The 119,538-nt window shown below is 44.0% G+C and overlaps 2 protein-coding genes across 4 annotated transcripts; one reads left to right on the forward strand and one right to left on the reverse strand.

Annotated features, from left to right (window-relative positions):
• The first annotated feature begins 3,977 nt into the window (after positions 1-3,977).
• Positions 3,978-49,389, forward strand: tm9sf4 (transmembrane 9 superfamily protein member 4). 2 transcript variants are annotated; one of them, XM_078419150.1, is made up of 18 exons: positions 3,978-4,014; positions 19,419-19,532; positions 21,093-21,192; positions 21,944-22,112; positions 22,840-22,969; positions 23,184-23,307; positions 26,263-26,381; positions 27,519-27,630; positions 34,208-34,278; positions 35,769-35,901; positions 36,701-36,782; positions 37,984-38,059; positions 39,611-39,694; positions 40,828-41,003; positions 43,442-43,505; positions 45,553-45,672; positions 46,657-46,746; positions 47,409-49,389. In XM_078419150.1, exons 1-18 carry the CDS (start codon positions 4,000-4,002, stop codon positions 47,556-47,558), a joined length of 1,929 nt encoding a protein of 642 aa, XP_078275276.1. In that variant the 5' UTR covers positions 3,978-3,999; the 3' UTR covers positions 47,559-49,389. The 2 variants fall into 2 exon arrangements, with proteins under 2 accessions (XP_078275276.1, XP_078275277.1); XM_078419151.1 differs by lacking the exon at positions 3,978-4,014 and adding an exon at positions 4,224-4,246.
• Positions 49,390-56,619: 7,230 nt separating this feature from the next.
• Positions 56,620-71,549, reverse strand: plagl2 (pleiomorphic adenoma gene-like 2). Of its 2 annotated transcripts, XM_078419370.1 has the most exons (3): positions 71,453-71,549; positions 67,503-67,623; positions 56,620-58,308 (listed from the first exon to the last, which is right to left on the reverse strand). In XM_078419370.1, the coding sequence occupies exon 3, from the start codon at positions 58,302-58,304 to the stop codon at positions 57,060-57,062; it is 1,245 nt and encodes a 414-aa protein (XP_078275496.1). In that variant the 5' UTR covers positions 58,305-58,308; positions 67,503-67,623; positions 71,453-71,549; the 3' UTR covers positions 56,620-57,059. The 2 variants fall into 2 exon arrangements, with proteins under 2 accessions (XP_078275496.1, XP_078275495.1); XM_078419369.1 differs by lacking the exon at positions 71,453-71,549 and having other exon boundaries at positions 67,197-67,511.
• Positions 71,550-119,538: the final 47,989 nt, after the last annotated feature.

Here is a 119,538-nt window from a genome sequence, read left to right on the forward strand (position 1 = left end):
ACTGTTCCAACCAGTTTCAAGCACGCGGTGGTCCAGCCCCTACTGGAGGAGCCAGCGCTGCCGTCGCAGCTGCGGCTTGCCTGCAGTCCGTCTGTCTTTTGTGTTTTTTGTTGTTTTTGTCTGAATTGTAGTTTAATATGATGTAGTGTTTGTATGTTATGTTTTGGGGGGGGGGGGGGGGGTGGGAGGGAACGGGAACTGTAACATTCTCTCTCCAGAACGGAGACGTGACCTTTGTTCTGTGTCGTGTCTCCGTTCCCGCAGCGGCCTACCACCGGCCATTCACCTGGGAACACCTGGGTCTCTGGTTCGCAGAGCCCGCGGCGCGGACTCACCACCTGCGGCGCTGGCTGCCTGCGGATGCTGCGGGAGCGGCTGCGACTCGTCTCCGGAGGCTCCGGCGCGGGCCGCGTGGACGTCGGAAGCCCGCAGACCCCTGGATGGGGGCCGACATCGGGAGCTCCGGCAGCGGCAGAGGCAGCGTGTTCGCCCGCCCCGAATCGCGGGGCTTGGGTCGGCCCGCCACGGACCTTTCACCATCCGGCGCGGCCTGAAATAGGCCGTTGACCTTTCACCGCCCAGCGGCGGCTTCAATATCGGGAGCCCCGACCGCCCCGACGTAGCAAATCCAACAGCCTGACCGCGGGACAAGACGGCAGGGAAGAGAAAAAGACATTTTGGCCTTCCATCACAGTGAGGAGGGACTGGAGGAGACTCACTGTGATGGATGTTTCTTTTTGTTTGGTGTTAGTTGTGATTGTATGTGTTATTGCATTTTTATTGATTAATCTTATTGGTCTTATTGTTCAACTGCGGGTAATGTTTCATTTTACTACACATTTATGTGTTTGTAACAAATAAACGACTATTGACTATTGACTATTGACTACTGAAAAAACCTAACCTAGACCCCACCTTGCCTAGCAACTACAGACCCATTTCCAAACTGCCATTCCTGTCAAAAGTCCTTGAAAAGGCAATTCTAAACCAATTAGTGCCCTACCTGCACCAATACACCATCCTGGAAAGTTTCCAGTCAGGTTTCAGAGCCCACCACAGCACAGAGTCTGCATTGTTGAAGGTACACAACGACCTGCTTCTCGCCATCGACACCGGCGACTGTGCAATCCTGCTCCTTCTCGACCTCAGCGCAGCGTTCGATACAGTGGACCACACCATCCTTATTGACCGTCTCCGGTACGCGGTTGGCATTGATGGCACTGCCCTGAGCTGGTTCGCTTCGTACCTCAAAGATAGGAGTTTCGCCATCAACATAGGCAGTTATTCCTCTGCACCAGCTAGCCTCTCCTGCGGAGTTCCACAAGGCTCCATCCTAGGCCCCATTCTCTTCTCTCTATACATGCTCCCCCTTGGCCAAATCATTCAAAGGCACGGCATTTCTTTCCACTGCTATGCCGATGACACTTAGCTTTACCTCCCCCTGAAACCCAACAACCAGTCAAATTTAAACAGCCTCTTACACTGCCTTGAGGACATAAAATGTTGGATGGCACAGAACTTCATCCAATTAAATGAGAGCAAGTCTGAGGTCATCCTATTCGCCCCCCCCCCCCCCCCGACTCCATCAAATTGATAACAGGCAGTCTTGGAAGTCTATCCTGCCTAGTCAAACCGCATATCAAAAACCTCGGCATGATATTTGACTCTGCATTAAAATTTGATAAGCAAGTCAACGCTGTGGTAAAAGCCAGCTTCTTCCAACTTCGAACCATAGCTAAAATCAAACCTTTCCTCCAATTCGACGACACAGAAAAAATCATTCACGCTTTCATTTCCTCCCGCCTAGACTACTGCAACTCCCTATACACTGGGATCAGCCAATCTTCCCTGTCCCGCCTGCAACTGGTCCAAAATGCCGCAGCGAGACTCCTGACGGGTACCTGTAAAAGGGACCACATCACCCCGATTCTGGCCTCTCTCCACTGGCTCCCTGTACGGTACAGAATCAACTTCAAGCTCCTCCTATTCACCTATAAAGCCCTAAATGGACACTCCCCCCCCCTACATCAAAAATCTTCTAACCCCCCTCTCTAACTCCAGGTCCCTCAGGTTGGCCGACTTGGGGCTACTCACTATCCCGCGGTCTAGGCTTAAGCTCAGGGGTGACCGCGCTTTTGCGGTTGCAGCTCCTAGACTGTGGAACAGCATCCCTCTCCCCATCAGAACTGCCCCCTCCATCGACTCCTTTAAGTCCAGGCTCAAAACCTATTTCTACTCCCTAGCGTTTGAGGCTCATTGAGGAGGCGCTGTGAACTGTTTGCGTGCTACTGTATGTTTCTTTTTTTTTTTTTCCATTGGAACCTAATCAGACGTACAGCACTTTGGTCAACGTGGGTTGTTTTTAAATGTGCTATACAAATAAAATTGACTTGACTTGACTTGACTAGGCAAGAGCTCTAATGCGGAAAAATCACAATTTTTTAAATAGGGGTTTTCAAAGCAAATGCTGATAATTATTTTAAAAGTCTGAAGCAGGGTCACGACCTGAAACATCACCTATCCATTCTTGAGTTACTCCAGGACATTGTGTTTTGTTCAAGAGTCCAGCATCTGCAGTCTTTTTAGTCCCAATGCCAGGATATGAAGTCGTAGGAGAGCGTTACAAATTGAATACCTTCCCATGGGGTGAATGGCCGTCTTCTGTATGATTAGAGTCATAGGGTGATACAGTATGGAAACAGGCCCTTCGGCCCAACTTGCCCACACCGGCCAACATTAGTATTAAATATGCCCTTTGACCCAACTTGCCCTAAGGGCCTGTTTCCACACTGTATCATTCTATGACCCTAATCATACAGAAGATTAGAGTCATAGAGTGATACAACTTGTGTTACAGAGTGATACAGAATTGTGTTTGCAATCATAACAACAGTGTTGTTGCAAATGCAACCTAAATTTGGGCGGGGAATCAATAACCTAAATTAATGCACATTTATTTCCGTATCACAAAATGCTGGAGTAACTCAGCAGGTCAGGCAGCATCTAGGAGAGAGGGAATGGGTGACGTTTAAGGGTCGAGATCGTTCTCAGCATTTGTGTGTGATACCTTCGATTTGTACCAGCATCTGCAGTTATTTTCCTACACATTTTTTTTCCGTGTAGTTTTGAAGTGCAAAAATGCTTAATTAGAGAGGAAAAGGAAAATGAGATGAGGAAAAACCTGTTCACCCAGAGAGTTGTGTATCTGTGGAATTCTCTGCCACAGAAGAAGGCAGTTGAGGTCGATTCACTGGATGTTTTCAAGAGAGCGAGTTAGATTTAGCTCTTCAGGCTAATAGAATCAAGGGATATGGGGAGAAAGCAGGAACGGGGTACTGATTCTGGATGATCAGCCGTGATCATGTTGAATGTTGGTGCTGGCTCGAAGGGCCGAATGGCCTCCTCCTGCACCGATTGTCTATGTATCTATGTATCAAAATGAATGCACATTTTTGCTCCATGGTGTTTTGAAGCGCAAATGCTTAATTAGAGAGGAAAAGGGAGACACAAAATGCTGGAGTAACTCAGCGGGTCAGGCAGCATCTCTGGAGGGAAGGAATGGGTGACTTTTCGGGTCGAGACCCTTCTTCAGACTGAAGTCAGGGGAGGGGGAGAGTTTGCAGCAGAATGTCAATCATCTGGAGTGGGGGCGGGGTTTAAGGGAGGGGGCGGGGTCTGGGGTGGGGGCAGGGTTCAGGAGAGGGGCGGGGTCTATAGAGGGGCGGGTCTGTAGCGGGGCCGGGTTTAGGGGAGGGGCGGGGTCTAAGGAGGGGCGGGGTTTAGGGGAGGGGCGAGGTCTGTGGTGGGAGCGGGGTCTAGGCTGGGGGGGGGCTTAGGGGAGGGGCGGGGTTTAAGGGAGGAGCGGGGTCTGTAGCGGGGGCGGGGTTTGGGGGAGGGGCGGTGTCTGGGGTGGGCGTGGTTTATGGGAGGGACGTGATCTGTAGCGGGGGCGGGGCCTGTGTGACGTCATGACGCCACGCGTGACACGTGGACGGCAAGATGGCGGCGAGGAGGGTGAGAGTGAAGGGGTGTCCCGTCCGCCTCCCGCCGCGGGGGGACGGCAGCGCCGGGGGCTGGGCCGGGCTGGGGCGGGAGCCGGGGGGCCGGGGGACCGGGCGGCCATCGGGCGGCGGCGGCGGCGGCCCCTCACCGGGCGTTAAAGGCGCCGCTCGGTCCCGGGGCCGCGGGCCTTGCCCTTTAACTGTCTGTCAGCTTCCTGAATAAGCTGCATGCGTGTAATAAAAATGTGTGTATGCTTGTAAACACATACATTTTTAATACACTAATTATGTGTGTGTATATATATATGCTCTATACAGAAAAATATAAATAAATATGTTTGCATGTGTCTATATGTGTGTGTATATATGTGTATGTACATGTGTTGTATATATATGTGTGTATGTGCATGTGTTGTGTATATATATATGTGTATGTACATGTGTGTATATATATGTGTATACGTGTGTATATATGTGTATGTACATGTGTGTGTATATATGTTTATGTACATGTGTGTGTATATATATGTGTATGTATGTTCATGTGTGTATATGTGTATACATGTGTGGATGTATATATTTGTATGTACATGTGTGTGTATATATATATGTAGGTACAGGAAATAACTGTAGATGCGGGTTTAAATCGAAGATAAACACAAAATACTGGAGTAGCTCAGCGGAACAGGCAGCATCTCTGGTGAGAAGGAATGGTGACGTTTGGGCCAAGACTCTTCTTCTGACTGAACACATGTACATGTGTGTGTACATGTGTATGTGTACAATTTCATATATATGTATGAACATGCATGCACACATGTGTATCATGTACATGTGTATGTATGTATTATTTACATTTGTGTATACATGTATGCACATGTGTATCAGTGTATATGTGTGTATCAATGTATGTATGTGTAGGTGTGTATGTATTTGCATATATATTTATGTATATATATGTGTGTATTTATATGTGTGTAAATGCGCATGAACAGGCTTCAGATATAGGGAGTGGAAGGGACTGAACAAGGTAATAGGGGTGGGGAGGGGGACAAAATAGAACCGAGGCAAGGAAACAAGGCATTTGCTCCAGTTCTCTTTCCCCCCTCTCTCTTACAATGAATAGATGTCACCTGTCCGTTTTCTCCAGATATGCTACCTGACCCGCTGAGTTACTCCACCACTTTGTGTCTATCTAAAGAACTGCAGATGCTGGTTTACAAAAAAAATTCAGTGTGCTGGAGTTAAGTCAGTGAGTCAGGCTGGATCTCTGGAGAACATGGTCAGGATCCTACTTCAGACTAAGGTATTTGGAGATGGAGCTGCCAGGACAGTTCTGTTTATGTATTTTGGAAAGGTGACATGAATGGGCAGTGTGAGGATGATGAACGATAAGGGTACGGTAGGGCAGGAGATGGCAGAAACAATGGGGCAGCCAAGACAGTCCTACTTGTGGATTTTGGGTAAGTGAAAATCAATGGGCATTGCGAAGCGAGCAAACGATCTGTTTGGAGTTTGGAGGGGTGATGGTCAGAGGTGATGAAATCGGTAACTGTCGGGGAGATGGTGGCCTGGTGTTTGTCCATGGGGTCATGGTCAAGGGTTAGGTATGCAGACGTGTCTGAGAAAACTCTTCATACATTGAACTCTGGGTGGCACGGTAGTGCAGCAATAGAGTTGCTGCCTTACAGTGCCAAAGACCTAGGTTCAAGGTCTTGAACCCTTGAGACCTTACAGAGTTTGTACCTTCTCCCCGTGACCTATATGGGTTTTCTCCGAAGTCTTCGGTTTCCTCGCACACTCCAAAGACGTACAGGTTTGTAAGTTAATTGGCTTTGTCTATATGTAAATTGTCCCTCGTGTGTGTAGATTTGGCATGGATTTGGTGGGCCCAAGGGTCGGTTTCCGTGCTGTGTCTCTAAACTAAACTAAACAAAGCATTCTTATGTTGCCTGGATTGGAGGGTATTAGCTATGAGATGTTGGGCAAAAGTGGATTGTTTTCTCTGGAGGCTGAGAGGAGGCTGATAGAATAGAAGTATATAAAATTGAAAAGCATAAGTAAGGTAGATAGAACCTTTTCCCCCCAAAAGTGGGAATGTCATAGCCTAGAGAGCATATCTATGATCTTACACCTGTACATTTAATTGTGTCATACGCATTAGTGTTTGCATCTGTCTTTACACAAAACACCCTTTCCACGCATGTGGTCCCTGGGGTGATATCTCTTCCCTAGTCTGTGAGATGTCCCCACCAGGCCCAAGGTTCAAGGTTTCAAGGCCAATTTATTGTCACATGTACGAGTTAAGGTAAAGTGAAATTTGAGTTGCCATACTAAAAGCAACAAGACACACAACCACATATCAGTTAACATTAACATCCACCACAGTGGTTTCCACATTCCTCACTGTGATGGAAGGCAGTAAAGTTCAGTCAACTTTTTCTTTGTTCTCCCGCGTTTGGGGCAGTCGAACCATCCGCAGTCGGGGCAATCAGTGCAAATATCTGAAATACCTTTCAGGGGTTTAAACCAGGGTTTAACAAAAGTCTTGATATTACACAACAAGATTGCTATTTTTAAATAGTTCTAAGTAACGAGTTGATGCAAGTTTGTATAAAAAATGGTGGGGTTGAGCTGCAAATGATATAGTTTTCTATTATAAGGAAAACACAAAGTGCTGGAGGAACTCAGCTGGTAAGGCAGTGTCTGGGGAGGGGATGAACAAATAACTTATCAGGTTGGGACCCTTCTTCAGACAGCCTGACCCGCTGAGTTCCTCTAGCACTTTGTGTTTTGCGCATGATTCTAGCAACTGCAGTCTCTTATATCTACAGTTCTCTATTTCATGGATTGCTGCCTTCAAGGTTATTTATGTGTGGGCTTTCTTTAGTTGTTTTAATCCCATTGGAGACACTTTGATTGTGTGGAGTTATTTGCAAGTGGTGTTTCTGAGGTGTGATAAATTTATTTCCCAACAGGATTTGGTGTTTCTGGGAATTTGTCAGAATTTACTCAGGTTGGAATGTTTAACATTTGGAGAAGCAATTTGTGAAATAATTGTGTTTTCCTGAAGGGAGTTCTCATGATTACCCAAACATTAGATTAAAAGTTATGGCTGTAATGTAAAGAGATAAGTAGTTTCAACTGTCAATGTACAGTCTGTATTCAAAGGCTGATTAATGTAATCAAAAGGATGCTGGTTGATACCAAAGATGGACACAAAATGCTGGCGTAATTCTGCAGGTTGGGCAGCTTTTTCTGTATCAGATTACACACTTCCTGTTCTTGAAAATACTTCACTTAAGAGTTTGGATCTGGTGTTGAAAAATAATGCTAAAGTTGCTAGATTATATATGAAATTATTTTCTAGATGCTTTATTAACTGAATGACACACGTGTGTGGTAATTGCCTGTCTCGTATTCACACGGTCATCATCAGTGAGCCGAATTAGCAAATCTGTGTAAAAGCAATTCTGGATATATAGTTGTGTGAAGTATCTAGGTACAATTGTTGGTGTGTTGTCAAGCATTATTGCCAGTGATTATCGTTTTTTTCCATGTGTCAAAGTTATAGAAGGTGTTCTGTCCGTATTTGAAAATGGATTCTTATTTTGAGATCTGTGCACATCGAATGCAGGAGCTACATACCAAGTGGTATTGTGTGATAAGGAGTGTTCAAGTGAAATCATCTTATTATCTAATTGATCTGTGCATTTTTGACTTGGAATATATATTTAAAATATCTAATATACATCATGATTCCTGAACTATTTTCATTCATTCGTCTTGTGTAAATGCTTAACCATCATTTATTTCCTGATGGTCAGATTTAACGTGGAAGGCCATTATCTTCCATCCAAAAAACTATTTGGCATTCAGAGCTTCCTTGAACGATTGCAAGACATTTCCATCCATTAGCAGTCTATTCTATCTAAAAGTCCTTGATTTTAACCTTAAATTACAGGAGTGTCTTTTATTATTTTTACATATGCTCTTAGAAATAATTGCTTAGGATCTGTCCTGATTTTTATTTCTCTTCTGAATCACTTTAAAGTCAAGGCTTGATAACACTTGAACCAATGTAATAAATCTGCTGAATCCAGAAATGTGACAGCAAGTAATGCCAATTGTTTTTTCATTATTTGGCTACGTATATATTTGGCTTAATTTTTAATTCATTTTTCAGAACTTTGGCTCTTTTTCAATCTAGCTATTTGATACCTTGACCCATTTACCTGTGTTTAGCCCATATCCTCTAAATCGTTCCTATCCATGTACCTGTCTAAATAGCTATTAAATGTTGTTATAGTATCTGCCTCAACTACCTCTTCTGGCAGCTCATTCCATATACCCACCCTCAAAAAGTTGCCCCTCAGTTTCCTATTGAATCTTTTCCCACTCACCTTTAAAATCTTTCTGCTCTCAATTATTTGTTGTTATGAAATAATTATATAATTGAGAATTCCATGGCGATATATCAAAATTCAATTGGCTGTATCTAATATGAATTGCAAATGCAGTAAATAAGATACAGGAAGTGTTAGGTAGGGTGAAGAAGGAACTAGTAGCTTTGGGACATCCTGCATTGCAGAGTTAAAGTTGTCATAATGAAGGGAAATGTATGTTCAGGTCAATCTCATCATAAGATATTTATATATAATTGGATATTGTACACTGTCATGAATTAATACTTTTAAAAACATGCACAATATGCAACAGCACTAAAGCTCGGAGAAATTATGGAAACTATCTTTTACTGAATTTCTCTGTCCATTTATTAAAAACAGAATGCCACCCAGCATGTCTGGCATCAATTGTGGAGTCTGATGAAGGCCCTTTGACCTGAAACGTTAATTGTTTCTCCTTCCACAGTTATTGTCCGACCTGCTCAGTGTTTCTAGCATATGATGTTTTATTTCAGATCTCCAACATTTGCATTCTGTTTTATTTTTAGGCTACACCTCTTTATCCATTTCCACATGAAAGCAAGACTCATCCAATTCAGTCTTGGTCAAGTCTACTATTTTATTGACCAATGCAAAATTATTATGAGGTACAACAAGAATCTTGCTTGCAGCAGCATCGTGGGCAGATAGACTCGGACAACAGACAAAAACATAAGTTATATGTATTGTCCAAGGCAGCAAAAAGAAAAAGACGTGTAAAAATGCAATTAGAAAACTGGTAGTTCAAAGGCTGGTGTGTAGTGTTCCGTGGCTGAAGTAGGATTAAGGTTACATAGAAACATAGAAAATAGGTGCAGGAGGAGGCCATTAGCCCTTCGAGCCAGTACTGCCATTCATTGTGATCATGGCTGATCATCCACAATCAGTAACTTGTGCCTGCCTTCTCCCCATATCCCTTGATTCCGCTAGCCCCTAGAGCTCTATCTAACTCAGATTGTGTGGGTACGATAAAGAACCCGATGGTTGTATGAAAGCAGCTGTTCCTGGACCTGGTGGTGTGGGACTTCAATTTCTGTACCTCCTGCTCATTGATAGCAGCAAGAACAGGGCATGATGGTGAGAATCCTTTTTGATAGATGACGCTTCTTAGCAAAATAGGTGCAGGAGTGGGCCATTCGGCCCTTTTTTTGTCAGCACCGCCATTCAATGTGATCATGACTGATCATCTAAATCAGTATCCCATTCTTGCTTTTTGACCATATCCCTTGATTCCTGTAGCACTAAGAGCTAAATCTAACTCCCTCTTGAAAACGTCCAGTGAGTTGGTCTCTACTGCCTTCTGTGGCAGAGAATTCCACAGATTCACAACTCTCTGGGTGAAAACGTTTTCCCCCATCTCCGTATCATGGCTGATCACTCTCAATCAGTACCCCGTTCCTGCCTTCTCCCCAAACCCCCTCACTCCGCTATCCTTAAGAGCTCTATCCAGCTCTCTCTTGAAAGCATCCAACGAACTGGCCTCCACTGCCTTCTGAGGCAGAGAATTCCACACCTTCACCACTCTCTGACTGAAAAAGTTCTTCCTCATCTCCGTTCTAAATGGCCTACCCCTTATTCTTAAACTGTGGCCCCTTGTTCTGGACTCCCCCAACATTGGGAACATGTTTCCTGCCTCTAATGTGTCCAATCCCCTAATTATCTTATACGTTTCAATAAGATCACCCCTCATCCTTCTAAATTCCAGTGTATACAAGCCTAATTGCTCCAGCCTTTCAACATACGACAGTCCCGCCATTCCGGGAATCAACCTAGTGAACCTACGCTGCACACCCTCAATAGCAAGAATATCCTTCCTCAAATTTGGAGACCAAAACTGCACACAGTACTCCAGGTGCGGTCTCACCGGGGCCCGGTACAACTGTAGAAGGACCTCTTTGCTCCTATACTCAACTCCTCTTGTTACGAAGGCCAACATTCCATTGGCTTTCTTCACTGCCTGCTGTACCTGCATGCTTCCTTTCAGTGACTGATGCACTAGGACACCCAGATCTCGTTGAACATCCCCTCTTCCTAACTTGACACCATTCAGATAATAATCTGCCTTTCTATTCTTACTTCCAAAGTGAATAACCTCACACTTATCTACATTAAACTGCATCTGCCATGTATCCGCCCACTCACACAACCTGTCCAAGTCACCCTGCAGCCTTATTGCATCTTTCTCACAATTCACACTACCCCCCAGCTTAGTATCATCTGCAAATTTGCTAATGGTACTTTTAATCCCTTCATCTAAGTCATTAATGTATATCGTAAATAGCTGGGGTCCCAGCACTGAACCTTGCGGTACCCCACTGGTCACTGCCTGCCATTCCGAAAGGGACCCATTTATCCCCACTCTTTGCTTTCTGTCTGTCAACCAATTTTCTATCCATGTCAGTACCCTACCCCCAATACCATGTGCTATAATTTTGCCCACTAATCTCCTATGTGGGACCTTGTCGAAGGCTTTCTGAAAGTCGAGGTACACCACATCCACTGACTCTCCCCTGTCAATTTTCCTAGTTACATCCTCAAAAAATTCCAGTAGATTTGTCAAGCATGATTTCCCCTTCGTAAATCCATGCTGACTCGGAATGATCCTGTTACTGCTATCCAAATGCTCAGCAATTTCGTCTTTTATAATTGACTCCAGCATCTTCCCCACCACTGATGTCAGACTAACTGGTCTATAATTACCCGTTTTCTCTCTCCCTCCTTTCTTAAAAAGTGGGATAACATTTGCTATCCTCCAATCCACAGGAACTGATCCTGAATCTATAGAACATTGAAAAATGATCTCCAATGCTTCCACTATTTCTAGAGCCACCTCCTTAAGTACCCTGGGATGCAGACCATCAGGCCCTGGCGATTTATCAGCCTTCAGTCCCATCAGTCTACCCAAAACCATTTCCTGCCTAATGTGGATTTCCTCCATCACCCTAGGTTCTCCGGCCCCTAGAACATTTGGGAGATTGTGTGTATCCTCCTCAGTAAACACAGATCCAAAGTAACGGTTTAACTCGTCTGCCATTTCTTTGTTCACCATAATAAATTCCCCTGCTTCTGTCTTCAAGGGACCCACATTTGCCTTGACTATTTTTTTCCTCTTCACGTACCTAAAAAAACTTTTGCTATCCTCCTTTATATTATTGGCTAGTTTACCCTCGTACCACATCTTTTCTCCCCATATAACCATATAACAACTACAGCATGGAAACAGGCCTGTCCGGCCCTACCAGTCCACGCCGACCATTCTCCCTGACCTAGTCTCATCTACCTGCACTCAGACCATAACCCTCTAATCCCCTCCTATCCATATACCTATCCAATTTACTCTTAAATAATAAAATCGAGCCAGCCTCCACCACTTCCACCGGAAGCCCATTCCATACAGCCACCACCCTCTGAGTAAAGAAGTTCCCCCTCATGTTACCCCTAAACCTTTGTCTCTCAATTCTGAAGCTATGTCCCCTTGTTGGAATCTTCCCCACTCTCAAAGGGAAAAGCCTACCCACGTCAACTCTGTCCGTCCCTCTCAAAATTTAAAAAACCTCTATCAAGTCCCCCCTCAACCTTCTACGCTCCAAAGAATAAAGACCCGTACTGCCTTTTTAGTTAACTTTTGTTGCTCTTTAAGGTGATCGGGGGAATGTTTTACACAGTGGGTGGAGGTGCCAGGAATGCAGGATTAGTGGTTGAGGCAGATATGATGCTGGTATTTAAGGGACTTTTCACTGGGCACATGGATATGCAGGAAATGGAGGGATATGAATTTTGTGCAAGTAGACAAGAGATGGTCTTTGCATCATGTTTGGCACTGACATTGGGACTAAAGGGCCTGTTTTTGTGCTGTACTGGTCTATGTTCTATGATCAGGATATCTTTTAATTAGTGCCATACCTGTCCTCTTGAAGCACTTCATTGCGGACACATTTTTCCGCAGTAAATTAACGCAGGAATTGTCACCGCTTGCGATAGCCCTCAGGTGCTCACACCTGACATTTTGTATGATGCTGTTGTCAGTCCTAAACTTCTGTAAGGCTTTGATCTGGATGTGGAGCTCCCAGTTCAGCTGGATCTTCTGGTTGGGAAAGACTTGGTTTATTTTTAGGTACACAATCATCCACACGTTTATTACGAAGTTGGAATTCATTCAGGTCACAAATCCTTGAACATGATTCATTCCACTGATTTGAAGCAGTCCTCTAAGCGCTCCACTGCCTCTCCAGGCTAACGCCTCTCAGTCCTCTTTAATGGTGGCTCCCTTTTCAAACTCTGTCTATGTGGCAGGAGGTCGGATGTTCTGAAGTTGGGGGCAAGGATAGGAGTGGTAGGCATTCCCGATGGAGCATTCCTGCATGCGGCCTGCAAAAATGTCCCTTCCAGTGCTGTCTTGGCACTCATTTTAATCCTGCGAACACTTCATCTGTAGATATACAAATTGCTGGAGGAACTCAACTGGTCAAACAGCACCTTGGAAGGATATGTCGGGACCCTTGTTTTTTGCTCAAGGTGCCAGCATCTACAATCTCCAGTGTCAACATTTCTTCTGTAGGAAGAAACTGCAGATGCTGGTTTAAACCCAAGATAGACACAAAAAGCTGGAGTAATTCAGCGGGTCAGACAGCATCTCTGGAGAAAAGGAATAAGTGACGTTTCAGGTCTAGACCCTTCATCTGTTTCATCCATTGTTTCAATATCCATTTTACAGTGTATGGAACTCTATAGCACAGGAACATACCCTTATCGAACAGCCGCTTGTCTTTTTCTCTTTTTTCTCACTTTTAATTTAATTTTAATTTCAAGTTTTCGTGTACCTTGTGTGTTGTGACTGTTGGCAGACCAATTTCCCTCTGAGGGTGAATAAAGTTTTATCGTATCGTTAAGCCCACAATATCAATGCCGAATACAATATCACGATAAACTCATCTCATCTGCCTGCACATGATCCGTATTCTCCATTCCCTGCAAAACCATTTGAGTTCTTGCCTAATTCTTAATTAGTTTAAGATTTTAGCATTGTTGAATTTTAATTGCTGATTATTTACCTTTTAACACAAATCTGCCTAGTAGTTTGTGCCCACAAAAAACAGTCATTGTAGTTACCAACAATACTCGTTATGGGCATGTCAGGTTGCCTTCTTTGGAAGAAAAGCCGAATGGGTGCCTTCAGTACAGCATGCCTGTGCTAACTCTGTATCACCTACCAGCCCTTTCTCTGCATTCTTGTAACATTTCCTGCTCTGTGTATTTATTCAACATTCGTTTGAAGGCCACAGTGGAACCAGTCTCATGTGAGTGGTGCATTCCAAATTCCAACCACATAAATCTTTCTTTAAAAAAAAAGTTTTTCCTCATGTCACCGTATATGGTACCTGTGATGCCTAGTCTTTGATCTTTCCACTAACAAGAAAAATCTCCCAGTATCCACTCCATCCAAATACACCATTGTACATGCATCCCATTTGTACATATCTACCAAGTCTACTGTGAAGTCGATAATAGCAGCCCCTCTAATCTAACTAGCTGTGGTCATTCCAGGAACCATTTCTGCCTTTTTCTTTGACCTTCTCTATTGTCATTGCATCCTTCCGATAGTCACCAGACCAGTTCTTTGTAATTTTTATATTCTATGTCTCTATTGATTGGCCATTTGTATTATTCATATTGCAAGGAATTCAATAATCTGATCTGATGACATATTTTGCAGTCAAACCAGATAATTTACATTTTTCACTTAACTTAATTCTTTGTTATGTCCTCAAGACTAATCAGAATGGAACATTTTTGGATTTTTGTAGACAAACTTGAAATGCTTCCTTTTCAATACTATACCTAACTACTATTCAGTTTTGTTTTGTTTTAGGGTTTGTATTGTTGAGAGGGGAATAAAATGGGTTTAATGGAAAATGCTGTTTGATTCTGAAACACACTCATTCTTTTGGAGAGTTACCAGATTTTGTGCTGATCTGAGAGCAGAGCATGATTTTTTTGTTGCAAAGGGTAACTTTGACTGCGCAAAATGAGAAGCAACTATATTTCTGTACTTCATTTCTTGATTTAAGTGCATTTGAAATATGACCAATTATTAGTGCCATTTTGTTTCAGACGGACAGGGAATTAAAGGAAACAATATTTGGGAACTTTATTGGCTATATGAAATGACACTCATGGGGTGATAGTGTAAATGGATAAAGTGATTTGTAAACTGTAGTGAATTATTTAAACAATTTTGTATGACATGAATAATAGTTTCAGTTTATTATCACCAAACATGTTTTACTTGGAATTGGTTTGAGTTGCAAAAAGTTGTAATCATATCTCAGTGGAGAGAATATTTTACTCAAATTGCATTGTGTAGCTTTGAATAGAGAGGAGCATATTGTAAGTAGCTTTGAATAGAGAGGAACATATTGTAAGTAGCTTTCAATTTAATCTGTTTACATCTGTGTTTGTGTCTTTGGTGCCTTCCAGTGAATCAACATTATCCCACTGTTGTATAGACCATGTATAGACCATGTTATTTCAATCTGTCGTCCTGAAATGCTTCAGGCTTGAAAGATAATGACATTATGTCCAAAGCAGATCTGTAATTTAATGCAAAGACTTTGTGTTAACAAAACAACACAACCTTTCTTTGCTTAAGATAGAAATGTGTACGTAATGTGTATGTAATGTGTACGTAATGTGTATGTAATGTGATAGCTTTGTGTATGAAATTCAGCTCTAGCTTTTATCCTGTGTTCTTGAGCATCCCATTTCATTTTTTTGTAGGACATTTGTCACATTATTAATATTTTCAGCTTATATGAAGTCAGGCAGTAAAATCTGCTTCGTTTTGTACCAGTTATGTCTCTGATTCAATCTTAGAGCCCCCCTGCTGTTTTTACTTTCCTATACGGGTTAATGTAGTGTTCATTGTAGAATGGACTGTTTCTCAGTGGAAGGAGCCTGGTTTGCATTCGATCCTACGTACAGTGTTGAAATGTTCAGTGTTTTCCTGAATGTTGTTACTCCATCTTCAGGGACCATGAGCCAGGGATTCCCATCAATTGAAATGTAACTTTATATTCAAAGGTGGATTAACATTCCTCGACTGTCTCCTTGTCCTCCTGAAAATCTCTTCCCAGAACGGAACCTGTTCTTCTGTTTGGAGGTCCCTGCGCAGTGGTGTTCTGCAGGGGTTAGTGCTGGGACCTCTGTTGTCTGTGACTATGTATAAATGTAGTTGGGCAGATTAGAAAGTTAGGAAGACAACACAAAAATTGGCAAAGTTGTAGATAATGAGTAAGATACAAGAAACTTTAGATACTGGAAACTAATGCAAAACACAAAGCGCTCGGGGAACTCCGCGGGTCAAGCAGGATCTATGGAGGGAATGTGCAGACAATGTTTTGGATTGGGACCCCTTCCCGATATATGTAAGGGGTTTCATTTGGGAAGTCATATCTAAGAGAAAAGTACACAGTAAATGGCAGGACCCATAGCATTAACGTATAGAGGAGTCTGGGGTGTAGGTCGATAGTTCCCCGAAAGTGGCAACACAAGTGGATAGGATAATATAAAAGGGTTGTGGCACACTTGCCTTCATTGATCGGGGCATTGTGCGAAAAAGTTGGCGGAATGTTGCAGCTGCATAAAATATTGGATAGGCCATATTTAGAGTATTGTGCACAGTCTGGTTGTCACATCTCATGAAGCTTTGGTGAAGGTGCAGCACAGGTTCACCAGGATGTGGCCTGGATTGGAGAGTATTAGCTGCAAGGAGAGATTGGACAGATTATTACTGCTGGAGTAAAGGAGGCTGAGGGCAGGTGGCCTGGTAGAAATGTATAAAATGATAAGAATCATGGATAGTATTAATCTAATGTATTTTTCAGGGTGTAACTGCCATATACTGGAGGGAATAGGTTTAAAGTGAGAGGGGAAGGGTTTAAAGGCGATGCACGAGGCAGGTATTTTACATGGGGAATGGTAGGGGCCTGGAACGCCTTGCGGTCAGTGTTGGTGGAAGTAGATATGATAGCAATGTTTAAGAAGCATTCAGACAGGCACACAACAAGAATTAAGTGTTTTATTGTCATACGTAGCAAAGCGGAACAATGAAATTCTTTTTGCAGCAGCATAACGGCCTCTAAACACCATACTCAATAAAACAAACAAAAAAAAGTACAAAAAATAAAATAAAACTATTGCAAAATAAAACAAAAGCCAGAAGTCCCTGGTGCAACCATGGCGGTTTGTACTTCGAAGTTTAGTTGGTGTTTGTAGTATTCAGTAGCCCGATGGTTGTTGGAAAGAAGCTACTACTGAACCTGGAGGTCACGGTTTTCACACTCCTATCTATACCTTCTTCCTGATGGCAAGAGTGAACTGAGAGTGGGGTCAGAGTAGTGAGGGCTCTTTGATGATATTGGCTGCCTTTTTAAGGCAACACCTCCTACAGATCCCTTTGACGGTGGAGTGGTCAGTGCCTGAGATGGACCGACCGGGCAGTGTCCACCACTGTTTGTGATCTCCATTGTTCCTGGGCGTTCATTTGCCAAACCGGATGGTGATGCAACCTGTCAATATGCTCTCTACTGTACACCTGTAGAGGTTCAAGAGAGTACTCGTCACCATACCGAATCTCCTCAATCTTCTAAGATAATAGAGGAATCGATGAGCTCATTACCTCATCATTTTGAGAGGGCTTGTATACAAAAACAGGGATGTAATGCTGAGTAATTACTGAGTAATATTGTGAGTAATTTTGGGCATCACATCTGAGGAAGGATGTGCTGGCTCTGGAGAGGGTCCAGAGGAGGTTTACAAGAATGATCCCAGGAATGAGTAGGTTAACATATGATGAGTGTGTGATGGCACTGGGCCTGTACTCGCTGGAGTTTGGAAGAATGAGGGGGGGGGACCTCATTGAAACATACAGAATAGTGAAAGGCCTGGATAGAGTGGATGTGGAGAGGATGTTTCCACTAGTGGACTAGAGGTCATAGCCTCAGAAATAGAGGATGTCCTTTTAGGAAGAAGATGAGGAGGAATTTCTTTAGTCAGAGGGTGGTGAATCTGTGCAATTATTTTCCACAGAAGGCTGTGGAGGCCAAGTCAGTGGATATTTTTAAGGCAGAGATAGGTAGATTCTTGATTAGTACAGATGTCAGAGGTTATGGGAAGAAGGCAGGAGAATGGGGTTAGAAGGGAGAGATAGATCAGCCATGATTGAATGGCGGAGTAGACTTAATGGGCTGAATGGCTTAATTCTGTTCCTATCACATGATCTTATGATTATGATTTGCATCAATGTGCTGGGTTCAGGACAGATCTTCAGAGATATGCACGTTCAGTAACTTCAATTTGTTGACTGTCAAAGAAGACAGGTTTGTGGGTCTTCTAAAGTCATTAATCAGCTCCTTGGTCTCACTGACGTTGAGGGCAAGGTTATTATTCTGGCACCATTCTGTCAGCGATATCCCTCCTATACTCTGGCTCATCGTTAGCTGTAATTCGTCCAATGACAATGGCACTGTCAGTGAATTTAAAGATGGAGTTGGAACTGTGTCCGACTACAGTCATGCGTATTGAGTGAGTAGAGCAGGGAACAGAGCACACAGCTGTGAGTTGCTCCTGTGCTGATGGTTCTCCAGGAGGAAGTGTTGTTGCCAATTCGTACTGGTTGTTGTCTGTTGATGAGGAAGTTGAGGATCCAGTTACAAAAAGGCTGCACAAAGACCCAGTTCCCTGAGGTTTGTAAAGCGTTTGGAGGGAATGATGCCAAGCTGTAGTCGATGAACAACAGCCTGACGTATGTGTTTATATTGACAGGGAATGGAGGTGTATAGATCATGTGCAGTTTAAATTGGCACTGACGTCATGGGCCTGTTCCTGTGCTGTACTGTTGTACGTAATTGTGAAATGTTTAGGAGAATTTTGGGAACGATCATGTTCAATATTGCACTACTAGATTTATGCCACTAGAGTTCATCAGTGAGCTTTGAGAATAGATCTCTTTTGCCTGTCATTTCTAATTGGTCCCACAGTGTTGCATTCGCAAATCTTGTATCGGGTGCGTTGAAGTTTTTTATTTTGTATTCTTTAAGTATTTATTATTGCTGCAATAAGGAAATAGAATGTACTCCTTATTTCTTGCTGGACTAACTGCAGATCAATTGTTGATGTATTTCAAGCGTGCCATACAAACGTTTTATTGGCAGTTCCAGTGTTTTAAGGGTGAAAGTTATACAGTACTTCGGCTCGACTCTTCCATGCAACCAAGGTGCCTATCCAAGCTCGTCCCATTTGGCCCATATCTCTCTAAGCCATTCCTATCCATATTACCTGTCCGAGTGTCTTTCTGCATTTCCACCTGCAAGCTCAACTGGAAATGGGGCGGAATATGTATCGTGGTACTTAAGTGAGAGAATGTTTGTGTTGGGGAGACTGAAGGAAACGAGAGTGGAAGTCTTGCAGCGCTGAAACGGATACCTTTCTGCACACAGCGTTGCATAAATTAAACTAAATTAAAACTAACCTAAACCACGTATGTGCTGACCATCAAGCACATTCATTCATCTTGCATCCCCATCCACCAACCCATGCTTCCACATCCCAATTTCCATGACGCCCAGTCCAGAGGCAATTTACAATTTTTTTTAAAAGCCTAGCAGCTAGCACATCTTTTGGCAAGTGGAGGAAAACTGTAGCAGGGAGAACATGCAAACTCCATAGGGAGGACGGCTCGTTCAGGAACGAGCCTGGGTCTCTAGCTGTGAAGCCACAGTGCGAACCACTGTGCCACTCTGTATTTGATTACTAACCAATGCAGCACTTGTTCTTACATTATCAAATGTTTATCAAAATATTGATTTATACTGGCAAACATGTTTAAATAATTTTATTAAATTGTCTGGTAATGTTAACCTTTGAGTTTTGTAGAGTAGATAGATATTAATCCAGCTTTCATCCTTTTTTTTAGGCAATGTCAATCTGGCCATTGATGCTTCTCTTCGAACTGCACACTTCATCTGCGTTTTATGTACCGGGTGTAGCACCAATTGACTTTCATCACAATCATCCTGTGGAAATTAAGGTAAATATCTGTTATATCATTGGGTATTGTTCACTCTTCAAGATGTGGCTATCGCTGTTCGATGTTTGTGGTCCGTGTGAAGAGCTCAGTACAAGTGTATATGATTATTTGATTTTCTTCTCAACATCTTTCTGCTTTGAATTTGGGCTAGTTAGGTAGAATGTTTGTTGATGTTTAAATTATTAAGAACTTCATCTCTGGGGTGTGCAACACATTGTCTTCATCCACGTGGCTCTTACTGGGCGACCTTGAAGTTTACATAGACGGGAACGCCTGCAGAAAATGTCATTCAGCGCACACGTACCTTGGCCTCCTGTGGTTGAGATGCAATCTTCAACAATTTTTTAGGTGTTTGAAGAACCTTTAGAATTTTTTAGCTGTTTGAAGAACTTCAATCGTGGCTTTGTGAAATAAATAAATGGAATTGTAGAGTATTTGTGAATATTGGAATTCTAGATAACAAATGGTTTTGAAACAGTTGGGATCTAGTGCTGGAAGTTTTCCTTTGTACCTAGTTGCTGCAAAATGTGTTCTTACAGAGAGCAGGAACATGTAGTCTGGATTGGTTTTGGAGTCAAGAAGTTATTTGTCTCACTAATTATCCGTATAAAATTACATATAATCCCCATCCCTCTTTCTGATGCCAGTGATTCAGAATCTTTAACGAGGTTTTACTTTTGATGTACTTGCACAGAGAGATGGAGATAGATGTCCACTTTACAGTGTTGCAGGGTGGCACAGTGGGGCAGCGGTAGAGCTGCTGCTTGTAACGCCAGAGACACGGTTTCTATCCCATTTTCTCCAAGATCTTCGGTTTCCTCCCACACTCCAAGGATGTACAGGTTTGTAGGTTAATTGGCTTGGTATAATTGTAAATTGTCCCTAGTGCGTGTAGGGTAGTGTTAATATACGGGGGTCGCGGGGCGGTGCGGATTCGGTGGGCCGAAGGGCCTGTTTCCGCGCTGTATCTGTAAAAAAATTTAGGTTGCCTTGTTCTCAGGGATAGACAAGAAATAGAACCCATAAAGTAAGCTGCTACCTCAACAGAATATCACAGAGAGGGAGAGAGAGAACTATTTAAGTCAGTACCCCATATCATCTTAATGGCCGTTAATACATTTTTAACGGTCTGTGCATAGTTTTTCAAAATTTGTGTGCACGTGAAAATCAGTAACTGAGCCACTGATTGCACATCAGTGAAGAACAAAATGTGTGGAAATATACAGAACTAAGAAAAATAAAGGGCCCCAGAAAAAAAATAGCAGAGGTGGCAAGAAAATGGATAAAGGGTTAAATGATCTTTAATCAAGAAGTGTGAATGGAGATTGATTCCACAAGCTGCTGAGACATTGAGATCGAGGATCAGATCACCCACCGCTTGCTGTTATCTGGATCAAAAGTCTGTACGTAATTTTTCTTCAACTAATATATATGTTCTGCACTGTCGTACTAATCATTGACCCTAGTGGGTGGGATTGGTTTCACCAGAATAAGTAATCTTGTATAATGATGGGAGTTGTTTAAAATGTAAATCTTGAACCTTTCCTGTGTAAATCTCAGGCTGTGAAGTTGACGAGCTCCCGGACGCAGCTCCCATATGAATATTATTCCCTTCCATTCTGTCGGCCGGAACAAATTGAATACAAAGCAGAAAATCTTGGTGAGTTTATTATCTATTAATTTCATTATTACATTAATTGACCTGCCATTCTTTCCATCAGTGGTTAAAGAAGGGGCCAATGTGTTAAATGCAGCACCATCAAGCAAAATGATTTGCGAAAATTACATTTGTTGCCTCATCCTATTATGTATTTAATGCATTTCATAATTTCAGTTGGAAAAAAAAGTGCTCATGAAATTGTACCATCATCATGAATAAATGCTTGCAGTATTTTTTGTAATAATACTATTAATCCATGGAAGTTATTAATTTAGTAGCTTGATCTCCTCCAAAGTGGTTTTTGTTCTGGCATTGTAGTTAGTTATCTGGCCAAGCTGACAACATTTCTCAGTTCTGTCAGTGCTAGTTTTCCTGGGAAAAAGTGTTTTTATGATTTTAGTAAAATGTAGTAAAGATAATGCCCGCTATTTATTGTTTAAATAGCGCTCAGAAAAAAATTGCCTTATTCATGATTGGAATCATCAGCGAAATATTCATTCACTAAATCAATAAAAAAGTGTTTTTGATTTTAATTCTGATAGGTTTTGGCTATTAATTACTGTGGTGAAAGGTATAGCATTTAAGTACCACTTAATGTTATAAACATGAATAGTGGTATGCTACCATAGCAACAATGAAATAATTGTTTTACTGGTTTATTCGCTTCCACTGTCATCAGCAATGTTAAATATTTAAAAACATAACATGGAATCTCAAAGAAGTAATTGTTCTTGCATTTCTTACTGAACAGGTGAGGTGTTGAGGGGTGATCGGATTGTGAACACGCCCTATGACATGCACATGAACATTGAAAAGAAATGTGAAGTGCTCTGTGGCAAGCCAAACAAACCTGTCAAGTTTAAAATAGCTGACAGTAAACTGGTCGTAGAAAGGATTCGGGAAGAATATTATATTCACTTGTACGTGAAACTGTTTTTATTCTTACTGTATAGTTATCCTGTGCAATCTACATATTGATAGCTTCTTTAAAACGATTTACGTTAATGCTGTAGTTTCATGAATGAACCTTGACGTGTGTATTAGAATCTGTGTTGGTATGTGTTGTTCTACTGTGCAGCGTCTGAACTGGGACTCTTCCTTTAGGCCTGTGCGTATATGTTCGTGTACATGTTTATATAGTTGGAGAGGATGCAGGTGCTGAATCTATTGATGCCTGCATTCCTTCCTCAGTTAAGATTACATTAAGATTTCGGCACAATCCGAAATCAAACTTGAAATCTTCAGGCCTGTACTATTGCCATATGAGAAGATTTATTACCTATTAAGATTTTTTTCAATTTAACTGTTATCTATCCACGAGCTGACATAACAATTGTGGTAAAAATCACAATTGGATGTCTTCAACAGCAAGAGGCCCTTCTTATTCCAATTCATAAATTATACTTTTTCTCTATAATCTCCAAAATTATCTGCGTTACTTAAACTAGGAGATATTTTGAAAACACAGATTATTATTAATGTGAACTGGAGGCACAGGTTAACGGTTAGGGGAATGAGGGGCAAAGTTAGACTTTTCTGCTGCTTTATCACATCTGACAAATTAAGACTCTACTTTGTATGATCTTTTGAACTAATGCTCGATGCATTCCCTGTCCCAATGCATGAATTATACTTGCCTGCTTACAGGATTGCAGATAACTTGCCTGTTGCAACGCGATTAGAATTTTACCCAAATTCTGAAGACAATGACAAAAAGAAAGAAAAGGAAGTGCAGTTTGAACATGGTTACAGACTGGGATTCATTGACAACAACAAGGTAAAATTAACATCTCAATTGATGGGCAACTGGGAGGAGACTAAACGGCAAACCTCAGTGAACCAATTTAGTTGCTTTGCCCTGGATGAAGAAAACAAAAAAAGCTCTAAAATAACTTGTAATTGTTTTTTCAGGTGAATGCAGTGAGTAGTGGACGTGTTTGTTTTACATCAAGCACATAACTTGTTTGCTTAAATGCTGATTTATTTTTCAGTTCTACCTCCACAACCATCTCTCTTTCATTGTTTATTATCACAAAGAAGAAATAGTAAAAGACCAGGAACCAACCTATAGAGTTGTGCGCTTTGAGGTCGTACCGCAAAGTGTTAAATATGAAGGTAATAAAATATCTTTTGAATGTAATTTGGCATGTAGTAGTGGCAAAATTCATAGACAGACAGCGACAAAAAAACAGCTGAAATTTGCATTGTTAATGATTTGTAGCTATTAAACACCAGTAAAACTGCTTAAAGAAGGGTCTTGACCCAAAAAGTCACCTATTCCTTTTCTGCAGAGATGCTGTTTGACCCACTGAGTTACTCCAGCTTTTTGTGTCTATCTTCAGAAAAAATCTTGTTGGATGTTTTTTTTAGGTTTTAGAGATACAGCGCGGAAACAGGCCCTTTCGGCCCACCAAGTCCGCGCCGCCCAGTGATCCCCGCACATTAACACTATCCTACACACACTAGGGACAATTTTTACATTTACCCAGTCAATTAACCTGTACGTCTTTGGAGATGTTGTTTTACAATTAGCCAAATTGGCAGTTTCTGTTGCTTGGTTAGCTGCATCCTATTTTCAATATACTGTCGGGTGACAAACAATATTATCAAACTTTAAATCCATTGTTATGTGGATTTGCTCTTGTTGATAATTCTTTATTGCGAATGTAAATGTTGCTGGACTTCTGATGAGGTTGGGTCCTCTAACTGTTCCTATGTGTATTGGTAACTAGGTATTTAAAAAGTGGTTTGCATGGAACCAGATATTGATAATGTGGGAATAATCAGTAATGTGTCCTGAAAATGTGCATCAGGTCAGGCAGCATCCATGGTTAGAGGAACAGGGTTCTGCTTTAGGTTTAGAATTTAGTTTAGAGATACAGCGTGGAAACAGTCCCTTCGGCCCACCGAGTCCGAACTGACCAACCGAGTCCGAACTGACTAACGATTCACATATATTAACACTATCCTACACTAGGGACAATTTACATTTATACCAAGCCAATTAACCTACAAACCTGTACGTATTTGGAGTGATTGAGGAAACTGAAGATCTCGGAGAAAACCCACGCAGGTCACGGGAAGAACGTACAACTTCCATAGTCAGGATCGAACCCAGGTCTCTGGCGCTGTAAGGCAGCAGTTATACCTCTGCGCCACCGTGCTGCCCCAGGTCATTGCCGTTTTCTTTGGAAATAATGCCTGGGTATGTGTCTGTCTCTGATTTACAGTTTCTTATTTCAAAAATAAAGTATCATTTCTTTCAGTTGACGCTGAAAATAATGAAATACTCTGAAGGTGAGGCCGCATTTGGCAGAGAGAGAGAAACAGATTTAAAGGGTTGGATTTGTGACCTTGCAGCAGAATAGGAAAAACTTGGAAATTAGTTTTAACTTCTAGAGAAAATGATCAGAGCTGATTCGAACAAAAGGGAAGGTCTGTAATTGGAAGAAAACCCAAAGGCTGATTTAAACAAGTGGTGCGTTAGCTGAAGGAAGATGTTCAAGGCTCGTGTCCTTTATGATAAATTGCTGATTCGTGTGATTTTCTGGAAGAGAGAGAGAGAGAAAGTAGATTATCTTGCAATTTACAGTAGCCACCAACTAACCCACCAATTTGCACATTTTTGGGATGTGGGTGGAACCACAAACACCCAGAGGAAGCAGGGAGAACATGCAAATGCCAGGCAGACAGTATTCAAGATCAGGATTGAACCCAGGCCCCTGGTGCGACTCTGTGGCAGCGGCTCTACTAGCTGCGACACTGTGGCAGCGGCTCTACTAGCTGCGACTCTGTGGCAGCGGCTCTACTAGCTGCGACACTGTGGCAGCGGCTCTACTAGCTGCGACACTGTGGCAGCGGCTCTACTAGCTGCGACTCTGTGGCAGCGGCTCTACTAGCTGCGACTCTGTGGCAGATTGTGCCATTGTGGCCACCCTATAAAATGGGAGTTTGTAATTCATTATTGCAGAGGGGGGGGAAGTGAATTAAAGACTATATTGGCAAATGATCTTAGTAACTCCTTCATCTGACATTGACTGCAGGGGCAATCTCAATTCTGTGCTGTCCTGCAGATATGATTGCAAATGCTGTTGGCTAGTTCAAGTGAGATTAAAGATGAATTGCTTTTTGAAGTTTTCAATTTTCTGTTCTGTTAATGCTCTGTTCTTTCCTAGCTCCTGTATCCCCCACATTTGAGTTAACAAAATAGATAATTGGTGTTGAGTCTTGTTTTGGACCATAATGATGTTGCTTCTTGGCAATGGATGGTATCTGAAATGGTTGAGGTTTGTTGAAAAAGTATAGAGGACTAAACATAGGGCAGATTCATTCTATTCCTGCATTCTTTTACTGTCAGATTGTATCGTTAAGATGCTCAGTTTTACTAAATGCTGCCTTCCCCACCTCTAATGAATGTTTAGATTTAAGTCTTTTTAATACTGTTAGAAAGATGAACTCCTTAAGATCTAAAAAGATTTCAAGAGAGAGTTAGATTTAGCTCTTGGGGCTAAAGGAATCAAGGGATACGGGGAAAAAGCAGGAACGGAGTACTGATTTTAGATGATCAGCCATGATCATATCGAATGGCGGTGCTGTCTCGAAGGGCCGAATGGCCTACTCCTGCACCTATGTTTCTAAGATTTGCAAATCTTTCAAATATCCAGCTATCCTGGAGAAGAAAGCTAATCTACAAGCAGGCATGATATTAAGTTATGTTCGTTCTGAGCATTTAGTTGCATTGTAACTAGCTTGCATGCAGGTTTATAGGTTAATTGGCTTCTGCAAATTGCCCCTCGTGTGTAGAGAGTGGATGGGAAAGCAGGATAACTAGTGTGAATCGGTGATCGATGGTCGATGTGGATTCGGTGGGCTGAAGGACCTGTTTCCATTCTGTATCTCTTTTAAGAAAAACTTCCAAAAAAATGAAGCATTTTCTTCATATTATAACAAATTCAGTCTCCACGGTTAATGTTTTATGTGTGAAATATTCGTCTCATTACTTATTTTGATTTGGAGTATTATGTCATTGATACTGAATTGTGAAATTGAACTGAATTGTCATATTTTTAGATCTAAAAACCGATGAAAAGGGAAATTGTATCCTGCCTGAGGCAGCAGGATCACTTCCCCAAGAAATTGATCCCAACAAAGAAAATGTTCTGCTCTTTACTTACTCTGTCCGCTGGGAGGTACGTATGTTGCTAGTGATCAATGATCCTAATGGAACCCTACTTGCAGTAGGACTTGTATCGTGATTACTGATTCAGTAAGAATGTTCAAGTGACATGGGCTGTGAACTCATGCATTCAAGAGAGAGCTAGATAGAGCTCTTAAGGATAGCGGAGTCAGGGGGTATGGGGAGAAGGCAGGAACGGGGTACTGATTGAGAATGATCAGCCATGATCACATTGAATGGCGGTGCTGGCTCGAAGGGCCAGATTCCTGCATCTATTGTCATCACAAATGCAGGGAAATACAACTTAAATTAAATACTATTGTGGAGAGGTGTAAAGCTAATGGTGGCATTGTTGTGAAAATGCATTTGGTGCATTCATGTCATTTGTGAAATGAAATCCGTTATCTTCATCCCTTCTGACCCACTGGCATGTTCATTGACTCTTAGCTGCTCTTTGAGATTTGTTGGCAAGCCACTCGGATGTATTCAAAGCAATTAGGATTAGGCAATGCAGTGAGGATCTAAATTATTTTTAGAAGAAAATATTTCTGCAGGAATTTCTTTAGGCAGAGGGTGGTGAATCTGTAGAATTATTTGCCACTGATGGCTATGGAAGCCAAGTCATCGGGTATTTTTAAAGCAGAGATAACAGGTTCTTGATTAGTAAGGGTGTCAAAGGTTACGAGGAGAAGGCAGGAGAATGAGGTTGAGAAGGAAAAATAGATCGCCCAGGATCGAATGGCATAGAAAACTTGATGGGCCGAATAGCCTAATTCTGCTCCTATTTCTTGTGGTCTTCTGCTGCATTAAAATGAGTCATTTGCGTTAAATAGGCTGATTCCAAACTTGGAGTGCTTGGGAGATTTCGTAGGGTTAAAGTTTGTCTTTAAAATCCAAGAAATATGAACGGCGAAACTGTGCAGTAATGATCTTTTATTTCTTTTCTGGTACACTAGAAAACATCTGCTTTTATTTGTATGTATGAACATATGTCAACATAACCTGCAAGTTGTCTTACGATGGACTTCTGTATCACTAGTCTGGCCTCGGGTCATGGCAAGAAGTTTCTTCAGACTATGCGATTGAACTTTTGCAAATTAAAATTGCTTAATAGCAAGTTAACATCCAAATCATGAACTTGTATTTTCAGGGTAGTCCTATTAAATGGGCATCTCGCTGGGACACCTACTTAACCATGAGTGATGTGCAGATACACTGGTTCTCCATTGTCAACTCCGTTGTTGTTGTTTTCTTTCTCTCTGGTGAGTTGATGATTGCTACATTTTTCATTTTGTGGAAAAGGAGTCGTCGCATCTAGATTATTAAACACTAACCTTGCAGGATGTTTCTAAAGGCAGCCAGAACTCAGTTATAAATGTAAGGTAATAACTAATAATATTAATGGTATTCAAGGGGAAAATAGTTTTTTTTATCAAAGGAATGGGTAAAATGTAGAACTAGCACAAGACATTTGAAGCAAAAGATGTGATTATGTATAATGGGATCTTAAATAAAAATAAACAACTTTTGAGTTGATTAGATGAAGAAGGGTTTAAAGGGGTTTATGTGCTACGTCGGTCAGTTGAGATGGGTAACTTGTTTCCATGTTCAGAAGACACCATCTCTACATGACAATTAAAATGCTGCCTTTAACATTCGGAAAAGCAGCGTATTGGTTTTGTGGATGTTTTATGACTACTGCATGCAAATATCTTGTGTAGAAAGGAACTGCAGATGCAGCTTTACACTGAAGATGGACACAAATAAAATTTAAAAAGATTACGATCTGGTGCTCATCAGTGGGGTCATGGTCCAAGGATAAGTAGGAGGAGGTGTCCGAGAGTTGGCGCCTGGCCTCACTCAGCGTGGTGGAGGTCAGATCGCCAGACTACCACGGCACCTCCCTTGTCAGCGGGTTTGATGATAATGTTTGTGTTGCTGCAGTATGAATATTTTAGTGTGTCAGTTGACTGTACCACAAGTGTCTTCTGCTGAATTGTCCGCGGGGGGGGCATGGGGGAAGAGAGAGGAAGTTTTTTTGCCTTCCATCACAGTGAGGGGGTGTTTGGAGTCACTGTGATGGATGTTTGTGTTGGGGTTGTGTGTCTTGTGTTCTTTTCTTTTGCTCTGTGACTGCTGGCAAATGAATTTTGTTCGGTATCGAATGACAATAAAGGTATTCTGTATTCTGTAATTAAATAAAATGCACAGCTTGCTATGGTGAAAATACAATTTTTTAAGCTGGAAAAGTTGCAGCTAGGTATTACATCTCTTACCGAAATGCAGTAAGACTCTGATAATCCACGATCAGTCATTTGGAAATCCGAATGGTTGATCGTCTGGTTCACCGAGTGATGTTTGCCGCTCTCCGTTCCCACTCACCAGGGGCCCCAAGGTCCTACGCTCTTTTTAACTTTATTAGATTCACTGGAAGATTTATCGTTCTATTGCGTAACCTCTGAAATTGAATTAAAAGGGTATTGGAGGATCAGGATGAATAATATCCAGTAGACCAGAGAACCTGCTAGTCAGGCACTACCAAAGTTCCCCGCATGCAGGGTTATCTGGGTTTTACTGTACTGAGACTACACTCAGACTCTCTCTCTTCTGGAATATTTCAGATTAACCCGTCCGTGTAATTTTAAAAGTGTGTTCTGTCCCGGCTAACCCGTCTGTTCTTCAAGGCTTTTCCGAGGAAAATTCTGGTGCCAAGACTGGCCGTCTGCCATGATGAATTTCAATTAACACAATGTCGTCTGTCAAAAAGCTCCAGCACCAACCGTGCTCGGGTCAGTTCAGGTCAGATGGCAGCAAATGTAACCGGCCACATACTCCCACAGCAGCCATTTCAAAGGCAGCACCAAGCAGTACACTGTATGCCTCCCCATTTAGCTCCAGTGGATGTAGTATAACTATCTACCATCCCCACGACTTTACTAAGATCAGTGTTAGCACCTCTTGAAAGTGGTTTCAAATACAGTCCAAAACGCAGCAGCCTGTTTGCACAGGAAATGTTGGTCTGTGAAATAAATGCTGCTGTTTACTAATATGTTTGCAGTTGACTCTAAATGCTGGAAGAAAAAATAGCAAAAACCGAGCTGGAGATAATGGGCCAAACACAGGCGGGTGGGACTAGTGTAGATGGGGCATGTTGGTCAGCATGGGTTTGTTGGGCCGAAGGGCCCGTTTCCACACGCTGTGACTCTATAAGCATTTTCTAACATTATTTTTTAAACGATCATTACCAAGGATATTTACATCACAGAAGGAAGTCTTAGAATGTAGAGATATGGATCATGTGCAGGCAGAGGTGATTAGTTTGACCTAACGTCATATTTAGCACTGATATTGTGGACCGAAGGGCCTGTGCTTCCACGGTACTAAATCCTCCACTAATCTTTCTTTGAGAATATAATCTTTTGAACTCTCTAATACTTCTGCAATTTAACTGATGCCAATGTCCCATAGATATTGAACTCTCCATCAAGGAATATAAGAAAATAACTGCAGATGCTGGTACAAATCGATTTATTCACAAAATGCTGGAGTAACTCAGCAGGTCAGGCAGCATCTCGGGAGAGAAGGAATGGGTGACGTTTCGGGTCGAGACCCTTCTTCAGACTGATGTCAGGGGGGCGGGACAAAGGAAGGATATAGGTGGAGACAGGAAGATAGAGGGAGATCTGGGAAGGAGGAGGGGAAGGGAGGGACAGAGGAGCTATCTGAAGTTGGAGAAGTCGATGTTCATACCACCGGGCTGCAAACTGCCCAGGCGAAATATGAGGTGCTGCTCCTCCAATTTCCGGCGGGCCTCACTATGGCACTGGAGGAGGCCCTTGACAGAAAGGTCAGACTGGGAATGGGAGGGGGAGTTAAAGTGCTCGGCCACCGGGAGATCAGTTTTGTTAATGCGGACCGAGCGCAGGTGTTCAGCGAAGCGATCGCCGAGCCTGCGCTTGGTTTCGCCGATGTAGATAAGTTGACATGTAGAGCAGCGGATGCAATAGATGAGGTTGGAGGAGGTACAGGTGAACCTTTGTCTCACCTGGAAAGACTGTTTGGGTCCTTGGATGGAGTTGAGGGGGGAGGTAAAGGGACAGGTGTTGCATCTTGTGCGGTTGCAGGGGAAAGTGCCCGGGGTTGGGGTGGTTTGGGTAGGAAGGGACGAGTGGACCAGGGAGTTACGGAGGGAACGGTCTCTGCGGAACGCAGAGAGGGGAGAGGATGGGAAGATATGGCCAGTGGTGGGGTCCCGTTGTAGGTGAGGACGAGGGGGATTCTGTCCTTGTTGCGAGTGGGGGGAGGGGGAGCAAGAGCGGAGTTGCGGGATGTAGAAGAGACCCTAGTGAGAGCCTCATCTATAATGGAGGAGGGGAAGCCCCGTTTTCTGAAGAACAAGGACATCTCGGAAGCCCTAGTGTGAAACACCTCATCCCGGGCGCAGATGCGGCGTAGACAGAGGAATTGGGAGTAGGGGATAGACTTTTTGCAGGGGACCGGGTGGGAAGAAGTGTAGTCCAGATAGCTGTGCGAGTCGGTGGGTTTGTAGTAAATGTCCGTCACTAGTCTGTCTCCTGTGATGGAGATGGTGAGGTCCAGAAACGGGAGGGATATGTCAGAGATAGTCCAGGTATATTTAAGGGCAGGATGGAAATTGGAGGTGAAGTGTATGAAGTCAGTGAGTTCTGCATGGGTGCAACAGGTAGCACCAATGCAGTCGTCAATGTAGCGGAGGTAGAGTTCGGGGATGGGGCCAGTGTACGTCTGGAACAGGGATTGTTCGACGTACCCGACAAAGACGCAGGCGTAGCTAGGGCACATGCGAGTGCCCATAGCTACGCCTCTGGTTTGGAGGAAGTGGGAGGAGTCAAATGAGAAGTTGTTGAGGGTAAGAACCAGCTCTGCTAGGCGGAGGAGAGTGTTGGTCGATGGGGATTGGCTGGTTCTGCGGTCGAGGAAGAAACGGAGGGCTTCGAGACCATCCTTGTGGGGGATGGAAGTGTAGAGTGACTGGACATCCATGGTGAAGATGAGGGGGTGGGGGCCTGGGAACCGGAAGTTATCCAGGAGATGGAGAGCGTGTGAGGTGTCTTGGACGTAGGTGGGGAGGGATTTAACCAGAGGGGATAGGATGGAGTCGAGGTAGGTAGAGATAAGTTCGGTGGGGCATGAGCAGGCAGAGACAATGGGTCTGCCGGGACAGTTGTGTTTGGATTTTGGGTAGGAGGTAGAATCGGGCCGTGCGGGGCTGGGGAACTATGAGATTGGAGGCACTGGGGGGTAAATCGCCGGAGATGATGAGGTCAGTGATGGTGCTGCTGATAAAGGTCTGGTGTTTATCGGTGGGGTCATGGTCCAGGGATAGGTAGGAAGAGGTGTCTGATAGTTGTCGTCTGGCCTCGATCCGGTAGAGGTCAGCACGCCAGACTACCACAGCCCCTCCCTTGTCAGCGGGTTTAATGATTAAGTCCGGGTTGTTGCGGAGTGAGTGGAGGGCTGCACGTTCAGGAGGGGAGAGGTTGGAATTAGTCAGGGGAGTGGAGAATTTGAGGCGGCTGATGTCACGCCGGCAGTTTGAGATAAAAAGTTCTAGTGAGTGTAGTTGGCCACACGGGGGGGTCCAAGAGGAGGGGGTCCATTGGAGACGGGAGAAGGGGTCATCAGTGGGGTCATCCCCCTCGTCCTCACCTTCCACCCCACCAGCCAGCGGATCCAACATATCATCCACCAACATTTCCATCATCCACCAACATTTCCGTCACCTACAACGGGACCCCACCACTGGCCATATCTTCCCATCCCCTCCCCTCTCTGCGTTCCGCAGAGACCGTTCCCTCCGTAACTCCCTGGTCCACTCGTCCCTTCCTACCCAAATCACCCCAACCCCGGGCACTTTCCCCTGCAACCGCACAAGATGCAACACCTGTCCCTTTACCTCCCCCCTCAACTCCATCCAAGGACCCAAACAGTCTTTCCAGGTGAGACAAAGGTTCACCTGTACCTCCTCCAACCTCATCTATTGCATCCGCTGCTCTAGATGTCAACTTATCTACATCGGCGAAACCAAGCGCAGGCTCGGCGATCGCTTCGCTGAACACCTGCGCTCGGTCCGCATTAACGCAACTGATCTCCCGGTGGCCGAGCACTTTAACTCCCCCTCCCATTCCCAGTCTGACCTTTCTGTCATGGGCCTCCTCCAGTGCCATAGTGAGGCCCGCCAGAAATTGGAGGAGCAGCACCTCATATTTCGCCTGGGCAGTTTGCAGCCCGGTGGTATGAACGTCGACTTCTCCAACTTTAGATAGCTCCTCTGTCCCTCCCTTCCCCTCCTCCTTCCCAGATCTCTCTCCATCAAGGACAACTGGTCCTGCCTGTTCACCCTCTCTAAGCCCTCTCTATACCCTCTCAGGTATGTAGGTTAATTGGCTGGGTAAATGTAAAAAATTGTCCCTAGTGGGTGTAGGATAGTGTTAATGTACGGGGATCGCTGGGCGGCACGGACTTGGAGGGCCGAAAAGGCCTGTTTCCGGCTGTATATATATGATATGATATGATAAGCTCCGTAGTTGTTTACATTTCGATATCCCTTCAGTCACCTTTGTAGCGAGCCAGTGAACACCAATCTAATCGGTCTCCCCTCGTAATTATAGTCCTTTTGTTCTGGCAACATTATTCATAAATTAGCTTTGCATTCGGTCTTGTGTAATCATTTCCTTCTATCTTGTACAATGACTAGAATTCCTTGCCGTTTTCTGGCAATGGACAATGGTTGTTTGGTATTGGTGTTGCATGATTAGTTCTGATTATACTCTGTCTTTAGCAGGCCATCTCTCTATCTTGCTGCCTTCAGGAAATCCTGGACACACATGCAAGATATCTTGGCTCCTCTGCACTTAGTATCCTACCATTTATCTTGTATTCTTTTGCCTTGCACTACCTCATACCGATATGGATTGAATTCTGGTTGCACTTCCCTGACCTCCCAGGTTCAAGCTCAGCTTCTTTTCTGCAACCATCAGGCTCATGAAGCACTCTGCACCACATGGATCACAGCCCTACCTCAGCAACAATCTCTGGGGACTTGGCTTTGGCTGTACTGTGTCAGTTTAGTGCACTAGTGTCATCTGATTACCTCATATTATGGATGGTTAATTTATTAGATTATTGTACACTTGTTTGTTTCATTATTACGTTAATGGTCCTGTAATAGCTGCAGCAAGTAACAATTTCATTGTACTATTCCAGGTTTGTATGACAATTAAACACACTTGGCTCTTGACAGTTGACTTGTGGAACATACCTAACCCATTGTGGAACATACCCAACCCATTGCTATCTCCCTGCACCCCTGGATTTACATTCTTACTCTCAAACGTGCTAATGTTGGTGTTATTGGCCATGCTGCACATAGGCCTCTGGACATTTAACCTTTGCTTGCTCCCACTGAGCCACTTTTAATCCAATTTTTCCTTGAATGCCAAAGGTCTCTTCTTTCTCAAACAATCCGCTACATTGAGCCCCTTACTTAAGTCCACATAGACCATATTAAACATGGTAACCTTCACCACCTACCCTCAAATCCTCAAAATTCTAGGACATTTTTCAGACATGACAATCTGTCCCTTAACAAACCTCAACACTGGCCTGTAGTCACGGTCTACATATTCCTCCTGTAACTGTACCACAACTCCAGCAAATTGTCTATCTCCAAAGAGAGTTATAAAATAATTGTTAGAGCCTGCGCTGATTCCTTTATTTTTGGAGCCTGGTATATTTGCTTTTTAAAGATGCATTATACTTCCATAAAGCCTGTGTTATAACTTTTTCTTCTTTCCTCAGGAATTCTTAGCATGATCATCATTCGAACCCTCAGGAAGGACATAGCGAACTATAACAGAGAAGATGACATTGTATGTATTTTGTCCAGTGACGTTAAGTAGAATATGATGGGAATAGGAATTTCATTTTAAGTAAATTCTTGTCTTGCCTTGATATTGGTTTAAACTTTCAGGTTGCTCATTGCATTCTTGATAAAGTGTTTTTGCATTCAAAAGATTTTCATATGGTACACTGCATTTTTGAAGCAGAAATTCTTCTAGTTTGCTTACCATTTTTAACAACCAACTTAGACCAATAGCTTGCTGCCACTAACTTAAATATTACAAGCCAATTCACCACCCATGTTCTTTTAAAACCTTTACCTTTCACCTACAAAGATCCACAACAAAATACAAGCACATGATAATATTAAAAGTTCCGAAAGCTAAAAAGAGCAAAACAAGTAGTTAGACACAAAATGCTGGAGTATCTCAGCAGGACAGGCAGCATCTCTGGAGGGAAGGAATGGGTGACGTTTCGGGTCGAGACCCTTCTTCAGGGTCGACCCGAAAAGTCATCCATTCCTTCTCTCCAGAGATGCTGCCTGACCCGCTGAGTTACTCCAGCATTTTGTGTCTATCTTCGATTTAAACCTGCATCTGCAGTTCTTTCCTCCACAGCACAAGCAGTAAATTCATCAGCCCATTTTCTATTCAAGCATATGCCTCGCAGTTTGCCTTTTCCTTGGATAATTTTCCTGGACCTCAGTTCTGATACTGTTGGGATTGTTAGACTAAACCTCTTTGGGTCAGTGAAAAGTCACCCAACTGAGATGCTATTTCATTTCCTTTCAACAGACACTGTTTGATTCATTGAGGATTTCTACCAATATTTCGTTTTTATTTTAGATTTTGGTTATCTGCACGATTTAACTTTTTTTAATTAAGTCACCACGCTGGGTATATATTTTTGTTGACATGAGTTATTTTCTATTTCTGTCCACTAATTTGAGGTTCTTTCATGTGCCTAGTTTAGTTTATTATAGCTTATTAATGGCACGTGTACCGAGGTTTGCATGCTATCCAGTCAAGCAAAAGTTTGTACATGAATAGAATCAAGCAGTCCGCAATGCTGAACCGGTTACTTTTTATTTAGGAGAAGGCATACCAGGGACCAACTTGATTTCATGCTATATTTAGGATGGTACAGTAGTGTATCAGCAATAGCAGTTGCCTCGGTGTCAGAGATCCGAGTTCAATCCTGACATCAGTTGCCGTGTGAATGGAGTTTGTACGTTCTCCCTGTGACCACATGGGTTTTCTTCGGGTGCTCCAGTTTCTTCCCATATCCCAAAGACGTACGGGTTTGAAGGTTAATTGGCCGCTGTAGAAGTGCCCCTGATGTGCTGGGAGCGGATGTAAAAGTAGGATAGCATCGAGCGAGTGTGTACAGGTGATTGATGGTCATCGTGGACCAAAGGGCCTGATTCCACGCTGTGTCTTTCAATTCAAATGATGTTTTGGGTTATGTGAATGTGCAGAGTGCCATTATTAATAAGAGACTTTAAATGTCATGTTCTCAGGAAGACACAATGGAGGAATCTGGTTGGAAGCTGGTCCATGGAGATGTCTTCAGGCCACCACGCTACCCCATGATTCTCAGCTCTCTCCTTGGCTCCGGCATCCAGTTGTTCTGCATGATACTAATCGTAATCAGTGAGTATTTCAAATCACTACTTTTTCGAGGTGTAAGCACCTGTGATTTTTTTTTAAAAGACACAAGATGTTGGAGTAACTCAGGGGACAGGCAGCATCTCTAAAGAACATGGATAGCTGACATCTTCGGACACTTCTGCACTTAATAACTGAGTTCCTAGGCCCCCATTGCCTCATCTCTATAATGGATATCCCGTCTCTTTACACCTTCATTCCCCACCAGGAAGGTCTCAGGGCCCTCCGAGTTCTTCCTTTTATCGGAGATCCAATCAGTTCTTACCCTCTCCTCTGCCTGGCGGAACTTGTCCACACCTTCATAGTGGATGTGGGGAGGATGTTTCCAGTAGTGGGAAGATTTAGGACCCGAGGGCACAGCCTCAGATTAAAAGGACGTACTTTAGAATGGAGATGAGGAGGAATCTCATTAGCCAGAGGGTGGTGAATCTGTGGGATTCATTGCCATAGATGGCGGTGGAGTCAAAGTCATGGCATATTTTTAAAGCAGAAATTGATGGGTTCTTGATTAGTAAGGGGACAAAGATTACAGGGAGACGGCAGGAGAATGGGGTTGAGAGGGGAAAATAGATCATCCGTGATCAAATGGTGGAGCAGACTTGATGGGCCAAATGGCATCATTCTGTTCCTATGTCTTGTGAACTTCTCCTTTGACTCCTCACTTTAAACTGCTGAGTTACTCCAGCACAGTGTGTCTTTTGTTTTTGTAACCCAGCATCTGGGGTTCCTTGTTTCTGGGATTTGTGAAGCTTTTGTGAAATACATCCCATGTGTTTATTTTCAGTTGTTGCCATGCTGGGAATGCTGTCTCCATCCAGCAGAGGGGCACTAATGACCACTGCTTGCTTTCTCTTCATGTTCATGGGGTATGTTAACTGGAAATACTTTTTTTTTCATTCATTTGTCCTATTGAACATGAAGCATTTGTTGACACAAGAGATTGCCAATGCTGGGATCTTGCGCAAACCAAAACGATGTGCTGGAGGAACTCAGTGGGTCAGGCAGCATCTGTGAAGGGGATGGACAGACAACCATTTCAAGATGGGACCCTTCTTAAGAGATGTCAGTCAGAAGAAGTGTCCCACCTGAAACGTCACCTGTCCATTTCCCTCCACAGAGGCTGCCTGACCCGCTGAGATCCTCCAGCAGTGTTTTCCCCCTTTGTTGTTTTTGTACAACAGCAGATTATCATGCAGACGTGTTCACTCAGCTCCCTCCTCTTTGTCGCAGCTGCACTGGACAAAGGTTTTTCACTTTCAGTTGCCGTATGTGAAGCTGGCTTTAAAACGTCTATTCCTGAAGCCTGTCGGCGATGTTTGAGCTTCATGTATTTCATCCATTGGATTGTCTGGCCTGTGCTCAACACAGCAGAGAGTGGGCATGAAAAAATGCATTAATCATGATTCAGGAAGACAGTTCCGAGGTATCTGTTTGGAACGTCCCATCGTTGGAGCAGTTAGGACGGGGTGGAGGAGTTGATAAAATGGAAATGGAATGGCAGATAGTGGTGGTGCAGACAGATACGACAGTAGCATTTATGAGGCTTCTGGACAGGCACATGGATAAGCAGAGAATGGAGCACATGCAGGCAGAGGAGATAAGACCCGGTATGATGTTGGGCATGGACATTGTGAGCCGATGGGCCTGTCCCTGTGCTGCACTGCACTGCACTATGTTCTCATGCAATGCTAGCAGCACGGGTGGAATTGTGAGGTTGTTGTGAGGCATGTTTGCTGTCCAGTGGGATGCAGCAGGTTCTTATAGAGTCATAGAGCATGGAAACATGCCCTTCGACCCAACTTGCCCACTCTGACCAACGCGGCCCATAACCCTCGAAACCTATCCTACCCATTCATCTGTCCACGTCTTTGAAATGTTATGTTTGTACCTGCCTCAACGACCTCCTCGTTCCAGCCCGTTCCATTACCCCACCACCGTTTGTAAAAAAATGATGTTACCCCTCAGGTTCCTATTAAATCTTTTCCCCCCCTCAGCTTAAATCTCTTTGAGGAGATTGTATTCACGGTTATTAAGTTGAACAATAAATCTGTCTTCCTTTCCCCTCAGGTTATTTGGTGGTTATTTTGCAGGCCGTTTATATCGTACTCTGAAAGGCCATCGGTGGAGGAAAGGTGCTTTTTGCGTACGTACATTTGTACAGTTTTATGTGAACCAAATGCTGCAAACATTTCAGTTCGTTTTCGGCACACTTTAGCCCGTGTACATTTCCAATGAAAAGGATATTTTTTAACATTGTCTAATTTTAATTTAAAGATAGATCGAACATCAGGAGTAGATATTGCAGGGTTTAGCTTTCACTGTTGAAACTTGCGGATAATGCTCCGCAGTAGAAACTAGGCTCCAGGCAACTAGTTTGCAGTAAAGTGTGATGTGAGGAGAAAATTATCACCATGATAATCAAATGGCAAGTGTTAACTTGCCAGAATTGTTTAATAAAAAATAATTGTTTTGGGAGAAGTGTCGTTAATTGAACACTAATGGCTAATGTATGAATGAATAGTGGCTGTAAAATGCTTTAAAGTATTTCGCAAGTGATTCTACATTTTTTGTTACTCTCCAAAAATCCCAGTAAATTATTCATTATAATTTGATTTTAAAGTTACAGTCAATGCATTTTTTTTAAAGTATTGGAGATATAGGGGCATTTTCTTTTTCTTAGCAGGCACCAGGACTGGAGTGCATTGTACAAAAATAGAGTAATCTAACTGCAGAATTAGTTTAGGTTATTGTCACAGTGAAAAGCTTTTGTGCATGCTAACCAGTCAGCGAAAAGACAATACATGATTACAATTGAACCGTCCACAGCGTAGAGATACATGATAAAGGGGATAACGATGAGTGCAAGATAAAGCCAGTAAAATCCGATCAAAGAGTCCGAGGGTCTCCTGTAAGGTAGATACTGGTTCAGGACTGCTCTCTAGGTGTTGGTATGATGGTTCATTTGCTTGATAACAGCTGAGAAAAAATTTGTCCCTGAATATGAAAGTGTGCTTTTCACACTTCTGTACTTTTGGCCCGATGGGAGAGAGGAGAACTTCAATGAAACGTGTTGCGTAAGAACTTGGTCAGAAGCTTTACTGGAAAGCGACTCTTGTCAGTGAAGCAGCAAAATGAAAATTGTCCAATTTGTCCTCTTTGTTCTACAACAAAATGTTAAGTATTTTCTATTCGGTTTGATTTCTTGGCTAGGAATGGTGCTTAAGGAATGGATTTCAAATGACCCTAGTACTTTGTGTAGTATTACTGCTTCTGGGAAGAGTAACTGCAGCACCAACCTTTGGGGGGGGGTATGTCAATGAACTCAAAGGATTAATCTCAGCTGAGTGAAGCAGCAAGTGAGTGTAACAAATGTGGCAGTATTGTTTGTAGGAAAGAACTGCAGATGCTGGTTTAAATTGAAGGTAGACACAAAAAGCTGGAGGAACAACAGGTCAGGCAGCATCTCTGGAGAGGAGGAATAGGGTGACATTTTGTGTGTGAAGAAGGATCTCGACCCGAAACGTCACCCATTCCTTCTCTCCAGAGATGCTGCCTGACCCGCTGAGTTACTCCAGCTTTTTGTGTCTACCTGGCAGTATTGTTTGCCACACTGCACCAAAGCAATGCTGAGCATTGTTAAGCTGAAGGTTTTCCTGCCTACCCATAGCTTACGCATGTGTTTTCCTCTCTGCAGACTGCTACTCTGTATCCCGGCATCGTGTTTGGACTTTGTTTTGTCCTCAATTGTTTTATTTGGGGAAAACATTCATCGGGAGCTGTAAGTATTGATATGGTTTGATCGTCATATGATCTATTTTTGCTATTTTGTGCCACTGCTGTACTCCAGGATTGTCTTTGAGAGGTTTATGGCCAGCTGTTTAATTGTGAAAAGTCCACAAGCCTAAAAACAGTATACAGGTGCTCCTCAACTTACGATGGATGGGGTCACGTTCCGATAAACCCGTCGTAAATCCAAAATATCGCAAGTTGAAAATGCATTTAATACACCTAACCTACCGAACATCAGGGCTGTGGCAGCTCCCAACTGTGGCTGTGGCTCGCTGCCCTTGTCCAGCATCACCAGAGAGTATCGTACCGCGTGAGACACTGCCAGTCCGAGCAGCGGACAGGTCTGCCAGCCCGGGAAAAGATCAGAATTCAAAGTACGGTTTCTAATGAACGTGTATCGCTTTTGCACCATCATAAAGTCGAAATATCGTAAGTCGAAGCATCGTAAGTTGAGGAGCATCTGTACATCCTTGTATCTCTATACATTCTCGCAGGTTTGCCCGTTGACCCTGGCTTCTCCCCCCCCCCCCTCCCCTCCCCTCATGACACTATGACTATAAATGTTACTGTCCAAACAAAATGTTGATCTCTAGACTACTTGTACAATATGGATATGATAATATTTGAATAGCAGAATAATGATGTGGATTGAGATACACTGGATGAGGATCATCCTATGTTCTCACTTATGGCTTTGTTTTGCTTGATGATCATTTGTGTGTGTTTCTGATCTACCTACAATAAAATTGCTTCAGTGTCTTCCAGTTGGATGTTGTAAACTCTAATTGTTGAATTACAGTAAGAAGGTCATAGCATGGCTTCATAAGGTTCAATGTGTAGGAACAAAACTGCAGATGCTGGTGTAAATCGAAGGTAGAACAAAATGCTGGAGTAACTCAGCGAGCAGGTCAGACAGCATCTCGGGAGAGAAGGAATGGGTGACGTTTTGGGTCAAGACCCTTCTTCAGACTGATGTCAGTGGAGGGGGCGGGACCCGCTGAGCTACTCCAGCATTTAGTTCAACCTTCATAAGGTTCCAGTTTGTAATATGATCTGTTTTGATTCACTTGAGGTTTGGCAAAACCTTTGGTAACAATGCAGTTTGGTATTTTTGTTTGGCAGGTTCCCTTCCCGACAATGTTGGCTCTACTCTGTATGTGGTTTGGCATCTCCCTCCCCCTCGTCTACCTCGGCTATTACTTTGGTTTTCGAAAGCAGCCTTATGACAACCCTGTGCGCACCAATCAAATACCACGGCAAGTCCCCGAGCAGAGATGGTACATGAACAAATTTGTTGGGTAAGTTGTGGTTTGGGACCACATTTGAGACGTGATTAAACTCTGTAATGATGACCGTTTTCAACCTTTGTCGATTTTGTGCCACCTGCATTTTGGTGAAATTTTAATTTGACTGTGCCTGGATTATTTCCTTGCATCAAGCATGTAAATGTAATGAGACAGTGTTTGCGATGGGCAGTGCTCCCAGTACAACCTGACAATTCCTGGCACAAATGTCCTCTTTTCTAATTGGTGTCTGGCCTTGATTTGATGCCGCCCGGCCTCTAGTCACTGGCATCATCAATCTGGCAAAGTAACTCATCCGATTCAACAAATCAGGACGTTTATAGCAATACACTTTCCAAATATGATTGCAGAACACTAATTAAAGATTGGGACATTTGCACATAAAGAAAGGCTGAAATACAATGATTTTTTTTTACATTTCAAGCTAATTATTTTAAAACAAAAAGTGATGGAATTGCAGTAAATTAGTAGTTTTGAGGACCAGATATTTGCTAGAGTCATGTTGTAGGCAGTATCGCCTCCCGGTGTTATTTCTACATGACCCCAGCTTCATCTTTAAGGTGTGCCCTTGCCCTGCATTATGGATCTGACAATGTTTTTTTGTCTACTCAATTATCATGACTCAAAGTTCTAAACTCAAAGGAGTACAAATCAGCATTGTGCAACCTCCCCTTGCATCTTCTCCCTGTAGTCGCTATCAACATTGTGATGAATTTACACTGTACCATCTTCCGAGGTCAATGGATTGGAAAACTGAACAAGAACTGTTTGCACCTGCCCAATTTTGGAAGATTATTTTTGGGAAGATTCATTTTGCCAACTCGTTTTCACACCTTAACCTTCCATATCTCTGTGCCCCCCTCTCCCCTGACTCAGCCTGAAGAAGAGTCTTGACCCGAAACGTCGCCCATTCCTTCTATCCAGAGATGCTGCTTGTCCCGCTGAGCATTTTACTCCCGCATTTTGTGTCTATCATCCGTGTAAACCAGCATCTGCAGTTCCTTCCGAAGGTGGACACAAAATGCTGGAGTAACTCGGCGGGACAGGCAGCATCTCTGCAGAGAAGGAATGGGTGACGTTTCGGATTGAGACCCTTCTTCAGACAGTTCCTTCCTACACATGAACTTCCCCTACATTAGAAATGGCTGCTTGCAAAGAGAGCTGTAGTTGGTATTTCAAATGTAGAGTCATCGAGTGATACAGTGTGGAAACAGGCCCTTCGGCACAACTTGCCCACACTGGCCAACATGTCCCAGCTACACTTGTCCCACCTGCCTGCGTTTGGCCCATATCCCTCCAAACGTGTCCTATCCATGTACCTATCTAACTGTTTCTTAAAGGTAGGGATAGTCCCAGCCTCAACTACCTCCTCTGATAGCTTGTTCAGTACCAGCCTGAGATTATTATGCCACAGGAACTGAAATGTGGAGGATTGGAGTTCAATGCCAGATAAAGATTTTGGGATTTTTTTTTAAACTTGTTTTTCCAAAAAGTTTGTGTTCAGATGCAGGCTGCATGTTACAATCCTTGTGGAATTTACTTCGTGTTTTCTCTGGATTTAGGCTTCAATGGCAAGATTGGCATTTATGTCCGTGTTAAATGCCGTGTGAAGGTAGTTGTGGCCTTTCTAACAGTTTAATAAGCAAGCTGGAAATGCTCAGCAGTTAATGTGTTTGCTTCGTAAATGCTGACTTACCTGTTTTAATACTTCTAACATGTTCACATTTTATTGCAGATTTCAGTTTTTGTTTCAGATTTTTAGATGATTTTATAAATTTATTTCTTGATCTGTCTATTTGAACGTTATACAAACTCGAGTCACCCAAACATCATTGTCATCTGTTTTTCTCCACATTGGCTAACTAATTCAAGCTCCCTCTTTTGTTTTTCCACACTCTTTGCGCAACTATCTAATTATTATTTTTTAATCTTTGTAAACTCTGCTTCAACAATGGTTGATGGCAGACTTCAAGCAGCCATTGCATGCAAAGGATATGCAACAAAATACTAAACATGACTACGTTCATTTTCTTGACCTTGCTGTGTCCCAAATATTATGGTGCCCTGAAATGGGGGGACTATGTGTAAACATTGCTGTAATTTATATATGGTGAAACCAAAATGTATAAAAATGGTCTTTACTAAAATCTGACAATGTGCACTTTAACCACATGTGATTTTTTTTCTATTACAAATCTCAAATTGTGGAGTACAGCGGCAAATAACTAAAGGGTCTTTGTCCCAAACGTTATGGAGGGCACTGTAATATAGGTCCCAGCAGGTCCAGGGAACTGATTCAATTCATGTTCTTCAGGAGATCCAACAGGTTCTCCTCCTTCACACCAACATGCCCCATTGTCACATCTAAAAATGTACTCAATCAAACTAAGGTATTTTGTGCCTTATCTAACTATAATGTTTGATGTTTGCAGAATTCTTATGGCTGGTATCCTTCCATTTGGTGCCATGTTTATCGAATTGTTCTTTATTTTTAGCGTAAGTAAATCCTAAATTTTAGTTCATACTAGACACTGGTTATGTGATATTTTCTTTTCCTCCTTTCCATTCTTTAGATTTTCAAGTTTTTTAACTAATGAAAAGATATATACTTGCAGTCCCCAAAGATATGCAATTAAATATTCAGTTTAATGGTTTGTAGGAAGACAATCATTTAGTGATATTTTATGCATCTGTCCTGGGGTATTATCTATGCGCAAAGGCATGAAAACAGTTCTCATTGCAATAATCGAACTCCTCCAATTTAGTGAACCTCTTTATCTCCTCTTTGCTCTTTGTAAATGGAATCCTTAATTAACCGAGGTAATACAGTGAAGGAACATCCCTGTTGCCAGAGATTTTATTTTGGTAACCATAGTAACCACTGGCATCGTCCCGCCATCCCTCAAAATCGCTGCTGTCACCCCCATTCTGAAAAAACCTGGTCTCGACCCTGACACCCCAAACAACTTCAGACCAATCTCCAACCTACCCTTTCTGTCCAAAGTTTTGGAACGTGCTGTAGCTTCCCAACTCAAATACCACCTCTCTACCAATAACCTGTATGAAACTTTCCAATCCGGATTCCGCTCCAACCACTGTACTGAAACTGCGCTCCTCAAAATCACAAACGACCTTTTCCTCTCCTCTGACGCTGGCAACCTCAACATCCTCATCCTACTTGACCTCCGCGCCGCCTTTGACACCATAAATCACTCCATTCTCCTCACCCGACTTGAAACCTCCTTTAACATCACCGGCACAGCCCTATCCTGGTTCAAATCTTACCTCTCTGACAGACACCAGTTCATCTCCATTAACAACTGTAAATCCCCCACCGCTCCCCTCCCCCAAGGTGTCCCCCAAGGCTCAGTCCTTGGCCCCCTCCTCTTCATCCTCTACCTGTTCCCCCGGTCAATTAATCCGCCGTCATGGTCTCAACTTCCACTGCTTCGCCGATGATATCCAGCTCCTCATCTCCACCAAGTCAATCTCCACCACCACACACTCTACACTGACAAACTGCATCACTGAAATAAAATCTTGGCTTCAATCAAATTTCCTCAAACTCAACTGCAACAAATCTGAAATCATCATCATTGGTCCAAAAACGCTCACCAAATCCACCCAAAACTTCATCCTCAACATTGATGGTCTCCCAGTATCCACCTCCCCTCACATCCGGAATCTTGGAATCATCTTTGATCAAACCCTCTCCTTCGACAAACACATCAAACACATCACAAAGACAGCCTTCTTCCACCTCAAAAACATTGCCCGTCTCCGTCCATCCCTCTCCTCCACAGCTGCAGAAACCCTCATCCACGCCTTCATCACCTCCCGTCTGGACTACTGCAACAGCCTCCTCTATGGCGCACCCTCAAAAATCATCAGTAAACTTCAATACATTCAAAACTCCGCTGCCCATCTACTCACCCACACCCCGATCCGTGACCATATCACCCCCATCCTTTACAAACTCCACTGGCTCCCCATCCCCCAGAGAATCCAGTACAAAATCCTCCTCATGACCTACAAAGCCCTCCATAACCTGGCCCCATCCTACCTGACTGACCTCCTCCACAAGCACACTCCCACCTGCACCCTCCGCTCTGCTGCTGCCAATCTCCTATCCCCCCCCATCCGGACCAAACTCAGATCCTGGGGGGACAGGGCCTTCTCCATCGCTGCTCCCACCCTATGGAACTCACTACCCCAAATCGTCAGAGACTCCTCCTCACTCACCACATTCAAAACATCACTGAAGTCTCACCTGTTCAGTACTGCCTTCAACCACTGAAGGTCACCTCACCTTCTGTCTCCTTTCTCTGTTCGTTTACTTATTTATCTATTTATTCACTTCCCTATGTTCTTTAAATCCCTGTAAAGCGTCGAGTGTATGAAAAGCGCTATATAAATGTAATGCATTATTATTATTATTATTATTATAGTTTTGCAAATCAAAAACATTTGCTTTCCCATTCGGAACTATGTGCTTTAATTCTTGTTCATAATAATGAGTTCATTTTATTTTTTTCTTTCACAGGCAATTTGGGAGAACCAATTCTATTACCTCTTTGGATTCTTATTTTTGGTATTTATTATCTTGGTGGTATCGTGCTCTCAGATCAGCATTGTCATGGTTTACTTCCAACTCTGTGCAGAGGTAAGATCACATCTATGTATTGACCCGAGTGTGTACAGTCTTTTAGTTTTCATTTTGAGTCGTAATTTCGGTGAATCCACGAGTTGCTTTTAGACATTTTAGACTGTACAGAGACAATCGCAACTTGCTTGATATTGTGGAGACAAATTTCTGCCGGCAGCAAAACTTAATGTATCAGAGCTTCTCCTAATCAATGTGTCAATGGTCTTTATGAGAAGTAACATAAAAGTGCTGGGGTAACTCAGTGGGTCAGGCAGCATCTCTGGATGACATGGATAGGCAATATTTTGGGTCAGGACCTTTCTTCAGAGTCTTAATTTAATAAGGTCTTTTGAGGACAGAGAAGTCAAGTGTGTGTTTTTCCATGGGGTTGTGTGGTGAAGATGGTACTTATTGAGTCTCATGAAGAACTGAATCCGCACTGATTTGGGGGAATAGTTGTTCATACACTACAAGGTGGACCCTTGCGGTGATTTTCACTGTTGCAGACAGCGAGGCATCTCCATGGTCACTGCAACCACACCTATAGACATGAACCATCTTCACTGTGAAAGTTAACCAGTACTGCGTGCCAGGTTTCTATACAAATTCCACTAAATCTATGTGTAGGAAGGAACTCCAGATATTGGTTTACACCGAAGATAGACGTAAAATGCTGGAGTAACTCAGCGGGTCAGGCAGCATCCCTGGAAAAAAGGAATAGGTGATGTAAGGGTCTTGGCCTGAAACGTCACCCATCCATGTTCTCCAGAGATGCTGCCTGACCCGCTGAGTTACTCCAGCATTTGTGTTTATCTTCCACTAAATCAAATCATTTGTTTAAATACTAAATTCGGCATTAATATAATATACCTGTGATGAATTTGTCAGGGTTAGTTGTTAAGGTGGGAATATCTCAAGATGAGTAACGAGTATCTGATAGAAGGTATCCATTAAATGAAACCTGGTTCTTCGGGCTAACTTTGTTTCTTTTTGCCGTTACAGGACTACAGATGGTGGTGGAGGACGTTCCTGGTGTCGGGGGGATCTGCATTTTACGTGCTTGTTTATGCCATATTTTATTTTATTAATAAGGTACGAATTATGTCAAATCAAGCAAATCATTTGATTGTTTTAAATTTGACATCCACATCCTGAAACTGGTTATGATTGAATGCAGAGGAGCTTTGAGAGTAATCCTGGATTCCAGAGTAATTAGCTACAGGGAAATATTGGACGGACCTGGATGGTTTTCTCGGGAACACAGGAGGTTGCGTGCGGGGAGACCTGATAGAAGAATGTAAAAGTATGAGGCAGAGATTTTCCCAGGATGGGAAAATCAAATATGAGATGGGCAAAGTGTAAAGGACATGTGCAGGGCATGTTTTGTTACACAGAGGGTAGAGAGTGGAAATAGAACGACACTAGGGGGAAAAAAACTGCAGATGCTGGTTTAAATCGAAGATAAACACAAAATGCTGGAGTAACTCAGCGGGTCAAGTTGCATCTCTGGAGAGAAGGAATGGGTGACGTTTCAGGTCTCGAAACGTCACCCATTCCTTCTCCCCAGAGATGCTGCCTGACCCGCTGAGTTACTCCAGCATTTTGTGTCTACCTTGGAAGTAGAGGGATGTGGATTGTGCCGTGCCGATAAGAGTTGACTTTGGCATCATGTTCAGCACAGACATTGTGGGCCGAAAGGCCTGTTCCTTGGTTGCACTGTTCTGTGTTCTAAATACTAAATTTGTTTTTCCTAGTTGGATATTGTGGAGTTTATCCCGTCGTTGCTATATTTTGGCTACACGACCCTGATGGTGCTTTCCTTTTGGCTGCTGACTGGAACGATGGGATTTTACGCTGCATACATGTTCATCCGGAAAATCTATGCGGCTGTAAAAATAGACTGAGGGGCCAAGCCCGCCCGACGAGGCGTTTGTTTACGGTGGGCCTTCCAACTATAAATGTTAATGAACGTGTTGACGAGCATCTCTTGATCCTGAAGATTATTATTTTGAAAAATTCCTTGGGTAATCGCACGATGTTCACTTTTGGTGTGAGTGGGCAATATAAGAGGTGGATTTTATATTTCAGTTTGATTTGGAAAACACGCCCTTTTTGGGGAGCAACAGACATAGAATGCTGCGTAAATGTCTTTTTGTTTTGAGGAAATAATTATCCCGGCTTTGTTCCGATTTTATTGTGATTATTATTCCATGTAAAGAACTAAGTTAGGTTACACATCACGTTGATTATTAAGTGCCAGACACTTTAAAAATCCATGACTGGAAATATTTGTTTGCTTCTTAAGCAGCCATACCTTACATGTTCATGTATTTTACAGTTAAATAGGAGATGAAGGCTGTGTACAGATAGAGGGTACCTTGCAACCAGAGCCAATTTACAGAGATCCTAGTACATCATTTGCCACTTTTGTCCTTTAAAAAATAAATCCATTACTTGTACTTTGAATGCAACTCTATTAACGCAAAGATTTCTTTTTGTATAAGAGGCTCAGAATGCATGCAACACAAAAACACTAGGGTGACCTAGTTTATCCAAATATTTTATTATCAAAAGACAACGTCCATTCGGTTTGATTGCTCTCGTGAGGAAGGCCAAGTTGTTGGGAGTGTCCTGGGATGAAATGTAAGTTATGGATTTCCCACTCGCTTTCAATATTTGTGCAAGCACCGTGTATGAACATGGATCTCCAGAGTTACAGTTCAGCCAAGCAACTGAAGTGGACCAAACACAACAAAAAACACTTTGTTCAGATGTAAATTGTTTCCCCCTCTCCCAGTGCTTGAAACAAACAGAAGCCTTTACTGTGGAAGCCTTTTAAATTACTATGGTGCATTTTTTAAATGGCTGCAGGTTTGGTGGTTCTAGAAGTGGTTTAAAAATCACTCGTGAATAGTATTTTGGTTTGCACCTTAGCCTGTAGATGTGAATATATATACAGGCATATTTGAAACATTCTGCAGAAATAGTAAAGGCTTCACCATTTTTAAATTATTTTTCTTGGTCTCTGTGGAATGTTGATAATTTAAAACCTGCAAAATAGCATTCTGAAAAAATCTTGCACTTTCTCTTTACGCAGTGCATGTGAGACACAGCAAAGAGTTTACTTGAAGGCACTGATTTACAATTGGCTTTTTACATCTTTTTCACCTTGCCCCCCAACCCAACCTTCCTCGAGTCCCTTTTATTGACAATGAATATACAACATGTAGGAAGGAAGACGTGGTTCTTATTGCATCCAAACCCGTGATGGAAATAGATAAGAAAATGAAAACCGTGAGAGAAGTTATGTTGTGGGCTCCACAGTGCTTGTACACAGCCCACTCACTGTTGGGGACCACTAAACACTGCACTGACTTCATCCATCCAGGACACATACCAGCGGCTGTTTTGACAAATTAATCAAGAGATCTGCTTTTCTGTACATTTTTCTCAATTAGTGGTAAAATAGCCCTCAAAAAGGGGGAAAAAAGGGTTACGTAGTTTACTATGATTTGAATTTTGTACATTTCTAAATATTTAAATGCATTAGATTATTTTTTCTTCAGTGGTTCCATGGGATTCATTTGATTTGTGACTTTCTTGCAATGGTGTAAATAAAACAATTTTGTACTTTTGCTTTCTGGTCATAGGCACTGTAAGTATTATGTAATTGTTCCCAAAGGCATGTTATTCTTCATATAATAAGCAGTATAAAAGTATGTACATTTCCCTTTACATAGCTGCAGTGGTGATTTGTGCTTTTTCCATAATGCTTCAGATTTTAAATCTGTGGGAAATTGTGCTGCATGATTTGCGTTAGTAAATCGGGACATATACACTCATGCTCTGTACACACACCTTTCTGAGTGGGAGTTTAGTATGATCCAGTAACACTTAGCAGGAATGGGTTCCCACTTACAAAAATTCCAATTGCAAAGATTTTACTGAAATATAATGTACTGCGTTTAAGTCTTGAAACGTGCAGACACACTACCAAATCAATTTTAAATAGGAACTGTTCAATAGGGGGTTGTAAAATATTTCACTCTTTGAGCCTCGTCAGAATGAGGAGGGACATTGTCCACTTGTTGCCAGCTCATCAACTACTGCAAACAGATCACATGTTGCAGGCTTGGATAGACCACACACTTGGCAACCAACAGTAAACCATCTTCCATTGTTAACTCTGAACACCCCAACATTTTGAATGCTAGATTTTATTCATGGGCAAGTCTCAAGTTTACCTTTTCATTCCTCTATTATTGCACCATGATAGTCCTAGACCTTGATCTCCAGCCTCCTTCCTCAAACACAATACGTCGCACCCTGCAACGTATTTTTTAAATTGGCATGTGCATTTTTACTAGTCTTGCAATCATTTGAGAATGTAAAATCACTGTATAGCTGGCTCTGTAGATCTACAGCTTCAGAAGAGTGGGGAGATTCCTCTAGCTGCAGAGACATGCAAAGAAAAGAGAAACTCGAGAGCAGAAATTGGAGGCTGAAGGATAGAAGATACTTGCATGTTCTATTCTCAGCACATTTATGCTTTCTATGTACGCGGGCCTACATCTAATGCCCTTCAATTTGCTGAGGTAGATACAAGCTCAATCATCTGTACAAATGCTACAACCCTTTCATTATTCATTTAACTTGAGCAGTTTATGTACATTGTGGAAGCTATTCTGCCTTTACCTCACTGTAAAACTCAACTAAGAATAGAGCACTCTAGACTCAGTCTGAAGAAGGGTCTCGACCCGAAATGTCACCCATTCCTTCTCTCCTGACCCGCTGAGTTACTCCAGCATTTTGTGAAATGAGCACTCTAGTCAGAAGAACAAAAAAAAAATCCTTTGCAATTGAAAGGCTGGTGCTGCCTTAACTGGAAAGGAGACAGTATACATCAGAGATATAGTAGTTCTGCTGCAGCAGATTAGCATTATGAAAGTGAGATGATTGATGAATTGGGGAGCATGGTGGGGGCCAAATTGGTTATAAAGAAAATTTCAATCAGGATGATAGAACCACTTAAAATTTGCACAAGAAATTGGCATGCAGGGGGGGGAAAAAAGTCTAGCTGGAGGAAAAAACCAACTAAAGATAGACAAAATGCTGGAGTAACTCAGCGGGACAGGCAGCGTCTCTGGAGAGAAGGAATGGGTGACGTTTCAGGTTGAGACCCTTCTTCAGAAACAACTTTTTAAAAAAACAACTATTTCCATATAATCTTCCTGTAGTAATACTGCTGGTATCACCACAGATGTCCATTGCTATTTACACTTGGGCAGTGATACTCCATTGTACAATGTAACATACACCCTTCAGTAGTTTTAGCTTACAACAACAAAAATAGACTTATAGCTATTCAACCTTTGTTTTTGTCAATTCCATGGGAAAATAACTTTGCTATTGCGAGTCTGAAACTATCTAGCTCTAAACCCCCTCTTCCCCATTCACACAATAGTTTCCACAACCCTATTTTCTACAATGGGGTTTTCATAGTACCGCAACTATCACGTTATAAGAGAACTACCTGTCCTGAAAAATCTGAACTGGTCCCAGGTGCAGGGAGGAAAATCACTAAGATGCATTTTATCAATTTAAATACACATTCTAAAGATAAAAAATGACCAATACTTGCTTGAGCCAAGTCTGTGTTGTAAAATGTTCATTTAATTTTAGGAAGAGGCAAGATTCTCTGTAAAGGCACCTCACATAGGGGTTACGTTCGTGAAAAACAGCGCTCATCTCAAAAAGCGCAAATTAAACATATACACAACTGCAATGCCAGGCGTGAATGTGTTATTTAAAAAATACAAGCCTGTAAATCAGACATTGCTATTAATTAAACAAGCACATTATTCCAAATAACACAAATCAAACATGCATAAAATGTAAGGTGCCTGTACTTGTGTTCAAATTAGGAAACGTTTAGTAAATTTCTCAAACTTGCATCTTAAATCCCATCATTTAATATTTTGTTGAGCAACTTAAACTGGATTTTAATGCATTGGCAAGCACCCCACCTAAAACAAAAGGCCTGTGAGTGTTGCAAGTACAAATTTACCACTCGATATTCAGCACACAAATATATGGTCAAGGCAGGCAGGCAGGAAGAATAGTGGGAATTATGGCAGCCTTTTGCAATACCTGCATTACAGTAAAAAGCCATCTGAAGCTGTAAGACCCAAGACTTATTCCCTTCTTTTGTTTTGGAGGCTGTTAGTGCAAACTTAAAATAATGATTGGCAACTCTGAAAGTTGTTACACCATCATCAGGACACGCTATGAAGAGGTTAATAAAACACCTTGACTCTAAGCCACTCTACACTAACAATTGAACGTTAGTTTTGCTCAGTGATTCGCATAGGAGTGATGCAAGCGGATTGTCTTTGATTATTATTGACGTTCTGGTTAAACGTATATCAGGAATGCCTTAAAGAAAACACCTAGTGCAGACCAAATACAGTATTTATCAGCGTCATTGTGCCAATTTCTCCAAAATAAAGGTGCCAGTAAAGAAAGTCAAACCAGACTAGGTTGTGTGGAAAGTTGAATAAAAACACATGCACTGTCTGCTCTTACTCTTATTACGATCCACCTCGTGCAGCTAGAAGGATCTTAACAGCTGACGATGGAAAGACTGGCAAACACATACATCTTGCAGTGAAGTTCAGTTCTATACATACTCAACAGCTTCCAATAGCACCTGAATGCCAGCTGAATATTAAATAAAAAGCAAAGTAGTCTTGTGCTAAGTTCATGCATCCCTTAATCATGTCTGCCTTCTCAAAGAATTAGAACGAATGTAAATAATGAACAGTTAGCAGTTCAAGCTCCATTGTTTTATTGTTCAAAAGTAACATGGAAGCAATCAATGTATAATGTACAATAAGTAAAATATGTTTGCTGTCGTACTTCTTTGGGTCTACCAATAAATGTCCAACAAATTCAACTGCAGCAACAGATTGCAAATGAAACCTGAAAACGGTCCTGTAAAAATGTGATTATGTTGCTCTTAACCTGAAATACATTTGTACAAATACCAGTAGTATGTAAATAAAATGCTATATAAAAATAATGATTACCATATGCAGTAAACATCCTGTCATGACAGAATGCAGTAATTTTTAAAACAAAATGCAGCAAAAAAAAATACTATTTACTATACAATGTATAAAGGATAGAAATGGATTGAAGTTCTTTCCAACTTTAACCAATGATCTGTTGACGTTGTGTATTCCACACGTCAATTGTCTTTGCACATTCACTTTAGTCCTAGGTGAGGCATGGCACATGGTAGATTAAGATAGGAATTAGTGCTTTCTGAGAAAGCATAACAGTTCTAGTCCTCGGTTATCCAATGCAGAAGAATATCCAGCGAATACCAACATGATGAGTGCCTACATTCCCCAAGTTAATTCACTTCAGTTGAGAAGCAGGCACGTTTTATTTTTTGAAAAAATATAAAATGGGCAAATTACTTTACCTTAATCTGCTTTCATTCAGTCCCAAAATATCAGTACAAATATAGATGATACTTTTATCTGTAAAGAACTGTACAAAATACAGAGAAACTGTGCAACCATGGAAGCACATCGACTTTGGGTTATCCGATGTATAAATCACTACTGAACTTGTACGACTCCGAAATATGGTTAATAAACATTTGAATAACGTAAGCAATTATTAAAATCGGTGACTCCGCCTCTCAGGTCCTAACAAAAAGATTCAGGTGAAAATCTAGTTTTACCCAATAATGTTGATTTATGCATCCGATATCCCAAGTATCAAAGAACAAGCAGCTGAATGGTAGTAATACAAAAAACATTGTAATGCTCTATCATAATACTAAAACATCTAACAAAACGGCACTTTATAAAAGATTAATTAGCAGTTTATGGTGCTGAGGAGATATTCTCCTATAAAGATTTCTGAAAGTGCTAGAACATAGTAAAATAACCATCCGAGAGCCTTACAATGAATACAAGAAACAAGTTCAATGAAAAATAATATTTGTTCACTGTGCAGTTATTCACCAGTGCCAATATATATATATATAGTTCTTGCCATAAAATTTTGATAATCCTCTAACTGATCGATCTAAAATCCCAAAGATTGGGCATTGAGGCTCAATGGATCAGCTCCAGCTAAACTTACTGGCAAATGCATTGTAATACTGTGCAGCATCTCAAATAATTGCATTGAAGGTGTGTTGGGGAACAATGTCCAATTATCTGGATAATCTGCCAGGTGGTCAGTTTTTTTTTAGTTTAGAGACACAGCATGGAAACAGGTCCACAATGACATTGATCACCCGTTCACACTAGTTCTATGTTATGTCACTTTCTCATCCACTCCCTGCACACTAGGGGCAATTTGCACAGGGCCAATTAACCCACAAGTCTTGGGACGTGGCAGGCAACCCACTGGGAGAACGTGCAAACTCCACACAGACAGCACCCGCTGTCAGGATCTCACCCGGTCGCTGGCTCTGAGAGGTGTTAGATCTATCAGCTGTGCCACTGAGCCGTCCTTAGTACAAGACATTAAGGATAGCTAAGAATTATCCCTCCACAGGGAAGCACAGTTCTCAACACATTTCCTTCCAAACTATTGTCTGTGTAAAAAGTTTTGTTACAAAGATGATTGAAACATGGCACAAAATTAACAAATGTTCCTGTTCATACCATTTGTCTTCACATTCGTTCCTTCTCAAAGAGGTGAACACTGGAAATACGCAGGATTTGACTGCCTCACTGCCCCTTTGCTGACCGATCTACCCAAATTCTAATCAACAATAAAGGAAGTTCCATGAGAATTCCTCAGTACAATAATTTGGCAGTGATATTATTCCGCTCCAATTACCCAAAGACCACATTTTATACGTATGGCTGATTCACAAGTTGAGCTTTTAGCTGACAACAACTAGTTGTGGAGAATTTGATTTTTCTTTTTGGCAGGTCAGCAGTAAAACGCCGTTTCAATGCACGTCTGGAACTGTTCTTTATACTGTATTCATTGTAAGCCTGGTTTGGTTTTCTCCTAGGTTTAATAGCAAGAAACATACATGAGGTGGTGTGTTGTGTCTTTGTGAGGTCCTGCTCAATTAAAAAAACAGAAACAATGGATCAACTAGCTCCAAGCCTCGTGGCCAGAATAAGGCACTGTCAGGAGAGGCAAAATAGTAACAGAACTAAAATCTATACATTAAAACACAAGCACAACATAAAAATCTTTGAGACCCTGACTTAATATAATACGGGTATTCTTAAATCAAACACCCTGTTCTGTATTCTTTCTAGATCTCACAGCTCCTAAATACAAGGATAAGGTACAACATTTTCAAAGTACATACTCACTAAATGAAGATTTAGAGATACTCAGTGAACTTTAAAGATTACTATGTCTACAAGCCAACAATGCTCTCTTGCAGAAAACAGTTAAGAATTCAATTAGCTTGTGTTTAACTACTTAATTGGAGCTAAATTTTCTAAGATATGCTTTATATTATTTATACAGAGATAATGTCTTTTGAAGATACATTTGGGGTTTAAACAAAAACATTTGGGATTATTACTCGGGTGTAAAAGGCAGGATGATTAAAATATTAGAAGCAACTGCATTATAATTAAACCACTATACCTGCCCATAAAGCTGTGTTGGGCGTGTTCAGTGTGTCTTTAACAAGAAGATTAGTGTTGAAGGAAAACTGCAGCACACACGGATTTATATACTGGCTATTATGACATTACATTTTATTCAAAAAGCTATATTTTAATTGTGCCACAAATCTGGAGGCAAAAAAAAAATGCAGTAAATTTTAGCAAAGTAGACCCTGACGTGTAAAAATCTGCGTCTAACTTTGATCAGACTGTGTGATGTGCGTACCTTCGTTATAAACTCTGTCATCAACCTTGACTGCAGCTTTTCCTTTAAATACTGTTGGCACATGATACCTCTGGTGAGAAATGCATTTTCAGTACTTAACACAAGGGAGTGTTCCTTGGCTTAGCAAATTATTACTGAGGTGCTTCATCTGTACCTATATAAATCAGCAGCAGAATTCATAACTACTGATTTTTATATTTTAAAACACCTTGCTGGTTTTTGCTGTGTCATAAGTGGGCTAACATTACTGTTCAAAACTCTAAGCAGATTTGCTGTATGATTTTTTTACTGTGGTAGCTCAGTGCAATATGTTTATTAATGCATCGACCATGGGTTAAAGTGATCATATAAATTAATGGCAGTCACCCTCACAAGAAATGTTTAACATGAAAATTAAAACCGGTGCATTCCTATCAAAAAAATAAATAGGATTCAAATCATGGTAGGTTTTGAAAACCCCAGAATGACAAGTATCGTTCTACCTAATAAAATAAGGCTAGTATTATTGTTACGAACATTCTTAACTTAGTGTCCATAAGGATTGCTTCTGTCTGCTATGTTAACCTGCCTCGACTAGGTTTATGCTACCCTTAAAAATAAGAGAGCATATAACTACTGATATTACTTACAGCAATATCTATGCTCTGTCTTTTTGAATGAATAAACAGGTCAATGTGAGAATTAGCAAGTCAGTATGTACAAAGTGTCTGAATTTTTAGAAGATTATTTTAACAATTCACATTATGGGCAAGAAAGGGCCATGCAAAAGCTCCTGTCACTGAGAGATCTTATTCTGGGCGGAATATTTCCTTTATAAAAAGCACAATTTGGACAGCTGGCCAAGCAGAGGCTAATGTATTTGCATCATGCCATAATAGCTACGTTAATTTCTCCCATCCTTCACTAATCTTTCCCAAAAATTCTATCTCTCAGACATTTAGCTCATGGATAGACACAAAATGCTGGAGTAACTCAGCGGGACAGGCAGCATCTCTGGAGGGAAGGAATGCTTTGGGTCGAGACCCTTCTTCTGAAAAAGGGTCTCGGCCTGAAACCTCACCCATTCCTTCTCTCCAGAGATGCTGCCTGACCCACTGAGTTACTCCAGCATTTTGTGCCTACGGTTTAAACCAGCATCTGCCGTTCCTCCGTACACATTTAGCTTATGGAATTACTATACATTTATAACAGATCTCCAATGAATGTTAACCAAAAAAAACGTATGAAGCATTTAGCAAGCTGGAGAGTAATTTTCACATTAAAACTCATCCACTTCTCTGAGTTCTGATGTACTCAGTCCCCATGTGAATTTGTATCCATGTTAAGTGTAGAAAGCAAAAGGCTCATAGTTTGTGAATGCCTCAGTTGCTAACGGATTTAATAAACTCCATTAATTGAGGATGAACGGAAATTGCCTCATCAAAGCTCGGCTTCCTCTCGAGTTCGCGAAGGCTGTGCGCGCTTTAGTAAATTCCACTCCGAGCTCAGGTTACTCTGGTATATCCCACGCTGGGTCACTGGAAGGCCTGGTGGAAACGTGGCAGTGTGGTAGTGCTCAGGCTGGTGGTGAAGACTGGAGACAATGGGTGAAGGGGCCCAAGACTAAGGCCGTTCCCTGATCCTTGGGAGTCCTGCTGAAGAGAGGCCAGCAAGGACTGGGGTTCGCTCTGCGTGTAGCCCATCACCAGCCCCCCTGCCGAGACCGGCGCATTGTACGTGGGGTGGTTCAGTGGTAAAAAGCTCAGCAAATGGGAGAAATCCATGTTTGCTGCGCAGAGGGATTCAGTAATTATAGCCGGGCTTTTGGAGAGCAAATGTTCCCCGGGCATGTCGTCCAGAGGTCCGCTTTGGGAATCTAAGCCCACCTTCGCTGGCGCGGACTGGGTGTCGTGGGATGAAAGTGGCAAACTGCTGTGCAAGTCCATTAAGTAACTTTCCATCTCGATTTTTGTTGGCTTCTCGGGCAAGCCAGTGGCATATGAGGTAGATCCAATCTGATACTTAGAATGGGGCTGAGAACGTGCTGAATGGATCGAGGACGGGGTTTCCATCTGGCAACCCATTCCCATCGCTAGGGAACTCGCCACCAGGCTGTGCGATGATGCGGAGTTTGTCATGGCTTGGATGTGTGAACTGTACATGCTCATTGGCAAACTGGAGAATGACTTACTGACTGTCTCTTTAGAAGCCATGCACATCATTGGACTAAGTTCTTCCTTGACTGTCACGGGTGGACTGCAGTGAATCAGACCCATCACGTCAGCCGGCTCAGTCTTAATTTTCAGCAGCTCCTGCGAATGGCTCTTCTTCATGTGTCTGGTGAGGTGGTCCTTCCTACCAAACCTCTGAGCGCAGTACTGACAGAGGAAGTCCTTCCTGCCTGTGTGGACCACCATGTGCCGGCGAACATCCTTCCGGGTGTAGAATCGCCGGTCACAGTGGTCGCACTGGTGCTTCTTTTCCTTCACTCCACTCGACGATTTGCCCGAATGCGTTTTCAGGTGTTCGAGCAAGACCTCTGTGCTCTCAAATGTCTGAAGGCACACCTTGCAGGTCAGGTCCCCATTGGTGGCTGCGTGGAGAGCCAGGTGCCGTTTGTAGCCCAGCTTGGTGTTGTAGTTCTTGCCACACTCTTCACACTTGAAGGCTTCTTTATTTGGATCGTGGGTCTGAAGGTGGTTCTTCAGGTGATCTTTCCGGTGGAACATCTTTTCACAGTAGGTGCACTTGTGTGTTTTCTGTGGTGAATGTGTGGCCATGTGCCTGAATAAAATAACAGTAAACACAAATCAGGATCACAAGCAGTTCCTAACCCATTTACAAAATAAGTAGCAATGTGATCACAATAGATCAATTTATCACTTACTTAAAAACAAAAAGGAACTCAAGTTTGATAACTTTAAAAAACTTAAAAAATCAAGTTTAAATCACAAGGAAAAAGATCATTTACATTCTTAGTTTTAGAATATAATTCAGTTTTACAATTAACACAAGATGCTAAATATTAAGAGACACCATTTTGAAATTAAAACAGGGAGGCATTTTTACATAACTATACAAATGTATATTTTCTACATGTTGTATTTTTCCAGGAGTTATAAAGCATAGAAATGCAAACCATAATGATGACCTGACAAAGGGATATCATTTGCCGTTGGTGGACAATTGCACCCGTGGTAATATTAGTAATGGAGCCAATCAGAAAACAAAGTTGTGGGCGCCATGGAGGATGAAGCCATGCAGAGCGAGGTGGGGGGTGCCAACACTGCTCACGGTAGCAAAGGAGTGGAGACCAGAGATCCACAGACACTAGTGCAGAGACTCGGGGGGGCCAAGGGATGTCCGAATATTAGCAAAAAGATTCCGACATTTCAAAACATTGAGGCTGTCAAATTGCATTTCCAAACTGAAATATCAACCAGATCTGCCTGCTGTTGGAAATCACTCTTCTTTACACGTTCCAGGTTTCATTATGGGTTAATTTGTGCTCCCTTTCCAGATTACCAATGCCAAACTCATTCTTCATTGCCATCACTTTACAGCTCAATCATTTTCTTCTGCCGGGAGTCTGGAACCTCCATAGTTGGCCACTACCCATGAGATTTGATACTGTCCAGGCAACACATCTGAAACAAACCCTGTTTACCATCCAATGTCTGGTGTTCACCACACTTGTGCATGTTCAGGAGAGGAGGACAATGTTTGTGATTGATCAGCCACCCTACCCTAAAGGAAAGCCGTCTGAAATGCCATTACCTGCATCACAGTAAGGTCACCTCTAGTCTGCAGTGATTTAGCCAAGTATCCACTGACTGGATAGCACGCAACAAAAAAGCTATTCACTGCACCTTGGCACACAGCACAGTAACAAAATACACTGAACTAAACTCTGTCCATACCCTTCCCAAATTCTGGTTGACTGATGCCAAACTGATAATCAGTCTGAAGAAGGGTCTCAACCCAAAACATCACCAGTGTATTACCTCCACAGATGCTGTAGGAAGGAACAGCAGATGCTGGTTTAAACCAAAGATAGACACAAAATGCTGGAGTAAATCAGTGGGACATGCAGCATCTCTGGAGAGAAGGAATGGGTGACGTTTCAGGTCAAGACTGAATAAGGGCCTCGACCCAAAAGGTCACCCATTGTTTCTATGCAGAGATGCTGCCTATCCCGCTGAATTACACCTTCACAGATGTTGCTTGACCTGCTGAGTTCCTCCAGCAATTTTCGTTGTGCTCAAGATTCCAGCATCTGCTGTTTCTTCAGTCTCTGGACTAAATACCTTAACTTCTCATTTGTTTCAATTTAAATCCAAACTTTTATTATTGTGGATTCAACAAATCCCTTTCTCGAGCCGACATACATGGCTGGGATTCTCAGCTGCATGGATTTGGGGAAGGTGGAAGGAATTCTGCATCTTGTGCAGATTCAAAAGCAGAAAAATCCCATGTTAGTCAGGAGCTGGAAACAATCCCCAAACAATGTCAACCGGTCGGTGAATGCCTGGCTTTCTGGATAAACAATACATACACCTTGTTTGTGTGTGTGGACCACATGGGTTCACACCTGGGGCCTGGGGCCACTACATGCTCAGATGTCCCATCAACTTGGATGGTACAATGTGTAGGTTCTATCCATGGTCAATTTGAAATTTATTCAACAATGAAGCAACTGTTATTAAGATGGTCTTTTATAGGCTTCCGGGTGTAAAACTTCCGGCAAAGTGTTATGAAGATAACTCTGAAGAAGGGTCTCGACCCAAAACCTCATCCATTCCGTCTGTCCAGAGATGCTGCCTGACCCGCTGAGTTACTCCAGCATTTTGTGTGTCTACCTGTCATGAAGATAACTTAGAATACATGAATTCCATGTTTGGATATTATTGCAACAATGGGTCAAAGTTCTGTAGCCAGAGCACTGCACAAGATGTGTCTGTGTGCTTACGGATGGTGGCCAATGTTTGAAGTGACGGCTAAAATTCATTGAAGCTCTTGTGGCGCGTCGGTTGAGGCCCGAAATAAAGGCAAGGAGCCAGGTATTTTAACGGCAGGTCGATGAACAAATTAGAAGCTATAGTGTGGTACAGCTGAAAAAGTGACATCATGAACTTTCTTTTCTGGGACATTCCAAATTTTACAATGTGCAGAACATCCAATGTGAGAAACAAATAATTCAGGTCATTTTAGAACTTAATTACTGGCAGGTCTTTGACAGCATCAAAACTGTCCGTTGGTTCTATAAACGTGAAAGGATATGACCAACCTGTAGTAGCAAGGTACCGCAGATCAAGTGATAGGGGTAGAATCGGGCCATTTGGCCCATCAAGTCTACTCCGCCATTCAATCATGGCTGAGTTAACTTTCCCTCCTAATCCCAGTCTCCTGCCTTCTCCCCATAACCCCTGACAACCAAAATGCTGGTTTATACCAAACATAAACAGAGTGCTGGAGTAACTCAGCGGGTCAGGCAGCATCTCTGGAGAACATTTATAGGTGACGTTTCACAGAGTGCTGGAGTAACTCAGCGGGTCAGGCAGCATCTGTGGAGAACATGGATAGGTGACGTTTCGGCTCGAGACCCTACATTGGCAGAAACTGCATAAGCCACCCAAAGCTTAGCCTAGTTTCTTAAATTCTTTTACATATCAGAATCAGAATAACCTTTATTGTCATCCAAAAAAACAAGTCTTTTGGACGAAATTCTGTTACCCACAGTCCAACAATAATAAGAGCAATAAAAATAAGCAATAACACACACAATCACAAACCACCACAAAACAAAAAAAAAGAAACATCCTTCACAGTGAGTCTCCTCCAGTCACCTCCTCACTGTGATGGAAGGCCAGAATGAATATTTACCTTGTTTTATCGTTAAATTATAATTGAATTATAATTCAATGAGCTAGTTATTGGATTGCTATTCTCACCATGGAATTATTCTACACAACAGCACCCCATCACAGTTCATTGGAACTCTGTCAATCCAGCGGTCACATCAAACATCCAATTTTACGCAGATATTGAATCATTGTTAAAATAACATGGAAAACAATACTTATGGTATTACTCATTTCCTGTCTGAAGGAGGTTTGGACCCAAAACGTCACCCATTCCTTCTCTCCAGAGATGCTGCCTGTCCCGCTGAGTTACTCCAGCTTTTTGTGCCTATCTTCGGTTTAAACCAGCATCTGCAGTTCCTTCCTAAACAGTTCCTCATTATAGATTTTGTGACTCTTAAGTCATATATCAAACGTCCAGTTTTAAGTCAATATTTAATATTTGGTAAATAACAGTTTTTACGATGTATGTATGAGTACCACAATAATTTAACCGTTAACATTCTTTAAAAGAACATTAATGTATCAAGGATTTATCGTTTAATGCACCAATTCTAATATGAATAGTGCACTATTACCGCGGGTAATGTTTCATTTCACTACACATTTATGTGTATGTGACAAATAAACGACTATTGACTATTGACTATTGACAATCCTTAGCCAAAACAGACACCATTTCTTTTTTAACTAAATTCCTTTAGTATCCACAGGAGTTTACAATAGACAATAGGTGCAAGAGTAGGCCATCCTTAAGAGCTCCTTAAGAGCTCTATCTAGCTCTCTCTTGAATGCATTCAGAGAATTGGCCTCCACTGCCTTCTGAGGCAGAGAGTTCCACAGATTCACAACTCTCTGACTGAAAAAGTCTTTCCTCATCTCAGCTTTTCACAACAGAGGAAACGGGGGGTACAAGTGGGGTGGGGCCTGCTTCACATCTTCGCCCTCCACCCTGGGCAGTTCTACGCAACTGGCAACATTTACAGCAAAGGGTCAACTACGGTATCTGAAGCACCAATTGTCACTTTTGACTGATGTAGTTGACATACGAAAGAAGAAGGGGACAAGTGTAGGAAAAAAAACTACAGATGCTGGTTAAATTCGAAGGTGGACACAAAATGCTGGAGTAACTCAGCGGGTCAGGCAGCATCTCTGGAGTGAAGCAATGGGTGACATTTCGGGTCGAGACCCTTCTTCAGACTGAATCAGGGAAGAGGGAGATAGAGATAAGGAAGTATAAGGGGCCACAGTTTAAGAGTAAGGGGTAGGCCATTTAGAACGGAGATGAGGAAAAACGTTTTTCAGTCAAAGAGTTGTGAATCTGTGGAATTCTCTGCCTCAGAAGGCAGTGGAGGCCAATTCTCTGAATGCATTCAAGAGAGAGCTAGATAGAGCTCTTAAGGATAGCGGAGTCAGGGGGTATGGGGAGAAGGCAGGAACGGGGTACCGATTGAGAATGATCAGCCACGATCACTATGGCGGTGCTGGCTCGAAGGGCCGAATGGCCTCCTCCTGCACCTATTGTCTACTGTACGGTGTGAAAATGAGACAAAGGGGTAGAGATCAAGGCGAATGTAGAATAAATTAATGTTAGCTCGGAGAAGCTAACAACAAAGCAGAGATAACAGGTAATCGAGGACTTGGTCCCGCCCCCTCCCCTGACATCAGTCTGAAGAAGGGTCTCTACCCGAAACGTCACCCATTCCTTCTCTCCCGAGATGCTGCCTGACCCGCTGAGTTACTCACAGGGGGACAATGTCCTCCGTGTGGGTTTGTGTAACAAACCCTAACTTGGTTTCTTTAAGAGGTGATGATTTTGCTACAAGGTGCAAACAGAAAACTAATGCCAACACTGAACTGATTACCAAATAGCACACCTTTAATTAATCAAAGACTGAGATTGCGTTAGGAGGCACTTTTGTTATAAATACACAAGCAGGCAAAGTGAGATACACCAGCCGCTAACATTATGAAACAACATACAAAGTTTAGGGTGAAAGCTGGATTGGGTAAGGACATCGTTTGTGCTTTAGAATTTAGGTCCTGTAGTCTAATCAGTCTTGATTTTCAAACAATCTGATGCCCTGTGTCATTCTTGAATATCCAGGTGATTTTGTTACACAAAACTCACAGAATATTTCTAGGAATGTGTAGGAAAAAAACTGCAGATGCTGGTTAAAATCGAAGGTAGACACACAATGCTGGAGTAACTCAGCGGGTCAGGCAGCATCTCGGGAGAGAAGGAATGGGTGATGTTTATTGTCGTGACCCTCCACAAGGGTCTCAATCCGAACCGTCACCCATTCCTTCTCTCCCGAGATGCTGCATGACCCGCTGAGTTACTCCAGCATTGTGCGTCTACCTTCACAGAATATTTCTATTGCTGAACAGAAAAAAGATTCATACAGTGTGGAAACAGGCCCTTCGGCCCAGGTTGCCCATCGTCCAACTTTATTCAAGGTTCGCTCTGAGGTGTGGGACGATGTGGGGAGAGGGAGATTGCTCGGCCAATGTGCAGAAGAGTTGTGGCAAAGGGGAATCCATGGGGCGGCACGGTGGCGCAGCGGTAGAGTTGCTGCCTTACAGCGCTTGCAGCGTCAGAGACCCAGGTTCGATCCCGACTACGGGCACTGTCTGTACGGAGTTTGTACGTTCTCCCCGTGACCTGCTGCAAGGAGCGGTGAACAGCAGAGAGTGAAATGGCAGTGTCAGCAAAGAGGAACAGTCCCAGCCCTGCAGCTTAATATACGTTAATATGTAGTGTGGTAGAGTTGTTGCCTCACAGCACCAGAGACACAGGTTCCATCCTGACTATCGATGCTGTATGCGCAGAGTTTGTACGTTCTCCCTGTGACCACATGCGTTCCCTCCTTTCAAGCAACAACTAGAGAGCGGTCCTAAACTACCATCTAGCTCATTGAAGACCCTGGGACTATCAGGGGATCTCACTGCACTATGTGTATGAAGGAACTGCAGATGCTGGTTTAAACCAAAGATAGACACGAAATGCTGGAATAACTCAACGGGACAGGCAGCATCTTTGGAGAGAAGGAATGGTGACACTTCAAGTCGAGACCCTTCTTCAGACTCAGAAGGAGGGTCAGAAGGAGAAGGGTCTCAACCCGAAACGTCACCCATTCCTTCTCTCCAGAGATGCTGCCTGTCCCTCTTTGACCTTACTGCACTAAACGTTATTCCCTTTATCATGTATCTGTACATTGTGGACGACTGGATGGTAATCATGCATTATTATTATTAATCATGTATTAGAGTGGTCACGGTGGCGCAGTGGTAGAGTTGCTGCCTTACAGTGAATGCAGCGCCGGAGACCCGGATTCGATCCCGACTACGGGCGCCGTCTGTACGGAGTTTGTGCGTTCTCCCCGTGGCTTTTCTCCGAGATATTCGGTTACCTCCCACACTCCAAAGACGTACAGGTATGCAGGTTAATTGAGTTGGTAAATGTATAAATTGTCCCGAGTGGGTGTAGGATAGTGTTAGTGTGCGGGGATCGCTGGTCGGCGTGGAACTAAACTAAAACGAAACTATCATCTCTCCGCTGACTGGCTAGCACGCAACAAAAGCTTCTCACTGTCTGAAGAAGGGTCTCGACCTGAAACGTCACCCATTCCTTCTCTCCTGAGATGCTGCCTGAACTGCTGAGTTACTCCAGCATTTTGTGAATAAATACCTTCGATTTGTACCAGCATCTGCAGTTATTTTCTTACACTCACTGTACCTCGGTACACGTGACATTAAACTTTTTAAAAATTCAGCACAAACCAAGGATTGAAAGAAAGATCTTCCTGATTTACACGTCAACGACTCGCTGGATAAAGAGCTGTCTCTTTGGTGCTTCTTCAATAATATACACACAATAGACAATAGGTGCAGGAGGAGGCCATTCGGCCCTTCGAGCCAGCACTGCCATTCAATGTGATCATGGCTGATCACACTGCTGGTCACCTGAGTATCACTAACAAGTTCTTCCACTGTTTAAAAAATGATAATATCCTATTCCACTTGGTAGAGAATGGGAACTGTTTGTTGTACATTTCATTATTAAATCTTGTGCAAAAACTATAATCTCGCTGGAAATCGTGGAATCCAACCATTCCATCTTTAATTGCTGCTGAGAGATGCAAGAATTAATAATAAAACACAGAAGAGTGCGGCACAAGAACAGGCCCTTCAGCCACCACAGTCTGTGCTGTGCAAGATGCCAAGACCAGCTCCTCACCTGCCTGCACATAATCCACATCCCTCCATATCCGTGTGCCTGTCCACAAGTCTCTGAAACCCCACCCTGGTATCAGCCTCCAGCACCACCTGACGCAGCGTGCTCCCAGCCCCCAGCACCCAGCGCGTAAATAACTTATCGTGCGGCACGGTGGCGCAGCGGTAGAGTTGCTGCCTTACAGTGAATGCAGCGCCGGAGACTCAGGTTCCATCCCGACTAGGGGTGCTGTCTGTACGGAGTTTGTACGTTCTCCCCGTGACCTGCGTGGGATTTCTCCGAGATCTTCGGTTTCCTCCCACACTCCAAAGACGTACAGGTTTGTATGTTAATTGGCTTGGTGTATGTGTAAAATTGTCGTGTGTGTCTGTGTGGGTCAGTGTTAAAGTGCGGGGATCACTGGTCAGAGCGGACTCGGTGGGCTGAAGGGCCTGTTAGTGCGCTGTATCTCTGAACTAAACTTGTCTGCACAATATTAGAACCTCCCTTCTATTGCCACCAAGCTCACTGGATTTCTCTCTGCGACATGAAGATTTCTTAAACAGTCAAAATACGCGTTTATTGCTATCATTACTTCCTACAAATGGTAAGTGGTCGTAGAGGTGCGTGGATAGAATTCACCAGCCTGCACTTGCCTTTTGTGCATTTATTTTCTCCTTGGTCGACTTTCAACAATTCTTTATGCTCCAAATGGTGCTTAAAGAGAGATTATTTCCATTGTTTCTCCTGGATTATACTCCACTGACTTTCACCTGTGCCAACGTGAAAACTACAACAAACAGTGGCGTGAGTTTTGCATTCCAGTATCACCTGGGGCGAGGGAGGAGGCAATGTATGATTTCACTCCATCGCACGCTGCCGGAGTGCACGGACGTATTTCCCATCTGCGTGTCCAGCAGAGGCAAGATGCGACTGGTCTGTGCAAAGCCCAACGTTCAGATGGAGATATCACACACTGATGGCTGTTTGGTATCGTTTCCTCATGAAACCACTGAGATCGCTCCTCATCCATGCACAATTTACAGAGAATATATATATATATATATACACACACATATATATATTTTGTTTTGAAAAGGAAAATAAAAGAGGGGGCCAGGAAATAATTCTGGGTGTGCTTAGTTGATAGAGAGGTAGCCAAGCAGTATATTATATCCTTGCTGCATTACGTGACGTTACTTGAAGCAGAGATCGCCAGGGCAGGCATTGGTCAGATGTGGAGTGTTCTTTAGCAAACGGTTTGCAAGATTCCTCACAAGGTCTGAAGGAGGTGAATATATTCAAGTTAACCCTTTGAGGACTGCAGCGACAGCTCGGAAACATTTATTGGGAGGGGTTGACCCACATTTTAAGATTATTCAAAAGTACATCAATTGCCGTCATCGACGTTGTTCCAAATTGCATTTCGTTAATGGATTTGCAGTTTCTTTTCCCCCCCCCCCCGGCGAAACTATTTTTGTCAACCAAACAAAATGAAACACACATTACACAATGATTATAGCTGCGTCCTTAAAGGATTAAATACATTTGATAAACAGGTTTTCAGGGCAGTTTTCCCATTTAGCTTCCCATACCTGAGAAGTTTATACTTGGACACAAAGGCTTTAGTGCACTCCAGGTATGAGCACTTGTAGGGTCTCTCTCCTGTGTGAGAGTATGAATGGACTTTACGTTTGTCAACAGTGCTGAAGAATGCTCCGCAGACCAGGCACTCAAGGGCTTTCCTTGGCTTTGAGTCCTTCCCCTTCCACTTGCCTTCTAAAACCTTCTGCGTCTCGTCCTTCTGTTTTGTTATTGAGATTTGACTTAGGTCAGTAGAGGCAAGAGCTGCCATTGCAGCCTTATTGGCCAAGTCCCTAGAAACACAGGGCTCTACCCACCTTCTGACCACAAAGTGTTTTTCCTGTGGTTTCAGTCTGTGTATTATGATCACTTCCAGTTGACAGAGATACCTGTCGCATCCAGAGTTAAGGTTGCTTCAGCAGGTTAGAATTTTTTGGCCTAAAAGTCAAAAATTAAATACAGAGATTAACATTTCTACACAACACAAAAATCATTTTACCTGCTTTGCCTCATTTCTCAGCTAGCAATGACCAACAATATCAGGCATGGTGAAATAAGATTTTTTCCAAGAATCTATTGAATAGATTTTCTAAATCTGAGCAATTTTACGCAGAATCTTAAAGTTCTTCATTCTAAACTAAAAAAATACACTGGTACTTTGATCAGACATTCTGAACATCAATTACCTGCGGTCAGGAAAACCTGAGGGGATTGTCACTGATGTAAGTAAAGCCCAATATTTCCACAGTGTTACGATATGCTCAGAGTGCAGGAGGAACTGCAGATGCTGGTTTAAACTGTAGACACAAAATTCAAAGGGGCAGGCAGCATCTCTGGAGAGAAGGAATGGGTGACGTTTCGGGTCGATCTGAAGAAGGGTCTCGACCCGAAACATCACCCATTCCTTCCCTGCTGAGTTACTCCAGCACTTTGTGTCTCGTTCCACATTTCCAATTATCACTCACACCTATAATAATTATCGCTGGCTTTGTAATCTTTTCTTGGAGATTAAAACATTTAAGCAGCAAAAATGTCATAGAGTCATCGAGTGTTGAATCAGGCCATTCAGCCCAAGTTTCCCACGCCAACCAACATGCCCCATCTACACTTGTCCCACCTGCCTGCGATTGGCCCATATCCCTCTAAACCTGTCCTATCCATGTACCTGTCGAAATGTCTCTTAAACGTTGCAATAGTACCAGCCTCAACTACCTCCTCCAGCAGCTCGTTCCATACACCCACCACCCTTTGTGTAAAGATGTTACCCCTCAGGTTCCTATTAAATCTTTCCCCGCTCACCATAAACCTTTGTCTTCTGGTTCTCGATTCCCCTACTCTGGGTAAAAGACCCAATCAATTCCTCTCACGATTTTGTACTCCTCTATAAAATCATCCTCCTGCGCTCCAAGGAATAGAGACCCAGCCTAGTCAGCCTCTCCCTGCAGCTCACACACTCCAGGGTGACACAATGTTAAATAAATAATAATCATAGTGGCTAAGTCTCTGATTCGACTACCATTGCAGCTAGATTTTACCATTGAAAAATACTTCACTCAAACAAAATGCTAAATAAACAAAAGAAAACTCCTCTCGACCCAACTCTGTTCTCCAGAGATGCTGCCTGACCCGCTGAGTTACTCCAGCACTCTGTGAAACGTCACCTATCCATGTTCTCCACAGATGCTGCCTGACCCGCTGAGTTACTCCAGCACTCTGGAGAACATGGATAGGTGGCGTTTCACAGAGTGCTGGAGTAACTCAGCGGGTCAGGCAGCATCTCTGGAGAACATGGATAGGTGAGGTTTCACAGAGATGCTGCCTGACCCGCTGAGTTACTCCAGCACTCTGTGTCTATTTTTCAAAAAGAGGAGAGTAATAGCCAGCTAACAGTTGTCAAATAAACTGGCCTTGGTGGACTGGAACAGTTCCTGTAATCGCAGGGTGATGTGGAGAGCCAGTGCTGTATCAGGCAGGGTGGAGCTGCACACCATAGCAACGAACAATAGAACTGTGGGCAACACGCTGGTGCAGCGGTAGAGTTGCTGCCTCACAGCGTCAGAGACGCGGGTTCCATCCTGACTCTGGGTGCTGCCTGTGCGGAGTTTGTACATTTTCCCAGTGACCGCCGCGTGGGTTTTTCCCGGGTGCTCCAGTCTCCTCCCACATTCCAAAGATGCACATGTTTGTACGTTAATTGGCTTTGGTAAACATTGTAAAGTTGGCCCTGGTGTGTAGGACAGTGCTAGTGTACGGGGGGGTCGCTGGTCGGCGCGGGCTCGCTGGGCGAAGGGTCAGTGACTGCATCTCTAAACCGTAACGCCTCACGTACAAGGGAACAGGTTCTGCCAGCTGATGCGGTATTGTCAGGACACGGCAAGGGGGTGACGGTGAAACTTGCAGCCTGGCGGTGCCATCATGAAGGGGAGGAACAATTCTTCACATCCCCACTCATACAATTAGCCCGATCTCAGTCACAGCTCTGTGGGAGGTGTGGCCTGCTGAGGTACTCCAGCATTTGTGTCTATCTGTGGGAAGTACTTGGCCTCTAGTTTAGTTTAGTTTAGTTTATACAGCGCAGAAACAGGCCCTTCGACCCACCGCGTCCGCGCCGACCAGCGATCCCCGCACACTAACACTATCCGACATCCACCAGTGGGCCAATTTTTACATTTACCAAGCCAATTAACCTATATACCTGTACGTCTTTGGAGTGTGGGAGGAAACCAAAGATCACGGAGAAAACCCACACAAGTCACGGGGAGAACGTACAAACTCCGTACAGGCAGCGCCCGTAGTCAGGATCGAACCCGGGTCTCCGGCGCTGCATTCGCTGTAAGGCAGCAGTTCTACCGCTGCGCCACCGTGACCGCTCTACTTGGTCTCCATCCCCCTCGTTGGAGACTCTCGGACTATCTTTGGTCAGACTTTATCTTGCATTAAACGTTATTCACATTATTCTCTTAACCCTGTATCTGTGCACTGTGGACGGCTCGATTGAAATCGTGTATTGTCTTTCCGCTGATTGCTTAGCACGCTACGAAAGCTTTGCACTGTACCTCGGTACACGTGACAAGAAACTCAACTCAAACTCAAAAGAATATAGACTGGCCACAGCTCTCGACCTGTGACCATCCACTGACACCCAGCAGCAGCAGCAGAGACCAAGGAGGGAGACACCACCTCCTTATCCCAGGACCAGCCTGGCCCCAACACAACCCACACACAGGACAAGAGAGATTGCAATCTGCCTCGCACAAACCACGCAAAGTGCAACACCCCACCTGCAGCTCGGCCTGTGCTTGCAATCCCTTTTTGCGTTCAAGTGCAGAATAAATGAACAACATTCTCAAAACGAAAGCCAAATGAAACTAAACAGAATCACCTCTCGCTCAAAGCAACACTGACTCCCCAAAAGGATATCCTCCTCCTCGGCTGGAGAGCAGATTGCCAATGTCAGCAACGTAGCCACCCACTGGAGCCCAGCTACTTCACGATGCAGACACCAGGAACTGCAGAAGCTGGAATCTTGAACAAAACACAAAGTGCTGGAGGAACTCAGCGGGTCAGGCAGCGTCCGTGGAGGTGAATGGACAGGTGATGTTTTGGGTCAGGATCCTTCTCACGAGACTGAAACGCCACCTATCTATTCCCTCCGCGAATGCTGAAGGTTCCCGACCTAAAACTATGCGTACCTGCTTCCTCCACAGTTGCTGCCTGACCCGCTGAGTTCCACCAGAAGAGGCAACTGTCCACTGTCGGACATAGACATAGAAAATAGGTGCAGGAGTAGGCCATTCGGCCCTTCGAGCCTGCACCGCCATTCAATATGATCATGGCTGATCATCCAGCTCAGTAACCTGTACCTGCCTTCTCTCCATACCCCCTGATCCCTTTAGCCACAAGGGCCACATCTAACTCCCTCTTAAATATAGCCAATGAACTGGCCTCAACTACCTTCTGTGGCAGAGAATTCCACAGACTCACCACTCTCCGTGTGAAGAAATGTTTTCTCATCTCGGTCCTAAAAGACTTCCCCCTTATACTTAAGCTGTGACCCCTGGTTCTGGACTTCCCCAACATCGGGAACAATCTTCCCGCATCTAGCCTCTCCAACCAGTCCATCGGTGTCTCTCGGGCAGATTTGTACGATCAAGAGAGGTCTATGGGTAAACGATTGGGATGGCCGCCAGCTGGGATATCATGGAGTTCACGGCACTCTCCTGAGCGTGCAGTCCAGGTACAGTGTCTCAGACAGAGACTGATTTACCTTGGTCATGCCTCGCCCCACACCTGCAGCCGGCCCTTGCAGTTCTTCACCGACAATCGCTTCCAATCAGCCTGTTCCAACGACCACCGTTGTAGGAGACCAGGAAGTGTTGCTGCACATCCCTGCTGACCTGCGGACAAAACAAATCCAATTAGGAACAGCCGCTGTATGTCAGAAATGTCAGAGCACGGCAACTGTACATCTGAAAAGCGTTTGTGCCCACTGAGTCTTTATGATGATACATAGAAACATATAACAAAGGTGCAGGAGGAGGCCATTCAGCCCTTCGAGCCAGCACCGCCGTTCTATATGATCATGGCTGATCGTCCACAATCAGTACCCTGTTCCTGCTTTCTCCCCAGATCCCTTGCCCTTAAACTCAGATCCACTTGCTATGAAGGCCAACATGCCATTTGCTTTCTTCACTGCCTGCTGAACCTGCATGCTTACAGCGAACTGACACCTCCAGACAGTTAAAAACTAGTTTTGCAAACCTTTAATATTACAGAAAGAAAGTTTAAAGAAAGTTTAAAAAACAAACTTTCTTAATTAAATTAAGTCAGGCCCTTAAACAGCTGAAGCAGCTTTTAGGACAAGGATCTACTGCAGACACCAATAGCAAGGGATATTATTGAAGGTCGGCACAACATGCTGGAGTAACTCAGCGGGACAGGCAGCATCTCCGGAGAGACAGGATGGGTACACAGTAGGAATCTCAGAGGGAAAAGTGAGGGAGGGTCTCACAGAACTCCCGGTGAGAGGATCTTATTGAAACATATAAGATAATTAGGGGATTGGACACATTAGAGGCAGGAAACATGTTCCCAATGTTGGGGGAGTCCAGAACAAGGGGCCACAGTTTAAGAATAAGGGGTAGGCCATTTAGAACGGAGATTAGGAAAAACTTTTTCAGTCAGAGAGTGGTGAAGGTGTGGAATTCTCTGCCTCAGAAGGCAGTGGAGGCCAGTTCGTTGGATGCTTTCAAGAGAGAGCTGGATAGAGCTCTTAAGGATAGCGGAGTGAGGGGGTATGGGGAGAAGGCAGGAACGGGGTACTGATTGAGAGTGATCAGCCATGATCGCATTGAATGGCGGTGCTGGCTCGAAGGGCTGAATGGCCTCCTCCTGCACCTATTGTCTAAAGTGGGCACACGAGGGAGGAGGAGAACTTCTGATGTCTGAAGATGGAGTCTGAAGAAGGGATACGACCCAGAACGTCACCTATCTCTGTCCTCCAGAGACGTTGCCTGACCCGCTGAGTGACTCCGTCCAGCATTGCGTGTCTACCTTCAGTGTTACCAAGCATCTGCAGTTCCTTCACACAAGGAACCCTAGTATATGCACATCAGCACCTCTTTGTCTACCAAAAGCACTGTTACCACCTATAGCTCCAATGACCATTGTGTTTCCTTTTACAAGCGCACTCATTATCGTGATCAGGAGGTATCGCTATTCAATGATGCAAATAAATCAATGGAAGAAATTCTGAAGAAGCCTCCTGACCCAAAACATCGCCTATCCACGTTCCCCAGAGATGTTCCCTGACCGGCTGATCTACTCCAGCACTTTATGTCTTGTTTTGTAAATCAGCATCTGCAGTTCCTGGTGGCCGAAGACATTTATCAAATCAAATAACACATCCGTTAATCACTTTAGAAAGTATTCTTATGAGTTAATTACATGGAATTCAGTGACATTATTATTGAGTTAATTTCAAGGAATTCAACCAGTTTTAAAAAGAATAAAGTGAGGGGTTTTTTTTGGAAATTACATACAAAAACACAATGTAGTCGGTCTGTTAATCTAATTCTACAAACAATTTCACTGCACATTTGGCTTGATGATGTTTTTCTTCAAAAACTTAACAAGACAGTTTGCATGCTCGAAGGGCCAAATGGCCTCAATAGACAATAGTGTAGTGGGTGCGGTCACCGCGGTAATCAGGCCAGACGCCAGGTGAGTAGTTAATACTTTATTACCATAGGCACCAAACATCGCACTCAAGAGAGAGTGAGTCGACACACCCAAAACCTTTATAGTCCCAGACCACCTGACCCAGGAAGTGACAATAGGTGCGGGAGGAGGCCATTCGGCCCTTCGAGCCAGCACCACCATTCAATGTGATCATGGCTGATCATTCTCAATCAAAACCCCGTTCCTGCCTTCTCCCCATACCCCCTGACTCCGCTATCCTTAAGAGCTCTATCTAGCTCTCTCTTGAATACCTCCTCCTGCACCTATTTACTAAGACAATTGCCAACGTTTTGGCAAGTATGTTTACTACCGCTGTCAGTTATACATCTTCTTCAGCACGCAGTAGAAAGACTGAAAGGACGGAACAAGGTTTAAAAAAAAAGACACAAATTATTGGAGTAACTCAGCAGATCAGGCAGCATCTCTGGAGAATATGGATAGGTGACGTTTCACAGAGTGCTGGAGTAACTCAGCGGGTCAGGCAGCATCTGTGGAGAACATGGATAGGTGACGTTTCACAGAGTGCTGGAGTAACTGGAAAATGGAAATGCTAAATGCACTAAATGGAAGCTTTAATTGTTTTTTAAAAATGAAGTCACGTTCAAGTCCATCTGCATCTGACCTTCACCACAATCTCAATCTCATTGCTCCAGGTCCATTCTCACTCCTTGGCCCACTAATGCCCAAAGCTAAGGAATCCCCTCCCTCGATCCTCACCATGATTTTCTCCTTTCTCCCCGAATCTATTTATCTAACATCACATATTACACAAAGTTCAGGGAAGCCCAGTGAGGCAGTGGGTAGAGCTGTTGCCTCACGGCGCCAGAGACCCAGGTTCAATCCTGTTTCCAGGCTGTATCTTTCATTCTTTCAACTAATCGATTTAAACTCTGCACAAATGTCCTGGCCCAATTTATAACGTACAAGATGCAACGCAAGTTCGAGTTCCTCTCGTATATAATTGCACAAATGCATCGACAACTGGATTGCAATAAACGTCGCTTGTTATATACACCTGGGGGGGGGAAACCATAACTGGCACTTGATGTTAGTTGCAACTTATCAACCACTTAATTTTCTCCAGGTCTTGCAGTTTGCAGGTATCTCTCCCTCCTCCTCTTGGGGAGAACATGGGTAGGTGATGTTTCAGGTCGGGACCCTTCTTCAGTGTGAAAAGATGCTGTCGGGCCCTCTGAGTTACACCAGCACTTTGTGTCATTTTTTATTTCGAGACCAGCATCTGCCGTTCCTTGTTCGAACACCTTGTAAGTGTTATGTTCTGTTCTTGCGGCAGCTCCAGTTTATAATACGCAACAACAACAAAAGCATCATTTCCTGAACCGTGCAAGGTTCTGCATTTATGATTTTACGCAACCACAATCCAAAACCAAAAGTTCTAGGATAACCGAGATGAGCACCGACTTCTTGACGAAGAGAGTTTCAGGCCAGAAGCACAACTTAACTTACTCAGTCATTTGGTCGGCAGTCACTTCTGTGTCTCGGAGAAGCCATCTTAAATATGGCTGTTTATTTGGTAACTCTACTGCACTCCAGCACTCCAAGAGCAACGACAAACCTTACGCTCCTCAATTGGGCCAGACACTCGAGATTGTCTTGCTTTGCCTTCTCCAGACCTTAAAACCTTCCTTAGCCTTGTCTCGTAGCATCACAATGTTATGGTTTATCCTCCACACTGCGGTCGATATACAAGCAGAAGATGCTGGATTTTGTATCATGCAGACACCACCACCAAGGAGAACTGCAACTGTTACACCCACAGACTGTCACAGCCTGACAGAGGCGAGATGTTCACATCTCCAATACTGTTGAGCTTGTAGGACTTGGTATCACAATCCCTACTGTAATCGGCACCTTCTTAATCTCTTGAGTGAGGGTAGGGGTTAAGACTTCATTGGGGTCATCAGGTGGGCATCCTCCTTCCTTGGTGTTTCGTTGATAGGCCCACGACACCTCCAGAGGGCTCAAAATATAAAGGTATTTGCAACAGGCCACTTCCTAATAACGACATTGAATTGTGCTACAAAAAAACAGCTTCAAAGAATTGGCAGAGGTCCAGCAAAAGCACCAGGGTTTAGTTTCGCGTGTTTTATAACAGTCAAGGTGATAGCTGTCATGTTTCAGAATATTTTGGCTTCATTTGTTTGAGATGTTGCATTACTTCCCCCATTCTTGTCCACTCCAAAGACGTATAGGTACAGGTGCTGCCCGGCTTACATAGGTACAGGTGTAGCCCGGCTTACATAGGTACAGGTGCTGCCCGGCTTACATAGGTACAGGTGCTGCCCGGCTTACATAGGTACAGGTGCTGCCCGGCTTACATAGGTACAGGTGCTGCCCGGCTTACATAGGTACAGGTGTAGCCCGGTTTACATAGGTACAGGTGCTGCCCGGCTTACATAGGTACAGGTGCTGCCCGGCTTACATAGGTACAGGTGCTGCCCGGCTTACGATGCTTCCACTTGCGATAGTTCGACTTAGCGATGGTGCAAACAGCAGCGGCCCGTGGCGACACGCCGCTCGCTTGCGGCCACGTGATCACGTGTGTTACAAAACGCTGGAGTAACTCAGCGGGTCAGGCAGCATCTCAGGAGAGAAGGAATGGGCGACGTTTCGGGTCGACACCCTGCAGTTATTTTCTCACACGTGTATTACACTGCATATCGACTTACAATACTTTCGGTTTCCGATGGGTTTCTCGGAACGGAACCCCATCGTAAGCTGAGAAGCACCCGTATGTAGGTTAATTGGCTTGAAAAATGTAGAACTTGTCCCTAGTGTGTGTAGGGTAGTGTTAAAATAAGAAGATAACTGCAGATGCTGGTACAAATCGAAGGTATTTATTCACAAAATGCTGGAGTAACTCAGCAGGTCAGGCAGCATCTCGGGAGAGAAGGAATGGGTGACGTTTCAGGTCGAGACCCTTCTTCAGTCTGAAGAAGGGTCTCGACCCGAAACGTCACCCATTCCTTCTCTCCCGAGATGCTGGCTGACCTGCTGAGTTACTCCAGCATTTTGTGAATAAATACCTAGGATAGTGTTAATATGCAGGGAACGCTGGTCAGCACGGGCCCAGTGGGCCGAAGGGCCTGTTTCCATACTGTACCCCTAAACTAAACTATTGCCGAATACTCTTCAACTTCTACAGGTGTACAGTAGACAGCGTGTATCTCAGCCTCGCTCTGCAACGCAAATGCCCAGAGGCACAAACTGTTCCTCAGGCTGATGGGGCGATACTCCCACTGGAGTGGGGAGGACAAGGAATGACCGGGGTGGGAAAGGTCTTTGATTTTGTTGGCTGCTTTCCCGAGGCAGTGTTGTGGAGTGCAGATAGAGTCATAAAGTTCGTAAGTGATAGGAGTAGAATTAGGCCATTTGGCCCATCAAGTCTACTCCGCCATCAATCATCTTGGCTGATCTATCTCTCCAACCTAACCCCATTCTCTTGTCTTCCCCCCATAACCTCTATGACACCCGTACTAATCAAGAATCTATCTATCTCTGCCTTAAATCTATTCACTGATTTGGCCTCCACAGCCTTCTGTGGCAAAGAATTCCACAGATTCACCACCCTCTGACTAAAGAAATTCCTCCTCATCTTCTTCAATGGTAGGAGTCATAGAAACATAGAAACTAGGTGCAGGAATAGGCCATTCAGCCCTTCAAGCCAGCACCACCATTCAATATGATCAAGGCTGATCATCCAAAATCAGTACCCCGTTCCTGCTTTTTCCCCATATCCCTTGATTCCGTTAGCCCCAAGAGCTAAATCTAACTCTCTCTTGAAAATATCCCGTGAATTGGCCTCCGCTGCCTTCTGTGGCAGAGAATCCCACAGATTCACAACTCTCTGGGTGAAAACGGGTTTTCCTCATCTCAGTCCTAAATGGCCTACCCCTTATTCTTAAATAATTAATTGCCAGTAAATTCTCCGAGGCTCTCACAGCTGCCCCCAACATCTGCACTATTGAGGCCTCTCCCCCCCATCTCAGCACTGAGGATCTCGCCTCTTTATTTAATATCACTTGCTCTTCCATCCTGGATTCTATCGCTCCCCTTAAAATGAAAAAGCCTAAGCCCAAAGGTCGGCCGTGGCTCAATGACACCACCAAAGCCCTAAGAAGGGAGTGCAGAAAATCAGAAAGGAGATGGAAATGTGACAAGCTTCAAATTTCCTTCGAAATTCTGAGAAACAATCTTCTCAAATACCAGGAAGCAGTAAAGTCTGCTAGAGCACAATACTTCTCCGACCTTATTTCCAAAAACTCTCATAACTCCAAGGTCCTATTTAGAACAATTACCTCTGTCATATGTCCCGCCCCCAGTACCAGCTTAGTTGGGTCCCCTGCTAAGTGCGAAGAATTCGCTAAATTTTTCACCAACAAAGTTGAGAATATTAGAATGAACATTTCCCCTCCCACCCGTGACCTAGCTGTCTCACTAGTCTGTTCATCTAAATTGGACTGCTTCCAACCCGTCACTCTATCCTCCCTTGCAAAGCTTATCTCCGCTATGAAACCTGCAACCTGCCCCCTTGATCCTGCCCCCACTGCCCTTCTGAAGGATGTCATTGCAATAGCTGGTCCCAGCATCCTCTCTATTATCAACAGTTCTCTGGCCACTGGCACTGTTCCAACCAGTTTCAAGCACGCAGTGGTCCAGCCCCTACTGAAAAAACCTAACCTAGACCCCACCTTGCCTAGCAACTACAGACCCATTTCCAAACTGCCATTCCTGTCAAAAGTCCTTGAAAAGGCAATCCTTAACCAATTAGTGCCCTACCTACACCAAAACACCATCCTGGAAAGTTTCCAGTCAGGTTTCAGAGCCCACCACAGCACAGAGTCTGCCTTGTTGAAGGTACACAACGACCTGCTTCTCGCCATCGACACCGGCGACTGTGCAATCCTGCTCCTTCTCGACCTCAGCGCAGCATTCGATACAGTGGACCACACCATCCTTATTGACCGTCTCCGGTACGCGGTTGGCATTGATGGCACTGCCCTGAGCTGGTTCGCTTCGTACCTCAAAGATAGGAGTTTCGCCATCAACATAGGCAGTTATTCCTCTGCTCCAGCTAGCCTCTCCTGCGGAGTTCCACAAGGCTCAATCCTAGGCCCCATTCTCTTTTCTCTATACATGCTCCCCCTTGGCCAAATCATTCAAAGGCACGGCATTTCTTTCCACTGCTATGCCGATGACACTCAGCTTTACCTCCCCCTGAAACCCAACAACCAGTCAAATTTAAACAGCCTCTCACACTGCCTTGAGGACATAAAATGTTGGATGGCACAGAACTTCCTCCAATTAAATGAGAGCAAGTCTGAGGTCATCCTATTCGGCCCCCCCGACTCCATCAAATTGATAACAGGCAGTCTTGGAAGCCTATCCTGCCTAGTCAAACCGCATGTCAAAAACCTCGGCATGATATTTGACTCTGCATTAAAATTTGATAAGCAAGTCAACGCTGTGGTAAAAGCCAGCTTCTTCCAACTTCGAACCATAGCTAAAATCAAACCTTTCCTCAAATTCGACGACACAGAAAAAATCATTCACGCTTTCATTTCCTCCCGCCTAGACTACTGCAACTCCCTATACACTGGGATCAGCCAATCTTCCCTGTCCCGCCTGCAACTGGTCCAAAACGCCGCAGCGAGACTCCTGACGGGTACCCGTAAAAGGGACCACATCACCCCGATTCTGGCCTCTCTCCACTGGCTCCCTGTACAGTACAGAATCAACTTCAAGCTCCTCCTATTCACGTATAAAGCCCTAAATGGACACTCCCCCCCCTACATCAAAAATCTTCTAACCCCCCTCTCTAACTCCAGGTCCCTCAGATCGGCCGACTTGGGGCTATTCACTATCCCACGGTCTAGGCTTAAACTCAGGGGTGACCGCGCTTTTGCGGTTGCAGCTCCTAGACTGTGGAACAGCATCCCTCTCCCGATCAGAACTGCCCCCTCCATCGACTCCTTTAAGTCCAGGCTCAAAACATATTTCTACTCCCTAGCGTTTGAGGCTCATTGAGGAGGCGCTGTGAACTGTTTGCGTGCTACTGTATGTTTTCATTTTTTTTTCTATTGGAACCTAATCAAATGTACAGCACTTTGGTCAACGTGGGTTGTTTTTAAATGTGCTATACAAATAAAATTGACTTGACTTGACTTGACTTGACTTAAACTGTGACCCTTGGTTCTGGACTCCCCCAACATCAGGAACATTTTTCCTGCATCTAGCCTGTCCGATCCTTTAAGAATTTTATATGTTTCTATAAGATCCCCTCTCATCCTTCTAAATTTCAGTGAATACAAGCCCAGTCGACCCATTCTTTCATCATATGTCAGTCCCGCCATCCCGGGAACTAACCTGGTGAACCTACGCTGTACGCCCTCAATCGCAAGAATGTCCGTCCAATGAGGAGGCCAAAACTGCACTCAACACTCCAGGTGCAGTCTCCCCAGGGCCCTGTACAACTGCAGTAGGACCTCCTTATTCCTGTACTTATGCATGGCAGGACTCTGCTGTGTGAGATGGACTGGGCTGTAGACAGTGAGAGCAATGTTTTCCCGTGTGACGTTCTGAACCTCCGCCCCAAGAAAGTGATCAAAAGCCAAAGAACCTGGTGGAATTTCTAGGAAATCTGTTTGTGAATCAAAGGCTGGGAGCCGGCTGGCTGCAAGTCTGCCGATGAATCAGCACGGATGCATTTAATAAACACACTTCCACATTGGCATGACACATTCTCAGCCTGCCTTAGTGCACAGCCTGCTTAGTCAACTCACACTTTCATAAAGCAAGCGTTTACTTAACTGATTATTGCATTTTACCAGAGATCCCGACTACGGGCGCTGTCTGTACGGAGTTTGTACATTCTCCCCATCGGTTTACTCCGAGATCTTCGGCTTCCTCCCACACTACAAAGACGTTCAGGTTTGTAGGGTTAATTGGCTTGGTATAAGTGTAAAATTGTACCTAGCGTGTGTAGGTTAGTGTGGGGATGGATCGCTGGTCGGTGCGGACTCGGTGGGCCCAAGGGCCTGTTTCTACTCTGTATCTCTAAACTAAAAATAAAAGTTGTAATTTAGAGATACACCCTGGAAACTGCCCACGCCGACCATCGATCACCTGTTCACATTAGTTCGATGGGGTGGGGGCTGCTTTACATCATCGTCCCCCACCCTGGGGAGTTCTACGGAACTGGCAAAACTTGCAGCAAAGCCTCAACTATGGTATCTGAAGCACCAATTGCTGCTTTTGATTGTTGTAGTTGACATACGAAAGAAGATTAGTTCTGTTCTCCCACTTTCTCATCCACTCCCTGCACATTCAGGGGCAATTTACAGCGGGCAATTAACCTACAAACACGCATCTTTAGGATGTGGGAGGAAACTGGAGCACCTGGAGCAAGCCCGCGTGGTTACAAGGAGAACGGGAAAACTCCACACAGACAGCACCCAAGGTCAGGATCAAACAAGGTCTTGAAGACAGCCAATCAAATTCAAGAACCAATAGTGATTTTATTACAATAGACAATAGGTGCAGGAGGAGGCCATTCGGCCCTTCGAGCCAGCACCGCCATTCAATGTGATCATGGCTGATCATTCTCAATCAGTACCCCGTTCCTGCCTTCTCCCCATACCCCTTGACTCCGCTATCCTTAAGAGCTCTATCTAGCTCTCTCTTGAATGCATTCAGAGAATTGGCCTCCACTGCCTTCTGAGGCAGAGAATTCCACAGATTTACAACTCTCTGACTGAAAAAGTTTTTCCTCATCTCAGTTCTAAATGGCCTACCCCTTATTCTTAAACTGTGGCCCCTGGTTCTGGACTCCCCCAACATAGGGAACATGTTTCCTGCCTCTAACGTGTCCAACCCCTTAATAATCTTATACGTTTCGATAAGATCTCCTCTCATCCTTCTAAATTCCAGTGTATACAAGCCTAGTCGCTCCAGTCTTTCAACATATGATAGTCCCGCCATTCCGGGAATTAACCTAGTAAACCTACGCTGCACGCCCTCAATAGCAAGAATATCCTTCCTCAAATTTGGAGACCAAAACTGCACACAGTACTCCAGGTGCGGTCTCACTAGGGCCCTGTACAACTGCAGAAGGACCTCTTTGCTCCTGTACTCAACTCCTCTTGTTATGAAGGCCAAGATAGTGCATCAAGATAGTGAAACTCTGTTTTGCAGACAGATCAGCACGATTATTGCCACACACCAGTACAATCCCTGAGAAGTATAGAAACAGCCCCGAGTCCCACAGAGTAATAGACAGCAGAAGGAAACGGTAAAGATGCCTGGTAATCACGACGATCAATGTGGCCAAATCTTCAACAAGTAGTCATTGTGTTTGAACAACTCAATGTTTGGCTGCAAGGGCGTTCAGAATCTGGTGACAGGACACTTCTGGTGAGTTAGTCATCCCAGTGAAACAACGCCCACAACAGGTCCCGGAGCTGTGAACGCACAGCGACACATTTGTGGTGGCATCAGGCTCAGGGTTAGCTGGGTCTAGGTGGCTGGTGGTGATATCCACTTCATGTTTATTCTTTCACTGGCAGCCTCGGTGGTTTTTACAGCCAGTTCTTTCCTAGTAACTGCCGTGATCACACCTACAGCCGTCGTCTGTCTCATGTCACGTCGTCTGTCTCATGTCACGGACAGCAAAGCAACCAGGAGGTGTGACCAGTGTGACAATCAAGTGCAAGAGCAAAGCCAGCAGTCATCTGACCAGAGATAGACACAAAAAGCTGGAGTAACTCAGCAGGACAGGCAGCATCTCTGGAGAGAAGGAAGTCTGAAGAAGGGTCTCGACCCGAAACGTCACCCATTCCTTCTCTCCAGAGATGCTGCCTGACCCGCTGAGTTACTCCAGCACTCTGTGTCCATCTTCGGTTTAAACCAGCATCTGCAGTTCCTTCCTGCACATTAATCTGACCAGGGTGTTTCAAGATAATGGCCTGTGCATTCCTTGTACACCACCCACCCTTCCCCTCCCCTCCCCAACCATCCTTCACGCCAATTATGTTCACACTCTCGGCTGCCTTGTGATTACTTCCCAACAAGGATTCAAAGCTTGGAATCTGCATGAAGTATCATTATCAACAGCTTGCAAAGGCAGATTCTTCAACATAATAGAAACCAATCATTATCTTATGTATACATCTAATGTGTTTACTAATCATGTTTAGCTAATGGACAACACAAGTGAAGGAACTAGAACATTAGTTCAGACTTGGAGCTCAGTTCTGTTTCAAGTTAAAGTGTCCCTAACACTAGGGCGATTGATGGAGAAAGTTTGATAATAAATATAACTTAATTTGTAATTGTTCTGCATAGTAGTACCTTTCCATCTACATTACAACAAGCCAGTTAGAAACTCAATATTCTGCTCACTTTATATGCTGTTTGGTATAACACTATGTATTTGTACTGTTTGTAGTATTTCATACCATCATTACAAATATAGCGATCGATTAAAAGATACATCATGAAAACAGGCCATAGACACAAGAAACTGGAGTAACTGGAGTGGGTCAGGCAGCGTCTCTGGAGAGAAGGAATGGGGGACATTTCGGGTCGAGACCCTTCGGCCCACAGAGGCCATGCTGGCCATTGATCACCTGTTCACACTAGTTCTATGTTATCTCACTTTCTCATCCACTCCCAACACATTAGGGGCAATTTAAAGGGCAATTAACCTTGAAACGCGTACGTCTTTGAGTAACACACATCAATAATAGGCTCACTCACAATGGAATGGTCAACACGTTGCGTTAAATAGCACTGTCTAAATGAGACATTAACAATATGCAGGGAGGAACTGCAGATGCTGGTTTCCACTGAAGATAGCTGCAAAGTGCTGGAGTAACTCAGTGGGTCAGGCAACATCTCTGGAGAACATGGATAGGTGGCGTTTCGAGTCAGAACTTCCTCAGACTGACATTGACAACATTATGAGCGCAACACATGAGACATTACACACTGCACATTGTACACAAAATCATGAGGAATAGATTGGGTAGATGCACAGAGTCTCTTGCCCAGAGTAGGGGAATCGAGGACCAGAAGACATAGGCTTAAGGTGAAGAGGGGGGGGAGATTTAATAAGAATCTGAGGGGTAACTTTTTCCACGCAAAGGGTGGTGGGTGTATGGAACAAGCTGCCGGAGGAGGTAGTTGAGGCTGGGACTATCCCAACGTTTAAGAAACATTTAGACAGATACATGGATAGGACAGGTTTAGAGGGATGTGGGCCAAACGCAGGCAGGTGGGACTAGTGTAGGCGGGGCATGTTGGTCGGTGTGGGCAGGTGGGACTAGTGTAGATGGGGCATGTTGGTCGGTGTGGGCCGGTGGCACTAGTGTAGATGGGACATGTTGGTCGGTGTGGGCAGGTGGCACTAATGTAGATGGGGGCATGTTGGTCGGTGTGGGCAGGTGGGACTAGTGTACATGGGACATGTTGGTCGGTGTGGGCAGGTGGGACTAGTGTAGATGGAACATGTTGGTCGGTGTGGGCAGGTGACACTAATGTAGATGGGGCATGTTGGTCGGTGTGGGCAGGTGGGACTAGTGTACATGGGACATGTTGGTCGGTGTGGGCAGGTGGGACTAGTGTAGACGGGGCATGTTGGTCGGTGTGGGCAGGTGGGACTAGTGTACATGGGACATGTTGGTCGGTGTGGGCAGGTGGGCCAAAGGGCCTGTTTCCACACTGTATCACTCTATGACTAGCTGAAGCAGGGGAAAGGTTTCTGTGCACTATTAGTACGCTGCATTTCCCTCCTGTTTAAATACTAATGCCACACAAGGACCACATTTGACCACATTTCCCCACGCCTCTGTGGGGAAAGTAGGTTACCTGATAAAAATGCCAATTTCTTCTAAGGTTTCTGAAATTAAAGATAAAGCAGGAACAAATTCATGTTATTCGCCATGGCAGTGTTTACATTAGACTGCACATCAATGAACTGATTCACGTCCTAAACATCAGGACTATTCTGACGCATCCTAGACCCGATGGTTCGAGAGGAAATCCAATTTAATGCACCCTCTCTTTAAAACTCGGAAATGGAAAGTCTGACTTTGAGAAGCAACCAATGTGCCAGACAGCAACATGAAAGAGCTTTGTCAAAGTGAGAGGTTGCACAGATGCTCCGACCATGAATCGAGGAAGAGATGGTGGCGACTCTTTCTTTTCACAACGCTCTGACTCCCCTCACACACACTGGACAAGGTATTAAATTCCCCAAATGAATCAGCAAAATGCTCCCAGCACCGAGCTCCACAGTGACTAATCACGCACACGCGCTGGCAAGTGGTTGCAGATTCAGAAAGGAAACGTCAGTATATTTTACTGGACTTAATAAAAACAAAAGTGATGAATCCTTTGACATGGTTTGACTTTGTTTTGGAGGCAACATGCGATCTCTCTCCGAGCCATTTCCGGCAGATTGCAGTGGGAGCAAGTACCCCTGTCCACCGTGAGTGGAGGTTCCCCCCTTCAACACTATACCACCCGCCAGCAGGTGACAGTAACGTAGGTGGTATCGTAGACACGATGTCAGACTCCATGACCAGCTGAAGCAGGGGAAAGGTTACTGTGCACTATTAGTCAGCTGCATTTCCCTCCTGTTTAAATACTCGAGACGCAGACAGTTGTCAAGAATTGATCAGCTGGGCATTTGGGTCGGCATGGGGTTACTGATTGAGAATGATCAGCCATGATCACATTGAATGGCAGTATTGGTTCGAAGGGCCAAATGGCCTCCTCCTGCACCTATTGTCTATGGACAAGTTGGGCTGAAGGGCCATTTCTGTGCTGGCTGAATCTTTGACTGTGTCCAGCTAGGAAGAGAATTAAGGTCAACATATGCAGGTCAGGGAAACACATGGATTGAAGTGTAGAGGACCGTTGTTAAAAATAGATGCAGGGTAATTTGGACAGTCATCCAGTGTCATACACTGAAGTTACCACAGACTGAAAGACGAAGCTCAACACAAACCAAGATTCAGAAATACATTTAACAGTAGATTTATAAAAGCCAACGTCAAACCCAGGACAGGTCAGTCAGAGAGAGGGTTTCTCACCTGTAGCGTACCTGACCTGCTGAAAATTCTTTAACTTAATGCAAAAGCTAACAAATCAAATTGCCATATTTCTGTCACAGGGTATTTATTTCAGCGCAAGGATTCCAACCTCCCTTCCATCGACTCCATCTACACTTCACGCTGCCTCGGCAAGGCCAGCAGCCCAGACCATCACACAAACCAACCTCCCTTCCATCGACTCCATCTACACCTCACGCTGCCTCGGCAAGGCCAGCAGCATAATCAAGGACCAGTCTCACCCCGGTCACTCCCTCTTCTCCCATCAGACAAGAGTTACAGAAGTGTGGAAATACACACCAGATTCAGGGACAGTTTCTTCCCAGCTGTTTTCAGGCAACTGAACCGTCCTCTCACCAACTAGAGAGCCGTCCCGACCTCCCATCAACTTCTTTGGAGACCGTTGAACTATCTTTAATCGGACCTTACCTTGCATTAAACGTTATTCCCTTTCTCCTGTATCTGCACACTGTGGACGGCTCAATTGTAATCATGTATCGTCTTACCGCTGATTGGATAGCAAGCAACAAAAAGCTTTTCTCTGTACCTCGTAACAAGGGACAATAAACTAATCTAAGAGGTTGGGGTGGGATTGATGCAATTAATATAAAAGCAGGGAATGAGGATTCCCAAGTGGTAAAACAGTGTGGTCTCGGCAGCTCTGACCCAGGGCATTCACTTGACAGGATGGTGCCAATGGCTTCTTGCAACATCAAGTACATGGCAAGAACAAATAATCACTTGCCGCGATGATTGGGGGCAGGAGACCACAGAACGGAAAGTTGTGATCAGTGCTACACTCACCAAACTCACTTGCTGTTCAGACGCTGGGCCTGGCAGAGAAATGTGATGATATGAAAACTAAAGTGGACAAACACTTCACTTCATAAAGCTCCAAACTCAGATGGCGGCTGTCACTTAATCAATCCATCAGCCATCATGTCTGAAGAAGGGTCTCGACCCAAAACGTCACCCAATCCTTCTCTCCAGAGATGCTGCCTGACCCGCTGAGTTACTCCAGCACTCTGTGAAACGTCACCCATCCATGTTCTCCACAGATGCTGCCTGACCCGCTGAGTTACTCCAGCACTCTGTGAAACGTCACCCATCCATGTTCTCCACAGATGCTGCCTGACCCGCTGAGTTACTCCAGCACTCTGTGTCTGTCTTCAGTATAAAGCATGCACCTCCATCTTCTGCCTCGGGATTATCTTTCATCCATTTGTTCCACGCACCTTTCCATGTCTCTCGTTTCCCTCTCCCCTGACTCTCAGTCTGAAGAAGGGTCTTAACCCAAAACATCACCTGTTCCTTCTTTCCAGAGATGCTGCCTGACTCTCCAGGTTTTCAAGAGAGAGTTAGATTTATCTCTTAGGGCTAAAGGAATCAAGGGATTATGGGGAGAAAGCATGAACGGGGCACTGATTTTAGATGATCAGCCATGATCATGTTGAATGGCGGTGCTGGCTCGAAGGGCTGAATGGCCTCCTGTCTATGTTTACTCCAGCATTGTGTGCGTATGAAACAGCATCTGTAGTTGTTCCCTATACATTTTAACTGCAGTTCTTTGTTTCAACATCTTGATAAATACATTTTTTTTGCTATTAAAAATCTAAATAAAAGCAATAGAAGATTTTTCAGTGTTTACATTAAAATGCGTGGTAGAAGGCGATGTGGTGGGGAGTGATTCTCCTGGACATGTCCATGCCCTGGGAGAGGAGAGGAGAGGAAGCACTGTGATGAATGGATTCGTTTTTAATCTGTTCTAATATTTGAAGATTAGTCACTTTTGTTTAAACATGACTGGCAAGGCTGAGAGTTTTTGTTTTGCAGGGGATGAAATAAATATAAGCAGTGCGCTTGAAACTCATGCAGGAAGTGGGTGATTAAACAGTCAGACTGCTTGTGTGCTTAGAGGCAATTAGATGCATCAGGAGCAAGTGACTAATTCACTGGAGAAAGACAGCCCGGCCAAACTGATTCCCATTCACCACAAAGAATTAGGAGGAGAAAAGGAACCCGCGATACTGCGTTTAGAACAGTTTGCCGCATCTATCAGCACCATGCAAGTCCATCCCTGGTCCTAACGCTGATCGACACAAGATAGTTTCAACCAGGCAAGCATGCCAATAAATCTGGCAGCTTGTCACAGAGTCTTAGAGTCAGAGTGATACAGTGTGGAAACAGGCCCTTCTGCCCAACTTGCCCACACCGGCCAACATGTCCCAGCTACACTAGTCCCACCTGCCTGCTTGGTCCATATCCCTCCAAACTTGTCCTATCCATCCATGTACCTAACCGTTTCTTAAATGACGGGATAGTCCCTGCCTCAACTACCTCCTCTGGCAGCTTGTTCCAGACACCCACCAATACGTTTCCAATCTGCATGATAGTTTAGCTTTGTTTCGAGATGCAGCATGGAAACAGGCCCTTCGGCCCATCCAGTCCATGCCGGCCATCGATCACCTGTCCGCACTAGTTCTATGTTATCTCACTTTCTCGTCTACTCCATAAACTCTACGGGCAATTAACCAACAAGCCCGCACATCTTCGGGACGTGGGAGGAAACCGGAGCACCCGGAGAAAGCCCACGCAGTCACAGGCAGAAGGTGCTAACTCCGCACAGATAGAACCGAGGTCAGGATCAAACCCGGGTCTCGGACGCTGCCAGGCAGCAGCTCTACCCGCTGCGTCGCTGTGCTACCTTGCGTGTGCTGTTTGCAGCTGGATCAGAAGGTGATTACATTGCTGGCAACTACTTTCGACTGAGATACTTCCCATTCATTGTAAAGTCTTGCTCATCGCTGATAGAATTCTGCCCAACTTTATCATGTTTGATTAAATTAAAATTCTGCATATTCTGGTTTTGTAACGGCTTTACGTACATCACTCAATCCCAATGGCAAAAATAAATTCTTGATTAGTTCGGGCGTCAGAGGTTATGGGGAGAAGGCAGGGGAATGGGGCTAGGAGGGAGAGATAGATCAGCCACGATTGAATGGCGGAGTAGACTTGATGGGCCAAATGGACTCATTCTAGTCCTACCACTGATGACCTTATGTCCACTTCCTGACTGAATCGTTTTATTTCAGACCACACTGGTCTAGGACGTGTCAGGCTCAGAGGGTTCTGGTGTTCCATGAAGTCTCCACTTCCAGGCAGCCAGGGTTAGTGGGGAAACAGCCCACAGTGCGGTGTGTCATAGAAACATAGAAAATAGGTGCAGGAGGAGGCCATTCGGCCCTTCGAGCCTGCACTGCCATTCAATATGATCATGGCTAATCATCCAACTCAGTATCCCGTACCTGCCTTCTCTCCATACCCCCTGATCCCTTTAGCCACAAGGGCCACATCTAACTCCCTCTTAAATACAGCCAATGAACTGGCCTCAACTACCTTCCGTGGCAGAGAATTCCACAGACTCACCACTCTCTGTGTGAAAAAAAAGTTCTCATCTCGGTCCTAAAAGACTTCCCCCTTATCCTTAAACTGTGACCCCTTGTTCTGGATTTCCCCAACATCGGGAACAATCTTCCTGCATCTAGCCTGTCCAACCCCTTAAGAATTTTATGTTTCTATAAGATCCCTCCTCAATCTTCTAAATTCCAGCGAGTACAAGCCGAGTCTATCCAGTCTTTCTTCAAATGAAAGTCCTGCCATCCCAGGAATCAATCTGGTGAACCTTCTCTGTACTCCCTCTATGGCAAGAATGTCTTTCCTCAGATTAGGAGACCAAAACTACGCAATACTCCAGGTGTGTCTCGCCAATGCCCTGTACAACTGCAGCAGAACCTCCCTGCTCCTATACTCAAATCCCCTCGCTATGAATGCCAACATACCATTCACTGATGCCAAGCCCACCACGTTTAGAGACCGCCACTACGTACAGCTTTCATTGCAGCCCCAGGGGGATACAGAATACAGAATACAGAATACAGAGCCTTTATTTGTCATTCAGTACCGAGGTACCGAACGAAATTACGTTACCAGCAGTCACACAAAAAAAGAAACACAAGACACATAACCCCAACACAAACACCATCACAGTGACTCCAAACACCCCCTCACTGTGATGGAGGCAACAAAACTTCCGCTCTCTTCCCCACGCCCAAGTCCCCGCGGCCGAGCCACACCGGGCTCGGTGTGATTGGCTGAGAACACCACTACGGCAGCCGAGACAACGCATTCACTCCGCTCACCTGCCCTGCTGCCTTCCTGCATCGCCCGCGGGTCCTGTACACTGTATCCACTGGACCCTGACAGAGGTCCAACACCAGACACAGCAAAACCGCAACGCTGCCAGGACCAGCAACACAAGGTGCACCTCCGTCAGCCACAGCCCAAAGCTGGTCCCGACCCGAAACGTCACCTATCCGTGTTCTCCACAGATGCTGCTTGACCCGCTGAGTTACTCCAGCACTCTGTGCTTTGCTCAAGACACCAGCACCTGCAGTTCCTCGTATCTCCGGCACTCACTCAGATTCAGCCAGAATAAGGGAACGCTGAGAGGCGGCAGGGGAGAACCTATCAGCTGCATGAACTGCGTTGTTAAAAATAGCCCCAAACTAGGATGTAACGACTTCAATATTTTGCAAAACTGTTGTTCTCTGAGACACAGAAGATCTTCCAACGAGACCATTCAGTGCAGCCACCTAGTGGCTCCATGTGAAACAGCAACGACAAGAGGCAGCACACGACAAAGAACTGGAGTAACTCAGCGGGTCAGGCAGCATCTGTGGAGAACATGGATAGGTGACGTTTCACAGAGTGCTGGAGTAACTCAGCGGGTCAGGCAGCATCTGTGGAGAACATGGATCTCTGGAGAACAGTGGGACTGGCAGCATCTCAAGAGAGAAGGAATGGGTGACGTTTCGGGGCAAGATCGTTCTTCAGACTGAAGGAGGATCCCATCCTAAAACATCATCTATTCATGTTCTGCAGAGATGCTGCTCAGTTACTCCAGCACTTTGCCTCTTTTGTGTAAACGAGCATCTGCAGTTTCCACACTCAATGCCACCAGTTGATGACAGTGGATGTTTTTTTAAATCTCTCCATCAATTCTCCATTAACCAGACCCACTCAACTTGCAAACTACTCCACAAGACACACAGATGATATTTACTTCAGATAGACACAAAGTGCGGGAGTAACTCAGTGGGACAGGCAGCATCTCTGGATAGAAGGAATGGGTGATGTTTAGGGTCGAGACCCTTCTTCAGACCCGCCTCGACCCGAAAAGTCACCCATTCCTTCTATCCAGAGATGCTGCCTGACCCGCTGAGTTACTCCAGCATTGTTTGTCTATCTTCCTTTGTTAACCAGCATCTGCAGTTCCTTCCTACATACCTGATATTTTGTTTAGTTTAGATACAGTGCAGAAACAGGCCCTTCGGCCCACCAGGTCCGTGCCGAACAGCAATCCCCGCACATTAACACTATCCTACACACACTAGGGACAATTGTACGGAAGCCAATTAACCTACAGGTTTCTGCACGTCTTTGGAGAGTGGGTGAAAACCAGAGCTCCGGGGGAAACCCACGCAGGTCACAATAGACAATAGACACAGGAGGAGGCCATTCGGCCCTTCGAGCCAGCACCACCATTCAATGCGATCATGGCTGAACATTCTCAATCAGTACCCCGTTCCTGCCTTCTCCCCATACCCCCTGACTCCACTATCCTTAAGAGCTCTATCTAGCTCTCTCTTGAATGCATTCAGAGAATTGGCCTCCACTGCCTTCTGAGGCAGAGAATTCCACAGATTCACAACTCTCTGACTGAAAAAGTTTTTCCTCGTCTCCGTTCTAAATGGCCTACCCCTTATTCTTAAACTGTGGCCCCTTGTTCTGGACTCTCCCAACATTGGGAACATGTTTCCTGCCTCAAACGTGTCCAACCCCTTAATAATCTTATACGTTTCGATAAGATCTCCTCTTAGTGACTAATGCACTAGAACACCCAGATCTCGTTGTACGTCCCCTGTTCTTAACTTGACACCATTCAGATAATACTCTGCCTTCCTATTCTCACCACCAAAGTGGATAACCTCACACTTATCCACATTAAACTGCATCTGCCATGCATCCGCCCACTCACACAACCTGTCCAAGTCACGGGGAGAACGTACAAACACTGCACAGACAGCACCGGTGGTCAGGATGGAAGCCGGGTCTCTGGAGCCGTGAGACAGCAACTCTACCGCTGCGCCACACTTCAATGCCACCATGTGCTCAAGCTGCGAAAGCTTAAAGAGGGAAGGTTGGGGCAAACGTGAAGCCAAGACCCTGGGCTGACCTGCGGGAGGTGATGGCTCGAGGCGACCGTGCAGTGGGGCAGCATCGTTACTCCCCACTCCTGCATCGTTGCAAGATTCCACTTCCACCTGCAGCCGAATGAGAAGCTATTTGCAGCTTCACTGCCGTTAATTTTAGCCTCTTGACTTCCTGAATCTGAATTTAACCCCTTCACTGCATCCTTGCTACTGCAAGAAAAGTTTTCAAAGTTGCAATTTTTTTCGCTGGTGTTAATGTAATGAGTGATACAGCTTGGAAACAGGCCCTTCAGCCCAACCTGCCCATGCAGACCAAGCTGCCCCATCTACGCTAGCCCCACCTGCCCGCGCGCTTGGCCCATATCCCTCTAAACCCTGCCCATCCATGTACCTGTCCACGACCTTTAAATGGTGTTATTGTATCTGCCTGAACGTCCTCCTCTGGCAGCTCGTTCCATGTACCCACCACACTCTGTGTGAAAACGTTGCCCCTGAGGTTCCTATTAAATCCTTACCCCCCTTCACCTTAAACCTATGTCCTCAGGATCTCGATTACCCTGCTCTGGGCAAGAGACTCGATGCATTCACTCCATCTATTCCACCTCATGGTCTTATACACGTCTACAGGATTAGCCCTCAGCCTCCTGCACTGCAGGGAATAACATCCGAGCAAGAGAGAGAGAAAGAGAGAGAGAGAGAGAGAAAGAGAGAGAAAGAGAGAGAAAGAGAAAGAGAGAGAAAGAGAGAGAGAGAGAGAGAGAGAGAGAGAGAGAGAGAGAGAGAGAGAGAGAGAGAGAGAGAGAGAGAGAGAGAGAGAGAGAGAGAGAGAGAGAGAGAGAGAGAGAGAACGAGAGAGAGAACGAGAGAGAGAACGAGAGAGAGAACGAGAGAGAGAACGAGAGAGAGAACGAGAGAGAGAACGAGAGAACGAGAGAGAGAACGAGAGAGAGAACGAGAGAGAGAACGAGAGAGAGAACGAGAGAGAGAACGAGAGAGAGAACGAGAGAGAGAACGAGAGAGAGAACGAGAGAGAGAACGAGAGAGAGAACGAGAGAGAGAACGAGATAGAACGAGAGAGAACGAGAGAGAGAACGAGAGAGAACGAGAGAGAACGAGAGAGAACGAGAGAGAGAACGAGAGAGAGAACGAGAGAGAGAACGAGAGAGAGAACGAGAGAGAGAACGAGAGAGAGAACGAGAGAGAGAACGAGAGAGAGAACGAGAGAGAGAACGAGAGAGAGAACGAGAGAGAGATCGAGAGAGAGATCGAGAGAGAGAACGAGAGAGAGAACGAGAGAGAACGAGAGAGAGAACGAGAGAGAGAACGAGAGAGAGATAAAGAAAAAGGAGGGATTCTGCCATCTGCAGGAATGAATACGTTCATTAAGTCAGGAGTCCATAACCTGTGTTAATAGCAGTACATTGGTTAAAGTCTCAGCACAAGACTGCGAGCACAGTTGCGATCAGTAACATTGATATTTGGGGATTGAGCTGCTGGTCTCTGGGTTATCAGTGCACCCACACACACACACACACACACACACACACACACACACACACACACACACACAGAGGGCAGGCGCTCAGAGCCAAGCGAGCTGGCCGGGATTTGCAGAAGTGATTTTGATGATTCGGCAGGCCGATGAGAGGATTCAGCAACTAATTCAAAGCGTGGCGCGTCGCGTAAAGCTGGGAGCAGCAGAGGAACAGAGTGCAAACACTGAATGTCCGGTGTCTGATTGTCGTGTTGGGCACTGACCAACACAGGGGCAGCGTTTACATTCATGACTGTGATTCTTACCCATCCTTTGCTTTACTTGTCCTGCTGGGTTGCTCCATCATTTTGTGTCTATCTTCAGCAAAGGACACAGAGTGCTGGAGTGAAGGGATTAAAAGTACCATAAGCAAATTTGCAGATGATACAAAGCTAGGTGGCAGTGTGAACTGTGAGGAAGATGCTACGAGGTTGCAGGGTGACTTGGACAGGTTGTGTGAGTGGGCGGATGCATGGCAGATGCAGTTTAATGTGGATAAGTGTGAGGTTATCCACTTTGGTGGTAAGAATAGGAAGGCAGAGTATTATCTGAATGGTGTCAAGTTAGGAACAGGGGACGTACAACGAGATCTGGGTGTCCTAGTGCATCAGTCACTGAAAGGAAGCATGCAGGTACAGCAGGCAGTGAAGAAAGCCAATGGAATGTTGGCCTTCATAACAAGAGGAGTCGAGTATAGGAGCAAAGAGGTCCTTCTGCAGTTGTACAGGGCCCTAGTGAGACCGCACCTGGACTACTGTGTGCAGTTTTGGTCTCCAAATTTGAGAAAGGATATTCTTGCTATTGAGGGCGTGCAGCGTAAGTTTACTAGGTTAATTCCCGGAATGGCGGGACTATCATATGTTGAAAGACTGGAGCGACTAGGCTTGTATACACTGGAATTTAGAAGGATGAGAGGAGATCTTATCGAAACGTATAAGATTATTAAGGGGTTGGACACGTTAGAGGCAGGAAACATGTTCCCAATGTTGGGGGAGTCCAGAACAAGGGGCCACAGTTTAAGAATAAGGGGTAGGCCATTTAGAACTGAGATGAGGAAAAACGTTTTCAGTCAGAGAGTTGTGAATCTGTGGAATTCTCTGCCTCAGAAGGCAGTGGAGGCCAATTCTCTGAATGCATTCAAGAGAGAGCTAGATAGAGCTCTTAAGGATAGCGGAGTCGGGGGGTATGGGGAGAAGGCAGGAACGGGGTACTGATTGAGAATGATCAGCCATGATCACATTGAATGGCGGTGCTGGCTCGAAGGGCCGAATGGCCTCCTCCTGCACCTATAGTCTATTGTCTATTGTCAGCAGGTCCATCAGCATCTCTGGAGAACACGGATAGGTGACATTTCAGGTCTCGACCGTTCTACAGACTCCAGAGATGCAGCCTGTCCTGCCGAGTTACTCCGGCACTTTGTGTCCTTTTTGTGCATTAACCAGCACCTGCAGTTCCTTGTTTCTACAAACCATACACTAGAAACAGATTAATAACATCCCAGAGACTGGTGTTTCTGGCTGTTGATGAAGCACTGAACAGTACTGGGCGTTGCAAGAGGCAATCGCGGTCTCTCCCCTTCAGTCATGAAGCCCAAGGACACAAATGTGTGTCCAAGCAGCCACAGATTCAAAAACCCAGTAGTCATCCCAGGTCCTGAACTGCAGGATGGTGAACAAGTCTTGAGATGGGTCAATGATTCTGTCAGCAGTGGTACAGCTGGTTGAGTTACTGCCTCCCAGCGCCAGAGACACACCCGGGCTCAATCCTCAACCCGTGTGCTGGCTGCGTGGAGTCTGCACGTTCCCCTGATGACCAAGCCAGGGGTGAAAAGAGAAAAGGCTGTGAGAGGAGGAGAGAGGAGACACAAAATGTGAAGCGGAAGAAGAGGTACAGGCAGGAGGGGGGGCCGGGGGCGAAGGAGAAATGGGGGTACATCCAAATGCAGCACAGGGAAGAGAGCGGGGGACAATGGGGGTGTTGTGTTGACGTGCCGGTTGGCAATTTAACTAAAATTAGATAGCTCAATGTTGGGTTGTAGCAAAATATGAGGTGCTGTTCCACCAGTTTGCACATGGCCTCAATCTGGCAATGGGGGAGGCCCAGGACAGAAAGGTCAGGGTGGGAATGGGAGGGGGGGTTGAGATGGTGGACAACCAGGAGATCCAGCAGGCCTTGGCGGACTGAGAGCTAGTGTTTGGTGAAACGGTCGTCGAGTCTACGCTCGATCTCGCCAATGTCCAGGAGGTTTTATGCCAGTGAGCGACGTGCCAAGGTTTAATGCCAACGTGAGTTTGACCATCTCCATCGCCCCACACCCTTCTGGAAACAAGCCCACAAAAACTATTCCCTATTCTGTAGCACTTGCCAATATTACCATGAGTGTACCCAAAGAGTTCATTAGTGAACTTTCATGGAACCTTTGCCTGGTGCTTCAAGTTTTGAAACAAAACAAAGGTCTAATTTCCAAGCTTCTGGGCTTCATTGTTTAAACATTAAATGGAAATTCTCGTCGGAGTCACCAGAACATTTCTGCACTTGGACGGTTCTGTTCCCGAAATCCGCAACACTGTAGAAATATTAGACAATCTGATGACTTAATTCCCGATCTGTTCTTGCCTGTACTACCCAAGCAGTGACTGTGGGAGGGGCGAGAGCCTCGGCTCGATTTAATCACAGCGCACTCTCTCCGTTTACAAGATGGGACTAATACGAAACGTCCTTATTAAATGTTTCCATTACACACGCACTAACCTACTGTTTTACAGACACCATTACAGTATGTCAAATCAAATGGGGTCGATAACGAGATAGGGTAGACAGTCAGAACCTTTCTCCCGGGGTGGAAGGTTAAAGGCTGGTGGGCACAGATTTAAGCCAAAAGTGGCAACATTCAAAGGAGCTGAGCGGGGCAAGTTTAAAAATATATATGTAGGGAGTGGTGGGTGCCTGGAACATGCTACCGGGGGGGGGGGGGGGGGGGGGTGGAGGTAGAAACAATGGCAGAGTTTAAGAGACTCTTGGATGGGCACATGGATATGCAGGGAATGGAGGGATTTGGATCATGTGCGGGCAGAGATGAGTTTAACGTGGCATCATGTACAGCACAGATGGAGGGGCCGATGGGCCTGCTCATGTGCTGCACTGTTGTCAGCTCTTTGTTTTTAGATACTCACACACACATATATATATAAACATACACACATATATACACACACACATATACACACACAAACATATATATATTCTCAATCTGAAAAGTCATATATATATATATACACCAATACACACACATATATATATATATATACACACACACACACATATATACACACACATATATATATATACACACACATATATATATATATATATATACACACACACACATATATATATATACACACATACATATACACACATATACACACACACACATATACACACAGACATATACATATATATATATACACACACACACATTTATCCACTAAGTGCTAGAGTAACTCAGCAGGTCAGGCAACATCTCAGGAGAGAAGGAATGGTTTCGGGTCGAGACCCTTCTTCAGACTGTGTGTGTGTGTGTGTACACGTGTTTATATATTTCATCCCGAGATGCTGCCTGACCTGCTGAGTTACTCCAGCACTTTGTGAATAAAAACCTTCGATTTGTACCAGCATCTGCAGTTATTTCCCTGCACTGCATGTATACACATACACACAGTATGGGAGACAGACAGCATCTCTGGCGAGAAGGAACGGGTGATGTTTCGGGTCGAGGTAGGTGTGTGCGTGCGTGTGCGTGTGCGTGTGCGCGTGCGTGCGTGCGTGTGTGTGTGTGTGTGACAAGAGGCAGGAGTTTAAATCCCCCTCATGAAGCAGGGCATCCATGCCAGTTACTGAACACAGCGCTGTGACCAGCTTTGTTAACCAAGGGCAGGGAGCTGGTGAAGCCGGCTTGGAAGGGAGACAAGGACAGATGTGCTTGGGAAATGAGTGTACAACCACGGGCGATCTGCCAATGGGCACCGATCCAAGAGTGCCGCCAGCTTGTATCAATAGCAGATAAGGAAGGCTTCGCCAGGCAAGAGCATCACTTAATGTAGCCTGGCACAGAGCCAGGCAGTGGAGCAAAGTGGCACACTGCTACCAGCATCAAACCCACACAGAGGCAGCATTAGGGTGACCGCATGGCAGCGATTCACTGCGCAGGTGATGGAGGCTGCCTTGCAACCCATTGGCGTTAGTTGTTGGAGCGGCTGGCAGGCAGGGAGTGATGGAAGTGCCTTGGAGAAGGGCAGCAGTCCTTGGACGGAGACCAGGATGCCAGTGCCACACACAGGGCCAGTATTGTTCACCAGGACCCCACATCCCTCTCTGCACATTTGTCATTCAATTAGGTCTGTGTTCACACCAGGCTCTGCAGAAAAGAGCCTTCAATCAGCCACCAATCCTCACCAACACCGCACAGCTCCCACCCCACCTTTGTCTTTCAGCGGGAGATGACTGTTTGCAAATGTTTGGCCCCTCGAGAGGGATACAGGAGCATTTGTCCACGACAACAAATCTCTTTGCTGTTTAGTCGAGGAGTTTTGTCCGTTGGATCTGATCGCTCCAGCCTTTGTGATTGCTTTGTCACATCTTTGCAACGTTTCAAACCCACTCTCGTTAAAAAGGCTCTGGATCATTATGGCTGCACCAAGCTACCTTGAGATGAAGGGTCTCGACCCGAAACGTCACCCATTCCTTCTCTCCCGAGATGCTGCCTGACCTGCTGAGTTACTCCAGCACTCTGTGAAACGTCACCCATCCATGTTCTCCACAGATGCTGCCTGACCCGCTGAGTTACTCCAGCACTTTGTGTCCTTTCATCCACGTCTCTTGCCCGCATCTGGCCAATATCCCTCCAAACCTTTCCTATCCATGCACCTGTGCAAGATGTCTTTGCTATGCTATAGCACCCACCTCCTCCAGCAGCACATTCCATACACTCCACCCTCATGTTGCCCCTCAGGTTCCTATTCCCTCTCTCATCTTAAACCTGTGCCCTCTGGTTTTTGAGCCTTGACCCTGGAAAAGACTCTGTGCATTCACCCTGTTGATTCCCCTCATCACCTTATTCACTGGTGTAAGATTGATTAAAATACAATGATCAGGTGTCCAGTTTCTCTTCCGGCAAAACATGTCAGCTGTTTCAGGTTTTGTTGATTTAAGGTGAATATATTTATTTACATCTGAAAGTGGACCACGTTCCTGATAAATATTGCTCTGGGGCAGCACAGTGGTGCAGCGGGTAGACCTGGGTTCGATGCTGACTTCGGGTGCTGTCTGTATGGAGTTTGCACGTTCTCCCTGTGCTCCGATTACCTCCCACATCCCAAATACGTGCGGGTTAATTGCCCCTCGTGTCTAGGGAGCGGGTGAGAAAGTGGGATAACGTAGAACTCGTGTGAACAGGTGATCGATGGTAGGCGTGGACCCGGGGCCGTTTCCAAGCTGTCTTTCTACAATAAAAGGAGAAATTTCAGAGCAAGTGTCTATTTCTTTGAGTGTCCTCCAGAATGCCTCCACAGTCTGCGACTGTTTAGCAATTGAATTGTCCCATTAGGTTTAATAATAAATGAACATTAGGAACACCAATTACCACTTGCGATGTAGGAGATCAAAGCTCATTGCCGCTTCCCCAGGGCTGGTGGGCTGGATCGGGCTGGCAGCCAAACGCAGAGTCACACGGACTTGTTGGGCATTTTTTTCCCCAAGAAATACTTAATCCTTCCTCTGAAAACACTGACCAACAGCAAGATGCCGGGGCCCATAGATCACAAAGAATTGGTCGAAATAGAGGGGAGCTTTACCCTGGAAGAGTGGGCCTGTGTCTGAGGGGTAGGGCATCGAGGCAGAACATGCATCACATCTTGAAGCTATTTGGATGTGTACTGTCTGGCGGGATTAGGCTGGGCAGATGTGTTTTGACCTCATAGATACGACGGGCCAAATGGCCTCCTCTTCAGCAGCCACAAATCCTCCATGGCTCTGTGGAGAGATGATGCTCCTCGACCTACGATGCTTCGACTTACGATGGTGCAGAAGCGATACACGTTCAGTAGAAACGGGCGCCGTCTGTACGGAGTTTGTACGTTCTCCCCGTGACCTGCGTGGGATTTCTCCGAGATCTTCGGTTTCCTCCCACACTCCAAAGATGTACAGGTTCGTAGGTTAATTGACTGGGTAAATGTAAAAACATTGTCCCTAGTGTGTGTGTGTGTAGGGTGGTGTTAGTGTGCGGGGATCGCTGGGCGGCGCGGACCCGGTGGGCCGAAGGGCCTGTTTCCGCGCTGTATCTCTAAATCTAAAAATCTAAACCATGCTTCGAATTTTGAACGTTGATCTTTTCCCGGGATGGCAGACCTGTCCGCTGCTCGGATTGGCAGTGTCTCACACGGTACGACTCTCTCTGGTGATGCTCGACAAGGGCAGCGAGCCTCAGCTCCCAGTCAGCCAAGGTTGGGGGCTGTCACGCCCTGATGTTCGGTAGGTTAGGTGTATTACATGCATTTTCTACTTACGATATTTTGGATTTACGAATGGGTTTATCGGAACTTAACCCCATCCATCGTAAGTCGAGGAGCACCTGTACATCATCTGGGTCAAAATCCCAAATGCTGAGGAATACAACCTTCTGCTCCCCCACCCTTCCCAAGAGCATCAAGCAGCAGTTTCCAACAGTTCCTCAACTATTGCAGTTGCTTCACAACAGACTTATCATTGAGAGATGGTCAGTCTCTCACGGACAGGCACCACATTCCCCTGATCACTGATGGGATATTGGGGTGGGGTGTTGTTTGTGACCTTGATGATAATGGTTTGCAGTCCCACAGAAATAAAGTCATGCCTACGTATTTTCAGCCAATAGTATATTAAGATGCGCACCATAGACATAGACATAGAAACATAGAAAATAGGTGCAGGAGTAGGCCATTCGGGCCATCGAGCCTGCACCGCCATTCAATATGATCATGGTTGATCATCCAACTCAGTATCCTGTACCTGCCTTCTCTCCATACCCCCTGATCCCTTTAGCCACAAGGGCCACATCTAACTCCCTCTTAAATATAGCCAATGAACTGGCCTCAACTACCTTCTGTGGCAGAGAATTCCACAGATTCACCACTCTGTGTGAAAAAAAAACTTTCTCATCTCGGTCCTAAAAGACTTCCCCCTTATCCTTAAACTGTGACCCCTTGTTCTGGACTTCCCCAACATCGGGAACAATCTTCCTGCATCCAGCCTGTCCAACCCCTTAAGAATTTTGTAAGTTTCTATAAGATCCCCCCTCAATCTTCTAAATTCCAGAGAGTACAAGCCGAGTTTATCCAGTCTTTCTTCATATGAAAGTCCTGCTATCCCAGGAATCAATCTGGTGAACCTTCTCTGTACTCACTCTATGGCAAGAATGTCTTTCCTCAGATTAGGAGACCAAAACTGTACACAATACTCCAGGTGTGGTCTCACCAATGCCCTGTACAACTGCAGCAGAACCTCCCTGCACCTATACTCAAATCCTCTTGCTATGAATGCCAACATACCATTCGCTTTCTTCACTGCCTGCTGCACCTGCATGCCTATTTTCAATGACTGGTGTACCACGACACCCAGGTCTCATTGCATCTCCCCCTCTCCTAATCGGCCACCATTCAGGTAATAGTCTGCTTTCCTGCTCTTGCCACCAAAGTGGATAACCTCACATGTATCCACATTATACTGCATCTGCCATGCATTTGCCCACTCACCTAACCTATCCAAGTCACCTTGCAGCCTCCTAGCATCCTCCTCACAGCTAACACTGCCCCCCAGCTTCGTGTCATCCGCAAACTTGGAGATGTTGCATTCAATTCCCTCGTCCAAATCATTAATATATATTGGAAATAGCTGGGGTCCCAGCACCGAGCCTTGCGGTACCCCACTAGTCACTGCCTGCCATTCTGAAAAGGACCCATTTATTCCTACTCTTTGCTTCCTGTCTGCCAGCCAGTTCTCTATCCACATCAATACTGAACCCTCAATACCGTGTGCTTTAAGTTTGCATACTAATCTCTTATGTGGGACCTTGTCGAAAGCCTTCTGGAAGTCCAGATATAACACATCCACTGGTTCTCCCTTATCCACTCTACTAGTTACATCCTCGAAAAATTCTATAAGATTCGTCAGACATGATTTACCTTTCATAAATCCATGCTGACTTTGTCCAATGATTTCACCACTTTCCAAATGTGCTGCTATCCCATCTTTAATAACTGACTCTAGCATTTTCCCCACTACCGATGTTAGACTAACTGGTCTGTAATTCCCCGTTTTCTCTCTCCCTCCCTTTTTGAAAAGTGGGGTTACATTAGCACCATTTGAGAGGTGAGCGTCCATCCTTCAGTATCGCAACTGCAACATCAATTAAATGTTCCCCATGTTGGGGAGTCCAGAACCAGGGGTCACACAGTTTAAGAATAAGGGGTCGGCCATTTAGGGCTGAGATGAGGAGTAACTTTTCTTCACCCAGAGAGTCGTGAATCTGTGGAATTCTCTGCCACAGAAGGCAGTGGAGGCCAATTCACTGAATGTTGAGTTAGATTTAGCTCTGAGGGCTAAGGGAATCAAGGGATATGGGGAGAAGGCAGGAACGGGGTACTGATTGTGGATGATCAGCCATGATCACATTGAATGGCGGTGCTGGCTCAAAGGGCCAAACGGCCTACTCCTGCACCTACTTTCTATGTTTCTATGTTAGGATTGGGTGCTGGGTGGACTTGCCCATTGCAGCTGCCGTGCATCCAACCTCTCCAAATGGCGCAGGAAATGCACGGCTGCTGCAATGCAGAGGCATAATCCTCAACGTAGACTACCAGGCGACCGCTCCAGTTTTCAAATAAACCAAATTAGTTTAGTTATTTATTGAACAGTGGAAGGAGATGAATGAACAACGAGCAAACGAAGGAATGAGTAGCACTGCTCTGTTTAATATTTTACGGGGGTCTTTACGTCCTTTTGATCAAATTAGCGTTTTTCACCCGACCACGCCGACCACCCGTTCACACTAGTTCTGTGTTCTCCCACTTTCTCATCCACTCCCTGCACACTAGGCAGTATAAGAAGATAACTGCAGATGCTGGTACAAATCGAAGGTTTTTATTCACAAAATGCTGGAGTAACTCAGCAGGTCAGGCAGCATCTCGGGAGAGAAGGAATGGGTGATGTTTCGGGTCGAGACCCTTCTTCAAGGAAGAAGTGGCGGCGCCTAACGGCAGCGGTTCGCTAGCAGTCTGTTCGTCTTTTTTCCTTTTTTTTTGGTTGTGTGTCGGTGTTGGGATGGTTTTTGTATTTTTTTTGGTTGTGTATGTGTGGGGAGGGTTGGTGGTGTGGGTGGGGGGGGGTGTGGGGTGGGGTGGGGGAAACTTTTCTCTTCCTCACGGCGCGGGGTGCGGCTCGGCTGCGGGGCCTAACATCGCCCGGTGCGGCTCGGCCGCTGGACTTTACATCGCCCGGTGCAGCTCGGCCGCTGGACTTTACATCGCTGGTGCGGCTCGACCACGGGACTTAACAGTGCCCGGTGCAGCTCGGCCGCGGGACTTAACATCGCCCGGTGCGGCTCGGCTGCGGGACTTTACATCGCTGGTGCGGCTCGACCACGGGACTTTTCATCGCTGGTGCGGCTCGGCTGCGGGGCTTAACATCGCCCGGTGCAGCTCGGCTGCGGGACTTTACATCGCCCGGTGAGGCTCGGCTGTGGGACTTTGCATCGCTGGTGCGGCTCGACCACGGGACTTTACATCGCCCGGTGCGGCTCGGCTGCGGGACTTAACATCGCCCGGTGCGGCTCGGCTGCGGGACTTTACATCGCTGGTGCGGCTCGACCACGGGACTTAGCTGCGCAAGGCTTGGTCGCGGGGCCTTTCATCGCCCGGCTCGGCCGTGGTATGTTTCAGCGCCCGGTGCGATTCGGCCGCGGGGACTTCCACCCCCTTGCGGGGACTGTGCGGGTCGGTCGGGGACGAGCTGTCTGTCCGTGGGGAAGAGAGTGGAAGTTTTGTTGTCTCCATCACAGTGAGGGGGTGTTTGGAGTCACTGTGATGGACGTTTGTGTTGGGGCTACGTGTCTTGTGTTCTTTTTTTCTGTGCCTGCTATGTAGTTTCGTTCGGTACTTCGGTGCCGAACGACAAATAAAGCTCTGTTATACTGTTTTACTGTTATAAAAACCCTGCACACTAGGGGCAGTCTTGCAGAGGACAATTAACCTACAGACCTGCACGTCTTTGGGATGTGGGAGGAAACAGGGAGAAGGTGCAAACTCCACACAGACAGCACCCGAGGTCAGGATCCAAACACTGTCATCTTTACTGTCCTTTGCATCGACGCTTCCAGCCTCCAGATCTCAGTAGACATTAATACCTAACAGCCAGGATCCGATTCCCTCAACAGCTATTTTCAGACATACTAAACTATTTAATATAAATGGATGAACACCTCTTAAAATAGCAAAGAAATGTGAAATAAACATCGTTCCTGGATGATATCATCAAAAGTGACCACAGACTTTTCAGCCGGCTTCCTCTGCTGCTGCGGCAAGAGGACCTACAGATGCTGGATGAATCTTCCATCCGGTGTTTATTGTCCCCACTGATCCCCTTGGGGGCTGGAGACGCAAAGAACTGCAGGTGCTGGTTTATAACAAAAAAGACAGAGTGCTGGAGGAACTCAGCAGGTCAGGCAGCATCTCTGGAGAACATGAAGATTAAGATTTCAAGATCAATTTGTTGTCACAAGCACCAATTAAGGTCCAGTGAAATTTAATGAGTTACCATACAGCCACACAAAGCGAAAAGCAACAAGACACACAGACACATAAAATGAAATTTAACATAAACATGCACCACAGCGGATTCCACATTGCTCACTGTGATGGAAGGTAATAAAGTTTAATCATCTTCCTCCCCGTTCGGTCGGGGCTGTTGAACCGTCCGCGGTCGGGGCGATCAAAGCCCCCACAGCCGACGGTTCGAAGCCCTCACGTCGGGATGATCGAAACTCCCCCGTCGGGATGGTTGAAACTCTCTCCGCGGCATGGAGCTCCCGAGTCGGCCTCTTCTCACCAGAGACCACAAGCTCCACAATGTTCAAGTCCAGCGAACTTGGGGGTATTTTAACTAGTAATATAATAACTGAACTACAAGTCGAATTTAGAAGACTGAGGGGGGGTCTTATTGAAACATATAAAATTCTTAAGGGGTTGGACAGGCTAGATGCGGGAAGATTGTTCCCGATGTTGGGGGAGTCCAGAACCAGGGGTCACAGCTTAAGGATAAGGGGGAAGTCTTTTAGGACCGAGATGAGAAAACATTTCTTTACTCAGAGAGTGGTGAGTCTGTGGAATTCTCTGCCACAGAAGGTAGTTGAGGCCAGTTCATTGGCTATATTTAAGAGGGAGTTGGATGTGGCCCTTATGGCTAGAGGGATCAGGGGGTATGGAGAGAAGGCAGGTACAGGTTACTGAGCTGGATGATCAGCCATGATCATATTGAATGGCGGTGCAGGCTCGAAGGACCGAATAGCCTACTCCTGCACCTATTTTCTATGTTTCTATGAAATGGGTGTTCCAATTTATTCACTTCCATTATCTGTCAGTGAACCAAGATGAATAAACATTCACGTGTGTGGGTACGACACCGAAACGTACTGTCGTTAGAAATAACGCCGGGTGTCTAAAATATCCGTGATTGTGAGATTACTGCATGCTCCAACTCCAGCTTTCATCACCAACACGACAACCAATTTGCCTTCACCAAATTGAAGATCTTTCAACAGCAATCAAGGAATTGCAACAAAGCAGTGTGTTTGACGGACAAAACAAGAGGCGGGTTTACAATGTGCACGCTCGTTCCATATTCCTAATTCCCGAACCCTCCGTCACATGGTCACTTACATCTCTGCAGAACATTACAGCGTGGAAATATTCCAGCGGCTTCTCGTTTCCACACCAGGATTCATCCCACCATTGAGTCGGAATGAACTGTAGACGCTGGTTTAAAAATCGAAGGTAGACACAAAATGCTGGAGTAGCCCAGCGGGACAGGAGGCATCTCTGGAGAGGAGGGATGGGCAACGCTTCGGGTCGAGACCCTTCTTCAGACTCACCATTTACACCCTTGTGCTCTACTTCATTCGAGTAATCATCTAATTACTTGATGAACTGCAGTATTCCGCCTGTATACTATTTCACAGAAGATGCACACACTGGGGAAGTTGATTCTGAGCTCCCCACTTCATCAGACCCATGGTCTGAAGAGGGGTCTCGACCCGAAACGTCACCATTCCTTCTCTCCCGAGATGCTGCCTGACCCGCTGAGTTACTCCAGCACTCTGTGAAATGTCACCTATCCATGTTCTCCAGAGATGCTGCCTGACCCGCTGAGTTACTCCAGCACTCGGTGAAAAGTCACCTATCCATGTTCTCCACAGATGCTGCCTGACCCGCTGAGTTACTCCACCACTCTGTGTCTGCCTCTCCGCTAATTCTTGAGATTCCTCACAAGCACATTCTACGGACTGACAATATAACCCATCGTTATTTATCAGATTTGCATTAACTTTACATCATTGCTTTTATCTTGGGAAGGACATAAAAAACAAATCACCACAACTGATTTTCTTTTTAAAACAGAAACTAATCTTAAAAACTTATTAAATTATTCCATGGTTGAGCTATATTCACTTCATCCTGTATCTGTATTCTGTGAACGGCTCGATTATAATCATGTATCATCTTTCCGCTGACTGGATAGCACACAATAATCTAAACGAGAAACATATTGCAGCCAAGAAGTGTTGCCAATCTAAATAAGTTAATACTCGCTACAGTATTATCTGATTGCATAGAGTGCAAAACAAAGATTTTTGCTGAAAGTGCTGGAGTAACTCAGTGGGTCAGGCAGCATCTGTGGAGAACATGGATAGGTGACGTTTCACAGAGTGCTGGAGTAACTCAGCGGGTCAGGCAGCATCTGTGGAGAACATGGGTGGGTGATGTTTCGGGTTGGGTCCCTTCATCAGACTGATTGTAGGGGGAGGGAAGAAAGCTGGAAGAGAGGAGAGGCACCACAAAGTGTGACGCAGCATGCAGAGCTGTAAATAGCCCCGCGTGTGTCGGGAGTGGATGAGAAAGTGGGATAACACATAACTAGTGTGAACGGGTGATCAATGGTCGGCAGGGACTCAGTGGGCCAAAGGGTCTGTCTCCATGCTGTATCTTTCAATCAATCAATTAGCTGAATGACGATAAAGGTGAGATGATCATTGCAGTCCCGCATGACAGTTCATGGCCGACTTAAACCCTTTCATTAATAAGGTCATGTGATAGGAGTAGAATTAGGCCATTCGGTCCATCAAGTCTACTCTGCCATTCGGTCCATCATGGCTGATCTATCCATCCCTCCTAACCCCATTCTCCTGCCTTTTCCCCAAGATTTAGTTAGATTGAGCTCTTGGGGCTAACGGAATCAGGAGATACGGGGAAAAAGCAGGAACGTGGTACTGATTTTAGATGATCAGCCATAATAATAATAATGCATTTTATTTATATAGTGCTTTTCATATACTCAAAGACGCTTTACAGAGATTTTGAGAACATAGGGAAATGAATAAATAGATAAATAAGTAAATAAATAAATGAACAGAGAAAGGAGACAGAAGGTGAGGTGACTTTCAGTGGTTGAAGGCAGTACTGAACAGGTGAGACTTCAGCGATGTTTTGAATGTGGTGAGTGTGGAGGAGTCTCTAACGGTTTGGGGTAGTGAGTTCCATAGGGTGGGAGCAGCGATGGAGAAAGCCCTGTCCCCCCAGGATCTGAGTTTGGTCCGGATGTGGGGGGATAGGAGATTGGCAGCGGCAGAGCGGAGGGTGCAGGTGGGAGTGTGCCTGTGGAGGAGGTCGGTCAGGTAGGATGGGGCCAGGTTATGGAGGGCTTTGTAGGTTATGAGGAGGATTTTGTACTGGATCATATTGATCATATTGAAAGGCGGTCATATTGGCTCGACTAGCCTACTCCTGCACCTATTTTTCTATGTTTCTAACTTCTGACACCCGTACTAATCAAGAAACTATCTATCTCTGCCTTAAAAATATCCACAGCCTTGGCCTCCACAGCCTTGGCCTCCAAAGCCTTGGCCTCCACAGCCTTGGCCTCCACAGCCTTGGCCTCCACAGCCTTGGCCTCCACAGCCTTGGCCTCCACAGCCTTGGCCTCCACAGCCTTCTGTGGCAAATAATTCCACAGATTCACCACCCTCTGACTCAAGAAATACCTCCTCATCTCCTTCCTAAAAGAACGTCCTTTAATTCTGAGGCTACAACCTCTGCTCCGAGACTCTCCCACTAGTGGAAACATCCTCTCCACATCCACGCTGTCCAGAGGAGCTGGTTGCATTTTGTATAAGAGTGAGGAGCCCGACGATGAGTGATCAGCCATGATCACATTGAATGGCGGTGCTGGCTCGAAGGGCCAAATGGCCTCCTCCTGCACCTATTGTCTATTGACCAGATAGACAGGCAGTGGTGGGGCCAGCCTTGGCATCAGGGTTTCATTTCATTGCAGGCTGGTGTTTTATGTACATTATACACGCTGCCAGTTTCCACCCACTTCTGTACAAACTAATGAGATGAACATACTGCACTAAAACTGCTCATAATTCAGCTCTAATTGGCTCGAAAGGACAATCTCATTCAACTTTTTGCCCGGATTCTAACTAGTGTTACACTTGACTCAATGCTAATGTTGCATTACTCAGAATAACAACCAGAGACCATGACCAATTATAGACCCTGACTGCCCCGGCAGTGGATATTGCTTGCCTCAAATCCACTCTGTTGGCTTCCCGCTGCGTTTAAACACCTCTACTAACCACCACCTCTGTGCTGTAATACCACTCTTTAACAGATGACTATTATTCCCTTTCAAAGTCCACTTGAGAATTTCATCTCCCAGCTGTGGTCCATGAAGTGACATTTTTTCCCTCCAATCTTTTCTACACTCGTAGCTAAAACCATATAGCAAGGGTCGCAGAGCACGGAAACTGGCCCTTCGGCCCAACTCATCCATCCTAACCAAAATGCCCCATCTAAGCTCACTCCATTTGGTCCATACACTAAAAAGCAGCACAGTGGTACCTGAGACACGGGTTCGATCTCGACTGTGGTTGCTGTCTGTACAGAGTTTGCACGTTCTCGCTGTGGTCATGTAGTTTTTCCTCAGAGTGTTCTGGTTTCCCCCCACATCCCGAATATGTGTGGGTTTGTAGGTTAATTGGCCCTCCGGAAATTGCCCCTCGTGTGTGGCATGCACGACTGGGATAAGGTGGAACTGGTGTAGGGGTGATCGCTGGTGTGGCACGGACCTGGTGGGTCCATGCGTCTGTTTCCACGCACAGGGAGACTATTTATTCATGGGCATTTGCCAGAATTAGGAGGGAAATCAGCAATGAGTGGGATTTACAGGATTGTTCTGCCGAGTGACAGCACGGACTTGATGAGCCGAATGGCCTCGGTTTCATCAGAATTAAATGCAGTGACGCAGGAGAGGAAACACGCTGGTCAGATCACCAATGTGAATTAGTTTTGAGAGTTTCTTGATGTCAGAGGGAACATAACTCATTCTGAAACCCATCAACCGTGTGAAACTCCTCAGCACCCCAACTCAGCAGTGTGACGTTCAGATACACAATGGTATCTTCAGCTTTAGACTCCATCTACACTTCACACAGCCTCGGAAAAGCAGCCAACGTTATCGGAGACCTGTCCCATCCCAGTCATTCCTTCTCCTCCCCACTCCTGTCCAACATTGAGAGCGCGCACCAGCAGACTCAGAAACAGCTTCTTCCCCTCTGTTATCAGGCTTCTGAACGGCCCTTCCATAAGCTAGGGTACTGTCCGATTCACCTCTACACCATTGCGGACATTGGACTTTGTCTGTGGAACTGATGCGCAACAATGCTGAGAATTATATTCTACACTATACCTCAGTACATGTGACAATAAGCTAAACTAATCTCTGTATCTCCCCCTTCACGCCACTTTGACTTGATTATATTTAAATATAGTATCATCTGATCTCAGTGGAGAGTGTGCGAAACAAAGCTTTTCACTGTACCTCGGTGCACCTAGCAAGGAACGCAGGTAAGCAAGGACATAGATAGAGTTTTCAAGCTCGAGTGTGGTTAAGAAGACACAATCACAAGTATCTAAGGTCCATGCAGACACTGTGCAAAAAGCCTCTTACTTGTGGGAAACAGAAATAGGTTTGACAAATAAAACAGGAACACATATTGCAGGGCACATCCCTACAGCATATGTTTCTCATGATGTCGGTCTTTCACTAGACCCGTAGCCTGACAAAGCTGAACATTTAAGATGGACCCAAATACAAATACTGACAAAGTGGAACAACTAGTTAAACGATTAAAATCGGACACTACTTCCAGAATAGATCAAAAAATCCTTTGCGCATTTACATTAGGTAACCGCTAGACAAAATGAATACAGCCGTATAAAAACTTAGAACAGATTGAAGAAACTTGGAGCCGTGCGTAGATGTGTTGTGTTTAATAACCACATCGAAGCAAATCAAAATAAATCGCGTGGGATTAACAACGGGATTGGTGGAATCGGTAAACATTTTCAAATCGAACCATGCTGAAACAGAAAGACACAAACGCCTCCCTCTCAGTTTCACTAAAGGTCAATAGGTTTTGGACCGTGTTGTGTTATGTAATATTATTATTATAAATGTCCACAATAAGAGGAATGCTTTCTTCCTCTGGCTGTTCATTTGTGCAGACTACATTTACCCGACAATATGGTAGACAAGGGCAATAGTAAGGTAACTTTCTCAAGGGGAAGGGAGTTGATAAATAAAACAAATTAAGATTGTTCCTAATAATTAACATGTGAATCTCGAGGAAGAAAGAAACAACATTTTAAAAACACAAAATCTCTCAATAATACATTACCTCCTCACGCCTTCTAAAACGCGGGATTTTTAATCCTAGAATGTTTCAAGACTCTGTGCACAAAGTTGCCCATCGTGAGAAGATGAGATTGCCGCTAATGGGAGATGTGTAGGAAGGAACAGCAGACGCTGGTTTACATCGAAGATAGACACAAAATGTTGGAGTAACTCAGCGGGACAGACAGCCTCTCTGGAGGGAAGGAATGGGTGACGTTTCAGGTCGAGACCCTTCTTCAGACTGATGGGAGATGTCTTGATTCAGAATTACACTGGGATATTTGGATTATGGGTTCCCCAGATAACTATTGCCTTTCAAACTGCAACATTTCACATCGCTCATTCTCACTTGGAAAAGAGAGATCGCTATTATCAAACCTCCCAATTTCAATTGACATCTGATTCAGACAATTTGTTTTCAGTCATTGCCTGGAGTTTTCGGAATTGCTGGAGAACTAATATTCAGCCCACTTGCACCTTGTTAACTGAACAAAGAGAGAGTCTCAAAAAAGACCAACATCACAAGAAGCGCAAAGTTCGTATCCCTGGTTTTACAACCTCTTGCTTCCCCCGTCCCTACACACCCAAATATTCCAGGTGAAATGTTACATTCTATGTCCGCCAAGATCATCATGCAATTTAAATAACTGATAAATCAAAAAAACATCAGCCCCACAATTGCATATTCCAACAAACAAGTCATGCAAAATATATATTAAATAAACACGTATATTCTGCAGCAGGCAGAAATAAAATGGTTATTGTTTAAACACACCCAAATTCAGATGGCAATACTTAACACAAGATGTACCAAGACTCTAATCCTCATTTACAATATTAAGATAAATGCACTTGATCAACAACACTGACATTGACAAAAAATGCCATATCCTCAATACAATCCATTAATTTCAGAACATAACATTTGTATTCCATTTATCAGTTAGTGTAAGAAAATAACTGCAGATGCTGGTACAAATCGAAGAAGGGTCTCGACCCGAATCGTCACCCATTCCTTCTCTCCTGAGATGCTGCCTGACCTGCTGAGTTACTCCAGCATTTTGTGAATAAATACCTTCCATTTATCAGTTAAATCAATAACTGAGGTAGCAAAGGTATAGACACAGAGTGTTGGAGTAACTCAGCGGGTCAGGCAGCATCTGTGGAGAACATGGATAGGTGACGTTTCACAGAGTGCTGGAATAACTCAGCGGGTCAGGCAGCATCTGTGGAGAACATGGATAGGTGACGTTTCACAGAGTGCTGGAATAACTCAGCGGGTCAGGCAGCATCTGTGGAGAACATGGATAGGTGACGTTTCACAGAGTGCTGGAGTAACTCAGCGGGTCAGGCAGCATCTGTGGAGAACATGGATAGGTGACGTTTCACAGAGTGCTGGAGTAACTCAGCGGGTCAGGCAGTATCTCTGGAGAACATGGATAGGTGACGTTTCAGGTCCGGACACATCATCAGACAGTCTGGAAAAGGGGTCCTGACCCAAAACGTCCCCTATCCATGTTCTTCAGAGATGCTGCCTGACCCGCTGAGTTACTCCATCATTTGGTGTCTTGTTTTATAAAGCAACATCTGTAGTTCCTTGTTTCCACTGAAGCAAAGGTTAAGATTCTTACCAGGAATAAGAAGTTGCAGTTCAGAGATTTCAACAAAATACAAATTGTAAATTGGTTCCAAATTATGGCTCAAAGAAAATTTACAATAAGATGATTGTTTGAAGGAATGGGGAGGGTGGGGGAACATTTTGGTCATTGACTTGGATTAGAACATTCATGCATCACTATGACTGTTTTGTTGGGCAAACAGCATGACCATCGCACAAAGCCAACAAGTACAAAATATACAGGGTTCAACCGCATCCAAATGAAGAAAACTTCGATCGGGAGATGGAGTAACTCGGGACAGGCAGCATCTCTGCAGAGAAGGAATGGGTCGAGACCCAAAACATAACCCATTCCTTCTCTCCAGAGATGCTGCCTGTCCCGCTGAGTTACTCTAGCATTTTGTGTCCATCTTCGGTTTAAACCAGTACCTGCAGTTCCTTCCTACACATTTGATCTTCCATCGCCAGTCTCAGATCCAAAATGACAATTGTTTCTGAAGACGGGTCTCGACCCGAAACGTCACCCATTCCTTCTCTCCCGAGATGCTGCCTGACCCGCTGAGTTACTCCAGCATTTTGTGTTTACCATTGTTTCTCATTCCGCACAGGCTGCCTGACACGAACAGTTCCAGCATTTTATATCAGGTGTTCTTTAATTTTCATTTCATAATGAGTGACCCACTGAGAATATATACCCGTCTCTTTTTACAAGGAGAACAAAGATTGTCATTCCAGCTTTTATTGTGAAGGATTTTATCATTTCCAGAGGTGAAATTATAAATAATTTTCATTTCATAGAAATGAAAAGATTAAATGAAAATAAAAACCGTAAAAGGTAAAGTATGGATGATGATGTCAGAGTGAATCTTGTGTTTGTAGCTGAATATTTTCAGTCTCTCCATCTATTGTACCAATGTATAGTATATGTGATCTGATTGAATAGCAAGCAGAACAAAGCTTTTCACTGTACCTCAGCACACATGACAATAATAATCTTAAACCTAAACATCCACCAATTTCTAGAATACAAACTATAGTTTGAAAATCATCTAACATTCAACTCTTGTCCTTGGAGAAACACAGACTGGATGAAAAACATAACTTATTACCACAGCTCTAGGCATTTCTTAGTAACCAAACTTGGGGCAAGGATAAAAAGAGTATTTGGAGAGAAGGAATGGGTGACATTTCGGGTCGAGACCTGAAGGTCTGAAGAAGTGTCGAGACCGGAAACGTCTCCCATTCCTTCTCTCCAGAGATGCTGCCTGACCCGCTGAGTTACTCCAGCATTTTGTGTCTACCTTCGATTTAGACCAGATCTGCCGTTTTTTTCCTTAAAAGATTATTTATTTGGCTGGACAAAACATCACCACCACAATTCTCTCGGCTTGAATCTCGTCCTTTTATGGAAAACCCACGGAACAAAGAATTCATCCCGTATTTTCATCATATCATATCCAACTCCTACATTTATAAATGTTAGGACATGATAAAGAAATTCTCATTGTGACATCGCCTGGTTAATGTTACAATTTGACAGCGTTGCCTTACAAAATCTTAAGCTGCATGAACTAAAGAAGTTGACTGAAAATTGGAATCGTTGGTCAACTATGTAAATAAAATGTTGCCAAGTGTTTAGTTACCAGAGGTTAAATAATAGTTATTTGATCAAGTGCTCCATCACTCAGTGTCCAATGACAAGCAACCACTCTTAGTATAGCAAATTAAATATTTATTATTCCTGGTAAGAATCTTAATCTTTGCTCCGTACAGTACAATTGAACTGTGATACATGAAACACAAATGATGCACTCTGCCCTGATGAGTGGGTAGCATAGGGTACAAAAGTTTCAATGTGGACCATGTTGTAAACAGTTCAGAGGACGCGAGAAGATATTTTATTTCAGCTATCTATACGAATTACAGATTTATGTTTAAAAGGCAGCTTTTCCTCTAAATGAATTACATTGAATATTCTGATGCCAAGGATTAAAATTTACAGCTGCATTAAATAGCAAAACCATGGGCACCACAAACCACAGCTCCATACATCATCGTTTCAAGCCCATCAGAGCAAGGTACAGGATTCCCACAGAGGAAGGGAGCGCAGCACCGTGAGAGACTCACAGGGGACTCCTCCAACCCCACCTCTGGGAAATACAGTTGGGATACTGGTGATAGTGCGAGACTGCGATACTCCAGGGGAAATCAAAACTACAGACCTGACAATGGTACAAAGAGATAACTCCCATTCTGATTGATTCATATTGAACATTACAGCATTTACTGACCTCAGCATTCTGTCATCGTCATCAAGCCAAAGCCATTCACTGCATCTGCCCCAGAAAACTATCCAAACAAACATTTTTAGATTTAGTGACTATAAGGAACTGCAGGTGCTGGTTTACAACAACAACAAAAAGACACAAAGTGCTGGAGTAACTCAGCGGGTCAGGCAGCTACTCTGGAGAACATGGATAGGCGACGCTTCGGGTCAGGACCCTTCTTCAGTCCCGCTCCCACCTCTCCTCAAGTTTAGTTCCCCCCCTACTGTAAATCATTCTGAAGACCAAGTCAAACTCAAGTGCAATGATAAGGTAGAATGCAGGCGAGATGTGAAAGAGTGGAGTGATTGGATAGGATGGCAGTAGATCCTTCTCTGGGAAGGAGCAAAGAGTCACCACATTCCAGCACCATCTTGCAAAGTCAAAGAATGGCATTTCGGGATTAAATTGGGAACCAAGAAAGAAATTACGTTTTATAATTACTAATTCAACCTATACACAAACTGCGTAAGCCAGCGCAGAAATAGAGTGTACAAGCTGCCCTTTCACTGATTCTTTTTCATTTCAGTGTTTAGGATAGACAGGGAAATCGAAGGAAAGTGAAAGAGTTTAAATAGGCAAAATCACTTACTCCTCAGGTCCTCTGAGCAATAAGCCGAACTTTAAAACGCTTGGAAACTTTATACACTATACTTATGCTATGAGCACGTGTGTTTATTCTTCAAAATTAACCACACATTTGCCTTCGCTTTAAAAGACTTCATCTTGAAGTAGCTTCTAAACTACAACCAATAAATAGATTCTTCAATCTCCCTTAACAAATTAAAAGCATTTACAATTAAAAACAAATCCCCATTTCAGAATCGTGTTTAGATCTGTTTCAGTAATTTGAAATAACTTCCTATTTAACTTTTTAGAAATAATCTCTTAAACAAAAATTGTTTACATTAATACATGAAAAATCGTTGGATCCAAATCTTGGGACAATTTATTTGTTACAACAGCACAAAAGTATCCTCTTGAAACACAAATAATGTTCATCTCATTATTTTCAAATAAATCTTTAAAATCCTTTCCCCAGCCAGTAATCTTTCGTTTATTCTTTTCAGATATCCTACATATGACTACCTAATTTCACTGAAATAAAGTCAGTCAACCTGACAAATCTCCAAGAAAAATGCATCTGCCCAAATCCCCTTGCTCAGTTTCCGTTGTTATTGTTGACCATGTTCAAATTTAATAGGTGATTAAACAAAATCCCAAACTACCCTTTGAGAAGCTTAAAAGTTGCAGAATGATTTGTAGTTTGTAGATTGAGTGATTTGTCTAAAGTATAAGCCACAGAAATAAATTCACATTAAATTGTTAGTAGATATCGTAAATATAAGCATGAACCTATACTTTGTGGAACCCACAACATCTTTGAAAAACATCTCAAGATCCTTTGCAATGAATGACCAAAATGTGCAGCAACTGTAGAAAGCAAGGCTTGTACACGGGTAATTTTACACATCGTTGATTTTTTTCCCCTTATTTACAAAAATCTCCGCTTAGCAATGTTCTGCTGCTGGAAACTGATCAAAGCAAGCTACAAATTATTTATAATTCTTTTAATCATGCAAATTCGTGTAAATCGTTGTGAAAGAATGATTTGACTACCATGCTACGATGTATCTTAGCAAGTTCACAATTTGCAAACTTACCTACCGAGTTAGTGAGGATTCTCAGGGTTAAATGTTTACTCTAAATAATAGAAACACTTTCAATTAGAAGAAGGTGTTTCCAAGTCATTCATATTGTTAGGAACCGTTTCACACTGGTGAAATGTGAACAATTCTTTTGTAACAATAATTTTGTACAACAATAATTCAGTCAAAACTCTTCGATCCACAAACACCTTGACGACTTTGAACAAAGTGGTTCTCCACAAAACACACTTTCAGGAAACCTGGAAGATTAATCTGTTATTTCATGCTAATCTGGAACTTTAATCCAGCAAGTGCATGCAAGGCATAACTAATCTTGAGGATTTTAAGATAATAATCTCTCAATAAAACTCAGATAAATCTTGATCGATCAGATAACAAACTATTTATAGATAAGTTTCTCTCACTCTCCAGTGCTAAAATCTAGATTATTAGTAATCATCGTCTATTCAAGTCTCCCTCACTTGTTGAGTTATGATCAAAAAGGCGGTTTCCTCAGGAAATGGATGGATACTACTTTGCATGGATACTAAACAATGCGAATCCTAAAGAGTCTGGTTATTAAACGCGCAACATTGAATCTTCATTTACCAGAAATATGTTAAATGCAACATATTAGCAAGTACGTACAATTCTTCAAATTCAGGAAGATTGCACGTGTTATTTGAAAAGAATCCTAAAAAAACTGTAAAAAAATGATTGAATCACTGAAGAAGTCTATAAATTATGCCAATTCTAATATATTATATTCTTACCGTTAAAGGCAAATCCTACATGGTGCTTCAATTAAAAATGGATTGGCAAAATACAAAATATAGTTCAGAAATGAGACAAACCTTTATTTTTAAATGCATTTTGTAGCAGATAGAACACTTCTAGACTTATGACAAGCATCTAAAATAATTCAGCCAATTTTGTTTAAGTTTGAAATCTTCAATTGCAGGTAATTGCGGAAATGATAGCTCTAACTCCAATTTGTTGTTCAATCAACTTCATTTTGAAATTTCGTTAAAATGCTTCCAAGGACTTCAGTTTTCACTCACACCACCCAGAGCAAATAGAAACCATTCAGTAAAAAAATAGAAAATTAAGATATGAAATTTAAACTTTAAAAATTATTTTAAATGCCTGAAAAGGGGCATTGTGTTTTCTCGATGTGCCCGGCCCTCCTGAACATTGACAAAAAAGGAACAAACTAATTTGCTAATCCCACAAGTGAACATTGGCATGTTCATATAGTCTAGGAAAATAACTGCAGATGCTGGTACAAATCAAAGGTATTTATTCACAAAATACTGGAGTAACTCAGCAGGTCAGGCAGCATCTCAGGAGAGAAGGAATGGGTGACGTTTCGAGTCGAGACCCTTCTGAAGATGTTTCGAGTCGAGACTCTTCTGCTGAGTTACTCCAGCATTTTGTGAATAAATACCTTCGATTAGCATGTTCAACATTTCACAAGCGTTGCACCAAACCTTTTGACAAACAAAAAGTGGCAAATAGATCAGGAAACTGTGATGGAAATATTCTATCAAAGAAACTACCCCTTCCACTCTCCCCCATGTTACAAATGGAGCAAATAACACTATTTGAAAACTTCTGGTAAAGTTGAGTAACCACACATACTTTAGTTGCAACCAACAGTTTACTGGAGTTAGCCAACATGATAACCAACTACCAACAAAAAAACTTTTAATTATGTACAGGGCGCATTTTCGTTACTGTTGCAAGAAGATTTATTTTTCTAACAGCATAATCATTTTTAATTGATTAATTTTGCTACCAATATATTCCTGTTTCGTACTTCAGTTTAATACTCCTAGTTTGATTCGTACACCATCAAGACAGCCAGACAAATATCAAATGATGCCATTAATCAGAAGATGTGGGATTCAATTACAATGTTTAGTAGAATATATTTCTATTTACAATCGCAAAACGAAATTAGGTATATTCGATTGAAATTATTACTCGAGTTTGGATTTAACAAATTTCCATTTTGTTTGATCAGAAACATCCAATTCGTAAATTAACAAGTATTTAATGCAAAATTAAAGATTAGAGCTTTCTCATAAACATTCAAAGATAAAATTTTAACAAAATTATGAAGTTAATCAGGTCACCTTAACAATCTGATTGTTCCAAATTCTAGTTATAACTGTTCACACAAGTTACTTTAATTGCAAACTTGACAACTTTTAAGGATATCCAATTCACATCTTGACTATTTCTTTACCATTTACACTGATATATTGATCAAATGTCTCGTTCAAAAGGATTTTTAAATGTAAAGCTGCCTCATAATTCAAAGAATAGTCCATGTCTCATCCAAATTGTTGGGAAATTTGCTTCAAATAAAATATTTGTTTTAATCTAAGTTTATTTCTTTGCTATCTAACTCTATTATTTTGGTTGGTAAAATATAAACAGCAAAAGAACATTTCTTTGAAATGTTTTCCAAACACATTAAGGTGTCAAAAGTATTTATAAAAATCTATACTTTGCAAGATTTTACAGATAAATAGGACAAAGCATTCTGAAGCAGATCAAATCCAATCCTTCAAAATAAAAATGCAGCACGATTAATCAACTCAAACAAATTTTAAACTTTATAAACATTGCAAAGTTTCACACATCTGCACCACATGACAAAGAATACCAACTATTAAATATTACAAAGATACTGAGTATCAATAAAAGATCAAAGAAAGCAAATTTATATTTTGTACCAAACTGGTGTAATTTGCAATGTTTCTGTGATTAACATTTTGTTACAAGTGAGAGTTTTGGGTACATTAAGTTTCTTTACAAATAATACAGTTTTACAGTCTGATCATTTTTAAGGTATTATCTTGACACTTTCAAGTTCAAATATCTGTGAACAAGACCCTACAATGGTTCCCACTAATTAATCCATACACTTTGATCAAGCTAAACATAAACGTATAGTTTGAAGATTATTGAATGTAATAATTTCCAATTATTTCTGAAGCAAATAAAGGCTTCCTAAGGAACTGATTTTATGCCCATTATTTTAAGTGACACTTACATAGTTTAGATCTTTTAAACCAAGCATGATAATACAAATATATAAATCGATCAACACTTTAGAAGATCATAATGCATTTATTTCTGGGATTCACAGTATAACATTACCATCTCTGAAAGACTTTACCTCAATAATGACACACAACATTCAAGCTCATAAAGTTGCACGCATCTAGTGCTCCTTATTCAAAGAATAAACATCTGACACAAACACTTCCAATTAGTTTGTCAGCAACAAGAAATAGTGACCACACAACTCCTCTGGTAACACATACATTTAATCCTTATCTTGTTTTCCATAACCTACACATGTCCCAGACTGTCAAGTAAACATGTTTTCCTCTTTCAGAGTTGTCCTACCTATGGTTCCAAATAAACCAGGCAAATCTCACACTTTAGGAACATATATGTAAACAAAATACATTTCTGATGCTCTTAGCCAAGTGCAAACTCAGAACAAACATGATATCCTACCATCG

This window comes from Rhinoraja longicauda, chromosome 22 (genome assembly GCF_053455715.1).
Source record: "Rhinoraja longicauda isolate Sanriku21f chromosome 22, sRhiLon1.1, whole genome shotgun sequence".
NCBI lineage: Eukaryota > Metazoa > Chordata > Chondrichthyes > Rajiformes > Arhynchobatidae > Rhinoraja > Rhinoraja longicauda.

What these genes read in the sequence shown, in the direction of transcription:
- tm9sf4 (XM_078419150.1), top strand. An exon ending in CTTACTCTGTCCGCTGGGAG is followed by an intron (nt 26,382 to 27,518) that starts GTACGTATGTTG and finishes TTGTATTTTCAG; the next exon opens with GGTAGTCCTATTAAATGGGC. An exon ending in AATTGTTCTTTATTTTTAGC is followed by an intron (nt 43,506 to 45,552) that starts GTAAGTAAATCC and finishes TTTCTTTCACAG; the next exon opens with GCAATTTGGGAGAACCAATT.
- plagl2 (XM_078419369.1), bottom strand. Translation starts at nt 67,456, where the DNA reads ATGGCAGCTCTTGCCTCTACTGACCTAAGTCAAATCTCAATAACAAAA. An exon ending in TCCAAGTATAAACTTCTCAG is followed by an intron (nt 58,309 to 67,196) that starts GTATGGGAAGCT and finishes TATTTTATTCAG; the next exon opens with GCACATGGCCACACATTCAC.